Source organism: Dama dama, chromosome 20 (genome assembly GCF_033118175.1).
Source record: "Dama dama isolate Ldn47 chromosome 20, ASM3311817v1, whole genome shotgun sequence".
NCBI classification, from domain to species: domain Eukaryota; kingdom Metazoa; phylum Chordata; class Mammalia; order Artiodactyla; family Cervidae; genus Dama; species Dama dama.
Window position 1 is genome coordinate 21527095 of NC_083700.1, and position 139246 is coordinate 21666340.

Below are 139246 nucleotides of genomic sequence, written 5' to 3' on the forward strand. Positions count from 1 at the left end.
TGTATCAATTTTTATGTAAAAGAGATTTTAAACTTTTGTCATATTAGACAAAAATATTTCTTCTCTTCTTTGCCTTTTTGTTGTTACATAAATGTTTAAAGTATGTAGGTAAATAATAAATTGATTAGCATTTTTGATTTATCTTCTTATGAAACCTAGAAATTTCTCTCACCCTTCAGAGATTTGAAGATCATTTAATTCTACTTGATTCTAGCTTTTCATTTTCTTGATTTATTTTTATTGACCTTTTAATTTCTTATTAACTTCATTTTATTGATTTTATTTTATTTACTTTCTGGAGTTTGTTTTAGTGCATCATGTGAGGTCAGGGTTTAAACCCATTTCCACAAAGGGCTCAGGCAGTCATCTGCCAGCATTACTTGGTTCAAGCAGGAATTCATAAATAGAAGGGTCAGCAGGCTGCAAGGGCCATGCACTTACCGTCCAGGAGAGTAGTGTACTTGCTTGAGTTCACTAGGTGTTCTGTGCTCAAACATGTGGGTGGCCTGAGAGTGGAGCTGAATTTGGGTGTCATATAACCTGACCTTGGGTGCTAGATCTTCAGAGAGCTGCTGGAAACACTATCTGTCCAGCACTTGGAGACTGGGGGGAGATGAGATGAGGCTCCTCCAGATACCAGTCAGCTCATTATCAATCACCCTGGGAGAGCCCCTGGACCCATTCTTTGGACACTCTTTTTTGTCTCTCTCTGCTCCCAAATTGTTAGTTTTTCTAGCACTATTTATTGTGAACACATCTGTCCCTTTGCTGATGATTTTTGATATCTCCTTTTTAGCATATTTTAAATTCTTATGTGTAATATTTTACTTATATCTAATTATTTTAAAATATTAATATCATTCACATCAAGATATTAAAATTCATGAAGTCAGATTTCAAACATATATGAATTTGATATGTAAAACATATACTGTCATTTAATACAGGAACAAATTAGCATTAAAAGAAAGCATTATTATATATATTTACTGTTCATTTTTCTGAAAAGCCTCAATTTCTGTCTCTAATATCAATAGAATTTTCTCTCTCTAGCTTGAGTGCTATGGTTCTCTATAGTCAAGAATTTTTAAATAAAGACAATGCTTAAAATAATGGTTTTCTATTTAATTAAACCAGATATTTGCAAGTAGGTTTATTTTCACCTCACTTTTGGATACACTGAATTGTTGTATACTCTGTTTTTACTTCTTCTTTTTTGGCTACTCAGCATGTGGGATGTTAGTACCCAGACCAGAGATCCAGCCCATGCAGTGGCAGCACGGAGTCTGAACAACTTGGACCGCAGGGAAGTTCCATGTTGTTATAATCTTAAAGGTGAGGCATTTGCTTATTATTCCTTTATAATTGTAAGTGACGGCCAACATTCTGGTTCATCTTTTTAAAATACCTAAAAGAGTGCTCGCTTCGGCAGCACATATACTAAAATACCTAAAAGATGCCCTCTCAGTCTGAAAATAAAATTATCCATTGGAAAATAAAACTAGTAAGATTAATACTGAATACTAAAAATAAGTCTTGTCTATAAATACAGACTTCAAATCTTAAATAAAGAGACAAGCAAATAAATATTACAATAAATTGAAAGAATAATTACAACTGAGAAATTGTGGAGAGTTCTGACAAAACATGGTCCACTGGAGAAGGGAATGGCAAACCACTTCAGTATTCTCGCCTTGAGAACTCCATGAACAGTATGAAAAGGCAAAAAGACACTGAAAGATGAACTCCCCAGGTCAGTAGGTGTCCACTATGCTACTGGATATCAGTAAGAAATAACTCCAGAAAGAATGAAGAGATGGAGCCAAAGCAAAAACAACACCCAGTTGTGGATGTGACTGGTGATGGAAAAAGTCTGATGTTGCAAAGAATAATATTGCATAGGAACCTGGAATGTTAGGTCCGTGAATCAAGGCAAATTGGAAGTGGTCAAACAGGAGATGTCAAGAGTGAACATCGACATTTTAGGAATCAGCAAACTAAAATCGGCGGAAATGGGTGAATTTAACTCAAATGACCGTTATATCTACTACTGTGGGCAAGAATCCCTTCAAAGTGGAGAAGCCATCATAGTCAATGAAAGAGTCCAAAATGCAGTACTTGGATGCAATCTCAAAAATGACAGAATGATCTTTGTTTGTTTCCAAGGCAAACCGTTCAATATCACGGTAATCCCAAGTCTATGCCCTGACCAGTAATGCTGAAGAAGCTGAAGTTGAATGGTTCTATGAAGACCTACAAGACCTTCTAGATTTAACACCCCAAAATGATGTCCTTTTCATGATAGAGGACTGGAATACAAAAGTAAGAAGTCAAGAGATACCTGGAGTAATAGGCAAATTGGGCCTTGGAGTACAAAACGAAGCAGGTCAAAGGCTAACAGAGTTTTGCCAAGAGAATGCACTGGTCATAGCAAACACCCTCTTCCAACAACACAAGAGAAGACTCTATACATGGACATCACCAGATGGTCAATACCATCAGATAGATTATATTCTTTGCAGTCAAAGATGGAGAAGCTCTATACAGTCAGCAAAAATGAGATAGGGTGCTGACTGTGGCTCAGATCATGAACTCCTTATTGCCAAATTCAGACTTAAATTGAAGAAAGTAAGGAAAACTACTGGACCATTCAGATATGATGTAAATCAAATCCCATACAATTATACAGTGGAAGTGACAAATAGATTTAAGGGATTAGATCTGATAGAGTGCCTGGAGAACTATGGACGGAGGCATATTGTACCTATTGTACAATGGTATGTGCCTGTTGTACAAGAGGCAATGATCAAGACCATCCCCAAGAAAAAGAAATGCAAAAAGGCAAAATGATTGTCTGAGGAGGCCTTACAAATAGCTGAGAAAAGAAGAGAAGTGAAAGGCAAAGGAGAAAAGAAAAGAAAAGACATACCCATTTGAATGCAGAGTTCCAAAGAATAGCAAGGAGAGATAAGAAAGCCTTCCTCAGTGATCAGTGCAAAGAAATCGAGGAAAACAATAGAATGGGAAAGACTAGAGATCTCTTCAAGAAAATTAGAGATACCAAGGGAACATTTCATGCAAAGATGGGCACAATAAAGGACAGAAATGGTATGGACCTAACAGAAGCAGAAGATATTAAGAAGAGGTGGCAAGAATACACAGAAGAACTATACAGAAAGATCTTCATGACCCAAATAACCACAATGTGTGATCACTCACCTAGAGCCAGACATCCTGGAATGTGAAGTCAAGTGGGCCTTAGGAAGCAACACTACGAACAAAGCTAGTGGAGGTGTAGGAATTCCAGTTGAGCTATTTCAAATCCTGAAAGATGATGCTGTGAAAGTGCTGCACTCAATATGCCAGCAAATTTGGAAAACTCAGCAGTGGCCACAAGACTGGAAAAGGTCCATTTTCATTCCAATCCCAAAGAAAGGCAACGCCAAAGAATGTCCTAACTACCGCACAATTGCACTCATCTCACACGCTAGTAAAGTAATGCTCAAAATTCTCCAAGCCAGGCTTCAACAGTACGTGAACCGTGAACTTCCAGATGTTCAAGCTGGGTTTAGAAGAGGCAGAGGAACTAGAGATCAAGTTGCCAACATCCATTGGATCATCAGAAAAGCAAGAGAGTTCCAGAGAAACATCTACTTATGCTTTTTTGACTACGCCAAAGCCTTTGACTGTGTGGATCACAACACACTGTGGAAAATTCTGAAGGAGATGGGACTACCAGACCACCTGACCTGCCTCCTTAGACACCTGTATGCAGATCAACAAGCAACAATTAGAACCAGATATGGAACAACAGACTGGTTCCAAATAGTAAAAAGAGTACATCAAGGCTGTATATTGTCACCCTGCTTATTTAACTTCTGTGCAGAGTACATCATGAGAAATGCTGGGCTGGATGAAGCACAAGCTGGAATCAAGATTGCCAGGAGAAATATCAATAACCTCAGATATCCAGATGACACCACCCTTATGGCAGAAAGCGAAGAAGAACAAAAGAGCCTCTTCATGAAAGTGAAAGAGGAGAGTGAAAAACTTGGCTTAAAACTCAACATTCAGAAAACTAAGGTCATGGCATCCGGTCCCATCACTTCATGGCAAGAAGGTGGGGAAGTAATGCAAACAGTGACAGACTTTATTATTTTGGCCTCCAAGATCACTGCAGATGGTGACTGCAGCCCTGAAATTAAAAGACGCTCCTTGGAAGAAAAGTTATGACGAACCTAGACAGCATATTTAAAAAGCAGAGACATTACTTTGCCAACAAAGGTCCATCTGGTCAAGGCTATGGTTTTTCCAGTAATCATGTATGGATGTGAGAGTTGGACCATAAAGAAATCGAGCACTGAAGAATTGATGCTTTTGAACTGTGGTGTTGGAGAAGACTCTTGAGATTCCCTTGGACTGCAAGGAGATCCAACCAGTCCATCCTAAAGGAAATCAGTCCTGAATGTTCATTGGAAGGACTGATGCTGAAGCTAAAACTCCAATACTTTGGCCACCTGATGCGAAGGACTGATTCATTGGAAAAGACCTTGATGCTGGGAAAGACTGAAGGCGGAAGAAGGGTGGACAGAGGGTGAGATGGTTGGATGACATCACTGATTCCATGGACATGAGTTTGAGTAAGCTCTAGGAGTTGGTGATGAACAGGGGAGCCTGCTTGCTGCAGTCCATAGGGTCGCAAAGAGTTGGATACGACTGAGCAATTGAACTGAACTGAACTGAGAAATTATTATCTGAGAAACTTGAGGATGATTCAACAATAAAAAATGTAATTTTAAAACTTTGAAAAAGTTTTAAAAAATATAATATCTTTTCAATGCTGAAAAGATATCTGATAAAAGTAAATATTCTATTTTAAGTACTTATTAGGAGTGGAATAGAAGGCTACCTCAACGCGATAAAAGTCTTTTTCAATATAACAGTAGTTTTCTTTCTTTCTTTTTTAATTGAAGTATAGTTGATTCACAATACTGTCTTAATTTGTAGTTGTTTATTGATTTTAAAAATAGCAGTATTATTCTTTTTTTGGCTGTGCAAAGTGGCATATGGGATCTTAGTTCCCCAGCCAGGGGTCAAACCCACGTACCCTGCATTGGAAGGCAGATTCTTAACCACTGGACCACCAGAGAAGTTCCACCAATATTATTCTTAATGGCAAAAAAAAAAAAAAAAAATTCAGGATGTTGCCATTAAGATGAGGAGCAAAATTAAGGAAACCTGATATTGCCTGTGCAAATATATGAAGACCAACCAAATGAGAAAAGCAAAGGCTATTTTTTCTGAATTTGCTATAGCAAAGGAGTCAGCCTGGGTTACCTGAGTTTTGTCAATGACTCAAAGTCAGGTGCAGAAATGGGAATGCTACATAGTGGATAAAGGGAAGGCTTCAGATGTGCCCCAGTTGGAGGCTATTGGCATGGAGAAACTTGTAGATGGGCCAACTAGAAATGGGGCATCCTTTGTGATTGGTTAGGAGTGCATATTTGGCTTTCTATGGTTGGTTCCACATCAGAAGTGGGAAACAAAATGAAGGAAACTGTCAGTTATTAATCAAATCCTGGCCATTTTGAGCCAGTTGTTACAGAATTTGTTGTTTAGCTTCTTGGATTGTCACTATAGATAGCAGCTTGGCTTGCTCCAAGTCTGACATAGCAGGCTGGCTTCCTGGGTTGTTTATTGTCAATAAGGAGATGGCTTCCTGGGCAAGTGGCTGCAGCTTGTGGGTCAAGGTTCTATTTATTATATAGTCTGGCCATTATGCACTTGCACATTTAGTCTCTCAGTCACTATAATTGAAAATTGTTTTGAAATTTTAGACCAATGCAATAAGATAGTAAATGAATAAGTGGTTTAAATCCCAGAGGGAAATAGATGATGGAATTTTTATGTTGAACTGAACATTTGAATTAATAAAGTAGTTCAGGAAAAAAATCATTCTACTATTCTAGCAGTAATTAGGTAGGAAATGTAATGAAAAAGATCTCAGTCATTATATCAACAAATGAAATTCATAGGCATGATTTTATTGAAGAATGTGTTTGACTTATATCATTCAAACTATCAAATTATTAGCAAAGAGAAAAAATATTGGTTGTTCCCAATAGAAAGGATGTTTATGGATGTTATGGGTATTCCCTTTAATAGAAATATCCGTAGTTTTTTTTACCACTGAATGGAAGGAGAGGCATGCTAAGTTTTTGATGGAAGCCCTAAACATTTTGAAAATTTTCAGGCCATCTTAAATCAACTTAAAAGCTCAATATAATTCTCATTTAAATTCCTTATGGAGCTTTTTGGGGGGAACTGAAAATATTTTATAAAGTTGTTCTAAAAGAATAAACAAAAAGAGCAAGACTAATTTATTCATTCAATAAGTATTGATGTCTATGTTCCAAGCCCTAAGGACACATCAGTGAATAAGATATTACATTTTAAAAGTAACCAGGTATAAGTAAAATGTGTTACTTTCTTTTCTTTTGAATTGTTATTATTAACAAATATAATTTTATGAAGATAAAATATAGACCTGATATTTAAAAATTAGTGATAAAATTTTTAAAGAAATAAAGTTTAAAAAGGTGCTATATTTTTCTTATTAAATTCCTATTATAGCAAAATACTGCTTTTAAAAAGTAGGTATATTAAAATGATAATTTAAATTTTCCTTATATTAACGCAATTAAAAAAACCCTTATTATTGAAATATATTTAGATAGGATTATTTCTGAGAAGTTATTCTAAGGAAATAATCTGTAAAACGAATAGTGAGTACAGTAGGATGCTCATTGCAGGGTTAATTACACTAAGGAAAAACCAGAAGCAACCTAAATGTCCAATAGCAGAGTAATAGTAAATTATTCTTTACTCATAAGTAGAATATTATGATGCTTTGAAACAATTTAAATAAAAAAGGAAACATTGGAATTGAAAGGAACATTGGTAGTCATAGCCTCTTCATTTTACTGATAGTCTGGAGAGGTAGAGTGATTTGCCCAAGGACACTTATGAAGTATGCATTGTGGTTACTAGGACAGGCTCTAGAGTAAGCTGACCTGGCTTCAAATCTTTACCATTTACTGGTCTTATGACCCTTGAGACTTAATTTTCTTTCTTTTTTTTTTTTAACTTATATATTTATCTTTGGTTGTGCTGGGTCTTCGCTGCCGTGTGCAGGCTTCCTCTAGTTTTGGAGAGCAGGGGCTCTTCTGTTGCAGAGAACAGGTCCTAGGCTCAGTCACTGTGGCACACAGGCTTAGCGTTGTATGTGGGATCTTCCTGGACCAGGGATCAAACCTGTGTCCCCTGCACTGGCAGGTGGATTCTTATCCACTGGGCCACCAGTCAAGTCTGAGACTTAATTTTCTCATCTGTATAATGGAGATGATAAAATAAGACCTTGTGAGAGAATGTACCGGTTGCCTATCAAGTGAAAGTGTTAATCGCTCAGTTGTGTCCAACTCTTTGTGACTGGAGTCCACCAGGCTCTTCTGTGCATGGTATTTCCCAGGCGAGAGTACTGGAGTGGGTTGCCGTTCCCTTCTCCAGGGGATCTTCTCAACCGAGGGATCGAACCTTAGTCTCCTGCATTGCAGGCAGATTGTTTACCATCTGAGCCACCAAGGAAGCCCCATATCAAGTCCTTACTAAATATTAGTTATTAATATACATGGGCTTCCCTGGTAGCTCAGCTGGTAAAGAATCTGCCCGCAATGCAGGAGACCCCGGTTGGATTCCTGGGTTGGGAAGATCCCCTGTGGACAGGATAGGCTACCCACTCCAGTATGCTTGGGCTTCCCTGGTGGCTCAGATGGTAAAGAATCCACCTGTAATTTGGGCGACCTGGGTTTGATCCCTGGGTTGGGAAGATCCCCTGGAGGAGGGCATGCAACCCACTCCAGTATTCTTGCCTGGAGAATCCCATGGACAGAGGAACCTGGCGGGCTATAGTCCAACCCATGGGGTCACAAAGAGTCAGACATGACTTAGTGACTAAAGCACAGCACGTTAGTGTGTGTATAATAAGCAATATATCCACTCTTTGTCTCCAGTTCCTGGTACAAACTTCAAAAACTTGGAATTTTCGAAATATGTTATTCATTACAAGCCCCTTTTTACCATACCTAAATTTATGCTAATGAAGTGACTCTTATTGGGTCTTTAGATAGCTTCAAGTGAGGGACTGGCCACACCAGAAAGACCTAGTGTGTGATTAAAGGATTAGAACTTTCAGCCCCACTGCCCTAACCCCCAGCCCCAACCTCCTAGGAGGGGAGAGAACTGGAAATTGGATTCAGTCATGTGGCCAGTGATTTAGTCAATCATACCTACTCAGTGAATCCCCAATAAATATTCTGGATCTGAGGCTCATGGAGCTTCTTGATTCATAAACACATTAATGTGTCAGGATGGTGATGTACTGGATTACATAAGGAGAAGGGATGGAAACTCTTGTGTTCCCCACCTCCGCTCCCCCACTGAAGACCTTGCCCTAGGTTTCTCTTCCATTTAGCTATTCCTGAATTGTATTTTTAATAATAAAACTGTAAGTACAGTGGTTTCAGAGAATTCAGTGAGTTATTCCAGCAAGTTGTCTATCAAACCCAAGGGGCTGTGAGAAACCTGAGAATTTGTAGTGAGCAGGGAAGATGCGCAAGTGGCTGGGGGACCCCTGACATTTGTGGCTGGTGTTTAAATAGGGGCAGTTTTGTGAAGGACTTTGCCCTTAACATGTAGGGTCTGCACTAACTCTAGTATAGTGTCAAGAGTTGAATTGGAGGACATCCAGTTGTTGTTAGAGAATTGGTGTTAAAGTGTAATACAACTAACATAATAATGATAATAATACACTATTCTCCTAGTCCCCAAATTGCCTTACCTTATTTCTTATCTCCTATAACCAATCTCTCTTGTATGTCCTATTCTTTATAAACCTTATGAGACCATTTTATTCAAGGCATCACAAACACATTCTTTTCCTAAGGTAGCTCTCTGACTTTGCCTGTTTATTTTTTCTTTTTCTATCATGAGTTTTACATAATCATGACAAATTAATTTCCCCAAATGGATCGTTTCATTACTAATACTTCCTTTAAAAATCTTTTTTTTTTTTTTTTGTAATACTCTTTTACTTAAAAATATTCTGCAGGGGAATTCTCTGATGGTCTAGTAGTTAAGATACTGGGCTGTCACTGCTGGGGCCCGAGTTTGATCCCTGGGCAGAGTAGGATCTGGAAACCACGTGGCATGGCTAAAAAAGAAAAAAAGAAATTATGAAAAAAAACCCAGTGGCACCCCTATTGCTTACTCCTCAAGGTCTTCTACAACTCTTTCCTGGGTTATTTTCATTCTTCCCCAAGGTGTAGTCTATTTTCTAGCTACGTTGAACTTCTCATTACCACATATTGTGGGTTGAATTGTGTCCCCTGAAAAATATGTCCAAGTTCAAACTTGCAGTACCTGTGAGGGTGACCTTATTTAGAAATAGAGTCTTTGTAGGTGTAATCAAGTTAAGATGAGGTCATCCTCGATTAGGGTGGGCCCTAATCCAAATGACTGATAAGTCTTATCTGAATAGGAGAAGAGACACAGACACCCAGGGAAGACCTTGAAGAGAGACACACAGGAGAATGTGATGATGGAGGAAGAGATTGGACTGATGTCCAATAAGCCAAGGATTTCAGGCATCCATGAGAATCTAGGAAGAGGCAAGGAAAATTCTCCTCTAAAGCCTTTAGAGCGAGCATGGCAATGATAACACCTTGAGTTTTTACATTTAGCTTTCAGAACTAAGGGAGAATAGATTTTTGTTATGTTAAGTCACTTAATTTGTGGTACGTTGTTACAGCACCCCTTGGAAAACAATATACCATGTATCTCTGGTTTTGGTCAAACTTTCCCCTTTGCCTGGTTCATCCCTCACCTCTACTCACTAAGATCCTGTCCATCATCAGGGAAGTTTCCTTTTTGGATCCCTGGGAATACAGTCTTTCTCTGACCATATCCTTGGGTTGCTTGTCTAGTGCTCCCCCACGATATGGCTGATAGTCTCTTATCATCATTCTTCCTGCCCCCACCAAAGCGAAAACTCCTGGAAGGCAGGAATTATCTTTGCCTCTTCCACCTTTTGCAGTAGCACCTTGCTTATAATGCCTGTTTAGATTTTTAGAATCCCCTTAGTTATCAGTTGCCTCATTACAGAAGTACAAGAAAGGAAAAATTTCAAGTATAGGTAAAAATGGCTAGAGTTTACTTTTCTTGAAATAGTTTCCCTTAAACTCAGAGTTTACTTGTTGTTCAGACATAAAGCATAAATTTCTCGAGAAGCATTTTACCACATCAAAGAAGGAAAAAAATAGTATAAAACATTCCACACAGGAGAACTACAATGAAATCTATAAATTACTATACAAATGTAATCCATATATTGCCAATTCAGATTAAACTGCTTAGTACAAAGGACACCTTGATGCCCAAATTGATGCCAGCTGAAAATAATGAAAATATTCTGTAATAATTAATTTACTCTGTAGACACTATTTTAAAAGTCAATATATTAAATGACTGTTGGTTGAAGCTAAGAAATTGACTCGTGCTCTAGTTGAAAGGCCAGCTGATACTGAAGCCTGACAGGAGATGAAGCAAGAGAATTTCTGAAGCTTACTTTCCTGAACTACAAGTGCTAAGCTAAAGTGGGGCTTCCCAGGTGGTGCTAGTGGTAAAGAACCTGCCTGCCGATGTGGGTTTGATTCCTGGGTTACCCACTCCAGTACTCTTGCTTGGAGAATCCCAAGGACAGAGGAGCGTGGCAGGCTACAGTCCATAGGATCGAAGAGTTGGATACGACTGAAGTGACTTAGCACAAGCTCAAATAATTTCTTACATTTCAAATCAAGGAATGCACATTTTGGCTGATTTAGGCCTGTTAAAAGTAAATAGCAGGTATAGTTTAGTAAACTACGATAGTTATTAGCAACCAGAGAACGAGCACCTATAATTTTAAAAATGATAAACATGGTAGTAATATGAGAAGTAATTACTCAAATGCTGAAATTCTGAATTAACAAGATATTGAAAGTACTAAAAAAGTAATGAAATAGTCCTGTGTGAGTTTCCTGGTGTTGCTACAACAAATTACCACAAACTTAGTCACTTTATAAAACACAAATCATTTTTCTTATTGTTCTGGAGGTCAGAAGCCTGAAGGGGGTCTTACGGGAATAAAACCAAGGTGTGGGCAGGACTGTGTTCCTTCTGGAAGCCCTAGTGGGGAGTCCATTTCTTGTCTTTTTCAGCTTCTGGACATGGCCCGCTTTCCTCAGCACGTAGCCTCTTCATCTTCAAAGCCAGCTATTGCCTCACTGAGACCTCCCCTGCCATCATGTATTTCTTCTGACTTTGCTGTCTCCCTCGTTCACTTATAAGGACCTTTGCAATTGCATTTGACCAAGATAGATAATCTAGGATGTGCTTCCCATCCCAAATTGTTCATGTAATTCCCTCCAGAAAAATTCCTTTTGCCAGGTAAGGTAGCATGTTCCCAGGTTCTGAGGGTTAGGGCATGGACTTCTGAGAAGAGGTGGGGTGATTATTCTGCCCACCACAGTTTCTTTAAATCAAAACCTAAGGAAATATTTTCCTTCACTGAGGGGTTGAAAATGCTATGCAATTAACAATGAATATGTAAATGAATTTCCAGAGTAATTTGCTTTTTAGAAAAACTTTTTAAATGCTTTAAAATAATTGCACATTACAGAATTTAACTAGGACTTTCTATACAACTGAAAAAAGTTCTACAAAATAACTCTTAAATAGTGTACTGGGTGACATGTATCACTCCTGTGTCTCTGATCAGAGTAAGATCCTTCCAGATTGTTTTCCTTTAGTTTTTTACTTTGCTCCAAATCATGTAACTTTCTATGTTACTGTTTTAAATATACATTCTATATCATTTGGTTGTCCTTTAAAAGATCAAAGCCTAAAACCTCTTTGTTCCTGGCTTTATTATATGATTAGAAGGCTTTCTAATTGAATTTAATTAGGGAGGATAGAATGAAACCAATATAAAAAGTCAGCAAAGCAACAGCCTCTAAGAAGAGGTCAGAAGCAATCACAAGTGGCTCTGAGTGGCTAAAATAGATATCCATTCCAACATTCTGCTGATAAGGGCTTGTCAGTTGTAGAGCTTCAATACTTCTAATTTCACTAAGCAATAAATAAAATATTAGATCTGAATATATTAATAAAAAGTAATTTGCTTTTATAGTGAATTAAAGTTTATTGATTCTTATTTCTTGTTTATTTCTTCAGTAAAACCAGTTAAGCTAGAGAGAAATTTGATGAGGAAGTTTCAGTGTGTAGTCTAAACTACTTTTTTATGTTTAAAATATCAAATCCTCAGTCATTTGTAGGTTTTAAAATTCATAGAATCAGGACTTACAAACAAAGCACTTACACGAGGAAAAAGATCATTCATAGCAGACCTGAATAAACCCTGCTGATCTGACTTTCTAAAGTCCGGATTTGAAACTTCTTTTGGTATTTTATAATAATTTTCGTATTATGTTTACAATCAATACAAAGTCTCCATTGCCTGATCCTCTACCTTTTGCTAAAACACAGTACAAACATTCATATTTCCCCCCACAGTTTCCTTATCATATTTCCTACATTCAGCTAGACGTGCAAGTTTTATTTTCTAAGTACTTTGAAAGGAAGTGAATAGATCTAAGAAGTAAAGCTGGAACATAAATGTGTAAAGACTTTCCCATCAGCCAGGATTTTGGGGGTGGGGAGAGAAGCTGAAAAATATTAATTCTTTTTTGTTTTTCATGCAGAAAGGAAATTTTCTTTTATTTCACTCAAATGAATTAGTCTAGAGAGACTTCTTTTTTTTTTTTTGCTTGTAAGAGACTAGTATGAATGTTTTGGACAGTTTCTAGTAGTTCTCAACCAGGGATGATTTTGCTCCCTAGGGACATTTAGCAAATATCTAGAGACATTTTTGTTTGTTACAATTGGGGTATGGGAGTGCGTCAGCATCTAGTGGGTAGAGAGGCTGGGAATGCTGTTAAACATACGAGAGACAGGACAGCCCCACAGCAAAGAGTTATTGACTCCAAATGTCAAAAGTATGAAGTTGAAAAATCTTTGGTCAAGAGGATGTTATTTAATTTTTGACAGGCTTGCTTTGAATATGTCAGTATTTAAAAAAAATTTTTTTTATAAACGTGTAAGCACTAGAGGGCAGTACCTGCCCAACAATTGTGATTGATACTACTTTACTTTGGGGGGTCTTTTGATCTTAAAAAGGAGCTGTAATTTATGTTACTTGAAGATAAATGACTTTAGGAGACCCTTAAAGAACTATTCAAGTAATTCTAGATCAAAAGGCAGTTTTAACAATTACTCTTTCTGAAATCAGTAAAAGCAGAGCAAGCGGGATTTTTCTTCTTTTTATAAATGATGCCTTGTGAACTTTTGCCAGAGAAAGGGGAAAATTCACCCTAGGTTTTCACACACAGTAACACTAACGTCATTGCCACCTACACTTCTATTTGCTCTGTCGAAGCAGGTGATGGAAAGTCGCTATTCTAAGACATGTGGATCATTGTAATGCTGTGGAAGCAATGTCTGGAACCCGGGGACTAAGAGCAGACAGGCGAAGCTGATTGAACCCATTAGAAGAGGCAGAGGATCTGACTCAGCCATCTCTGAAACAGATAAATAATAGCCAGTTTGTGTGAAGGTATTTACATTAGCTAACTGTGCAAGAATGCAATGCCATTTTCTGTTTTCTCCTAAGGGTCAGTCCAGTTTTAAAAAATGAAACAATATTTTCTCTTTCAGTATGGACATCCAGGCTGAAGCCTAAGTTTTTGGGTATTTTAATAAAAATTGAAATTCCTTCCCCCAAACAGGACAAGCCATTTGCTGAACTACACATTGAACCTACACATTCCTGTTTATTAAACAGTCAAGGTATGCTATTGTTGTGCAGTTGCTCAGTCATGCCCAACTCTTTGCAACCCCATGGATTGCAGCACAGCAGGCTTCCCTGTCCTTCACTATCTCCCAGAGTTTGCTCAAGCTCATGTCCATTGAGTCAGTGATGCCATCCAATCATCTCATCCTCTTTCACCTGCTTCTCCTCCTGCCTTCAATCTCTCCCAGCAACAGGGTCTTTTCTAGTGAGTGGGCTCTTTGCATCAGGTGGCCAAAGTATTGGAGCTTCAGTTTCAGCATCAGTCCTTCCAATGAATATTCAGGGTTGATTTCCTTTAGGATTGTCTAATTGGATCTCCTTGCTGTCCAAGAGACTCTCAAGAGTCTTTTTTAGCACCATGGTTTGAAAGCATCAGTTCTTTGGCACTCAGCCTTCTTTATGATCCAACTCTCACATTTGCACACGACTACCGGAAAAACCATAGCTTTGACTATACTGACCTTTGTTGGCAAAGTCAACAAAGTCTCTGCTTTTTAATACACTGTCTAGGTTTGTCATAGCTTTTCTTTCAAGGAGCAAGCATCTTTCAATTTCATGGCTGCAGTCACCATCTGCAGTGATTTTGGAGCCCAAGAAAATACTCTGTCATTGTTTCCATTTTTTCCCCATCTTTGCTGTGAAGTGATGGGACTGGATGCCATGATCTTCATTTTTTGAATGTAGAATTTTAAGCCATCTTTTTCACTCTCCTTTTCCACCTTCATCAAGGGGCTCTTTAGTTCCTCTTCACTTTCTGCCATTAGAGTGGTACCATCTGCAACACAGTATTAAGAATGGACATTTATGAACCAATTCAATTGAAACCCTCCGTGTACCCTTCACTAATCGCATTCTTCTCTTCCTGCCTCCTGTCCTGCCATCATGCCCAGGAGCCCAGGTAAATGACTTTAATGTTTAACATTCCCATTTATTTCTTCATGGTTTTATTATATATGTTAAATATGTGCAGTAATATATAATTTTTGCATATTTAAAAACTTACAATGGCATGTAAGGATACTCTTAACTTGTGTTTTCCTTTCAATATTATGTGCGTGATTTATTCATGTTGATACAAATATCTCCAGTTACACCAATATTTACTTATCATCCTCCTATTTTAATTATTTAGCTTATTTCCAATTATTTGCTAATCCAAATAATGATGTTATGTGTATTCTCATATGTATCTGCTTTTATGCAGTGGGAGAGTGCTCTAAGGCAGGAGTCAGCAAGCTATGACCTGGCCCATGGGGATTTCCACCTGTGCTTGTATGATTCAGAAGCTAAGAATGGCTTTTACCTTATTGAATGGCTTTTTAAAAAAATTTAAAAACACCGATACTTTATGACACTTGAATATTCAAGTTTCTGTGTCCACAAATAAAATGTTATTGTAACAGTCTATGACTGTTTTCAGACCCAGTGAGTAGGTGCAACAGAGATTGGATGGCCTATAAAAACTGATATATTTACTCTCTGACCTGTCAGAGAAAAAGTTTGCTGTTTTCTGCTCTAGCATATATACATAAGGATGGAATTGCTAGGTGGCACATATTCATTTTTTGCTGTCTTATCAATTAAATCTGTTTAAAAATGCCAAATTCCTATAATATGTTGCATCAGATTGTATATTTTCTCAAACTCTGAAACAAACATGAAAAAAATTCTTTGAATCTTACACTCTCATTTGGTTTAAGTAATGAGCTTAGACACATCTTTGTTGTAGCTTCTTTCCCCTTAGCTCTGGGTGGGTACTAATTGGTGTAGTGCTACAGAATACTAATTAGGTTTATCATTCTTTTGAGAGGGTGCTGGGAATGGGGAAAAGACTAGGAAATTTTTTTTTTTTATAATTTTTGAGCTTACTTTTTTTTTTTTTTTTTTTGAGCTTACTTTTAAGATCTCTTTCAAATATCCAAGAATATGTGATTGTGAAAAAACCCAAGTAGTTCAGATTGACTTTATTGGTCACTGGCTGTACTGCCGTTTACTAGAATGTAGACGCCATGAAGAGAGCAATTTTTGTCTATTTTTGTTTATACTTGTAAAAATGCCTAGCACATAGTAGATGTTCAAGGGATATTTAGTTGAACGAATGGATATATAGACCATAATCCATCTGAATTATTCATTGAACTACTTTGGTATACATCATTTAATATTAAACAACAGTATATTTGGAATTATGCAAGATATTTCCTGTTTTCACCTAGGTATTTTATATACTAAAGGCATGGTTTGTGACTTTGCTCTCCTTGGTGAATAATAATGATAATGGAAATAGCTAACAGTAGTCTATAAGTGGCAGGCACAATTCTAAGTGCATTACATGTATACACTCATTTAACCCATGTAACAACTCCAGAAGGTAGGTACTATTGTTATCATCATCTCCACTTTTATTAAAGAGGAAACTAAACACAGGGAGTTTAAGTAGCTGCCAAGGGTTATAAAGCCAATAAGGGGCAGAGCAGAGATTTGAACTTAAGTTTTTGGTCAAGCCACATGGCTTGCAGGTTCTAAGTTCCCTGACCAGGAATTGAACCTATGGCCTCTGCAGTGAAAGCACAGAGTCCTAACCAGTGGACTGTGAGGGAATTCCTTGGAAGAATTTTATTGTTTAAACCTGGGAGGAAGGATCTTTGAAGTCCTGTAGTCCTTCAAGGTAAGCTGTATAATAGGAATATAACACAAACCACTTTTTTTTAATTTAAAATTTTTCAGTAGTCACATTTAAAAAGTTTTTTAAAAAAATTGGTGAAATTAATTTTAAGAATATATTTTATTTCACCTAATTAACAAAATATTATCATTTAAATACATAATCAATATTTTACATTATTTTTTCATACCAGTCTTTACTTTAGACTGTGATATGAGTTTTACATATTTGAATTTGCAGGAGGCTCATTTCAAGTGCTCAATGGCCACATGTAGCTCGTAGCTACTTTAACTGAACAGTATAGCTCTAAGTTAGAGAAGAGGGAATCTAAACCTTGAAAGCACATAAGTTGTCCAAAGTCATGCAGTTAGTTGGGTGACTCAAAGGTAAGGGTAAAAATTTTAAGATTTTGGAGATGGTGGGAGTGGTGGCAGGGATGATAGCAAGTGAGAGTTTCTGAAACTCTGAGAGATGGACTGGGACCAGGGCAGACCCTTAGAAATGCATGGGTAATATGAGGTTCTCTAGAACCACTAAGCAGGTTTCAAATGGATTGACTTTAATGGCCAAGAAGTTATGTGTTCACATTCTGAATTGAGGTTCATTTAATATCATTTGTCTGCCTAATATGGTGAGATTAGTAGTAATATACTGTGTGTAGTAACTACACATCAGTTACATTTGATCTCAGTTATATTTGATTATTTCACTAGTTGCACTCTAGATACTAGCTCTTTACCAGTTAGGGAAACAAATAGTCATCGCCAGGAAGTTCTGGTTATGTGCAGAAAAGCGGGGGAGTGGGGAGTATGTTCAATACATAGAAAGCGTGTGATCTTGGCTCTCATTAAGCCTGAAATCTAGTGGGAAAGTAATATTAGTATAGAGATTTAGAATTAACTTTAAACTATAGTCGCAAAGTGTTAAACTCCCAAAGTACTAAATTCATGTTCATTCATTCCAGAAATGCAGAAGGAGAGAGAGTTCATCATGGATTCTGAGTTAAAATGAAACATCTAGTTCTTTCAAAAACAACTTCATGTTCATCCTAGCAGTCATACTGACATTATTTGCACATGTTAGAAACATTAAGTTTTAAAGTTAAGCTTAATCTGTTTTGTTCCATTAGGCAAAGGACCCTTTTAAAATTTGGAAAATATGAAAGAAAACATTAATCCATAATTCTAAAGACAACTATTTTTGTATATTTCCTTCCAGGCTTTTAAAAACATTAAAAATACTTGTGATTATGAAGTAGAATTGTTTATTTGTTTTTCCTTAAAATTATAAGCTTTAAAAAATGTCCATATATATAATTTCAAATACCTACTTGACAATAGTGAGATGTGTCATCATTTGTTCATTCAGCCAGGCCCCATGGTTAGACATTCATCACATCTGATGCTTCAGTGACCATCTTTGTGAAAATGAAAGTCGCTCAGTCATGTCTGAGTCTTTTTGACCCCATGGACTATACAGTCCATGGAGTTCTCTAAGCCAGAATACTGGAGTGGGTAGCCTTTCCCTTCTCCAGGGGATCTTCCCAACCCAGGGATTGAACCCAAGTTTCCAGCATTATGGGCAGATTCTTTATCAGCTGAGCCACAAGGGAAGCCCTACCATCTTTGTAAACAAACTTTTTTTCATATTCAGGATTCTTTTCCTTAGGTCCAACTCCTGGAAGTGGAGCTGCCAAGCAAAAGAGTATACCATTTTTAAGGTTCCTGATATATTTTGACACGTTGCTTACCAGAAGAGTTATCCCCATCAATGTGAGATCCATTTCACAGCAGTCAACAGCACAAAATAGTCTCATTTGTTTTTTATTTGCTAAATTGGGAGACAAAAAATGTTATATTATTGTTTTAATATCAATTCTTTGATATTACTATTAAGTCTGAACAATTCCTCATACTTATGGTTATTTCTTATTTATTTATATTATTGTTTACTTTGTAATTTTCTCAGGTTTTATCAGTTTGTTTGAGTTCTTGATGTGTTAAGACGTTAATGTTAGGTTTTTTTTCTTAATGAATAAGTGTTGATGGTTCTTTTAAAATTATATTCCTTTAAACACCAATTTTCAACATGTAGGGTTTCTCGGTTTTAAAAAATATTATTTGGGGAAAACATTTAATTTCCATTTTTTTTTTTAAGGTACTCTTTTGGACTGGTTTCTTATGCTGTCAATGGATGTGGGCTCAAGTGGTATAAACTCTTTATACTAAATGATTACTTTAAGAAAAATAAAATTACAATGATACATATTCTGTAAAATGTATATAAGGTATACCAAAGTGTGGTAAAAAATTGTTTTTCGAAAAAAGTGTTTTGGGGAATATTTACTACTTTGAATTATCTGCACTATTTTCCTGTAGTAATGCCAATAGAGTAAGTAGATTGTATGTGAAAAGATTTTTTTTGAGTTTTTTATATTTTTTTAAAGTTTATCTTTTGAGATAAAATTTACATGTGAAAAGATTTTTACCTTCAAATTTTGGAAAGCTATATTGTTTGATTTAGAAAGGATGGATGGGCTGTGTACCTTTTCTTTTGTATCCTCAAACCTGAAGCCTTGTTGTTAATTCCCAGCACCAATGACCTTTTTTTTCAAATTAGCGCTGGTTTTTATGGGCTGCAAACTTTTCCCAATAGCTGAAGCAGAGACTTCTGGGCACTTTTTCATTTCTTCTTTCTTCACAGTTTTAAAAGCGCCCCTTGCCTCCTCGGTTTGTCATTACGTGTACTGGAGTACAGAATAGAAAATGCAAAAGAAGACAGCTGCACAGGAGGTTTTTCTTTTTAAAGAAGTTGATAGACAAATGGCACAGGGTTCACTGTTCTCGCCAGCTGAGAGTTTTAGCTTCCAGAAAGCGCTACTTTAAGGGAACAAGTGAAGTAGTGTGCAAGGCCTGAAAGGCTTCATTGACGCAACAGCCGGGAGGCTCTTGTAGTACATTGTCTGGTATGCAATGCCCTTCGGAAACCAGCTCTTGAGATCTCTACACCCCCAACATCCCCCAAAGCTTAAAAAGTAGGCTCCCCCCCCCCCCCCCCCACTATACTTGGTTTTCTAACTGAAATTCCTGAAAAGGAGTTTGTTTTTGTTTATCTTTTGCCTTTGAGTGTCAATGATTCACATAATCTCTTGGCTTGCTTAGTGGGAACCCCGGGGGTCTGGGCAGGAGGGCCAAATGGTTGTCCCTAACAAATTAGGGATCCAGCATTAGTGTTGGGTCTCTGAACTAGAATCTAAGAGCTGGAGCAAAAACGAGTCCTTGGGTGGGGGAAATAAGACAACTTTGAGGCTGATGATTCTGTTTTCTTGATGGTTGATCTGGAGAGATTTAAGTTTATCCTAAGGAATAACTTTCCAGTAGAAAAAGGTATTCAAAGTCATTAGATTTGTAGCAGTGAAGTTGTAGACTCACTTGTAGGCTTAGAGAGAGTGCTTTGGGGAAGACACAACCATCTGTGGCATGCTAGTTTGCTGTAGAAGGGCTGGGGCCAGTCAATCTCTTTATCAATGGTTTTCATTCAAATATTAATAGAGCTCCTATTATGTGTCTAGCCTTGAGAAAGGATGTGGCTTGTGCTCCTGAACTTTGAGGAGCTCAGTGTCATTGACCCCATTGACTCTGGAAGATCAGCGATTCACCCTTATTCTGCAGGGAGCACTGAGACCCAGTGACTTGCTAGAGATTATGCTGTTAGTGGCAGATTTTTGACTGGAAGCTACATCTTTTTACTCCCAGTTTGGTATTTTTCCATTCGACTGTTTTTGAAAGTACCCCTTGTTGTTAGAGAACAATTCAAGACAAGATATAATTAAGTATAGATTGAATAATCAGTTGCTATTGCACATGGGGAAATTTCATTGTTACCTGGTTTATCTGGAAGGTTTTGAGGAATGGGTATGATGTGAACATCACAAAAGAACCAGAAAAATCTGGTCTCTGCTTCTGTGTTGTTGGGGGACATACATAAAGAAATTTATATCCTTCAGTGCAAGTACAAGCCTTTAAATGTGTTGTCTGTCGGAGCATGTGCATACAGAAGTTCCTTTGGTGAACATCAGAATGAAAGCTGGGTGAAGGTTGGGAGGCTGAGGGTGGGGGGGTGAAGTGGAGTCCAAGTGATTCACAGATTTCTGAGTAAGCTGGCCCATCAAACATCAGAGGATGAACCTAGGTTGCTAGAACTTTGAGTCTATGACAGGAGTGGCCCTTGTAGAGGTCTTGATGTAAAGAACTTGAGTTACTCCCCAGGAACTTCTGCTCAGTTGCTAGGAATTAGTTATTGACCTTAATATTTGATTTCTTCTCATTCTATGCCTATGCCTTTAGGTTTTCTTTCCCATTTAAGAGCATTGCTAAAAGCAAAAGTAACAATCTTAACCATCTGCTACTTAAACCAGAGGGGATTTATTCCTTTTACTTGAAAGGATATTTGTTCCAACAGAAGGGTATCCTTTAGAGACGGAAGTCTGTGGCAGCACATATATTTTGGTCACTGCTCTGCAGTCACGTCGCGTGTGTGTGTGTGTGTGGAGGGGCGTTCCCCAAAGAGCAAATAACATATGAGAGTTTGAGGCCAGAGAGAGCACTGCTGGTTCAGGGAACAGAAAGTTTTAGTGCATGGGCCACACGGCTGGAGTATGGGGTGAGGAGGGTGCTGGGCCCTGAGGCGTCTGGTAAAGGGTGCGGGGAGAGGGAAGATGAGTCTGCAGAAGCCAGATCTAGAGGGCCTTGTAAACTGTGTTAAAGAAAGCAGACCTTAACTCAAGGGCAATGGGGATATGGCTATGAGATTTAAATTTTAGATCACTCTGATCACTGTTGGATCATGGAAGAGGGAGAATGAGAAACAGTAGAATCAGTGAAACTAATAAGAAGAATGTTGCATTAGTTGAAGAGAAGAGCTGATAGCCTGAACCTGCAGGGGCAGAACTGCGAATAACGATTTTGGCATTCAAGGCAAACAGCTAAAAACTGACCTTCAAACAATTCTGTAATTCAAGATATGGCTTGTAAGTGGGGGTGACTGTGATGTGCCTTCCAATAGCTTTCTATTTAACTAAATATTCTGAATAACCAGGTGCTGCTATTCCTTTAAAATACTTGTTTTTAAAAAAGCAAACAAACCCAAACTTCCCTCTCTACATTTTTGTCTCCACAGGCAAAGCACCATCAATTCCTAGTAGTTAGTTTCAGGCAGAGGCAGGGGGAGGGAGGGAGGTGATCAGATCAAGGAGATAGTTGAAAAGTAGGATGGACAAGGAGAGCTTTTGAGGGAAAAAGATTTTAAAGTTTTTTTTTTTTTTTTTAATTGAAAGAGTAACACGTGCCACAACAAAGTTCAAACAGTACTAAAGATGTACAATGAAAAGTATGTCTCCTTAAACAGAGTCAAGTGCTGTTACTAGTGCTTGTGTATCCTTCTGGAAGATTTTTGTACCACTGTAAGCTTAAATTTTTAGGATTTTTATTTAACAGTTTTCCTTTTTATGAAAACATTTAATATTTTTCTTTTTATAAAACTAGGAACATACAATACATCCTGCTTTTCCCTGTACTAATTCACTTACATTATATTGTGGCAATTTTGCCACATCTACTTCATTCTTTTTAATGATTGTCCATTGAATGAAATGTGTTATCATAATTTTTTGAAATTGATCTCCAAAATGATGGACCCTGGGGCTGTTTGCAAATTTTGGTATTTGATTTAGATTTGTACATAAGAGAAGAGGCATAAAGAAGGAATTTTAGGTTGTAAAAAAAAGGTTTCTATACAAACTGGACCCCCTGGCATTTTTGTGACTGTGGAACTACTCTTGCCTTGCCTTAGGGTGAGTATTGTTAATAAGGGTGGAGGTGGGAGAGTAGTAAATGTTTACATGCACCTTTGAGTCTCAGGGACCAAAGAACTGGGTGTTTCTAACAGGGATGGATTGAAGCTGGCATAGTCACTTCTACACCAAGTAAAGATCTTTCGGGGGAGGAGGCTGCCACAGCTATGAACACTGACCACGCGTCCCTCCAGTAGAAATGCCCTCTTATCCATCCATGGCTGTCAGTCATGGTATTGTATCCTAAACCTACCTGCTGTCACAGTTGTTTATCTGGGTTCCCTAGCCACAGTGAGAGACAGGAAGTATTTGTGAAAGACAGAAAGTAGGTCTGATAGCTTGGGAGGAACGAGAAATGGGCCGTTTTGTGAGGCTGCCTCCCACGAGTTCCTCCCTTTGGTTTAGGCACTTTGTCCTCTCCCACTGATGCTGGAAGAAAGTTAGTTTCAGATGCAACCATTTACCAGTTGCATGCTCTTGGGAAAGTCTCAACATCTTCAAACTTCAGTTCCCCCCCCCATCAGCAAAATGGGTATAATAATTCCTGGTTGGCACAGTGTTGGTAAGTTTGAATAAACCAATGGATGTGAAAGGGCCTATGTTTCATTTTACTGTTTTCCAAGGCCTGGCCAGAATGGAGTTTCTGAAGTAATATGTAATCCAACCCAAGACAGTGAAGCATATTCTATTCTTTCCTGGGATGTGCCTGCCAATGTAAGCCTCCTATACCCTCAGCTTTTGTGATTTATTGAATCTTTTCCTGAAAGGTCATCACCTTTAAGAAAATATAACCAGATTTGTATAGGACTCTATGGCTGGCAAAGATGGCTTAGTAACAATGATCTAACTTGAGGCTCCCAGCAAACCATCTGGGATAAATAGGGCATACTTTATTCCCATGCAACAGATGGCATAACTAGCTTCAGAGAGATTGGTATAAAGAAACTGAGACTCAGAAAAGACACAGGTAATAAAGAGTAGAGAGCAGCAAGAGGGCCCTCTAGACTACTGCATTACTACTCTCAATCTGCCTAGGCTTGCAATTCTTTTTTTTTTTTAATCAAACATTTATTTGGCTGCACTGTGTCTTAGTTGTAGCATGTAGGCTCTAGTTCCCTGACCAAGGGTTGAACCCAGGCCCCCTGCACTGGGAGAACAAAGTCTTAGCCACTGGACCACCAGAGAAGTGCCTAGCTTGGAATTCTTGAGTCTTTCTCCCCAGTCATGTTTTATAGCCTAGTAAATACATGTCACTTTAAAAATAATTTCTCATTGAAAAAGAGTAGTATTAGTAAGATACTTTACAGTTTGCAAAATGCCTTAAAATCCATGGATGCATTTGATTCTTACAATAACCCCATGAAGTAGGTAGAGCAAATGTGAGTAATTCCATTTTGCAGATGAGGAAATAGATTTAGGAATTGAGACCTGCCCAAGGTCAAACTATCAATAAACAGAAGAGTCAGGATAGGAACCTGGCCTTCTGGCCAGCAACTTCAATGCCTTTTTATACTTTCATTATTGTTATTATGCTTTTTATTGGGCTATGTAATTCTTTTATTTAAAAATTCAAACTAGGTAGCTTTGTGCACACATTCATGAAAAAATATTTATTGAGTACCTTTGTAAACTGCTCACCATCTAGTTGGAAGAAAGGTAAATAAACAAATGGTTACCATCAAAGACAAAATATACTCGTCAGTTTGGAAACTTTAGTAAATGGTTTTTAATGACAGCATGATGACAACTTTTCCTCAAAAATTGATGATCACTACTGACTTTTGTGAAGAGTGGGATAAAGAAGCCATACATATACATGCCCATGTGTGTGACCATTCCCCCTCTCCAACATCAGTGAAAGTCATCTCAATTTTACATTCTAATAAGTAATTTGCTTGGCATGTTAATCTGTAGGAAATTACAGGCTGGTGTTTGTAGTGTATCATCAGAAAATGTCAACTAGATTACAGTATTATGTTACTTTGATGTCACTGCCCAGCATTGTTTTAGTCTTTTTCTTACTAACAGATACATTTGCTAGATCTTATTTCAACAACATCATGTAAGAAAAAGAGAATTTGTAATAATTTCCTTTGCAAACAGCATATTTCTTGTTTGATAATAAAGACTTTGCTTAATTCTGTCCTCTTGCTTTCTTGGGGCCATAATTGGTTGTTGGTCTGCTCATCCTTCTCACTCTCCAGGGCAACATGTGACCTAAAGCAGACTCTAAAAGAGGAAGGATAGGTCAGACTCAGAGATTCGAGATTAAACAGAACAGTATGTTTAGAGCACTAGACTCAGAATTTTTTTTTAGAAAAGGAAGAGTAAAACTCCCCTGTATAATGAAGAATTATCTTTACCCAAAGAGATGTCTGGCCTTTGCCCTCAGCTACTGGGAGGTAATATCTAGGCCCCTCAGATGTCCTACCTGATAGGAGTGTCTTTGTCTGCCTGGGGGGTTTGGCTACTGGCCAGTCTAACAATGTGATTTAAGATGGGGGCTTTGAAACATGCGATCCATATTAGTTCTGCTTCCAGAGGAACAGTAGACTACAGGTCAGAGATGTGGGCAGTGTGTGACTGAGCCTCAGTAAAAACTCTGGACACCAGAGACTTGGGTAAGCATCTCTGCTTGGCAACACTCTTGAGAATTGGCACACATTGTATCCGGGAGGAGGTAATGTCATCCAGGACTCCACGGGAGATGACCAGAAACTTCATGTTTGGACCGCTCTGACATTTCACCCCATCTGTCTCTTCTTTCGGCTGCTTCAGATTTGTATCCTTTTGTAATGATAATACTTTACTAGCATGTTCAGTGCTTTCCTGAGTCCTGTGAGTAGTTCTAGCAAACTCTCAAACTTGATGGAGTAACAGGATCCCTGCTTTTGAGACTAGTGTCTGAAGTGAGGGCAGCCTTGTGGAGGACTGTGCCCATAACCTGTGAAGTTTGGTGGCCTAACACTGGTAGTTGGTGTTGGACATCATTGCATTTCCCAAAACCCGATTTTAGATTTAGATTTTGGCACTTTCCAGGTTGGTTGCTTCTCTCAGCTTCAGATTTTTCAAAAATTTGTTTTTTAACTTTATTATGTTTTTAAATTTTTGGCTGTGCCCATGGCATGTGGGACCTTAGTTCCCCAACCAGGGATTGAACCCATGCCCCTGCATTGGAAGGCTGAGCCTTAACCCTTGGACCACTGAGGAAGTCCCTCAGCTTTAATTTTTTTTTTTTAATCCTTCATTTGGGGGTCATTTCTGCCCTACTTTCCTCACAGGGTTAATTCTTAAGATCAAAATAAATGAACAATGTATGTAAAAGCTATAAATAGCAAACAAGAATATACTATTTAAAAACTGTAATGAACCGTCAAAATATATTAATATTATTACAATGAAACTAAATGGTGGGGATGAATTTGGCAGAGGTGTGGGTGGGTTAGGTACCATTTTATTCAGTCATTCATTACACGAACAATTTTTGCCTTTATATTGTGTTCAGAGTGTTAGGGAGATAACAGTGAACAAGTCAAACCCTGTCCCTATGGGGGTTATGTTCTACTCAGGGAGAGAGATAATAACACAGTAAACAAGGCAAGTAATGAGACTGTGCTAATTGTTGCTCTATTTGAGGGATATGATGGGGGCAGTTCCATTGGAAGGGATGCTTCTTCAGATGGAGTGGCCAGTAAAGAGTTCTCAGGAGAGCTGACATTTGAAAAAAAGATTCTAAGGAAGAGAACTAGAGTGCTTTTTAGGCTGAAGGAATGGGAAGGGCAAGGTCTTGAGGCAGGAAAGACACTGGTGCATTTGAAAAACAAAAAGATCTATGTGGCTGCTTCTGGATAACATAGGGTGGGAGGTGTGCCTGATCAGACGAAGGGGAAGAAGTCTGGATTTTTATTTTATGATTGATGTGAAACTTGAATGGTTTTAAGTAGGCAAGTAACATGAATTGCTTTAAGAATCTGGCTGCTGAATGGGGAAGAGGAGAAGCTGGGGTAGCTCACCGGGTCCTAAGGGATTGCGAAAAGGGAGGTCTGCGGGACAACCTCCGGCTATTACTGTGGTTGGTCTTAGGGTGACAGCTGGTAACTTATTGTCCGCCTGCTCTGTTATCTAAATTCCACTCTCTCTCTGCTGGAGATGAGTCTGCTGTTACCACTGGTGGCTTACCTGATGGTGTGAACCCACACCCTTATTCTTTTTTAAAAAATATTTATTTATTTGGCTGTGCCCGGCCTCTTAGTTGTGGCATGGGGAATCTTTGATCTTCGTTGAGGCATGTGGGATCTTAAGTTGTGGTATGTGAACTCTTGGGCTTCCCAGGTGGCGCTATTGGTAAAGAACCCGCCTGCCATTGCAGGAGATGTAGGATATGCAGGTTCGATCCCTGGGTCTGGAAGATCCCCTGGAGGAGGGCATGGCAACCCGCTCCAGTATTCTTGCCTGGAGAATCCCATGGACAGAGCAGCCTGGCGGGCTACAGTCCATATGGTTGCAAAGGGTTGGACACAACTGAAGTGACCAGCATACACAAGCACATACATGTGAACTCTTAATTACGGCATGTATGATCTAGTTCCCTGACAAGGGATTGAACCCAGGCCACTGCATTGGGAGCACAGAGTCGCAGGCATCAGACCACCAGGGAAGTCCCCTCACACCCTTATTCTTGAGGTGGTCTAAGCCCTGATACCCTTATGCTTCACAGGCTGGGCTGTGCTTGCCATTCATGCCACAGTTAGGCCGCAGAGTGCCAAGAGATGCCCAAGTGGATCCCTGTGTTCCGTGTATCCCTGCCCCACATAGTACCAGGTCTACCTCTTTTTGCTGATTTGGGTCAATATTCCTGCCTCAGGCCCCTCTCAAAGCTGCAGCCTTGGAGAATGACATGCATGATATAACTTATATTTTTAAAATGTCACTCTGGCTGCTGTGTGGAACCTGAAGGAGTCAGAGTGGAAGCAGGGAGATAAGCAGACGTTCCTGTGGTTGTCCAGCTGAGACATGGTGGTTTGGGCCAAGGAGGTGGCCATGGAAATACTTCTACTTGCTAGACTACAAATTCCAGGAAGGCTCAGAGCTATGTCTTGTATACTTATGTATTTTAAGCTTCTAGAAAGTGCCTGGCACGAAGTAGGTACTCAAAAAACATTAGTTGGGTCAATGAGTGAGTAGTTACTATCTGAAGTTAGTCATGAATCAGGTTTAGGATAAATAAAAGTGTAAGCTCTTCTAAAAAAAGAAAAAGCTGCAACTCTGTATGTCCCCCAGTATATTGGCTAAAGCAGTATTCCTAGGGGTGGAACATATTGTCTTGAGAACAAAGAGGTCCACTAGAGATTGTGTTTCCATCTTTGTGGATGCAAGATGCAGCAATTTGTCTTCTTCAAATGGATGTCCTAGCATAGTAGGCCGCTGGACCCCAAATGACTTTAATGAAAGGGCAAGTCCCTGAACCTTCATGGAGTTTATATCCCACCCTCTTTTTTTTTTTTTTTTTTTAATATCCCACTCTCTTGAGTGCTTCTGTCTTACCACGGCTTTAAGGTGCTAGTCATCTTTTGCTCATTCTCCCCAATCAGCATAATATCATTGATATGAAGGATCAGTGTGATATTCAGTGGGATGTCCAGACAGTCTAGATCTTTACTGACTATGTCATGACATAGATTTGGAGAATAACCACAGTCTGGGGGGGAAAATGAAATGAATGTTGTCCAGTTCATATGAATGCTGTTTCTGATCCTCTTTCCTGATTGGGATAAAGAGGAATGCATTTGCTAAATCAGTGGCCACATGTCAGGTACTTGAAGTCATATTTATGTGCTCTGGCAGTGAGACCATGTCCGGCATGGTGGCTGCCATCAGGGCTTGCATTGAGCTGGCAGCAGTCTGTAGTCATTCTCCAGGATCCATCTGTTTTCTGCAGGGCCCAGACTGATGAATTAACCAGAAGTATGGTAGAGACCACTATCCTTGCATCCTTGAGATCCTTAAGAGTGGTACTGATTTCTATCTTCCCTCTAAAATGGGACATGGTTTTTTTTTAATGTACCGTCTTGTCTGGGGAGCAGAGGAGCGGGAAGAGGCACACAGTTTCAGAGGTTTCTGTTTGCCCTTCTCCACTGTGAAAGCTCTTATCACATAAACCAAGACCTAATGTGGGGGCCTCTCGAACTACCAAATATATATCAATCTCAGCTACACATTCAGAGACTGGGGCAATGACCACCAGGTGGAGCCATGGACCCAGTAGGCCCATTTGAAGATGACGTCAACCAGGGCTCCCTTTTGACCTGGCCCATGTCCCAGCACTCTGATTGGGGTGTGTGTTGGGGGGGTGGCGTTCATAATGACATTCTATGTCTCTCAATAGCAGTGTCATTTCAGACCCTGTGTCCTGTTGGATATCCACCCCCACCCCCCAATACCACCACCTAGTTTACAGTCACCCAAGTAAAATGGCTGTGAGTCCCTTTGGGAGAAAGACTGGTGGAATTGTTATATCGTATACCTTCCGTGACATTGCAGGGCCCTATCTCCTGGAGACTTGGACACTTTTTCATTCAGCAGATTTCAGGTCTGAAAACAGTTTCAGGTCTTTGAACTGAGCAAGGGATTATGACTTTTAAAAAAAGTGTTTAAAAAAATATATTTAGCTGTGGTAAAAAAAAACAAACATAAAATTGATCATCTTAACCATTTTTAACTGTACAGTTGAGTAGTCTTAAGCATATTCACAATATTGTGAAACCCACCCCAGAAATTGTTCATTTTACAATTTTGAAACTGCACCCATTAAAAAGTAACCCATTTCCCCCTCCCCACAGCCCCTGGAAACCACTATTCTACCTTCTGTTTATATGAATTTGACTACTTTAGATACTTCATATGAAGTGGGAGCACTTGTCTTTTGTGACTGAATTTCTTAGCAGTCCTAAAGGTTCATCCATGCAGTAGTATATGACAGGATTTACTACCTTTTTAAAGGCTGAATAATATTCTATTGTACATATATACAAAAATTTGTTTACCCACTCATCCTTTGGTGAATAACTTGAGTTACTTCCACATCAGGCCCACCTTAATGCTGCTGCAATGAACATGGGTGTGCAAGTGTCTCGTCAAGATCCTGCTTCCATTCTTTTGGATATATACCAGGAGTGGGATTGTAATTCTATTTTTTTGAGGAACTGCCATATTATTTTCTATAGTGGCTGCACCATTTTATACTCCCACCAACAGTGCACAAGGGTTCCAATCTCTCCACATCAAGGGATCATGAATTTTTTTTTTTAATTGGGGCAACAGTGCTCAGCCCTCTGTTCATCTAGTCTTGCATTCTATTTATGTATTAAACAATGCCCATCTGTTTTATCACTAAGGATATTGTATTCTATTGACCAACTCAAATATCTGTGGGTCAAGCCCCCTTGATTGGCCCTTCAATCTTCCTGTTCATTAAGATAATTGTGACCCCCGCCCCCCCCCAGCTTCTACTGTTGCCACCTGGCCTCCATTGGTGGTGTGGGGGAGGGGGTTTGATTATCTCCATTGCTGTCAATAATCCCAACTTTGTGGTTACCTTCACAGAGGTAGGACCTTCATCCCGGTGTGCAGAGATGAGCCACCACTGAACCTAGTGATGCTGGTGCCCCTCTAATGCCCGTGGTGAATGGTGTGTCTTCTGGACTGTCAATGAAGTCTTCAGGCCTCAAAGAATAGATCCATTTCAGTACATCCACTCCCTAAGCTTTTTAATCCTTTCCTCCACTGTCTGATATAACTTTGCTCAGTGTGGGACATCACTTTTTCCTGGCTTCTAGGAGCACTCTAATAACACACTGGAACCATCTCTAGGGTGCTTTCTAGAATGTAAACCCTGTATCCCAAGAGCATGCCCCTAAATTAATAAACTCTTATTCAGTTTTATATCCTGGTACCCTTGATCAAGGGCTTTCCAGGTGGCACTAGTGGTAAAGAACCTGTCTGCCAGTGCAGGAGATGTAGGAGATGTAGGAGATTCGATCCCTGGGTGGGGAAGATCCCCTGGAAGAAGGCATGGCAACCCACTCTGGTATTCTTGCCTGGGGAATCCCATGGACAGAGGAGCCTGGTGGGCTACAGTCCATGGGGTCGCAAAGAGTTGGACATGACTGAAGCAACTTAGTATGCACACCCTTGATCAAGCACACTCAAAATCTAATCCATGGCATCTTCTCCTGCTCCTGCTATTACATGCTGGGTATTAGTTCCTTTTCTCCTTTATGAGGTCCAGCATGTTCTTAAATGAATTGTGTTGTAACTTAGCCCTAGTTGTCATCCTGGCAGCCAGAAAAGGTGATGGAGCAGATCCTGGTCCCTGCCACCTTTTAGGGAGGGGCCTTTCCTGGGGACAGGTGGTGCTAACTCTTAATGGGGAGGGGTGGGCCACCTTTGTATGGGTAACCAAAATCTTCTGGGAGGTCTACCATCCAAGGGGACCAGATGTCCCCACTCTGTGTGTCAGGGTTCCAGTGCAGGTTTTCTCAACTAGGGCCCTGAACTTGGCTCAATAGATCTACCTTGTCTGAAGGTTCTAGTTACCTGCCTCAGCTGGAAGTTCGTCTTTGAAGTTCTACATGTCTGCTAGTTTCTGGGTTGAGCCTTCATTCTTTATTACTCTCTTAATGGCAGGAGAGAAGAACCAGAGAAGCCTCAGGCTTTCACACTTCGTTTCAGTTGGTTGGGAATTGCTTTTCCTTATCTCCCTGTAAGATGTCAAAGTAGTCGAGTAACTATCAGCCAGTTTTCTTGTCCTTGTATGAGTCATTTCCCTATCCTTTTCAAATACCTGAATCATTTCACTGGCTAGGAGGCCCGCTCCACCAAATCATTCTCCTGTTACCAGCGGTGAAAGTTTTTCTGGCTGGAGACCGGTCCTGCCTCTCTATAATTTTTCCTTTAAATTTTGCTTGCAAACCAAATGGTTCCTTCTTTAGTTCCTTTCTCTTGCAATACCTTATCATTTACAGCTAAGAAAAGCTTATTAGTACATTTGATATGTTTTCTATCTTCCTAATACCATAGGTGACAGTTTCATAAATTATCCCACCACTGTTTAACACAAGGTAACCCTTTCTCCAGCGTCCAATAGTAATTTCCTCCTGTTCATCCAGCCTCTACTAGTAGTCTCCTGGCTGCCCTTCTAGCCTCTGTTGGCTGCCTGATCCCAATGCCAGTGTCCTGTGTTTTCGGTTTTAATTATGGCCATTTCCCACTTCAAAGTTTCAGTTTCTACTGCTACATAACAAACCACCCCAGACTTAGTGACTTTAGACAATGACTTATTAATTTCTCACAGTCCTGTGGGCTGACTGGGTGGTTGGTCTTTGGTCTTGAATGGTGTGCTGCATTTAGCTTGTGTTTGCCCAGAGGCTTGAATCCTGGGATGGTTCGGTGTGGTTTCCCTGCCTCTTCCCCCATGTGGCCTCATATCCCAGAGATGCTCGGCCAGGTTTATCTATGTGCAGCTAAACTTTAAGAGGGCCAGAGAGGAAACTGTAAGAGCTCTTAGGGCCTAACTCTGGAACGTATACAATGGCATGTTCCTCTGGCCAAAGCAAGTCACAAGGCAAAGCCAGATTCAAATAGCACTTGGAGGAACAGCAATGCCTCTTGAGTAGGGGAAGCAGTAAACTCACAATGCAAGAGCATGGAGGGAGGTTGATTCATTGAGGGTCACTATTTAAGGATCTACCACACTTAAGGTGCCTATTAAAATGGACTACTACTCAGCCATAGAAAAGAACGAGATTTTTCCTATTTGCATCAACATGGATGGACTTGGAAAGAATTATGCTAAGTGTGGTCAGTCAGAGAGAGAAAAAATACTGTATGGTATCATTTTTATGTGGAATCTAAAAAATATAACAAACTAGGGAATTTAACAACGAAAAAAGCAGCAGACACAGATATGGAGAACAAAGTAGTAGTTACTAGTTGGGGGGTGATATAAGAGTGGGAGGGTGGGAGATACAAACTATTGAGAGTAAGGTAGGCTCAAGGATATATTGTACAACACAGGGAATATAGACAATATTTTGTTACAACTGTAAATGGAAAGTGATCTTTAAAAATGGTATTAAAATTTGGTAATACCTCCAACTAATAAAAAAAAAAATTTGGTAATAGATCCTATGAATTCTCATCACAAGAAGAAAAAAAAAATGGATGGGACTTCCTTGGTGATGCAGTGGATAAGAATCTGCCTGCCAATGTGGGGGACACAGGTTCCGTCCCTGGTCTGGGACAAGTCCACATGCCTTGGAGTTAAACCCGAGCGCCACAGCTGCTGAAGCCTGTGTACCTAGAGCTCGTGCTCTGCAACAGGAGAAGCCACTGCAATGAGAAGACCTCAAAACACAAAGAGGAGCAGCCCGCACTTGCCATAACTAGAGAAAGGCCACACACAGCAACAGTGCAACCAAAAAAATAAAAAATAAAAATACATTATAAAAAACAATGCCTGTTAGACACCCAAGTAAAGGAGCCAAAAATGTACTCAGTTGTAAGTGCCTTGGTCCCAGAGTTGGGGGTTAGGCCAGGAAAGAAACTGGGAGTCAGCACACAGCTTTGATGCTTATGTGCATCGTCCTGCCCGGCACGTTCCAGGTGGCTAAGGCAGAGTGCAGCCCTATGCGCAAGGCTGGGCGAAGCCTGGGGGAAGAGGGACATTCTGCTCTCACGGTGGCTCCAAGTCCAGGTCCCCACTCGGGTGTAGGGTATTCCACTAGCCCTCTCCTTCTTCCTGCCAGAGCCTAGGCATTAGGGATGAGGTTAGGATGACTGGCTTGCACGCAGAGGATGTAGGACAGGAAATCATTCCACTGCCTTGTCACCTAAAGGAAGGAACCCAGGAAAATGGGGAACAAGCCATCCATGATGCTCTGCTCAATCTTTTTTTGTTGTTGTTGTTGTTCTGCATTTGCTGCCAGGTAGGAGCAATTTGCAAAAGCAACCATAGTCCTATTGTTACCACCTCTGACCACTTCCTCTCATTCTTCATCCAGAAGATAGTAGTTTAGACATCATCCCAAGATATCTTCCTTTGTGGCTCAGCTCTTAAAGAATCCTCCTGCAATGTGGGAGACTTGGGTTCGATCCCTGGTTTGGGAAGATCCCTTCGAGAGGAGAAAGGCTACCCACTCCAGTATTCTGACCTGGAGAATTCCGTGGACTGGAGAGTCCCTGGGGTCACACAGAGTTGGACACGACTGAGTGACTTTTCACTTCACCAAGATATCTGACATCACTTTGTTCAACCAAAACTGATTACCCTTATTTTAGATTTTCCTGTGTTTCTTGGGAGAAGGGGCTGTTTGCTGTCATGATTTTACTAGCAAGAATGAGATTGAATCTAGTATTTTTGAAAGAAAGAGGTGACTTCAGAGCTATTCCAAACCAGCAGGAAAGACAGGGGAGATAAATCCAACTTGTCCAAAGGAGAAAGCAAAGAGGAGGGGATGAGTTGGAGGCTGTTTTGCAGATCAAGGGTTCTCTGTTGCCTGCTCTTCTCTGAGTTACTCTTTTCCATATTGTCTTTATGAAAATGAAAACTCCCTTATGTCCCTTGTTTCTGCAGCTATATCAACCTCTCCATCCTGATAACTTAGGAGAAACCGGGAATCTGTATTCTCAAATTGCTCCCCAACCTTCACGTAGTTCTCTCCACACTTGTTAACTCTCCAAGAACGTATTTTTAAACTGGTTTTGCTAATTCTTGCATTCTCCCCAAGCCTGCTTTCAAGACAGCTCAGACTGGGGTTGAGGTTGGGGCGAGGCACGTACAAGAGTTTCTGGCTCCATCTCTCATTTCCTGAGCTGTGAGCTGGGCTGCACTAATTGACCTCGAGGGTCTCAGCTGCGCTAAGTTGGGTGTTTGTTAGATCTCGTTAGGATTGTAATTAGTGCAGAGAATCTGGGTCACAGGCAACTGGTTGGATTGATGATCTCAGGGGGCACGAATAAAGGCGGGGAATAGCAAACAGGTTCCTCGTTTCGTGGGTGGGATGGGCTGGGGCAGGGAATGGTGGGACTTGTGTCATACACACAGACAGACACAGGGTCGCGTGCAGAGAGGCGCTCAGGCTCTTAGGGGTGCACGCCTGTGTGTGAGTGTCTATGTGTGTGTGTGGTGTGTTCCCTCCTGCATTTACTCGGGTTTCTTTCCAATCTCTCCATATATGGTGTGGCTCTAGAGCAGGCTGGGGATTGGCTGCTGTTGTTGGGAGACTGGGAGGTAGGAAGAAAGCAGAAAAAGGAACGAACCCAGCAATGGGAGGGAGTGTGAAGGGAAGGGGGCTGTAGCCGAGCTTCTTCAAGGGTTGCAGAATAGGCTGGGTCCCCTTGCCCATAAGGTTTAAAGAGAGGAGAAATTCCTTGGGGACTGTTGTTTTGCGGGGAATGAGGTACAGTTTACTGTTGCAGAGGGGCTGGCAGAGGGCAGCTAATTCCCTAGGGTCAGCATGGCATGGCTTGTGAAGGCTGGAGCCGGAGTAGAGAAATTTGCTGTTCCCCTCCCCCCCACTTTCTTTTTGCCCTAAACAACCTACAGCTCTGCTGTAGAAATAGCATGCAAATTAATTCATCAGCTTTGCAGGTCAACACCTCAGATATTCTTCCTAATGGAGGCAGATCAGGACTGTAGTTCTGTTCCCCAAACCTCTACTTAACAGTTTAATGGGAGAAGAATAGGAAAAGTTGAGGAAAACGTCACCGAAATAGGAAACGACATTTAGTTCTTTACCTGCCTCTGTCCCTCACCCCATTTCAACTCTGTCCTGGATCTCCTCATCTCCTCACCTGGGGCCTCCCAAAAGATTCTCCCTTTTCCAGTTCATTTGTGGAAGAAAAGAATATAACAAAGATGTTGGAAGAGAGGGAAGGAGGAAGAAAAACACACATCTTGAAAAATGTCAGCAACTATGTTGTAAGCAGGTTGCCCCACACCCCCTACTCAATCCACCCATTTACCCCAAAACACGTGACTGGGAAGAAGTAAGGGAAATATTTCAGGTAAAGAAACTGGAGTGTTGGAGTGAGGGAAAGGGGTCTGGGAGGAGGGGAAAGCTAGAGTGCCCAGCATTATTATCCTTCAGCCACGTGCTCCTGCTTTGTTAACTGACATCAACAGGGTATACTCTAAGATGTTTTTCTAGTGGGAAGCCTGGCTTTGTGCTAAGCTCTGAAATTTTTGAAGACAGGCGCTCAAGCTCTCCTCACCCCACCTTTCTATCTGTAGCCTTTAGCACAGTACCTGGTATTCTCTCCTTGAAGAAAGGCTTATGGGCACAGTCCACACACTGGATCAGCTCATGTACCAGGATCCAGTGACAGTAAGCTCATCCTCTAAGCCTCATTCAGACTGTACTCCCACCAGCTGAGCTACAGTTATCAAGCCACTGAGTCAAACTAATCATAGCGGCAGCTGCCCCAGCTGTCACTTACCAATCAGCAGGCATTTGCCATACATCTTTATGCTTCCATTTTGCAGATGAGAAAACTGACACTTGGAAAGCTTGTGCCTTGCCCAGGGCCTCATAACTAAAAAGTCAGAATTTGAACCCAGAGCTGTCTGGTTCCAAAGCTGGCCTCATTTTACTACTCCTTGTGGCCTGGTTTTGGTGCCTGAAGACCCCAGCAGTCCAGTGCCTAGTTAAGTGTCCTGGGGTCCCTGGTCTTTCTTTTATGCTCCCCCTCACCTATCCTCCTCCTCGGCAGTGTCTCCCTCCATCCTCAAGCTCCGCTGGGAGACAAAAGATAATTGGCATGTTGGGATATATATGTCACTCTTGCTTTTGTCTTTTTCTTCATTATGTGGGAGCAACAAAGATTAAAAAAAGGGAAAATGCTGGTAAAATAAACTTATAGGAAGATGCAGACTTATATAAAGGAAGTAAATACCTTTTTTTTTTTTTTTTTTAGTAAATATCATTTTAACCTAGACTATTTGTGACAATGGGTTTCTCTGCTGACCCTTCTTGGAGTTTAGGTGAGTGAAGCTTGTTTGGAGGACAGAAGTCTGGAGACCCAGGTTCCCTCCCCTCCTACCCCAGGAGACTCTGGGAGTAACATGTAGTGGCACCCTGGTGTTCTCTCCTCACTCAAAGATACATGTAATTATGTAACGACAGGATAGATCTAGGAAAAATCTTCATGACTGCGAGTGGTGGGGACCAAAAATGTGAGAATCTCTTTCCTACAGATGTTCAACTTAGATTCCACCATCTTGCTTATGTTGAATTATGGAGTAAAATCATGAGCACAAGAACAGCAATTGAGGGTCTTGCCCAAAGGAGTTTGTTTTCCTTCTACCCATCCTCCTGAGTGTCACATGAGGGCAGCCTTGTGGCTAAGATGTCTAGTTTGTTCCCATTTTCTCCCCTTCCTCCCTCTCACCCTTAGGGGAGCTCTAGGTTTTGGCTTCTGGAGGTTAGAGGAAATCTAGGGAAGAGGATAAAGAAGCTAACAAGCGGTCTGCAGTTGACCCTTGAACAACCCAAGTTTGAACTGCACAGGTCCACTTACATGCAGATATTTTTCAATAAATACTACAGCACAGCCTGTAGTTGCTTTAATCCTCAGATGCAGAGGAACCACGGGTATGGCTGCTAAGTTACAGGTGGATTAACCCTTGTATTTTTCAAGTGTCAACTGTATTTCCAAGGGTTTTTTTTTGACCTTTCATTTGATTCAAGGGGCTATCTGTTCCCTTCTTTCCCAAAATCATTTACATCTTGCCTCATGACTCATCATGACTCATCTCTTGACACTATCACTGTTATTAACTTGATCTTAGAAACTTCAGAGGAAAGAAGCAATCAAAAAGGCTCCCCTCAGCCAAGGATGCAGGGGAGCCTGGTGACCCCAAAGGTGGTCGGGAGGATGGTGGTGTGAGTGTAAAGATGTTTTTCTAAAGCTTGGGCTTGATTAGTATTGGAAGTGAGGCTTGAGGAAGGAGAGGGAGAGGCTACAGGAAACCCGAGCTTGGCCGAAAGAGGAACCGGGCACATACTTGGTTTTCCCCTTCATCCAATGCATCACAAGTCAGTTTCTTTTTTAGTTTGGTTTTCTGTCGGGTTGACTATCCCTGGTTCTCCTGTGCTAGGCACCTCCAGCCAAATCCAAACCCATACCCTCCGTCCAGGGTTGTATCTCTGAATCGGGAAGGGTGTGAGAGATGAAGGGAAGAAACACCTCATATTAAGAAAGCTGGGCAGCTTGATCTCAATCAGAGGCTGCTAGGCATGAGAAGCCAGTGCCTGGTGGGGTCAGGGAGGATTTTAATTGCACAAATCTTCCTTGGGGCTGGGATAAACTTCACTTCTGTGTGCATGGACAGGTGGCACTGGCTCTCACATCTCTAGAGTCGAGCAGCTGAAATTTCACCCTCAGATTGAAAACTTGGAATGGGACATAAGAGAAGTCCCCTCCCCTCCCCCTCTAAACTTAGGAGCCCAAACACATGGTTGGGAGCAGCAGGTTATTCCTCACACCTCAGAGGGTGTGTGTGGGTCAAATGGTCAAACTGAGCCTTCATGACCCTCCCTTCATCCAGGTGAAAGCTTCTTAATATTGCTGTAGGGGTCACCTGCTCCTCACACCTGAGGCAGTTTAGGGCTCAGAGACAGACGGGGGGAAGGAAGGACAGGAGGTTGGGAAATAAGGACTGTAGGAGGGTCAGGCAGCAGCAAGAGCAACGAATTCGATTGTGTTTTTGTTTTCTTTTTTTGACTGAGGTAAATAAAAAAGCTTTTATCCTGCAACACTTGGAGAGAAGAATCTGTCCACCCCCATGAGTTCCAGACTCTGGCACTGGCCTTCACATCAGGCTCTTCCGGTAGTGACTGTGCTGGGTGGTCTGTCTGAGGTGGGAGTCGGGGGTCTGCAGGTCCATCTGTCTGTACAGGTCCCTCAGCTCCCTGACCTCCTGCAGCACCCTCTTCGCCTGGCTCCAATTCGACGATGCCTCTCCCAGCAGCCGCTCCGTCTCCAGCAGCAGCTGCTCTGACTCAGAATCGGGAGGAGACCGAGGGGGGTCCTTGGCCTTTCGCTTCCCGTCTCCCAGTCCCTGAACCTCTGCCAGCAGCTCCTGAGTCTTCTCCAGTTTCCTGGCTACCAGGTCCTGGATCCGGGACAGCTGCCCCGGGTGGGGTGGGATGGGGGTTGGGGGGTCCTCGGCCCGTCGTTGGAGGGTGTGGGCTGGTGCAGCGTCCCGCTGAGACAAGATCTCCTCCAGGGAGGCACAACGGCTTTTTTCTGTGGCGGTCAACTTCTTGGGTGCCTGTGGGGTGTAGGTGGCCCCTTTGTCTGGCTTTTCCCAGAGTCGGGGAAGGCCGCCTACCCGGTCCGAGGAGGGCTGGACACGATCCGAGTCTGCTCTCCGCCGGCTGCCTGCGAGCTGGGCCACAGACTTATCCAGGTCGACCCGGAAGCTCTCAGCACAGGAGGTTGGCTCCTCAGGGGAAGGGTCTTCCTCCTGGATCAGGTCCAAGGTCAGCATCCCATCCGAGGTAGAGGTTGAAGCCTGGAGGGAGAGGGCGGGAAGGAAGGGGGTAGATTGTCATCCATGGGCATTTGAGGACTGCCTGTCTGAAAGGGAAGAAGCAAGCTGTGGTCATTTCCCTCCTCAACGTGCCTTCCCTGAATGAGAAGCCCCCACTCCTGACAGAGCCCTCTGACTTTGTTTGCGCTTTCTTATTCAGTTGATGGTGGTTTAAACTTAATTCTTCCATATTTCTGTGATTTAAAGTAATTTCTCTTGCTTGTTTCCCATATTTTCCACTTTCCCACGAGCTTCCTGAACAGTGTCTCTTCCTTCCGTGTTGTGGACTCTCAGCATCAACTGGGTCTGACACACACAGGCTGCCTGGCATGGCAAGGTAACTGTTCTTTTCTTCTGTATCCTCTGAGCCACACACCTCAACCCCCTCTGCAATTTGGACCTCAGAACCCCTTGCCTTTGAATAAAGCTTGTTCTATTTCCAGGATACTGTAATTTTTTACAGGGTAAAATACTGTAATTTTTCAAAAGATAAAAAAATACTTAAAAAAATTATTCAACACCTCACATGTAACACTCCTCACATGTAACACACCTCACATGTAACATACATATGTTATCTCAATCATTCCTCACAGCAGCCCTTCACATGGGCACAATTACGGCCCCACTTTACAGCTGGAGGTGGGCAGCTTCAGCAAAGCTGATTCCAACCCAGTTTTGTCTGATTTCAAAGCCCACACTCTTTCTACTATACCTGAGGGCCTCATTCCCTAGAGACTTTGAGCTCATACAAGTAAAAGAAAATCCTTGCTCCTCTAAATGCCTGCAATACGTAATGCTCTTACCTGTCAGGATAGCTAGCTACCAGACAGCAGCTTACATTGCCTCATAGTATTCATCTCTTCTATTTCTCACTTTCCTTGTGAGTATATCTCATTTTCCTCAAAAGATGCTAAATCTATTAAGGCATCCATATGTGCTAAGTCACTTCAGTCATGTCTTGACTCTTAGCGACCCCATAGACTATAGCCCTCCAGGCTCCTCTGTCCATGGGATTCTCCAGGCAAGAATACTGGAGTGGGTTGCCATACCCTCCTCCAGGGGATCTTCCAGACCCAGGGATCGAACTGGCATCTCCTGCATTGGCAGGCGGGCTCCTTACCACTAGGACCAACTGGAAGCCCCTACTGAGGGCACATCTTTCAAATTCACAGTAGGATAAATATTTTTGGTTTGGAGGAATCGAGAAAGGGAACAGGGTGAAGGGACTTTCCTAGCTTTTGACCTTGGTACACAAATGCCATACAGTCCCATCTGAGATGAACTGACATGGAGTTAGCCCTTCGGCAATTTTTACTTTCTTATAGCCTTACATACCACAGCCATTAGATGTCCCCGAGTCGGAGGGCGGCGGGAGTGCTGGATTTTTGCCCTGTCTCTAGTAGGGTGGGCGAGATAGCTGTCCTCCTCAACGGTGACCTGAAGAGATGCGCTGTGAGTCATGGGTGCTATTCAGAGACTCCTTGTCCCAGACCAGCTTCCCCTGAGGCCTGAACATGCCTGGACTGGGAAATAACCCCCAGCTCAGGAACTGCTCCTGAGCAAATCTAAGGGCAAGGAATTTATGGGACATGAAGGGGCTTCTTAGGCTGGCCCATGCATCAGAAAGCAGGGAAACAGGAGCTGGCAGAAAAGACTTAGAGAGAAGCCAAGAGGTGAACAGGGCTTTCAAAAGGGAGATGAAGCAGCAGAGCTGGCGGGGAGCTAGTAAATGGGGCCTGCACCATCCTCTTCCGTCTTTAAGAGTCACCCTGCTCCCTGTGCCTCAGTGTCCACCTCCCCACAATTAGCCCCCCTAACCTCATCCAGGACGCGGTTCTTGGCTCGGGTGATGGCGGAGTTGAGGGCATTGATCCAGGATTCCTTCTCTTCCGGACTCACTGCCAGGAAGATCAGGTTAGGTGCCTGTGAGAAGATTTGCATTTCAGTCAGGGTTTTTATAGAGCTGGCCTCACCTTGACAGTGTAGAAATGAGAAGTTAAACTTCACTCTCTTAGACCCAGCTCTTGGAAGGAGAGAGATTCTACTTCCGGAGTTACCTGTAACTTAAGGAAATCAGCCTCTACTCCTGCAAGATGCTCTTGCTTGGAGGCTGTTTTAGAAATGACCGAGGAGGAGCTCTGAAGGGAACTGGATATTAATACAGCACTAGAGATAATTATAAGAGGTTTGGTGAAGGACAGGTACTAAAATAAAGATCTTTAAATGTCTGAAGAGATCAAATGTGACAGGAATGGCTTCCCTGGGTTCCCTCAGACAAGAGAAATTAGATTCAGAATTTCAACCACCTATCATGGAACAGGGAAAAGTGACTGCTTTCCAAGAGGGGTGGGGTGTGTGTGTGTGTGTGTGTGTGTGTGTGTGACAGCGAGAGACTGAGGGAGAGAGAGATGATTTTTGTGGCTGGACAGTTTAAAGGCTGGCTTGCCTGGAAGGAAGGAAATGGCCACCATGTTCTCAGATTAAATAATAAAAGCTGGTAGGAGAGCAGTAATTCAGGGCCTCTGAGTCAAATTGCTTAGAGAGATCCCAAAGGGGAAGGTGTTCTCCTCTGGCCTCCACACCCCTGACCCGGTCCATGTTCCTGGGCCAAGGTGGCAGGAGGAGCATACCGTGTTCCCGGGCTGTTTGGAGTGGGCAAGAGTGAACTTGCTATGATTCTTCTTGCTCCTGCTCTTGGATTTCCGGAGCTCTTCACACTTCTCATAGTCACTCAGGTCAAACACCTCTTGAATGTTTTTCTCATCTTTTACCTAGGGGAGGATTGGAGATGAGGTGATGAGGATTAAAATTACTTAGTCCCTTCTCCCAAACTGTTAGTTTAGACCCGTCTTGGGAACCAGAAGAAGCCTGAGAAGGGAGGGATAACAGGATAGGAAAAGGCTGTCCTACCCAAGGCTCATAGAGGCCTGACAGTAGGGGGGACCCCAAGTCCTGATTCCTCGCATGGGTTTCCATTTAAACTCCTCATCCCAACTCCCCTCAGCCAAGCTACTCTTTCCAGAACCCCAGTAGGTCTCTTCATTATGATTCCTACTTTGTCCTTCAAAGGACACCGTTATAGGGCTCATACTTTAATCCTACCATTCTGAAGTAAGCAAGACCTGGATGGCCCTTGACTGTCCAGAGAAGGTAAAGGCAGAGCCAACATTAGGGGATGTCTGGAGAGAATGGAGGGCCTCCCCTTTCTTATGTGTATGTTGATGCTTTCTTACCCTCATTTAGCTCCTTCCTTAAATATATTCTATTATGATAAGACTCATCTATCTCCTTCATTTCAGCACCACAGGGACAGCCACCTCTGTGTTAGGTTTGTTCAGAAAGGGTGAAAAATACACTTGTAGTTCCTACCTCACCTTATTCCTTCCAAGGTACCATTGACAACCCAATGTAGCTCCTGCAGGCTTGAGACGCCACTAAAGTCACCCACTTCGCTCTAGGCAAAGATACGTTTATACTCTCCCTGGAGGACTACTTGGAAAGAGTGTTCTGCTACCTCTTCCCATGATTCCAGTTTGAGCCCTTACAGTCAGGAAGTTCTTCCTTGTGTCTAAACTGAGCCCTTCCTGCTTGTAGAATCTATCCTGCAACCGGCTCCACCCTTAGCAGCTTTATCCATCATTTGGCTCTTAACTCTCTTGCTGAATGTCTAATGGAAGACCACAACTCTGTCTATATCCTCTGATCCCACAGAGTGAGCGCCACAAAGCAAATTCCACTAAATTTCTGTCAAGGTCCATTTTAAAGCCCTCAGGGATTTTTCTCTTCTCCCCTGAGGTGATCCCACGGCTCTGGCCCTCTGAAGTTGTGATCTGTCTTACAAGAGGAGAGAAGACTTTGTCACTGGCCCAGAGGAGGAGTCTGTGATTAGAAAACCCTTTCACCTTCTGCTACTTGCACCTGAGGCTGAAGACCCTGGGGAATGAGCCTGTTCATGTCTTCTTGGGATGAGAGATGACAACCACCAGCACTTGTTAAAACTAAACAGATAGACATAGCGTCATATGTTCCTTGGGTGGTGTCTACCCTCCCTGACTGGAATTATTTCACAAAAGAGTCCCCACTTCACAAGTTCTGACATAGGAACTGTGAGCGTGGAGGTGACTTCATCTATCTGCGTGGTTCTCTCTTCCATCCCCCAACCCATCTCTGCTCTTGTATCTGCCCATCCTTCTGACTTGCTGCTGGACCCAGGGGACGCAGGCCCATTCAGGTGAATGGCCGCTCACACACCCACCTTTGTTTGTTTCAACCTGTTGTGGCTCCTCCAGGCCTCTCCCCTATCCTGGCTTTGGGCTAGGGAGCGGCAGGGGCCTTGAAGGATTGTCGGTGGAAATGGACAAGATGCTGGCAAGGGGTGTCCCAGAACAATTCCCAGAAACATGGGCGCATGGATGCAGGGTGGTGCCTCACTCCTCTCCCCCTCCTTCCTCAGAGCTGAGACTATCAGCAGAGGCCAGAAATCTTGGAGAGGAAAGTGCTGGGTGTGTGTATGTAGCCAGGGGAAGAGAGTTACTTGTTTCTGTTTTCCTTAGGGGAGGGGAGGGGAGGGGAAGGGAAGGGAGGGAAGGGAAGGGAGGTATTCTGGCTTGGACAGGACTGATAAGCAGCTCTGGGAAGCATGAGACACTGACAGAGGTCAACCCTGCATACGGCAGGGGTAGGAGATGGGGTAAGACAAGCAGTGAGATGCGTATTCCAGTGCCCAGGGAAGATGGACAGCTCCAGGACCCTAGTTCCCCACTGTATTTTTTTTTTCCCCATCTCATTCGTACAGTCTCATTTATAATTACCACTCGCCAAGGTCAACCCTTCCTTTCCCTGGATTCTTTGTCTTTAGGCAACAGAAAGGAATTTTTCCCATGCTTGCCAAAAAAGATGCACTGAACTCAATTTCCTCTATCATGAGGTCTCCCAAAGGTCTAGTTTCTGTTCCTATACATCAGCCCCATGGTCAAAAGGTGCTCTTTGACTGAGAATGAGGAAAACAGTTATTAACAAATACAGAAGGATTTCTTTGGTCGAGGCAGTTGCCTCGAAAGGAAAAGACTGGTGCAAATTCTAGGACAGAGGGTTAGGGATTTCCTTGCATTAACATGTAAATTACAGATATCATAGTACATTTTTAAAAACTCTTAATTCTGTCGGCTCTGGAGCTTTCAGGAAGGGGACAGAATACAGCCTACATCCTTGATCAGTTTCACCTTTAGCCTAGGCCTTTGAAGCATGGAAACTGGCTCCAAAGAAGAGTAATACCAAAAGGCTTGTTCCCTCTTCCTATGCCTTCCTCTGCCCCCATGACTGGTCAGATGTTCCTGACTCACAGGACACCAGACATCCTAGGCTGAGGTCATTCCATTCTTTCCCCTGTCTCAGTACCCCTTCCTCCACAAATAAGGGTCCGTCACACTCTTTCATCCCCAGACTGTTTTTTAGATTGGTACAAATAAGAAAAAAAAAGAAAAAGTCTTGTTCCTCCTACCCTTTCCCTGATCTCATGTTTTCTCCACTGACGTGTGGGAAGTTCTCCCCGATTGCTCACTAGAGTTTCCTGCCATTATGAAGTTCAGGGAAGACAGGAGATACACTTGGACATTTGCTTTAAAAAAGAAAAAAAAAACTAGAAAGTCAGCAAATTGTGAAAAAAAAAACCAAAAAACTTGGGTAGGATTTGGGGTTGGGTAGAGGTGACCCTTAAAGATAAATTCTCCTGTCAAAGTGTTTTCTCACCTCACTCCAACACCAAGTTCTCAGCTTAGTGTAAACAGCAAGGTTTAAACACCCTTAAGAGGGATCTCTTTGGCCCTGGCATAGCTTAGTTCTTTCTTAGCTGCTTCGGTAGATGTTCTGTTCAAGATGAATACTTTCCCCAGGACTGCGTGTGTGTCTTGTTTCAATACCATAAAAGGATTTATTTACCTAAATATAGTCTAAGCAGAAAGCAGAAGAGGTTAGAACTCAGGGAGGACTTCCCAGTTAGCCCCTGGTGAGGGAACTCACAGTCACAGAGATAGGGACTGGAATGGCTTCTAACCCACGGAGGGGCAATTTCAGTTTCTCCACATGCCTGTGTGTTATTGAGCCCAAGAATTAGGGATAAAACAGAGAAGAGTTTGGATTCAATATGTGGGCTCAGGTTCTGACCCAACGTGGACTGTTTTCATTTTAACTATAGACCCAAAGACAGAGGCATGCAGGGGTTCAGAACTCCACTCTCCCTTCTGATATAATTGGGGTGGGGGGCAGTGCTGGGTAGGAAGGAATGGAGAATGAGTTCCTTGCTTCTTTGTTTTTAAGTGGAGTGGGGGTGGGGAACAGAGAACATGTTAATTAAGAACACTGGCTTCAAGAGAAATAACTGCCACTTACAAATACTCTACCTGAGGTCACGTGAGACAGCCTCTGGATGTATGTGTGTTTTCTGTGATTTGGAGCAGCTGGACTGCTGATACGACTTGCATATGTCTCTCTGAGGCAGGAAAGGGGAGGCTAGCTGGGCCGGGGCGGGGGGGGGGGGCAGGAAGGAGGGAGGAATAAGCTGAACAGGGTGTTTCGGCAGCAACAGCAAAGAAAAAAGAATCCTACGGTCAGCTCGAGGCCAGGAGAGGGTAGGGGACAGTAGGGGACACTTAAGAGTTTTGGGGAGATCTTGGGAGGGAGTTATCATGGTTATCAGAAAGGTATTTTCAAAGGAAAATCTTTAAATAAGATGCAACTTCTAACTCGGGTCCTCTCACTGAAGGGCGATCTTTCTCTGCAGATAAGATGGGGGTAGAGACCAGCCGGACCGCTGAACAAAATGAGGAGTGAGGGAAGGGGGAGATGAGAAGTACATATAAGACCCCTTCGGAAAGACCAGGTCAGGACTATGAGAACACTGGGTAGTTAGCAGCAAGGGCACCTACCTCCTTTTCAGAGATGTAGAGCTGGTCCCCTTTCAGCACCACGTAGCGGTTTTTCCAAATCTCCCTGAAAATCCCTTTCCCGCAGAATTTCCGGACCCAGCCGACCTTCTCAGGCGGTGCACACTGATGGTTTCCATCCTGAGGCCCCTGCCCCCGCGAGTCGAATGAGAATCGCACGGTTAGGTGGTCGCAGGGTTTTCCTCCTCGCGTTCCGTCCCCCGCGCCCTCCCGAGTCCCCGGTCTCCTCCCCGCGTCCGCCCCGCCGCAGCTGGAGTCGGGGAGCCCCGCGTTCGCTCCCCACTTCTTCAAAGCCTTTCACTCCAAGGAACTCGCGTCCCCACCGCTCCCCTCCCCCCTTCTTCCAAATAAACAGCTGGAATCGCCCGTGCCAGGGGTGAGGGCCGGGCCGGAGCCGAGGGGTGGCCTTCGGGGCTCCGCCGGGCCCCCCGCCCCCTCCCCCAGCGCCCCTCCACGCCGCGCCGGGCTTTACGGCATTTTATTTCTCATTGTCTTCTCGCCGCTGCAGAGCTTGCTGCCAGCGGCCGCCCGCCGCCCGGGGAAGGCGAGGCCGGGGGTCGGGGCAGAAACTCAGCCAAGTTAACCCCCGGCCCAAGTAAACAAACAAAAGCCCCCGCGATGCCTTGTCGCGGGCCCGGCGCACCGAGGCCGAAGCTAAGGGGACCGGCGACCGGGCCGGGCCGGGCCGGAAGGAGGGGGCTGGCGCGGGGTGTCCCCGGTCCCCAAGCCGGCCGCCCGCGGGTCCGACGGGGCCGGGGTCCTCGGGGGCACAAAGTCAGCGGCGACCACGGGGCGGGCGGACGTACTCACCCTCTTGGTGGAATTGTTCTTCTTCATCATTCCGGGCTGCCGGGCGGGCGCCGAGGGGCGGCCCCGCGTCGGGGGCCGAGGCCGCTGCGAGGGGGCTCCTGCCCACGGGGAGGGTGCGCAGAGGCCCCCGGCGCCGCCGCCGCTCCTCCCTCCCTCTCCCGGACTCTCCCCTTCTTTGTAGCTCCGGTTACACTAAAGGCCGGCCTCCCTCGCGCTCGCACACACACGCACGCCTGCTCCCCGCCCCTCGGCGCCCTCCATCCCGGCGCCCACGCGGCCCGGTCCCCCGAGCGCGCCCCCGCCGCCCGCCAGCCCGGCCCGGCCCGGCCGCTGCCCCGGCCCGGCGTGATGTGGGCGGCCCAGCCCGCGCCCCGCGGCTCCATCCACCCGCCCGCTGACGTTGCGAGTTCAGAATAAAGGGCGAATCGCCGAGCCGGAGAGAGTGCGCTCCCCCCACACCCTCTTTTGTTTCTGACTCACTGAGGGTGAAGAAGACAGACCTACACCCCGCCGGGGAACGGCGTCTGGGGCGGCGGGGGCACCCGGACTCGCACTGACGGCCGGAGCGAGAGGTGGAGCCTGAGAAGACCGCCCGGGCCGACCTGCCGACAGAGCCGGCAGGGGCCGATGGAGCGGGTGATGGAGAGACAGGCAGGTTCATAAAGACCGGCGATAACCTAGATCGAGATCTTCTCCCTCCCAAACCCCAAACAAAAACAAGAACGTGAGCTGGGAGGGCGTGTTACCCAGGACTGGCGTCCGGAATTCACATGCCCTAGGTGGTGGAGTAGTGGTCTGGGCAGGTCAACTGTTGGGGAAAAGTTTTATGCTTCGGAGGGTACCGATGTGTAGGGGCTCTCCGCGGAAGAGAACTTCATACACATTTCTTCCAGTTTACAAATCATTAGGCCTTATTTGAGCCTCGGGAGAATAACCCTATGTATGAGGTAGATATTATGATCTCGGTTGCACAGAGAGAAAAGTGAGATACAGAATTTGCAGACACATTGTAAGTGCTGGAAGGAATAGAATTCTTGCCTCCAAAGCCCTGATTTGTTAGACCAAGTGGCTTTAAATATAAGCACCAGGTAAGGCTTAAACATCCTGCTATCTGGTGTCTCCCCCTAATGCACTGACATGTAAAAATACTACCCTGTCTACGACAATGCCCAGAGGAGGCCCTGGCTGGAGGAAACTGCTGATCACTCCTAAGCCGACTCTGCCTCGGAGCCCACACACCAACATCTTGGTGACTTCCTTTTTCCCCTCAGTACACATTTAATGGGAAGAGGAGAGAGGAAACCTAGTTTGGGTACTGGTTTCATCACTGATCTGTGGCCTTTGGTCAAGTCACTGAATTTCTTTGGGCCTCAGTTCCTCTGTAGGAACTGCCTGCCAGTTCCACCAACAGGAAAGATAGGGGAATACATGAGATGACCCATGAAAGTCCTTTTAGTATTGCCCTCTAGGGCTAATTACTAAATAGTAATGAGCTAACGAACACACTGCCTGGCATATGGCAGGCACACAGAAACTTCCAAATGAATAAAAATCCCTGGCACAGAGGAGCAGAGGAAAGGAAGAATCACTTTTTCAGAGATGTCTCAAGATTAAAAAAAAAAAAAAAAAAGTCGGCCAAATTGAGGAGTGAAGTGGCCTTGGCTTTTTCTGGTATCTGTCAAATGAAGGAAGGGTCTTCTCTTTTTTTTTTCCCAGATCCTTTCTCCCTAATCCAATAATATTCCTCTTAACCTCTTCTCATTAACCATACTAATTTATTCCTCTATTTTAGACTGATATAGAAATGTATCCTTTCAAAATGCTCTTATGTATAGTTTCTTTAAATCTTTAGTGCCACCTTGTGAGGTATAAATATTATTTCCACTTGGAAATGAGGAATAAATGTTATTCCCACTTGGAAAATGAGGAAACAGGGCATGAAATCAACCGACTTGCCCAAGTTAACACAGCAGGTTACTGGCTAACTAGGTTAGAATCCAGGTTTTCTGACTCAACAAAGCTTAATTAGGCTTTGTACACATACACAGTCCCCTTCTCTCCATCTCTGTTTTCCACCCTCCCAGGCAAATAGAAGGGGGAAAAGTGGAAGCAATGACAGATTTTATTTTGGGGGGCTCCAAAATCACTGTGGAAAGTTGACTGCAGCCATGAAATTAAAAGACACTTGCTTCTTGGAAGGAAAGCTATGACAAAACCTAGGCAGCATATTAAACAGCAGAAACATCACTTTGCCAACAAAGGTCTGTATAGTCAAAACTATGGTTTTTCCAGTAGTCATGTACAGATGTGAGAATTGGACCATAAAAAAGGCTGAGTGCTGAAGAATTGATGCTTTCAAATTGTGGTGCTGGAGAAGATTCTTGAGAGTCCCTTGGACGGCAAGGAGATCAAACCAGTCAATCCTACGGGGAGTCAACCATGAGTATTGGAAGGACCAATGCTGAAGCTCCAATATTTTGGCCATCTGATGCAAAGAGCCAACTCATTGGAAAAGACCCTGATGCTGGGAAAAATTGAGGGCAAGAGGAAAAGGGGGTGATAGAGTATAAGATGGTTAGATAGCATCACCAACTCAATGGACATGAATTTGGGCAAACCCCAGGAGACAGTGAAGGATAGAGGAGCCTGGAGTGCTGCAGTCCATGGGGTTGTAAAGAGTCAGACAGAACTTACTGACTGAACAACAACAACTATTTAAAAGTGATTTAAAAAAGAATGAGAAAACCCAAGGTATCTTCATAAGCGAGGAAGCAAAATGTCCCAATATAGTGGTGAGAAAACTACCCTGCTTGATGTTTTGAAAGCTTGCTGGCCCAGGGAGATAGGAGTGGTTTGGACTTTTAAATAGGTTCTTGTTTATGGGAAAAAAAAATTAATTCATGACTTGCCTCATCTTCCTTTAGTCAGCAAATACTTGAGTACATCCTGCATGCAAGTTACTAGAGTCCCTGTGCTGTATCGGCAAGGAGCTGGAGCTTTGTGGAACATCAGGCAGGGGGACTGCTAAAATATCCAAACTCTCCAAAGTAATTTTCAGATTCCAGAACAGATGCTTGTGGGCTGGAGAACCTTCCCTGTCTATTTGCTCCTGAAGCTGTTACATAAATTTCTGGCTTTTCTTTCTTCATTAACCTGTACGGCTACACTCCCTCCTGTGATCATCCTGCCCTACCCTCCCTCGCTTGTCTCCTTTTGTCCTGTTACTCATCCCTCTTTCCATAAGCCATGCTCCTCCCCTGGCCCGTTCTTTAGGCTTTACTTCTCTCCAACAGGCGAACCGCGTCGTGGCACCTGAATTGGGATCTATGAATTGGGACTGTTTCCAAAGACAAATCTTTAAGTAAGAAATCTCAGAGTAGGAACTTATGGGTTCTTTTTCTCACTTTCATAGCGCAGTCTCCTCAGTGAGCTTGACACTACCACACACACAAACCACAAAAATAACTCAAATACCCCAATTTCCTTCTTTGGTGGAGAGAAGATACTGGTGGTACTTATGGTGGGTTATCTCCCTAACTGCATTGCCATGGATAAGACCCAACTGCTCAGTAGCTTTGTTCTTAAATTGGCTACTTTATAAGTGAAAGTGAAAGTGAAGTCGCTCAGTCATGTCTGACTCTTTGTGACCCTGTGGACTGTAGCCTAGGAAGCTCCTCCGTCCATGGGATTCTCCAGGCAAGGATACTGGAATGGGTTGCATTTCCTTCTCCAGGGATCTTCCCGATCCAGGGATTGAACCCTGGTCTCCCGCATTGCAGGCAGACGCTTTACAGTCTGAGCCACCACGGAAGCCCACTTTATAAGTAACTTCACTTAAAAGAGGAAGAAGGGAGCCATCAGAGGTAAGGATTGTGAATTGCTGCCTGCACATTCACAGGCCAGAAACTGTTAGCCAAACAGTTGTTTAGCTAAATACAAGCACCTTGGCTTTTGTAGAGTGAATGGGACATAGAGGTTTTGACTAGGGCATTTCAATCTCTTAGAAGGGAGGTCATTGAAAGCATGTGAGACCCTAATTAAAATGTTTTTAGAGATTTCCCTAGCAGTCCAGTGGTTAAGTCTCCAAGCTTCCAAAGCAGGAAGCACAGGTTTGATTCCTGGTCCCAGAACCAAGATCCCACATGCCATGTGATGTGGCCAAAAGATTTTTTTTTTAAATGATGTTTTTAAAGGGAAAAAAAGAAAGGGCCAGTAATAATATTATCAGCTCTGTAAATCTTAAATAAAAATATGAATCTGATCCTTAATAAAGAAATGCCATCTTCTGGTATAAAATACCCTGAAGGTAAGGCTCATTTCTTAAGACTTAAAAAATTTTCCCTTTTTTTGGCTGTACCTCGAGGCATGTGTGTGGGATCTTAGTTCTCTGACCGGGGCCCCCTGGAGTGGAAGCACAGAGGCTTAACCACTGACTGGACTGCCAGGGAAGTCCCTAGACTTCTTTTTTATTTTTATTAATTATTTTAATTGGAGGGTGATTACTTTACAATATTGTGGTGGTTTTTGCCATACATCGACATGAATCAGCCACAGGTGCACATGTGTCCCTAGACTTCTTAATATTGCTAGCTGATTAGGCACTATGGAAGCAGATGAATAATGAAGAGAACAATATTAGAAAAGTGTTCTTATTCCAGACTTATCTTGCCAAGAGAAAGGCAAGCGCAGGTAATCCTGTTTGGAAAAAGGAGGTTTCTATTTGAAAAAACTATGTAACATGTAAAATGCTGCATTTAAAACTTGTCTCCCCTAGCCTTAAAAGGCAGGCTCCCTTACTTTTTTAAAAAAATTATTTAAAAAACAAAAGAGACCAGAACTTATTAGATCTTAGCCCTTAGCTGTAATACGGACAAAAGCCTTAGGGGCGTCTCCTGAGTGTATGGTGAAACAATGGCCGAGAGCTGAGAGGAGAGGAAAGGGGAGATGGGTCCAGTGACCCTTAAGCTCTTCCCTCCTACTTCTCAAACCGCTGATTCATGTAGTGGGAGGATGACAGAAATTCAGTCATTTTGTGTAGCGATTCTGTATCCCAACTTGGAGACAGAATCCATATTATTTATGCTATTATTAGTCAAATTTCATTGGGTGGTTTACTGTGTATCAGACATTGTTCTAAGTGCCTTATATGTGTTCTCTCATCTTATTTAGTCCTTATGATCCTATAAGGAGGAATTTAATTACTCTCTTTTTGTATTAATAGATGAGGAAACTGAGCCACTAAGAGACTTAATAACATTCCCAAAGTCACATAACTGTGACACAGATTTGAGCCTAGGCTATCTGATGCTACAGAAAGTTTATCAACATAAAAGGAAAGTTTAAAAATTTTATGCCAAGCACCAGGAAAGGACTGTGGTAGGATTTGAGCACACCATAATTTCCTGGTATTAATGACATTATCATTTTCCACTGCTTTCAAGAGAAGTGAAATTGACACCAGAATATATTATTTGCCTTGACACACTTTACCTATCCTTTGGGTATAGGCAATGCCTTCTCTCTGTTTGGCGTACAGCCAGCTCATGCCTCTTCTCTTAAATTCCCATAAATAGTTATTAACCCCAAAGAAGCAAAAACAAATCACTGTATCTTTTCATAAAATGGATCTTTATTGTCTTCATACATGGTTTCTCGGTACCAAAGAAAACTGCAGTTTAGGGACGAACAATTTCTTGTAGAAATATGAATTTTTCAGAAATGGTTTGTGCAGAAATGTGATGTTAATGAAAAAGAAAAGGGGTCAAGAGAAGAGAGAGTCTGTAGTATATGCATCTAATTTTTACTTTTTAAAACTCCTCTAAGCGCTAATCCTTTACTCAAGTAAGAGCCCAACAAAATTAGTGAGAAACTGAAGTGATTGTGCTATCAAATACAAGGAATACATTTTTTTGAACTGATACAAATGATTTAATTTTGTTAATCAATTCCAAATACTATAAACATCTGTACATACATATTTGTGTTCTTACTACTCAGTTTGCCTAAATTAAGTATGAGTTCATGAGCTATTTAAAAAAAATTCATTTTTATTGAAGTACAGTTGCTTTACAATGTTGTGTTAGTTTCTGCGGTATAGCAGTCAATCAGCTGAATGTATACACACATCCTTCGTTTTTAGTTTCTTTCCCATTCAGGTCACCATAGAGAATGGAGGCGAGCTCCTCGTGCTGTAGCTGTACACAGTAGGTCCTCATTAGTTATCTATTTTATACATAGTAGTGTATATAAGTCGATCCCAATCTCCTAATTAAGGAACACATTTATTTATTTGATAAAGAAACCATGAGAAAAGTGGATTGGAATGGGCTCAGACTTATTCTCAACTCATCACTGGGAGCCTTGGTGTCTGTGCCAACAGTTCAGGAATCAGCAGGCTACCTGGATGTGGGTTATAACAACAAGCACAAAACCCAAGGCTCTTCTCCAACACCCCTCTGGTCAGTGGAGAAAGCCTGCAGCCACGCAAGAGGGGAAGTTGCATCATTCGGCTCACCTCTCCATCACCATTTCATCTTCTGCTTGCTGACCTTGATGTAACCTGAGAGGTTTCCTTGCTTCGGCTGTGCAGTCCAGAAGCCAGAACTTCATCTAGGAAACTGATCAGTAGACTTGAGTTACTCAAAGGGGGGGAAAAAAAAGGCATCTCCAAAAAACAGAGTATCTTGCTCATAATATCTACGTAGATGAAAGGATATCATGAGTAGAACACAAGAAGCACTGGTCTGATATCTGGGTGCAGAACAGAGGCATCAGTTGAGCACGAAAACATCTGGACTAGGAGAGCGCCTTTTGCACTTCCCCAGAGTTCTCACTGTGTTTTCAGTTTTAAACTTGCAGGATTTTTCAAGTTTGAAATTTCTAGTCTGGAATCCAGAATTTTTAAGGACAAGGCTATATACTCTCAGAACCATATTATATCAGTACCTCTTACTTATACTCTTAAAACTGCCTCAGAACTTTTATTGTGCCTCTAATCTAGTCTTTATCCAATCTGCTATCCAAAGTGGCACCAATTTTCTAAATACAAGTTATATCCTATTGTATACTTTCTCCTCTTCTGCTTTAAAAACTTTCTTTTGCTTATAGAATCATATACAGATTAAAATTCAAGGCTCTTTATAATGTGGCCTAATAATAACTAATAGTTGTATTTATTTTATTCTGAGAATTGGTTTAAGTTATGTGTGTGTATACATATAAACGGAGTCTATATATTTATGCTCTTATTCTCATTTAAAAAATGAGATATTAAGTGACTTGAGAAGGCACAACAGCTAGTAAGTGGCTTAGGTGGGATTCAAATCCAGCTCTCAAATCCACACAATACTGTCACTTGTCTGGTTCCATCTCCCACCAAACATGCAGCCTATGTGCCTTTCATGCCCAACCATTCATTGTTCCCTAAATGTGTCCTAAGCTTTCACACCTTTATGCTTTTGCTCTTATTATGTCCTAAGTCTTTTTTTTTTCCCCATTTATTTTTATCAGTTGGAGGCTAATTACTTTACAATATTGTAGTGGTTTTTGCTATACATTGATATGAATCAGCCATGGATTTACATGTGTTCCCCATCCCGATCCCCTCTCCCTGTCCTGTCTTAAATGACTGACTACCCCTTCTTTGTCTGATGAAATCCCTTGTATCATTAAGGCTGAGGATTAAAGGCCACCTGTTCTGTGAAGCCTTCCCAAACTCTCCTCCATGCTGAACTAGTCACCTCCATCACTCTGTGTCCTAGAGCTGTTTTAGTATCATATTATTATTAATTAGGTACTCTATACATTATTGATGCCAGAATAGACTGTGAGTTACTTAGGCTGGGACTAAGATTTATTCATCTTAGATCTTCAGGGTTTAGCACAGAGGCTGACACTTAGTAGGGGCCCAATAAAGGTATACTGAATAAATGAAGTAATTAAAACAGCCACCCATTGGCAAGAAAGCCTTCTCTGTAATACAGGAGTTTGGGAGGCAGTACTTAGAAGTATGCTGGACTCATTCTCAGGATACAGGTCTAGTAGCAGGCAGAGGGTTGGTGAAATGACCAGGTAACTTATTACCACAGTTGTGCAGTTTTAGACCTGGAAGTTTCTAGGCTTAGAGAATTTAAATTCCAAACTCCTTTGCAAAAGAAGAAAATGGTGAAATAGAGGGAAAGGAGTAGAAGCTAAACTCATCTATTCACCCACTGAACACCTCTGTTAATAATGGCACCTCTGTCTAGCCTGGCTCTTTAGCCAGTTGGCCAGGAGACACTTTGAGGTCAGAAAATAAGTGTCAGGAAATGAGGCAGCATTTTTTTTTTTTTGAAAGATAACAAAAGAAGTCTTTAATTAGTGACTTTTGGTAAGAATGAAACAAATATGCTGGGAAACCCTATGGAAACCTATGAGGTGATCTTTGCTTTACTTGAGACTATGCTACATGTGGAAAGGAAAGGAGTAACCTTCCTGAAATTGTACTTAAAGATTCTGCTCTGTGGACCAACAAGACCCCACATTCTTGCCTGCAAAAAGAAAACACTCTTTGTATCTGCTAGGCCTAATTTTGTTCCCCAGGGCTATTGTGGCTTTTTAAAAAGTATCTATTTGGGGACTTTGATGAGTCACTTCAGAATGCTTTAAAAATTATGGGTGATGAACATATTGGTATCTGTACCCCAGATTTAGACTATGTTTAAAAACAACAAAACAGAATGATTTTTCTTCCCAGATTTGTTTTAAATCCATCTTACTTAAAAAGCAAACTCAAAAATCCCCTTCCCCTGTGGTACTGTAATCCAGTCAATTCAGCTCAGTTCAATTAAATGTAACAGTATTTACTGATCCATTATATGGTAGGCACTGAATGAGGTGTATATATGAGCACTTCTAAACTTATGACTTTAGAAGTTATGACTTCTAAACTTTAAGGGGCTCTTAGTCAGAGGGATACACAATCACAAAGCAACGTGAGAGATGGTACAAACAGAGATGGTACCAGGAGCTAACCTAGTGGATTAGCTTGTCTTTGTTTGTGCTGTCATTTTGGGCTCTATGGAGAGAAGGAAGGTGGGCAGAAAAAAGCCGTGATTTTTAAAAGTCGACCTCAAAAAATCTTGCATCACACATTGAAAAACAAGTTTCTTTATGTTTAAGTCTTTGATAAGAGACTAACACAGAATTTTAAATCTTAATTACTAAAATAATTGAAAAACTGTGTTCCTAAATAAAGCTATATATTATAACAATACCTATTTCTTTTTTTAAAAAAACTATACTCCACAGATGGAAATTACATGTGAGTTTCTTACAACAAAAACATTAAAGGAATTTAGAATCAGATCTGAAGACTGGTATAATGGAAAAAAATGAATGGAATTTCTGGGGAGCAAGAAAACAGAAAAAGACATTCTGAAAAATAATGAGAAAAAAGCCAAGATAGTTGCCTTAATGGAGTAATAAGCTTCTAATTATAGCCAAATACTTAGCTGGAATATCAGAATGGGGGAAAGGAAAGGACAAGATGGAACTTTTAATAGCTCAGAATACTGCTTACAGTTGTCAGAGCTCCTACTGTGTTTCACACTGCTTTGCTTTTGCATATACTATTCTGTCTAGAAAGCTGTCCCATCCCTACTGTATTTTATCTAGTGGACCGACGCATCTTTTAAAACCCAACTTGCTCTCACAGTACAAAGCCTCTAGGAATTTATTTGTTTTAGTATCTATTTTGCATGTAAGCCTATGAGTTTTTTGGAGTACAAGTAATACATGAATAAAAGTGTTAAATAGTATACATAAAGCTCGTCTTCTTTGACTCTTATTTTCCCCATCAGTCTTTCCAGAGATAACAATTTGATCAACAAATATTTATTAAGTGCCTATGTGCCAGGCACCATTTTAGAAGCTGTGAATATAGCAATAAGTGAAGTGAAAAAATTCTGCTCTCATGGCATACATATTCCACTGGGGAAGGAAGGAAGATAAGCAAAATTGATAAGTAAAATGTAATAATAATAATGGTAATTATTACCACCATTATATATACCATTATTACCACTTACTACATTTGAAGTACAATTCTAATGAGATAGAAACCATCCTACTTCACACTGAAATTAAGGCACAGGAATCAAGTCTTATATCTTGAACATGACCAAACTGGGATGCCAACTCAGATATGGGTTAACCATGATGCTACACTGCCTCTCTGTAATATGTTAGATGAAGAGAATGCTATGGAGAAAAACAAAGCAGGTTTGAAGGAGAGGTGGAGGTAATGGTGGTGTGAGATTTTAAATCCAGTGGTCAAGGAAGACCTCACTGAGAAATTGACATTGGAGCCAAGACTTGAATAAGGCAATGGAAGACATACCTGGGGGCTTCCAAGGCCTGGTGTGTTCAGGGAACAGAAAGGAGACTGGTGTAGGTAGAGTGAGGTGAATAAGGTATTGGGTAGTAAGAAATGAGATTAGAGAGATTAAGGAAAGGGGATGGAGGGGAGCTGAAGATGAGCTCATGTGAGGCATGGTAATAAGGATTGTAAGGGTTGTGATTTGTACTTTGAGTAAGATGGGAAACACCTAGAGGGCTTGGTGCAGAGATGTGACATTATATACTTTCACAGATTTGCTCTACTGCTATACTGAGAACAGACTACACAGGGGGTTAAAGGTAAGGCATCCTGATGGAAGTGAGGGTGGTACCAATCAGGCAGTTGTGATGAGAGGGTATCAGATTCTGGACATGCTTTGAAGGGAAGGATCACAAGATTTACTGATAAATCAGCATGTAGGTGAGAGAAACAGGGGAGCCAGGAAGACAAGGTTTTTGGCCTAAGCAACTAGGAGAATGGATAAGTCTGAGAACGGAAAAGTGATTTCGGGGAATGACAGACATGAAAGGCTAAAAGGAGTGGCTTAAGGGAAGAGGTAAGATTTAAAAGAAGATACAGGTTTAAGAGAATGTATAAGGAGAGGAATCAGAGGTCGTGAGTAAAAACAACTAGAAGATTATATTTAAGAAGAAATATTGGAAACCTGGTTTGATTATTGTTAAATAGGGATGTTTATTAGACATTTAAGTAAAAGTGTCAAGTAGACAGTTGGATATACACATCTGGATTTTGGGAGAGAAGCTCAGATTGAAAATAGTGATTCTCAGGACTTCCCTGGTGGTTCAGTGGCTAGGACTCTGGGCTCCCAATGCAGGGGGCCCAGGTTCAATCCCTGGTCAGGGACCTAGATCCCACATGTGGCAGCTAAGGATCCCTCTTGCTGTAACTAAGACCCAGTGCAACCAAATAAATCAATAAAAATATTTTTAAAAATAGTGATTCTCAATGGAGAGGTGTGTGATTTTATGTTCAGGGTACATCTGGCTATGTCTGGAAACATTTTTGGTGGCCATAACTGTGGGAGTGCCACTGGCCTCTGGTGTGTAGAGGCCAAGGATGTCGCTGAACATCCTATAATGTACAGGACAGTTTCCCCACCCCCCCCCCCCCGCACCCCAACAAAGAATTATCTGTCCTCAAATACCAACGGTGCTGAGGTTGAAAAACTCAGACTAGAGATGTAAATCTGCGAGTCACTAGAGGATATAATTTAAAACCATAAGGCCAGCAAGGAGTGAGGTGTACACAAGAAGTGAGGGAGTCCGAGAATAGAGTTTCAGGGACTTTAAAAATAGGAGAAATGAACAAAGAGACAGAAGGAATGGCAAGTGAGGTAGGAGGACTAGCAGAGTGTAGTTTCTGGAAGCTAAGTGGTAAAAGTCTTTCAAAGTGAAGGAACTGGTCAACAGTGTCAAATGCTGCTGAAATGTCAAGTAAAATGAGTACTAAAAGTTGATTCTGAGTTTAGCCACATGGAGATCCCTGGAACCACAACAAAAGTGATTTCGGGGAATGACAGGCATGAAAGGCTAAATGAAGTGGCTTAAGAGAAGAGGTAAGATTTAAAAGAACATACAGGCTTCAGAGAATGTATAAGGAGAGGAATCAGAGGTCGTGAGTAAAAACAACTCTTGAAGAATTTTGCTATAAAAGAGGACAGAGAAACAGCATAGAACCTGGGAGGAGACAGGAGGTTAAGAGAGAGTTTTTAAAGATGGGGAAAAAACCCAGCATGTTTCTCTGCTTCTATGAATGATCCAATAGGGTGTGAAAAACCCATTCAGGATCGAGAGAGAAGCAGGTCTGGAGCGATGCCCTAGAGAAAGTGAGGGAATGGAATCTGGTGCCCAAGTGGGAGGGCTGGACGCAGCCAGCAGCACTCACCACTGTGATGGGGCGGAAGGCAGAGGACAGCGGCAGTGTGGGAGCTGCGGGAGTTCTCTTCTGAAGACTTTTTACATGCAAGTCCACCTCGAATAATAGCTTCTTGATCTGTGTATCCTCAATATAAAGCAGACACTGAATCAGGTATTTGCTGAATGAATACATGGATCAGATTTACATTTTTTAAAAGAAGTTAAGACCTCAGCTTAAATGTCACCTATTGTGCTAAACTTTTCCTAAATATCCAGCAGCAATTTTATCAGGAGTAAGGGAACAAGGTGGCCTTGTTCTCTATGTCTGAAAATATTAAGAATCTCATACATGGAGATCATACTGCTCTTCACTGGGTGTATCCTTTACCCATTTGGAACTCATTATTTCTCAAATGCAATGGACCTTTCCCCACCACCTCCCGTTTTCAGTTATGCTGTTTTCTCAGTCCTGAATGCTCTTTCTTCCTATGGAAATCCAACTTAGTCTTCAAGGTCTAGTTCAAATGCTATCTCCATGGTGAAGCATTTCCTGATTACACTGCCAGAATTAATTATTTCCTTTTTGGACACATTTTATTTAACTTACATACATTAACGCTTCTCAAACTTTTGTACCTAAGAACCCTTAAACAACAGAAGAGAATCAATTTATTAGTATTGAGGGTATAGTCCAAATTGGTTTCCTGGCTTACATCTTTCTTTGAGGGCTGATATTTTGCTTTAAAAACACATAACAATTTTGTTATTTTTCATAAAAGGGCCTTTTAAATTGCAACATAAATATATTTTTTGTATAGGAGTTGACCAGTTAAATTATTTAATTCTACTCCTGGAATTAGAAGTCCCCACCCCTCCCCCAACCACTTCTAAAGAAAACAGACATCCCAAAAGATGTGTCATGTTTATTCTGTGCCTTTGCATGACTCTGGTACTAATCATATCCTAATTTGAGAAATACAGGTTTGTTTGAGTTCTCCACCTGAACCATAAGATCACTAAAGATAGGGATATCATTTTCTTTGTATTTTAGGCCCTGCCTTGGAAAAGTACCTTATATAAAGCAGTTACTCAATAAATATCGTCCTCCCAAATAGTATAATCATAACAATCTGTCAATACCCTTGGCTCACATTTTCTTCTTGCTGCTCTGTGACTAAACCAATAGTAACAGCCACAGTAAACAAAACAAAAACCCAATAACTCAAACGTCTATGGACAGATGAACGGAGAAGCAGGCTGTGGCACAGAAGAATGGTACACAGAAGTGAAAAACAAATGAACAAGGTTACATGGAATAGTACAGATGAATCTTAGACATAAGGCCAGTGGAAAGTATGATACAATTTTCTTTATTAAGCTAAAAAATAAGCAAGACTAAACAATGCTTGCTTATTCTATGTTTAGAAATACATGGATTAGTGATAAAAATACAACTCTCCCCATCAAAGCAAGGGAATTAAACACAAAATTTAGGATACGGTTTACTTGTTGTAGAGAGAGAAGGGATATAATTGGAGCAGAACACACAGACAGATCCATGTTATTGGCAATTTTCCAGTCCTTTGGCGAAGGATCCAAGAGTATTCATTATATTCTCTAACTTATATTTACATATATTCTTGTTGTTTAGTTGCTAAACACTTTTGGGACCCCATGGACTGCAGCCCACCAGGCTCCTCTGTACATGGGATTTCCCAGGCAAGAATACTGGAGTGGGTTGCTATTTCCTTCTCCAGGGGATCTTCCTGATCCAGGGATTGAAACTGTGTCTCCTGCATTGCCAGTAGATTCCTTGCCGCTGAGCCATGGGGGAAGCCCAAAACTACTATGTTAAGATATAATTAAGAAAAAAGCTTCTATATCTAAATGGTTTCTATACTCTGATGTTTCTCACAATCTTTAACATGCAATCTTTCTACTTTCCAGGAGGATACTGTGATTTAGTTGTCCAACAACCTTTTTAAAATATCTATCAATATCTCCCCAAACAAATCTTCTATAGAACAAACCTTGGGAAACACTGACTTAAGATATAAAATATTTCCTTGATTATAACCAACTCCAATGAGGTTACTTTACCCCATGATACTTTCTTACAAGTAATGTAACCACCTGTTGTAGACTACTCCTTCCCAGTTCCCACCTTAGTAACAGACACCTGGTTTATGAAAAAAGAAGCAAAGCAAAGCAAAACAAATAAACAGGAGCCCTTGGTCTTACTTCCTCTCCCTCCTGTGAAGAAATTGGACAAAAGAGCAACCAGTGGGATTCTGCATGTATCCAACACTGTGCATGTGTCCATTCATGTGAGGAGAAAGGATTATCCTCATGGTCCATAGGGCAAAAGATGGACTCCTCAAAGACTGAACTGCCTGTAACACCAGTTTCATAAAGGTATGAAAGGAGATTATCATCTGAGAAGAAAGACAGTGATAGATGTACTTTCTCATCATTGGGAATATTCAAGACCACATCAATTTGTCAGAGCAACAACTACAGAAGTAGAATGGTAACCACCATACCAAAACAAACACCCCCCACTCCCCCAAACCAACAAGAAACAAAGCTCCAAATAACCTCTCTGTAGCAAGCATGGATGTTAAAGACTCTGTGAAAGTCTTTTAATTATAGAGGTACCGAGTCTGGAGGTTTCAAATGGGAAATTTGTGTGAGCACAAATGGGAATCAAGCTACTAAAGTTTTTCCTGCACAGACCACAAAAGTCACCTGGCAATTGGCTATTTTCATAGTAAATTTTACCATAACCCCAGTATTGCTGGGCATAATAATATAATTCTGCTCTTAAATTATGTTAAAGTAAGAGTTTTCAAACCAAGTGATTTGGAAGTATGGGTGACAACAGAGGTGGTGATGATGAGTATCCAGTCTTTTTTTACTTGATTTCCCCCAAATGTAATGGTAATAACAACAGCAGCAGCAAGCAACACATATTAAGTGCTTCTCTTGTGCCAGATTTTCCTCTAATATTTTATATATGTTATATCATCCAATCATTATAGCAATGATATAAGGAGCTATTATTACCTCCACTTTACAGTTGAGAAAATGGAGGCACAAAAAATTTAAATGATTTGCCTAAGGTCATACAAGTGGACACATGGCAAAACTAGGATTTATAAAAGGTAGTCTGGGGACTTCCCTGATGGTCCAGTGGCTAAGACTCTGAGCTCCCAATGCAGGGGGCCTGGGTTCAATCCCTGGTCAGGGAACTAGATCCCACATACTGCAGCTAAGACCTGATGTAGCCAAAAGAAAAAAAAAAAAAAGTAGTCTGGCCCTAGAGCCCTTGCTTCCTTAAAAAACAAACAAACAAACAAACAAACAAAACTATTTATTTGGCTTCGCCAGGTCTTAGTTGTGGCATGTGGGATATAGTGCCTCAATCAGAGACTGAATCCAGTTTTCCTGCATTGGGAGCTCGAAGTCTTAGCCATTGGACCACCAGGGAAGTCCCTAGAGCTGTTGCCCTTAATTGCTGTGCTACACAGCCTCTTAAAAGACCAAAGGGTACCAAAAGGTGATTTATAAATAATAGGTTTCATTCAAGCCCAGGAGTTCTAATGATAATCCTAATGAAAGAACTTATGTCCTGAAAGATGCATCATTGAACTGGGGAAGTTAAATACAGTTTTGCAGGGCTGTATAGAGGGTACTCAACTATATACTTTAGTACTTAATAATTGCAAATGGTACCAAATTGACTTTTAAAACTCTGTGGAATATCTTAAAATTTTTCTCATCATTAAAAAAACATTAAAATGCAAATAACATAAGAAATACAGAAGCAAATGAGTTACTCATGTCTCACTACACAGAGTTAGCATTTTTGAGTTTTTCCTTTCATTTAAAGTTTTTTACGGTCTAACCCAACAAATCCTAAGACAAATATGCAAACACTGGATAGGGTCTTACATACTACACAAAAAGGCATATCCTATAAATTTGCAAAAGAGAATATCCTTTTTCCTGAATGGCAACCTTCTGGTTGCAAGAAACAGAAACCCATTCAAACTAGCTCAAGCAAGATAAAAAAAGTATCCTCAGTGACACAGGGGTGGGGGTGGAGGTCTATCACTGAACCAGGGTAAGATCAGGGCTTCTTAAGGGCACTGTGGAGAGCAAGTGGGGGCTGCTTTGAAACCACACAGTATCTACCTCTGCCTCTGCCTCTGCCTCTTATTTCTGGCTGTCTCATTTACTGGTCTCTTACTTCACACTATCTGCTGCTTCTTTTTTCTCTGCATTTGAGTTGAAATAAAATGTTTTTTAACCAACTTTCTCTGTACAAATTATTTTTTAAATTTGTTATTTTTAAAAATCAGGAGCAGTTAACCTCGGGGTTGGAAGGGTATGATGTGAAGGTATAAACAAAACTTTTCTGGATGGCAAATTAGTATTTAAGCATATTAAAAAAGTTAATACTCTCTGATGCAGTAATTTCATCTCAACATCGCTAGCAGTGCATGGAATCTAGGATGACAGAAATCTGAACCTGAATTCTAGCTTTGCGCTTCCTTGCTATATGACCTAAGGCAAACTACTTAATTTTTCTCTTAATGTTCCAGTTCTTTCACTTGCAAATTGGGACCACAACAATATTACCTTCTGGATCAGGAACATTAAATAATATATGAAATGAAGTCAGCAGATTGTTTGGCATTACTATTATCCTAAGTGAGTGTGTAAAGATGTATATAAAATTATGTTTGTTATAGTACTGCTTATAAGAGTAAAAAGTGATAAACAATGACTATCAAAGAATATTTGTTTTGTTCATCACCATGTGTCTAGTTTCAAGATAGCTTCTGGAATACATAAGTGCTCAGTAAGTACTTGTTGAATGGACAAAAAACTGACAATTGGTTAAATAAATTGTGGCACAATCACACAACAGCATACCATTCAGTCATTAAAAATGACATATAAGTATTTTCATTGAAAGTACATGTATAGTATAGTCCACTATATTTAAACATATATATGTATATATTCACAGAAAAAAATCTAAATCATCAAGACATTGACATTTCCAATGCTGAGATGGTGGTAGTATGAATATTTTTATTATCTTCTTTTTGCTTAGCTGTATTAAATTTTTTTTCCTATAAGGATTATATACTGATTTTGTAACAAAAAGCGATTTTTAATTAAAAAATATGTTTCAATGTACAAATAAACTGGAATCAGGGGACACACTTAGATTTGAATCTTGGGTTAGTTTTTTAAAAAAGCATTGTATTAGAGTTATTCATTTATATGCCTATTTTTCCATTAGATATTGAGATCTTTAATGATATACAAAATGTCTTCATCTTTCTAACACCTTACACATAATAGCGCTCAATAAATACTTGTCAGTGATAGATGATACACTCCATCACAGCTCTTGGCAATGGTGTCTTAACATTTTGTTACAAGAGAAAAGTCAAACTCTCCCCCAAATCTCTACCAAGATGGTGAACGTTCCAATGGTTTCAAAATTGATTCTGAAATACCTACAAGTGAAGAAGTGTCCTCTGGATTCCTCTTTCTTTGAAATGCAAATTCTGTCATAGGATCCTAATTTTTCAGTAAATAATTCAGAGATCAAACCAACTCATGGTTACAGGAGAAGGTCCAAGTTTCTAGGGTTACTTGTTTAAGTAGAAATCTATAAAGAACCTGTTGATAATATGAATCGGCATCCTCCCAGCTTCCCATTTATTTACAGAAATTCAAACTGTAAACTGTTTTCTAAGCCCTAAACTGTACTCTCTCTTAAAAAAAATTAATGAATCAGAGTTCTATTATTACCAACATTCAGGCATCATCTCAGGTAGTAATGAAACTAACAGCTGCCACTAGTTAATCAAATTAGTCATTTTTACCCAAAGAGCAGCACTGTCTTAAATCTCATTCTTAATTATCATTGGATGGCAAAAACCATGAAACAAAACTAAATGATTCCTTACTTTTGTACTGTTTTTTTCCCTGCTTTGGTTTACAGTATTTTTTTAGTAAGCAGAAAGCATCACACAATTTCCATTTGGTAAAAACACATTTTGGCTATCTTATAAGTGACATTTATAAGCAAGGGATTTAAAAAATCATAGCTAGACAAAACTTCCCAAAATATTATTTCAACTGTGTGCTCAGACTGGAAACAAACTGAGTTCAAATCCAGCTTTGCCACTTACTAGCTCTATGACTTTGGAAAAAGTACTTATCTCCTCTAAGTCTCATATGAAAAATGAGGTTGATGATAATACAAATACCTACCTCACTGGGTTGTTATGAGAATTAGACAAAAATTTAATGAATAAAACATTACTATCCCATAGAAATGAAAAGCAAGTCACAAAAGTGAGTGGCTATGTAATTTTAAATGTTCTAGTAAGCACATTAAAAAGATAAAAAGAAACAGGTATAATAAATTTTAATTGTATATTTTATTTAACCCATATAACTAAGATATTATCAACTTTAAAAATTGAGATATTTTACACTTTTTGTGTACTAAGGCTGAAATCCATTATGTATTTTATTACTTGTGAAAGTGAAGTCACTCAGTCATGTCTGACTCTTTGCAACTCTATGGACTAATGTAGCCCACCAGGCTCCTGGGATACTCCAGGCAAGAATACTGGAGTGGGTTGCCATTTCCTTCTCCAGGGGATCTTCCCAACCCAGGGATCGAACCCAGGTCTCCCGAATTGCAGGCAGACACTTTAACCTCTGAGCCACCAGGGAAGCCCTTTATTATTTGTAGCACACCTCAAACTAGACTAGCCACATTTCAAGTACTCAACAGTACTCAGTAGTTACAGAGGCTACTTTTTGGACAGCACAGGTATAAAGTATGGTGTCTAACACATAGTATATGTTAAATAAATTTTAACTTCTTAGTGTTATCATAATCGCCTCTTAGGAGTTGCTATGGGCCAGTGTTTCTCACATCATGTGCTCATAACACCAGCTTATATCGGTGGTTCCAGGGCATGTCACTACATAGCACTGAAATACATAATGAGAAAATTACTTCTGCAGCCATGGACTGCAGCCCACCAGGCTCCTCTGTCCATGGGATTTCCCAGGCAAAAATACTGGGGTGGGTTGCCATTTCCTACTCCAGGGGATCTTTCCGTCCCAAGGATCGAAGCTGCATTTCCTGCAGTGCAAGTGGACCAATCTTTTTATCCTTCTGACTATATCAAGGAAAAAGTGTCTGGTTGGTACTATAGTGCTGTTTTTTAAAATTTTAATTTTTTAATTGAGATATAATTCATAGGCAATAAATGTACCAATTTTAAGGATATCATTTGATGATTCTGAAAAATACATCCAGTCATGTAACCATTTCCTTCATCAAGATATAGAACATTTCTAACACCTGAGTCAGGGCTTCTTAAAAATCAAGAAACAAACAAACAAACAAAAATCAAGAAGTGAAAAAAACCTCAACAACAAGAGCCATAAAGTCAACTGCACGCCTCTGAATGTTGTTGTTGTTTAGTTGCTCAGTCCTGTCCATCTCTTTTGCGATCCCATGGACTGCAGCCCACCAGGCTCCTCTGTCCATGGGATTTCCCAGGCAAAAATACTGGGGTGGGTTGCCATTTCCTATTCCAGGGGATCTTCCTGCCCCAAGGATCGAAGCTGCGTTTCCTGCAGTGCAAGTGGATTCTTTACCAATTGAGCCACCAGGGAAGCTTCATGTTGCTTTCCAGAAAAGTTGTGGATTTACATTTCTACTAGCAATATTTGAGACTGCCTCACTGTACATTTATCTTGAGAAAATATTCAGAGGTAGGACAAGGATTTATCGATATACATGATGCTTACCACAATATTTATATCAAGCAAAAAACTATAAACAATCTAAATGTTGAATAGTAATAGTTAAACAGAGATACACCCTTAAAATTGAAACTGTAGAGCTATTAGGATCATTTAAAATAATTTTAATAATATGGTATAATTAAAAGTACAATTAAAAATAAGCAAAACAAGTCAAAACTTTAAAGACAATGAATGTAATGTGATTCTAAAACTCAAAAACCTTCAAGTAAAGGAAAAAAACATCAGGGGGGGGCTTCCCTGGTGGTCTAGTGGTTAGGAATCCGCCTGCCAATGCAGGGGACTTGGGTTCAATACCTAGCCCAAGAGGATCCCACATGCCTCAGGGCAACTAAGTCCACATGCCAGAACTACTGAGCTAGTAGGGCCTGCAGGTTATAACTACTGAGTCCATGGGCCACGGCTACTGAAGCTTGCACGCTAGAAGCTGTGCGCCGCAACAAGAGAAGCCACAGATGAGAAGCCCAAGCAACATAACGAAGGGTAGACCCCACTCTTCCCAACTGCAGGTAGCCTGCACACAGCAATGAGGACCCAGCACAGCCAAAAATAAAATGAATAAAAATAAATCTTAAAATAAGTTAGGAGAAAATATACCAAAATATTAACAGTGGTTAGCTCTGAGCTGTGTAATAGTATGAATGATTTTGACTTTTATACTTAATTTTTATGTTACAATGAGCATTAATTACTTGGGGGGGAAGCCTATTTTTCTTCATCTGTCCTTGCTAGTTAGAAAGAAAATAACTGAAAAGTGAAACAATTATTGCACAGGCTTATAGTTAATGAGGGTTTAATTGGATCCAGTAGAGTTATAGAGAACCTGCTATGTGTAATCATTATTACTGGTTTGAAAGGGAATCTAGCAGTAAGACGATGGTTGATCTAGTGTTACATTTCCCCCTTGTCAAAAGTCTAAAGAAAGTACTGAACTGATGGACAGCACTGCGGAAGACTAACGTGCTCTCTTCACACAGTTCAGGGGCCCAGGTAATGCTGACAGCACTACTAGTACATTCACCTTTTCTCCTTCACTTCTACCCTGGATTCTGAGAAGACAGAGGGATTTCATCTATTGGGAGAATAATTCCATCCGTTCTGATCTGGTTCTTGACCTCTCGGCTCACACAGCTAACCTAGGGTGTCAACTGCTTCCAGCAAGGATCCAGAACTCCTTAACACTGATTGATCTGTGAAGTCATCAGGCAAGCCAGCTCAAAACCCGCATCAAGATGCTTATTTATTTGCAAGGTAGGATCACATGCTTTGGAAACACAACTAGAATAATGGCAGCCTATTGTGGTGGTTTAGTCGCTTAGTTGTGTCTGATTCTTTGTGACCTCACGGGCTGTAACTCTCCAGGCTCCTCTGTCCATGGGATTTTCCGGGCAAGAATATTGGAGTAGGTTGCTATTTCCTTCTCCAGGGGATCTTCCTGACCCTGGGATTGAACCTGCGTCTCCTACATTGCAGGTGGACTCCTGCATTGCAGGCGAACTCTTTACTGAGCCACCAGGGAAGCCCTCGGTCTATAGTAGGTGAATACATAATGGATATAGTTCATGTATGGGCTTCCCTGGTGGCTAAGAACAGTACAGAATCTGCCTGCAGTGCAGCATACCCACAGGTTTGATCCCTGGGTCAGGAAAATCCCCTGGAGAAGGGAATGGCTACCCACTTGCCTAGCATTCTTGCATAGAAAATTCCATGGACTGAGGAGCCTGGCGAGCTATGGTCCATGGAGTTGCAGAGTCAGACACGACTGAGCAACTGACACTCTCACTTTCACGCAGTTCATTTATATAGTTCATTCAGTTTACTTCCCAGGTGGCACTAGTGGTAAAGCATCCATGAGGCACAAGAGATTCGGGTTCAATCCCTGGGTCGGGAAGATCCCCTGGAGTAGGAAATGGCAACCCACTTCAGTATTCTTGTCTGGAAAATTCCATAGACAGAGCAGCCTGGCAGACTACAGTCCATAGAGTCACAAAGAGTTGGACATGACTGTGCGTGCATGCACACACACACACACTTAGCATGCATGTTCATTTATACATGTCTAGGAAACTTGCATTTTTATAATAACCCCTGTTCATTCTGAACATTTTAAGATAAATAATACTGCTCTTAATTCATTTTAGCTTTGATCACCATGGTGATTCTGCCAAAATATAAGTCAGATGTCATGATTCTGCTCAAAACTTTACAATATCCACAAAAACTTGTACAGAAATGTTTATAGCAGCCTTATTCTTTTTTTTTTTTTTTTATTATTAGTTGGAGGCTAATTACTTCACAACATTTCAGTGGGTTTTGTCATACATTGACATGAATCAGCCATGGAGTTACATGTATTCCCCATCCCGATGCCCCCTCCCACCTCCCTCTCCACCCAATTCCTCTGGGTCTTCCCAGTGCACCAGGCCCGAGCACTTGTCTCATGCATCCCACCTGGGCTGGTGATCTGTTTCACCATAGATAGTATACATGCTGTTCTTTTGAAACATCCCACCCTCACCTTCTCCCACAGAGTTCAAAAGTCTGTTCTGTACTTCTGTGTCTCTTTTTCTGTTTTGCATATAGGGTTGTCGTTACCATCTTTCTAAATTCCATATACATGTGTTAGTATGCTGTAATGTTCTTTATCTTTCTGGCTTACTTCACTCTGTATAATGGGCTCCAGTTTCATCCATCTCATTAGAACTGATTCAAATGAATTCTTTTTAACGGCTGAGTAATATTCCATGCTGTATATGTACCACAGCTTCCTTATCCATTCATCTGCTGATGGGCATCTAGGTTGCTTCCATGTCCTGGCTATTATAAACAGTGCTGCGATGAACATTGGGGTGCACGTGTCTCTTTCAGATCTGGTTTCCTCAGTGTGTATGCCCAGAAGTGGGATTGCTGGGTCATATGGCAGTTCTATTTCCAGTTTTTTAAGAAATCTCCACACTGTTTTCCATAGCGGCTGTACTAGTTTGCATTCCCACCAACAGTGTAAGAGGGTTCCCTTTTCTCCACATCCTCTCCAGCATTTATTGCTTGTAGACTTTTGGATAGCAGCCATCCTCACTGGCGTGTAATGGTACCTCATTGTGGTTTTGATTTGCATTTCTCTAATAATGAGTGATGTTGAGCATCTTTTCATGTGTTTGTTAGCCATCTGTATGTCTTCTTTGGAGAAACGTCTGTTTAGTTCTTTGGCCCATTTTTTGATTGAGTCATTTATTTTTCTATAGCAGCCTTATTCATAACAGCCAAAAGGTGGAATCAACTCAGATGTCCACCACTGACAGACAGTTAAACAAAATGTGGTATTTCATTTCACACAATGAAATACTATTCATCTGTCAAAAGTAAAGACGGCTATAACATAGATGAACCTTGAAAACATTATACTAAGTAAAAGAAGCCACTCAGAGAAAATTATATGTTACATGCTTCCATTTAGATGAAATGTCCAGAACAAAGAAATCGATAGAGACAGAAAGTAGATTAGTGGTTGCTTAAGGCTGGACGATTCTTTTTGAGGTGATGAAAATGTTCTAAAATTGACTGTGGTGGTGTCTGCACATGTCTCTGAATACACCAAAAACCACTGAATTGTATACTTTTAAGGGGGTGAACTGTACGGTATATGAATTTTACCTCCATAAACCTGTTAGAAACAAAACCCCAAAGTCCTATGATGCTCTCTGACTCACAGTAAAAACCAGACCTCAAAATAGTCTACAAGGCCCTCCATGATCTGGCCACCAATACCTCTAGACTGCACCCCTGACCCCAGCCTCCTGGAATACACTGCAAGATCCTGCCTTAGGACCATAGCCCCGCTGTCCTGAGATGCTCTCCCCCACATCTGTTTGGCTCATTCCCTCACTTCCTCCAGGTCTCTGCTCAGACCTCTTCTTCATGAGGCCTTTCCAGAAACACTGAGTGGTGTGGCTTGTCCCTACTGCCTCCACATACTACAGACTTCCCTTCACTTTGCTCTACTTTTTTTTCCCCATAGAATTTATCATCTTCTGATTTACTATAAAGAATACCTATTTATTAAGTTATTATTTATTTCTGTCTATGCATTAAAATGTAAGCTTCATAAGGATTAGGATCTTTGCTTTTATTCACAGAGGCATTCCAATATTCAGTAAATACAGCTGTCCTCATTTGTTCAATAAATGTTTATCTATTCTAGAACTTATAACTAGGCCAAAATGACTTCTTACTGTTTCATGCAGACTTTGGTGGAAATATCTGTGGTGATATAGAACAACTCGTGTCATATATAGTGCCGGAAGTCGACATTTGAGTTATTCCCCGCCAACTGAGGCTCTTATTAGGCCAGTATGACTAATGAGATAAATGAAGAGGGAGGGGGTAAAGGCAGGCGGAAGTACTTCCACAGGAAGGGTGATCCCTGAGACAGAAGGTGAGAGTCTACACGCTGCAAACCCGCACGGACCCCAGAGGCAGAAAAGACTCCCTGCTCAGGGCAGGCACTTGCATGTGTTCAGGTTACTGCTGAATCCATTCACCCGGATCCTTTTTCAGGGCAGGTTCTCTGCTTTCAAAAAGGCATTAAAATTATGCCCTTAAAGAAGTCCCTGTGATTGGTTACTATCTTTTATTTCTTTGTATTTCATTATGTATACAGGAGAAGGGGAAGCAATCCAAAATTCATATTAAACTTCATATGGCTATAGAGAGAAGAAAGTATCAACTGCCTCCCTTCATTTGGAAGGCAGTTTTATTAAGAATGTTGCTAAGGAGATAATTAGCTCCTGCAAAGTTCCTTGGTGTCTTAGCAGCAAACACACACCATCTATTTTAAATAGTGTTTAAACCTAAACAAAGATAATTACAATTACACCTAATCAGAGCAGGTCCAATAGAAATAAATCATATAACTACAAAAGGCCTGCTTCATTATGACCAGTGTTTGAATCTTTGAAAAAATGTCATAAAGAACTACTTTAAAGAATTGAGGTATTACTACTGAAGAGAGAGCAGCTTAAAGCAGAACTCTGAAAAGCAAGTTGAACTTCAGCTTCAACTAATGTATATTTCCTTATAAAATCTAAGGGACATATATCTTCAGGTAACTTCTGACTTAAAACTTGGCTTACTTATACATGGTCCCTATTCTTTCACCAAAGTTACACTGAGTTCTGGAAGTATTTCAGAGAGGGAAAGAAAAAATTGCTTTTTATTTCTGTTTTTGTTTAACATTAAGATTTTGTTTCAAGGGCCTGGTGCACTGGGAAGACCCAGAGGAATTGGGTGGAGAGGGAGGTGGGAGGGGGGATCGGGATGGGGAATACGTGTAAATCTATGGCTGATTCATATCAATGTATGACAAAACCCACTGAAAAAATAAATAAATAAATAGAGGAAAAAAAAATTTTTGTTTCAAAACAAAAGTAAAGGTAATGTCAATGTATTTTAGAAACAGAAGGCATCCCAGGATAAAGACTATTAAAGTTGCTACATGAGAGGTACAGGTGATTTTCCAGGATGCAAGAGACCAATTTTGACCCATCTACCTATTACATTAATATCTTGCTCCAAATCATAAACTAGTAAGTGGTAGTGCTGGGAGCTGAGTGTAAAATAAATCAGATTTTATTTAATACACTAGGAAAATCAAGTGACCTGTATCCCAGAAATACCCTGGGATTTTTCAACAGGCGTTTCCCACCCAGGAAGGATAACAGATTCTATATCAGCCTATAACACTCCGAGCTACAAGATATGATTTTTCTTTTTTTTCCAGCCACACCTCTCGCGGCTTGCAGGATCTTAAGTTCCCCAACCAAGGCTTGAACCTGGGCCATGGCAGTGAAAGCAGTAAGTCCTAACCATTGCACTGCCAGGGAATTCTCAAGGTATGATTTCTGTTTACTGCAATGCTTACCAATCCAGATCTTCGTGGGGCATACCATATTTTACATAATTCTAAGTATAAAACGAGGGCACTCATCATGACACAGTTAAAAGTATAGTGTTTCCTGGTCGCCATAATCTCTCAAAATAATACTTTTGTGAGGGAGAGCTGTGTCTTTATCAGTTATTCATTTGGACTTTTTCTTAAGAAATAATCCATTCATTACATAGGAAACTATATAGACGCTCACAAAAATTAAACCCCAACAATTCTCAGAAACAAATCATTCAACTTCTCCCACCATATATTATTGCTGCTCATAGCCCTACTGTATTGAGGTATAAAGCTGATTTTTTAAAAATATTAACCTTTCCATTTACTGAGAGTCTGGGATTTCAATATGTATTAAGAGTTGTGAACTCTTAATTACTTAATAGTCTAGTAATACCCAAGGTAGTCCACAATCATCATGAAAAATGAGCCTTTCCTCTAAAAGCTGAAACTGTTGCTTTCAATTGCTTAAGCCTTTACAATAACTGGTTTCTGAAATACAAATTTTACTACCTTCTTACTGATAGTGAAAAATTTCACTAGCTACTTATTGCTAGAGGCTACATATTTATGAAAGTAAATTATAAAAACCAGTTTTTGGAACATTTATGTATTGCAAATATTAATTTTTTTCCAGGTTGGTAATTAGCAACTCCCTCTTTCTAAAAGTTTCATTGATCAGGGGCCAGTGAACAATCCTGTCCAAGATTTTCTTGAACCTTCTACTGCTAAGGATATCTGCTCAAATGTAATTTGGTATACTGCTTAACATATTATTAGGTCAGACAAAGAAATATTGAGCTGGCTAGTTGGAAGAATCTAGTCTATAGCTTTCACAAAGTTGCTTTACTTTCTTTTATTTTTCTGCCTTACTTTCTTACTTTGACATTAAACATTATTTTCTCAGGACCTGGGACACTAATTTAAGGAAAAATCTAGATATTTAGGGTCTCCCTCTCATTTTTAATAAAATAAAGTTTTATTCACAGTACAATTAATTAGCCAAACATACCTGAAAATATATGCATTTTTGTTTATATGTAATATGACTTAATTACAAAGAAATGTGTAAAAATCTTTGCTAATCTATCTTTCCCTCTAAATCCAAAGTATTTTTAAAATTGAAAGTGAAAGTGAAAGTCGCTCAGTCATGTCTGAGTCTTTGCGACCACATGGACTCTCCATGGAATTCTCCAGGCCAGAATACTGGAGTGGGTAGCCTTTTCCTTCTCCAGGGTATCTTCCCAACCCAGGGATTGAACCCAGGTCTCCCACACTGCAGGCAGATTCTCTACCAACTGAGCTATCAGGAAGCCCCCTTTTTAAATTGAGATACAGGTATTTAGTTTTAAAGGTCTAATATTTCAAGTTAAAGAGAAGATGCTATAGTTCTTAGGTATAGGTCATGAGGCTACAGACACTCAATGGGAAATATTAACTCTCAGAAAGATCACTTAAGAGTCAATTAGCCCTTTTTAGATTCGGATAGTAAAGCCTACTTTAAAGCAGATAATTATATATACAAACATGAGAGAACTCATTTAGATTAAGAAAATAAAATCCTATAAGTCTATCTAGTAATAAAACATTTTAAACCCTACATTATTAAATATTATTTAGAAAATAATTGTCAGGCTTTCAAGTAATATTTATGAAGGAAATGAAGAGTGATCAAAAGCATGGACTCTGGCTCTGAGAACTGGCTCTCTTTGTAACCATGTTTACTTGGGCAAGTTATTTAATCTTTCTGCCTCAGTTTCCACATGCAGAGTGCTGAAAATAATATGAACCTTTACTGAGGATTAAATGACTTAATATACGTAAAGTACTTAGTAAACTGCCTAACACATAGTAGATGTTCAATAAATATTTACTACGATTATTATTTTTATTAGCAGTAGCAGGAACAACAGGCTTCCCAGGTGGTTCAGTGGTATAGAATTCGCCTGCCAAGCAGGAGATCAAGGTTTGATCCCTGAGTCAGGAAGATCCCCTGGAGGAGGAAATGGCAACCCGCTCCAATATTCTTGTCTGGGAAATTCTATGGATAAAGAATCCTGGTGGGCTACAGTCCATGGGGTCACCACCACCAGTAGGAACAATGGGAGAAAACTGAATAAAAGAGTTGTGATACTTTGTGTCACTCAGTGCTCAAAAATATTCAATGGTACCCCACAGACTCCTGAATTAGGCACAAAATACTCAGTTTGACATTTTAGAATGCACAGCTAAGCTTCCAAATATCACCTAATATTTTCAAATTAGAGTAAACTTCATGTAATGTTACTACCAATTTAAACTTTTCCAAGATCACAAGCGCACTTATACTTCCATTTCTGAAATGAAGGCCAACTAGATAAGGTGAAATTAAATAAAGCATATAGAAATGCTGGATAAAAAAATGACAAACATACTTTTAAATAAATAGCTAAACCTCTTAAGAAATTAAGGGAAACTCTAAGTCAAAAAACGGAACCTAAACTTAGGTTGGCAAGTATAAACCAATGCTTATGACTACCCGATAAGTATATGGCAATGTTTATAAACAAAGGAACTGTATTTTAACAGCCACAAAGGATCAGGATCCAGGGTTTAGGACTCAGTAAAAAAGGGAATTAGAATTAAGACTCTTGAGTAATTGAGAGGCCCTCAATGAAAAGGAGTAGAAAAACAAAAATCCACACAGGGAGATCACAAGGAAACCTAAAACAAACAGGTATAGGTTCTGCATAGTTCAGGAACTCTTCAGGACAGAAGTTAACTTTAAAAAAGTTCTGAACTGATAATACTCTTTGGGTACCTGGCCTAAATGAAAGAAAAACTATGCAGAAGAGATATATCTTCAACTTAGGCCCCTCATGAGTCCTGTGAGTCTTCTTTAAGATAACCCATAATCCAAAATTACAAAACACATGCAGATGCGAGTCATCATGAGTTAATGTCAGCAGACACAATAGCAGAATTAGATCTCCAAGGACTTCAGATAATAGAATTAATGTGGTTAAAGAAAAATTTGAAAAGGATTTGAAAATATGAGAAAAGAAGAAATTAACAAAAAATCAGACAAATTGGTAAAGGAAGCAAATAGAACTTACAGACTTAAACACAGATTAGGCATGGCTGAAGAGAGAATTACCAAATTGAAGTACTAATATGAAAAAAATTACACAGAAGACAGCACAGAGAGATAACAAGTAGATAATACAAATAAGAGGTTAAGAGACATGAAAAAATAGATAAATGCCTAACATATAGTGAACAGGAATTCCAGAAGGAGGGAATAGAGGAAGTAGAAAAAATGCACTATTTAAAGAAATAATGACTGGAAATTTTCCAGAAATTATGAAATGCCAAACATATATTTTCATACCAACTAAAATAAATAAAAATAAATTCACATTTAGATATATAATACTGAAACAAGAACACCAAAGACAAAAAGATAATTTTAAAAAGAGCCAGAGAAGATGTCTCCAGATGAGACACAATTATAGATGTTGAGAGTAGACTTCCTAACAGCAACAACTGAAAACAGTATTTCATGGTCATCTTCTTTTTAAAATTTTTTCATTTTGGCCACACCACACAGCATGTGGGATCTTAGTTTCCCAGAGATGGGACCCATACCCCCCTGCAGTGGAAATGCAGAGTCTTAACCACTGGACCATCAGGGAAGTCCCAGTATTCTGGGACTGTCTTTTGATTTCTAAGTGCTGGAAAAAAAAAACTAACTATTAACCTGAAATTCTAAACTTGGCTAAGCTAAGATATTTTTAGACAAAAACATCAAGTTGACCATGACCTGAAAGAACTACTATAAGATGTTTTTAGTAAGAAGAAAATTGAATTGGAAAGAAGGACCAGGATGAAGAGCGAGGAGAGGTAAATATGTGGAAAAAATACTGAAAATAAATACTGAAAATAATGATTCATTTGGGGATTATAAAAAAAGTGGAACAAAAATGCTGGACAAAATGTAGTTTATAAGTTGAAGGGGATTAGAGATTTGCCTAAGGATCTGTGAGAAAAGTAGAACTGATTAATTTTAACCATTCTTTATTCATTCAACAAGTATCTTTTATAGACAGGTAAAACTATAATAATAACAGAAGTCATAAGAGCTATTATTTTACATGGAGTTGTGCAAAGAAGGGGACGTGAGGCATAAGGAAGCGTTTCAGAGGTGCTGAAAACATTCTATTATTTGATCTATGTGGTGGTTACATGGATGTACTCACTTTGTGTTATTTCATTGAATTGTCTGCTTATCATTTGTATACTTTTCTGTATGTAATTACCTATGTATGCACATGTAATATTTCTGCAAATTTTATAAAAATGAGCTCTACTGCACAGTTTACACCAAAATAAAACTTTGATAGATTATAAATATATAACTTTAAATACAAGACCTAAAAGTCATGGGAAAAAATAGAGGTTAGTATTTATAGAATGTTGATTGGGAAAGAACTTTCTAAGCATGACATCAAAGGCAAAAATCATTGGTAACTCTGACTAAATAAAAGTTAAAAAAAGAAAAGTTTTATAAAACAAAACAAAAATACCAAATAGAGGAAACTATGTTTTGCAAAATATATAACAGAAAAATGATCACTATCCTTTATATAAGGGACAAAGAACATGAATTAGAAATTCACGAGAAGAAATACATAAATGACAAGTGAGCTCTGGAAATAAACAAAGAGGTTAACTAATTTGCATAAATGCACAAATATGGTAAAAGGGAATGATTCGAATTCAGTCTATCTTATCTTTCAATTAATATTTGTTTATGAATGATTATATATTTAGAACCATAAGAAGTCTTTACCATAGACTACAAAATGCAGGTTGTAAAACAGAAAGTGCAATGAGGCAAATAACACAAAGTGAAAACGTACAAAAACACCACTAACGCCTTCCTGTGTATCTATGTATACATAGCTAAGCATGGATCTCTCAGGGATCCCAATCATTCAATTTAACTATCATGCCATGGGTCTCTAGTTTCCTCCTCATCCTCTGTCCTTCCTACCTTTAGCTTCCAAATTAATCTTCCTAAAATACTGTGACCTTCTTGTAACTGTCCTGCTTGAAAACTTTCAATGATTCCTCATTTTCTACATAAGAAAGCAGAAAAAACTTCTTCAGCATGGAATTCAAGGCCTTCCACAATTATGGCATTCAGTTAACCTTTTCACTTACTACATACATTCCAGCTAGTTGACTACTTGCTGTTCTTTTTCTATGTATGTTGTCTATAGCTTTCTGTTACTTGTTCATGTGGTTAAATCTGCTTAGAATGTGCTCTCCCGCCTTATTTCCATTTTTTTATCCAAGGCTCAGTTTACACACTATCGTCTCCATGAAACTAGTTTCTCTTAGCCACTCAGAATCCACGGCTCTTTTACCTCTCTCTCCAGGCACTTATTTTCTTATTTTTTATGTTCTATCTTTATCTTACTCATTTTCGTATTCAGTTTGGTCAGCACTGACCTTACTTCTCCTACATAAAGGGAATTTAAGTCTTCCTCTCCGGGAAAGGGGAAGAATTCCAGGACTGAATGTTCTCCCTCACCTTCTTGTGTTGTGCACAGTGGTTCCTCCCAGGACAATCCTCACTCCAGGAGTGGTACGGTTCAGGTTATAAACTGTCAGAGCCTCTTCATAGGTGGCTCCTCCAATGATAAACACAATGATATCCTGAGGTCTGCAATAATGAAGAAAGTTAGGTTTATAGCATGGAGGGGGGGGAAGGCAAAGATTTGCTATACTCTTACATACACAGTTTTAATTTCTGAATCTTTCTTTTTTGGTAAAGGAAGCAGAATTAAAGCAGAATAGAATAAAAGGTTTAAAAAAAGTTTTAATTATCTCAAATTGGCAGGAAACAGAGCAGGAAATGCTGAATAGTGATTTGCTTTCTGTTTATGAGCGGATGTCTTATAATTTCTGTGCTGTGGATTTCAGAATAGCACAATAGTGTTTGCTAGAACCAAATGTAGAAATATTCTTTTATATTCAAGAGGCTGAAGAGTACTTCACTGTGATATGATATCAATATAACAGTAATTTATGCTTACACATCTCCTTTCATATATAAGCCCTTTGTCAAATACTTAGTACAGTGTCATTACAATGGCTTCTGTCCAAGGACCTCAAAGTATTTTGGAAAGTACTGGTATATTTGGATGTCCCCATAACATGGGAACTAGCAACATTTAGTACTTTGAGTGCAAAAAAAGAATGGGACACATAAATTAAATCTAGAATCCCACCTCTTCTTAAAATTTTTGTTCCTCAATCCTTTGACAAACCAAGAAAAAGAAACCATGGAAACAAACAAAGAACTCGTGCATATAGTTTTGATATTGGACATTCTGACACATCATCTCAGTCACCAGCCTCGTTTAGGGCATACTGTGTTGTTTCACTGTTTCAATCGTTATCAAAATGGCTTCATAACAAAAGTGAGTAGTCCTCCTATTAGGTCCTTCTGCAGATATTAACAAGAAGATCACATTATTTTCAAAATTGACAAAGTCTGCTCTTTTCTCATGCCATCAGGAGAAGATAAAATTACTCAATCTTAGTAGGCAAGTAACTTTGTTAAATCACTTATTGGACATTACTTAAAATTACATCAAGTAGAAGCATCCATTTTGGAGGTTACAGCACAAAATTAAATAGAAACAGCTTTAGTCAAAGGATGTGCATGCTTATGTATAAATCATGAAAAAAAGCTCCCCAAAGCCCCAACAACCCTACATTTGCCTCTCTGTTTGTTTCTCTGTCTTATTCTAAAACATCTTGAAGGAATCACTAACCAAGAGAGTATTTGTTCTTGTGGGACTTCATGAAAACAGAATCAGAAATTGTGGCTATTTAAAAACGTTCGGGTGCAGCCACCATGGAAAACAGTAGGGAGGTTCCTCGAAAAACTAAAAATAGTGTTGCCATATGATACAGCAACCCCACTCCTGGGCATATATCCAGACAAAACTATAACTCAAAAATATTCATGCACCCCTATGTTCATAGCAGCACTATTCACAATAGCCAAAAGATGGGAACAATCTAAATGTTCACTGACAGATGAATGGATAAAGAAGATGTGATACATAAATACAATGGAATACTATTCAACCATAAAAATGAATGAAATAAAGCCATTTGCAGCAACATGGATGGACCTAGAGATTATCATTCTAAGTGAAGTAAGTTAGAAAATATGACACAAATGAACTTATTTATGAAATAGAACCAGACTCACTGTAATAGAGAACAGACTTGTGGTTTCCAAGGGGAAGGGAAAATGCAAGAGGGATGGACTGGGAGTTTGGGGTTAGTAGATGTATTACATATAGAATGGATAAACAAAGTCCTACTGGATAACACAAGGAAATACATTCGGTATCCTGCGATAAACCATAGTGAAAAAGAATATAAAAAGGAAAGTATATATGTGTATAACTGAATCACTTGCTGCATAGCAGTAATTAACACAACATGGTAAATCAACTATACTTCAATTAAAAAACAAAGCAAACCAAAAAAATATCCGGAGACTTCCCTAGTGGTGCAGTGGGTAGGAATCTGCCTGCCAATGCAGTGGACACAGGTTCGATCCCTGGTTCAGGGAGATCCCACATGCCGCGGAGCAACTAAGTCTGTGCACCACAACTACTGAGCTTGTGCTCTAGAGCCCAGAAGCCACAACTAGTGAGCCCACATGCTGCAATTACTGACGCCCGCGCACCTAGAGCCTGTGCTCTGAAATAAGAGCAGCCACCTCAATGAGAAGCCTAAGCATTGCAACTAGAGAATAGCTGCTGCTCACTGCAAGTAGAGAAAGAGCCTAGGCAGCAAGGAAGACTCAGAACAGCCAAAAGTAAAATAAAGAAAAAAAATTAAAAATATATTCAGATAATCTCTGAGCTTCAGAGATAACCAATGAAGACTCCCAATGATAAAGGGATAGTTATTCTGCAATTGATTCAGCAGAGTCAATTATGATATTTCTATGTGAACTTGGGACTTAAAACTATGCCTTTGAAATGTTACTTTTTAAGCCAAAATAAGCTTAGTTCAAATCTACCCACTGGAAAAAATGTACTTAGCACCACAATGCTTTAAGTGTTACATAGTGCTATATATTCTACAATCATTTTTTAAATTTTAAAATACACTGTTTTGGTGAATTCCCTGGTGGTCTGGCGGCTAGGACTCTTCTGCTTCTACTGCAGATGGCCCTGATTTATTTTGGGTAGGGGAACTAAGACCCCACAAGCTGTGTGGCATGGCCAAAATAAAATAAAATAAAATAAAATATCTGGCTTTGACTAGATAAATGTTTGCATATGGTATAACACAAAAAAGGGTATATTATAAAAAAAAAAAAAGCAAAAAAAGGCAAAAAAAAAGCTTTCTTCTCGCCTCAGTCCTCTTGCACCCCAGTTTCTTCCTAGAGGCAAACACTTACTCATTTCTTATGTATATCCTTTCAGAGATACTATGTGTATAAATTTGTGTATATACATGTATTCACAAATTTACATATTTTTATTATAAGATACATGTGTATATATGTATATATTTAATATGTATTTTATACACAGTTTATAAACTGCCTTTTATATATAGCTGTGTGGACATATTGTGCATTTTACATTTTAGGAGTTATCTCCAAGGTGCTCCACTGATGTCATTCTACCAGCAATTCAGGAAAGTGCCTACTTGCCATATCCTGTGAGTACTGTGTGTTACTGAGGCTTCTGGTCCTTTTAAATTAAGGTGATCACTTGGTCTTCCTCAAAATACTTTCTTTACTTGGTTTCCAGGACATCGTATTGTTGTTTTCTTCCTGCTTTGTTGGTTTACATTTTTCAGTGTCTCATGATGGTCTCATCTCATCTCCTTGACCTCTTAATGGTGGAATGTCCAGAACCCAGTCACTGGGCCTCCTTTCTTCTTGATCTACACTTACTCCCTGGATCTGTCTAATGTAGTAGCCACTAGCCACATATGGCTATTTAAATTTAAATGAATTAAAATAAAATTAAAAATGCAGTTCTTCAGTGTAGCTAGCCTTACTTTAGTGCCCAACAGTCATATGTAGCTAGTAGCCTATCTTATTAGACAGCATGGGTATACAGTACATTTCCATCATCGTAGAAAGTTCTATTGAACTGCACTTCCCTGGGTGACTGCACTCAGTTTTGTGGTTTAGAATACATTTATCTGCTGATGACTCCCAAATCTCTATCTCTAACCCAGACGTCTCTCCAAAACGCTAGACGTAAGTATCTATTTGACATTTCTACTTGGCTGTTTAGTTTATATCTGAACTCAGCAAGTTCAAATTCCTAATTGTCTCCTCCAAGCTTGTTCCACATATAGCTCTCCCCATCTTAGCTGATGGCCAATCTATCTTTTCACTTGCTTAGGAGAAAAACTTTAGAGTCATCCTAGTTTCTCCTCTATGGTTGGTGTGAAGCATGTAAGTTAGAGATATAATGAGAGGAGCCTGGAGAGTCACTGGAGCCTGGCTTGCTGCAGTCCATGGGGTCGCAGAGAGTCAGACATGACTTAGGCACTCAACAACAACGTAGTGAGCGGAAGAGGGAGAGCCTTGAATCTCACAGGTCGTGGGGGGATCACCGAAGGGCTGTAACAGGCTACCATGGTCAGATTTGCCTTTTTGGATGACAATTTTGGCAGCTATGTGAGAATGAATTGGTGGCTGCTGGTGGGAAAATTTGGGGAACAAAAGGCTACTCTTTAAGACTTGTGGGAAGATGTGATAAAAATTGGAAATAAATACCAGAAGTGGAGGGGAAGGACTGGATATAGAAGATACAAAAAATGTAGACTCTAAAAAAAAAAAAAATGTAGACTCTTCAGTATTTGGTCAATGATTAAACGTGAAAGATGAGGATAAAAGAAGAATCCATGATAACTTTAAGAATTCTGGCGTTGGTGATTAGCTATAGTAGTTTAAGTGTGAGAACAAAGAAAGCAAGACTGACTGACTTAAAGGAAGACAAAAAGATGCTGTCTTTTAGATACCTGTGGATCATCCTAGTGGAGTTGTTCACCAGACATCTGGACATTGAGACCTGGTGATTTCCATGAATATAAGTGGCGAGTGAAGCCATGGGGATAGATGAATTCTACCTAGGGAGATCAAGAAGAATGAGAAGAGAACCAAAAGACAGAGTTGGGAGTGGATTCTTTAAGATTTACAGGAAAAGCAAGAAGAGTAGCTAGCAAAGGCAGCTGAGAAGGAGACTGTCAGAAAGGTAGGAGAAGCAGAAGGGAGAGGCCAAGAGATGAGTTTCAAGAAGCACAGAATGGTTAAGTGAGGATTGAAAGAGACCACGGTGTATATTCTTGCAATGCGACTTTTCAAGAAATGTTTCAGTGTATTAGAGTGAAGCAAGAAGCCAGGGTATATGGATTGAAGAAGTGAGGAGTGAAGGCAGTAACTTTATCCAAGAAGCTTGACTGTGAAGGGAAGATAGGTTAGAAGAGAACCCTGACTCAAGGGCTTTAAACTTATTACTTAACAGAAGAAACCTGAGTAAGTGTGGAGCCTGCAGGAAAGTAATCAGAGGAAGACAAGCTGAAAATACAGAGGAAGGAGGGAGAGGGAGAGAAAGAGCAAGGAGAGACAGTGCAAATAATTACAGAGAAAGGCTTCAGAAGTGATAGTAGGAGTCTAAAACTAGTGATAGCAAAGAGGTTAGTTCTAAATAAGGAAAAGAGGATGTATTTCCTTTAGAATGAAGGAAGATGATAAAGGTCGATACATCTAACTAATCCTATAAACATGGGGCTAGACATGGGGCTATAAACATGAGGGAGCTAATGTCTGACACATGCAATTTTTTTCACTGTGAAGCAGAAACACTAGTGTGGGTTAGGCGACTTGGAGATGATGGCAAACATCTAAACTGATGTGGTGAATAAGACAGAGAGGGTTCTCCTCTCTCTCTATGTATCTAAGGATACATAAGTCTGATTGAGCACCCCTGAAGGCCCAAGTGAGGTGAGAAACAATGAATTTGTAGTGGCCCTAATATATAATTTGTATGATCTCCTCTAGTAGTACAGAGAAGTAGATGTGAGCCTTAAGGTTGTTCCTAATCCAATAGGAATCTGGTGCTTTAGGCTCCACACCAGATTATTTTATACACTTCCTATAAATTTATAAAATCCTTTATAAACTTATAGGAAAGCATCATCACTGTCTACGAATGACTAAAATTTTCTGCATTATAAAGGTTTTTTCCTTCATGTCTTTGCTTCCAGTTACTGGCCAGCTATTTCTTGTGGAAAAGGTCATTTGCTTAAGAAGAGTTATATAACGGTGATAGTAATATTTTTCTGCAAAGTATGATGATCTCTCAATTATTTGGGGACTGAATATTCAGGCAAAATACAGGTTCTTTGTCTTTTATTACATCTGATATGTGTTGTTTCAACTCTTACTAATATTTCTACAGAAGTATTTCTCTTAGAAATACTAATATCTCCAAGATTTCTACAGACACCTAAAACTCAAGTTCTGCTCTTGTCAGGATCTTTAGGGGTTTATTTCATGAGAAAGGGATCCAATAAACTACAATTGGTTGTAACTTTAAAAACTGATATGAGTCCCTGCAACTTTTACCACAGTATTACCCTCATGAATAATCACTAAATTTCTAAGGATATACGTTTTTAATTCTTCCCAATATATTGGTTCTAGAGGTACCAGTTGATTCTGAGATAATAATGGCTTTGTCTCAAGTGCAGTCTCAACTGGTTTAATATTCATTAAAAGATGAGTTCTGTGTGGGAGAAGGCGAGGGTGGGATGTTTTGAGAGAACAGCATTGAAACATGTATATTATCAAGGGTGAAACAGATCACCAGCCCAGGTTGGATGCATGAGACAAGTGCTTGGGGCTGGTGCACTGGGAAGACCCAGAGGGATGGGATGGGGAGGGAGGTGGGAGGGGGGATCGGGATGGGGAATACGTATAAATCCATGGCTGATTCATGTCAATGTATGTCAAAAACCACTACAATATTGTAAAGTAATTAGCCTCCAACTAATAAAAATAAATGGGGGGGAAAAAAAAAGATGAGTTCTGTGGGAAAAAAATCGAATGTTGTAAGAATGTGCCATCAAGAAGAGAAGAAGACACTCTACCAATAGTTTGGTCTATGGAGGTCTACCAATAGGTCTATCTAGGACTAGCCTACGTATTTAGAAAATAAAAGGAGAAAAAAATATAGGCACTTACAGTATTCAGAAATAATAAAATCCTCAAAACTGAAATGATTTTTTTGCCAGAAAATGAGTATTTTTTACAGTAACATTCCATAATCAGTGCTCTTTACATTAAGGGATGAATCCAGCCTGAGACCCATCTTGCAGCTTATTTTCAATAAATACTCATGAATTACACAGATTACTTCATTCAGAATAAGGGAAGTAGGTTTCTCTCTTACAGGGGTACACACGACTGATGAGAGGAACTAGACAGTAACACTTTTGTTTTGAGCTCCTGGTCTGATATGTACGTGTGCATGCTTAGTCATGTCCAACTCTTTGTGACACCGTGGACTGTAACCCACCAGGCTCCTCTGTTCATGGGATTTTCCAGGCAAGAATACTGGAGTGGGTTCTATTTCCTCCTCCAGGGGATCTTCTCGCCCCAGGGATCGAACCTGAGTCCCCTGTGTCACCTGCACTGGCAGACAGATTCTTTACCGTATGAGCCACCTGGAAAGTCCCCTGGTCTGATAAGTCAATTTAAAAAGCAGCTGAGCAGAATAACAAGGCTCATCCTGGGACATGATGTTGCTTTTCCATAGCTGCCCTCTGCTGATCACCTGCTTCTAGAGTACATCTCTCTCTTTTTTTTTTTTTAAGAGTACATCTCTTTCTTATGGAAAAGAAAGGCAAGAACTGGGAAGGAATAAATTCAAGTGCGTTTCTAACACAGCCAGAGAATACTATCTTTTAGTCTGATAATTTCAGGGTGCCAGAGTATTTTTGTATTGCTGGAGAGGGAAGAAAATGTCATGGGTGGTTAACTGTGAGTTTAGGTTGTATCAATGTAAGGACAGACTTATATACAGGGATAGGCTCATAGAACTTGTCTCAGTTGTGTATCTAACAAAGATGATTATGTCACATTTGGTTATGAAAACATTAATAAATGTTTTCCTGTGCTTCCTACTACTTAGGCTAGCTTAAGGAGGAACATCGGTGGAAAAAAATAAAAATCTCTGACACTTTTCCATTTAATTCCTTTCTCTGGTGAATTTTAAAAGTAGATGTTCTGATGAGGCCCACAGTAAAACATTTTTATATAATGGTTAAAGGTAAATGGAATACACAGGTTCAATTCTTTGTACACATCTTCCTGTGCTCTGTAATTCACCATAGCAACCGAAAGCATTAATTAATGCAGATAGCAAACATTAGAAAACATTGGTCTGTTCATGCCGCATCTAGATATACAGGGACACCCTGAGAACCCAACCAATTTACATCCTATTCCCAGGTGGTTCAGTGGTAAAGAATCTGCCTCCCAAGCAGGAGATGTGGGTTTGATCCCTGCGTTGGGAAGTTCCCCTGGAGAAGCAACCCACTCCAGTATTCCTGCCTGGGGAATCCCAGGACAGAGTAGCCTGGCAGGCTACAGTCGACAGGGATGCAAAAGAGTTGGACTAAACGACAACAAATTTTATTAGAAGATAAACAAAAACATTTTCACATACAGTATTTCTGGAAATCATCAATTATTAAGTTAAGCAGAAAAACTTAAAACTTTTAAGAGGCAATATTTTACCTATTTTGTGGGCTGTTATGGCTAAAATTCAAATTTTTGAATTAGTACTTACAGATGGTTAAAGATCATATGAGCATTGATTGTAGGAGAAAAGGCCAATGAGAAAGGACTGCTGCTTCCATAGAAACAAAAGCAAGATTCTACTCAGTTGGTATAAATGTGAACAAGTAATTCCTTTTTGAATTCTACTAAATTTGGAATGCATGACCAGATAGCTTCATTTTCTCATCATATGTTTAAGCTGCTTGTTTTTATTAGGGATAAAAAGCAATTCTGGAGCAAGAAAAAAAAATTTAACCGCAATAAGATATGTGAAAGTACCATCTGCGGAGAAAGATCAAACCTAACTTGTGGCTATAGCTACACTGCCAAACAGGTGAACCACTAACTTAGCTAAGGGCTAAAACATTTCTACAATTGTTCCTGGTTTTGCAAAGTTGTGTTCTTGCCAGATCTCCTTTGATATCTTCTATCATTACAGTAACAACAAAACCCAGAAGTTCTATGATGATGAGACTTAAGTTAACCATAAAGATGACTATAATCAATGACTGTTTTAAATGTGATGATCTAGGGTGAAGACAGTGACTAGAGCTTAGGGTGGGGCTAAGTGAATACAGAGTCAAAAGACTGTACAGGCAAACTGCAAACATTGGAATTTTCTGGTAATATCAATCAAATTTATTCTTTAGTTTAAATTTCCCAACTATAAGTCTTGTCATGTCAACCACTACAGAAGGCTACATAAGAAATCTGACAAATCTACTGAACATCTATATGTAAAGCACTGTGTTAAACATTGTGAAGAACCCAAATATTAATAACACATAGTTCTTACTTCAAGATTAAGTACTTCATACCTAGTGGGAAAGATAGATGTGTATATAACTACTGTCTTTTTTTTTTTTTTACAACTACTGTCAATATCCAGAGGTAACCATTATTAAAAATTTCTTATTTATTCTCTCAGATATATTTACTGTATATATAACCATACATGTGCTTGAATATATATATATGTGAGTGAGTGAAAGTCACTCAGTCGTGTCCAACTCTTTGTGACTCCATGGACTGTGCAGTCCATGGAATTCTCCAGGCCAGAATACTGGAGTGGGTAGCCTTTCCTTTCTCCAGGGGATCTTCCCAACCCAGGGATCGAACCCAGGTCTCCCGTATTGCAGGCAGATTCTTTACCAGCTGAGCCACAAGAGAAGCCCGCACAGATATATATGTATAGTCAAGCTCAGACTTACTTATATACACCTATGTACACAATCACATTTATGCTAATATACAGTTTTACACAAAAGGGGTATTATAGCATCTTGATTTTCTATCTAATATATCTTAGAAAGTTTTTGGTATCACGCCATGAAGAGTTATGCCATTTCTTAAGAAGAATGCATAGTAATGTACTATAATCTAGGTAGCTAGTTCTCCATTGAAAAATATTTACCTTGTTTCTGGATGTTTTCTTTTTTTTTTCACCACTACAAATGATGTTTTGGTAAATATCCTTGTGTACATGTCTTTGTGTACTTGTGTGAGTATATCTATATGGCAAATTTTAAAAAGTATATTGTTTAGTAGGTCTTTTCAAGTCCTCTGCGGTCTTCCTTCTGTTAAGAACAGGGCCAGGAGGTGGTAGAGGTATCTTCTGTGCCTCCTACCACAGCTTCATAACCAATTTTCTGCCTTCTTCACAATTTTCATTGTCTCAGAAGCTCAGGACATAGTTGCACTGTTTTCTCCTGACCTCCTTTCCTGGTCACTCTCTTATTCCCTGAAGACTTTAACTCTGGTTTACTGTCCTCCTTTTCATTCTTGCTCCTTTCAAGATTTTCAGTGACTTTAACACCATCTCACATCCCAGTCTCCTCACCCATACTGATTTGTTCTTCCATCCCTCACAGCCACCAACACCCATGATTATAACATAAACTTTTTCATTACAAGTATCTGCAATACAAAAGGGCTTCCCTGGTAGCTCAGCTGGTAAAGAATCAGCCTGCAATGTGGGAGATCTGGGTTTGATCCCTGGGTTGCGAAGATCCCCTCGAGAAGGGAACGGCTACCCACTCCATCTTGAATTCAAAGCTTCTTTCTCTAATAACCAGTCTCTCAACTTTCAACTCACTTATGCCAATATCTCTACTAAGAAATAATTCCTTAACCTCATCAATACCTCCAATTCATTCAACAATACTTTTTTCACTATCCAATACCTTCCTTTTTTTCATTTCCCTAAATCCTGGTTGAACCTAGCTATCAGCCTCCTCTTCCTTTACTCTAGTGCAGCTAAAAGCTGCTAGAGAAAAACCACACAACTAGGCGCACGGGCTGTATTTTAAACCAACACCACAAAACTCCAATGGGCGCTCAACCCTGCTTAGAAGTTTTACTTACATTTCCCTAATAAATTTGATTCCAAGCCTAAAAATAACAATTTCACAATGTTTTTTCTTTTTATCCTGTACCTCACTTAATGGCTTGATGTCATATTTTACTGAAAAAATAGAAGTAATCAGACAAGATGGTTTCCATGTTCTCACCATCAAAGCTATTACAGTGAAAAAAGTACCTCTGCTCCTATCAAAATCTCCTCCGCTGGTGTTCTAGCTCCCTCAGACTTCACTTCTGCAACTCTTCCCCTTTCTCTTCTGCATTACCTATTTCTCTTTCTTTAGGATAATTCTCATCAGATTATAAGTATGCTCTAGAATTTCTCTTCCCCCCAAGCCCACAGTCTCTTCTAACTACGATCCCATTTTCTGACCCCCTTCATGTAAAACTTCTTAAAAAGTGTTACATACATGTATCTGTTATCTCCATCTTATTTCTTGTAACCCTAATTTGGCTTCCAAACTCACTAAAACTGGGGAATAAAGTCATCAAAGACCTTCATATTGCCAAATCTGATGGATTCTTCACTGTCCTCAACTTTTTATGTCTGAGAAGACTAGTCTTTAGGTAACCACTCACTCCTTGATCTTTATGACATCAAGCTTTTCTGGTTTTCCTCCTGTCTGTTTCTTCTTCAGTCTCCACTGCTGACTGCATATCCTCTATTCAGTGCTTAGTCCTGGACTCTTTCTTTTCCCCTTCTGTGCTCTCTCCCTGAGTGATCTAGTCTAATCCCATAGCTTTAAGTCACCAAAATCTTGTTGACTTCCAATTTAGTATTGAACATTTCCAATTATCTAAGAGACATCTGCACTTTAACAATAAAACTCTTGATTTCCTTCTAAAACCTGAGAATTATTCTTGACTTCTCTCTTACCCTTGTCCCATTACTCTACTCCCATTAAGTCTATTGATTCTACCTTCGCTCCCAGGCTCCTTATCCAAAGCATCTTCATTTCTTACCTGGCCTACTGCAGCCACCTCCTAAGTAGTCTTTCTGCTTCTAACTTTGCCGTCAATAATCCATTCTCCCCACAAGCTAATCTTTTAATACATGATTCAGTTTATGTCATTTGAATGTTTAAAGCTCTTTAGTGGCTTTCTATGCCACTGAAAATAAAAACCAAAAACAAAAAAAATCTTTACCAGGGGCTACAAGACCCCATGTGATCCAGCCCTACTGATCTTCTCAACTTATTTCCTCCTTACTTGCTTATGCTCCAACTGCACTGGACTTTTTTCTGTTCCATGAACTTGCCAAGTTTTCTTTCTTCAAGGACTTTGTTCTGGTGTCCCCTCTGCTTATGATGCTTTTCTTTCTCATTATTATGTGATTGGTTTTTTCTTGTAATTCAAAACTCATCTTCAATATCACTTCTTTAGAGAGGTTCTCTCCATCTAAAGTAGCCCTCCCCACCTTGACAAAGTACTCTGTAGCTTATTATCCTATTTATTTCCTGAATAGCACTTATCTCATTCAAATTATATTTTTTATTTGTTTACTAGTTTACTGTCTGTCTCCTTCATGTAAGTTAAGGCAGGTCCTTTGCCTTTCCTGTCTTCTACTTCCCCAGCATCTTAAGCAGTTCTTGACATATAGAAAGCATTCAAATATTTGTTATAAAAGAAGGATGAAGCAATTGAATTATTAATATATATTTAGGTAATAGTGACAAATGCTTCAACAAATGCTGACAACTGATAAATTGTGCATTTTGCTGGAAGAGCATCATTTTAAAATTTATTTGGAAACAAACTCCCCAAATTAGAAAGGTTTGCTGTCATGAACTAGTCATCCACTCTTCTGGTGATCTATTATGTCCCTTTAGCCAATTTCTTGTTCAATAATTCTTATATGAAATTCATAAGAAAATCAATATTTTTACTTTTATCATGTTAATTAGCAGGCTATTTAATAGAGTTATACTGTTTTTGAAAAAGCCTCTCAGGTGAATAGCTTTGGGCTGGCTTTCCTTTTTACCACTTTGGTGACATTTCTAAATTTTGATGCCAAATGAGTGTACTGTCTGAATTTAACCCCGGATGTTCTGCTTCTCAACCTTGGATTTTTAAAAAGAATTTTTTTCTGTTCTGTTACCAGACTACAGTTTTTTTAAGAAAAAAAGTGAAAAAGTATATTTTTATCATACAAGAGTAATTTATGTACCTCAAAACATTTTTCTCCTTTTGGAAATTTATTACATTTATAAAACACTATTCTTCCAAGGCCTTAGATTACAATTAGCTGAAATAATAGAAGAATTATACCAGTGGTAGCAATTCTCAAATCAATCTATCTAATAGGATTCAGCTACATATATTAGGCCCTTTATAATATGTTGTCCCAATAAAAAATACATACTTTTTTTTAGGGGGGATCGAGATGGGGAATACTTGTAAATCTATTGCTGATTCATGTCAATGTATGACAAAACCCACTGAAAAAATAAATTAAAAAAAAAAATTAAAGTAGAAAAAAAAATACATACTTTTTTTTGTATAGAATTTATAACTAGGTAGAAATTATGTATATTTAAAATTTCAGGTTGGCTTATGTAAGTTTATTCTGGACAAGTTTTGTTTTTATTAAAACTTAACAAACCACCGGATTAAAATTGCTTCCTTCGGTTAATACCTAAAAAGAAAACCATCCTTTCCTCCAGTGTGACAAAAGGCCTTTGTTAATTAGGTCTCAGTGTGTATATTGGCCACATTTGGCAAAGTCCAGTCCTCGCCAAAAATAGTAACAACCTGCTCTGGATGGCAATCGAGCAGCAAATCTATTTTCAGCTTTAATGTTTGAAACTCCAAATGCTAGATGCCATGGAACTGAGCCTTAAATGGCGTAAGTGAACTAGTCTGATACTTAAGGACAGGACACAAGTATTTGGAGTGCTCCAAAACATTTGTTTCTGTATTCCAAAAGAAATAATACTTTAGGCTTGATAGAGGAATTTAAACCTAACTTTGACACATGTAAAACCAGAAGAATCTGAGAATTGAAACAACTGGGAAAGGAAGAGTTGAATGATAGAATCTTAGTTGTAGTCTCTTATAGTACCCTAAATTTCCTATTTTCTTAGTGTTTCTGATTTTTATTATTAATATCTTTGTTCTCTTACCTGTCTCTGAGTGTGCTGGGGCCTAGATAAGGATACAGGTTTTCTTTAAGCTTTCCTTTGATGAGATGGTCCAGGGTCTCATGTAAGAAAGGTTGATGCTGAGTATATACATTTTCTACTCCCTAAGACAGGGGGAAATGGTTCTTATGTCATTTTTTTTGAAACGTGCAATGTAACTGTTAATGATAACTCATATCAGAAAAGGACATGCAATAGATTTTTCATGGGATAAGAGTCAAGCAGGAATTTTAGGAGAATTTTAGTTAATTATTTTCATCAATAGAAATGTTCCAATCTTATGAAAATACTCTGTAATTTAAGGCTAGCTATTATAAAGGAATTTTTAAAATGCAACTGCTTAAATTCCTTATCATCTCTTCACTGATTCATTCTTTTGAGAAAATATTATATGATAGGTAAATAAAAAGAAAAGGACTATGTAGCAAAAGAGACGAGACACACTCAGGAAAATGAAAAACTTTCAGGAAACATGAGAAAGGCTAGCAGATTACAACTAACTTTTGACCATATTAAGAAAATAGGTAGTTTTAAAAGATTTATAATTGCTTGCTTCATCTTTAATTTCTGTCACAGAAAAATTACCTGACAAACCTTAAATTATAAACAAATGGAGTAAAATAGTTATGACTAACAGAACTGTCTGCCTTTTTATTCTTGGGTATTTCTGGAAATATCTTACTATCCCCTTGTTAGCTATTTGGGCCAATGCTGATGCTGTTCCAATACAGAAAGTATTAAAAAAAAAAAAAAGTAAAGAAAAAGCTTTCAAGAGACCATCTGCTTTAATTTCACTTAACTGCATGCATGCATGCTAAGTCACTTCAGTCATGTCCGACTCTGAGACCCCATAGACTGTAACCCGCCAGGCTCCTCTTCCATGGAATTCTCCAGGCAACAGTACTGGAGTGGATTGCCATGCCCTCCTCCACAGGAGGATCCCAACCTAGGGATCAAACCCCCATCTCCTGTGTCTCCTGCATTGGCAGGCAGGTTCCTTACCACTAGCGCCACCTGGGAAGTCCCTCATTTACTGACATAGTACTAAATCAGCAGCAATCCTCAAGTTACTTGGAAGATCACATTCATTCACTCTCAGGGTCAGGGGCTTCAACTGTTTCTCATTTAGGAAAGCATAGTCATATACCTTTAATCCTTTGAGGAACTGTTTGGTAATAGCCACAGCATCTTTGGGGCTGAAGAGGTCACTTCCTCTGACCCGTTTACCACCATATTCAATTACTGCAGACACAAGCTTTGTTTTAAAAAAAAAGAAAAAAGAGAGAGAGAAATAACTTCTTACTGCTTGGGGAACAGGAAGAAAACTTTACTAAGGAAATGAAGACATGAGAGGACAGAAATAGGATCGAACCCAGTCTCCCACATTGCAGGCGGATTCTTTACCAGCTGAGCCAAAAGGGAAGCCCAAGAATACTGAAGTGGATAGCCTATTCCTTCTCCAGTGGATCTTCCTGACCCAGGAATTGAACCAGGGTCGCCTGCATTGCAGGTGGATTCTTTACCGAGCTACCAGGGAAGTCCATAAAGACAGTATGACTCATCATCTGTCGGAACTAAAAGGCTGTAACAATAGAGTTGGTTCCTGTTTGGTAGGATTCATATATAAATCTGGTTACCTTTCGATACTTCTCAGAAACACCTTTATTCCTAAGGTCCATCATTAATCCTGGTAGGCTATTGCTGCTGTGTCGCTCGTAATGTAGCGCATAAAGCATCACCAGGCGGGCAGCATCAAACTCTGTCACTCTGGGGTTCTGCAGGAGCCTCTTTACGTTCTGAAAAAACAGAGAACTGATATTTATCCTCCCTTCACTTGGGTGATGTATAATATCTTAGTTCTAAGAATTACTGAATGGTAGTGATACATCTGACTAAGATATGCATGACTAAGATTACTGGGCTTCCCAGGTGGCTCAGTGGGTAAGGAATCTGCCTGCAAAGAAGGAGACACAGGAGACGCAGGTTTGATCCCTGGGTTGGGAAGATCCTCTGGAGAAGGGCAGGGCAACCCACTCTAGTATTCTTGCCTGGAGAATCACATGGACAGAGGAGCCTGTCGGGCTACAGTCCACAGGGTCGCAAAGAGTTGGACACAACTGAAGTGACTGAGCACACAAGATCACTACTAAGGCAATGTCCAGGTCATAGGCTTAGCAACTGTTTCAGCGACAGAAAATTAAACGCCTTTTGCCTAAGATAAGAATTAAATAAGGACATAAATTCTCATTTTAACTGCTTAAGACAAATATGAATTTAACCATGGTTATTTCCTCTTTTCTTTCCTTTGACTAAGATAGTCCAGGGTCTTATGTAGGAGAGATTACAATTTCCTTGCCGAAATAAGGAATACATATTATTCCCACCACTAGTTCTACTGCTTCAGTCAATACAGCACACAAGGGAACTTACCAGTCGACTCGGGAAACTACAGCCTTCTTTCAGTGTTAGTCACTGACCAGTGAAACGAAGACACGTTGGTAGGATTTTACATAGAACGGGCTTAACCTCCAAGAAGCATCATATGTAACAGTATGTCTCAACATGGTTCACAGAGATATGAATATGTAACAGCAGGTAATCTGTAAATTGAGCACTTATGATCTTAAGAGGGCAGGTACTGACAGCAAAGGAAAGTAGACAAAATGATGTTTAGGTTTTATCAATTCTCCCATAAGGAGACTTCCCTACAGTAAAGATTTATGTTTATTATGCAGCAGAACCAATTAATTAGAGCCAACAAATACTTTTAATCACTCTTGTAAGCACAAGGTACTATGCCAGGCACTGGAGGTGATACAGAGATGAGTTAGAGACACTTTCTGTCCTCAGTGAGTTACAGACAATGGGGTAAAGGAGGATAAAACAGTATAGCTCATTCTGCTATAAAATACATTTCTTAATGTGCTTTAGCTCTACAAGATTGGTAAACATGGGAATAACACAGAAGGCATATTGGTTTGTATGTAATTTTTCAGCAAGTTAATATTTAGAAAAGATCAGGGACAAGTTTCCTCTTTTTTTTTTTTATGTGTAAGATAATTTTTAATGAACTTTCTTACAGGAAATCATTGTAAAACTCTTGGTTTTAAATGAATACTTGTTTGACAAGAGGCTTCATATAGCCCATTTCAGTCTAGTATTCTAAAATCTGTTTTTATTTTATTTTTTTTTCTTTTTTCTTTTTTTTTTATTAGTTGGAGGCTAATTACTTCACAACATTTCAGTGGGTTTTGTCATACATTGATATGAATCAGCCATAGATTTACACATATTCCCCATCCCGATCCCCCCTCCCACCTCCCTCTCCACCCGATTCCTCTGGGTCTTACAAGTTTCCTCTTTAAAGAACATGCTTCACCAATATGTTAAGGAAAAAGATGAAAATTCAACAGAAGTGTTTTTTGTAAGAAGTAACTGGCTTTGTAGCTTTAAGAACTGCTGCACTTTCCACAATGTTAAGCTACATGGGGAAAGGGAAAATGTGAATGAAAAGAATGCAAAGATGTTTATCTGTGTCAAAAAGAAAAACAAAACCACCACCCAAAACTGACTGATATCCTCATATTGTATTTTTAATTTTGACGACACAAGTCTCTATGAGAAGCAGATATTTTCGAGGCCTTATCTGTTGAAGAAAAAGACATGAGCCACAGAGTAAAACCACAAAGGATGGTCTGAGTACATTTCTAGGTGCAAGTGTCAGTCGCTGTCATATCCAACTCTTTGCGACCCCATGGACCGTAGCCCACCAGGCTCCTCTGTCCATGGAGTTCTCCAGGCAAGAAAACTGGAGTGGGTTCCCATTTCCTTCTCCAGGTGCAAATGCCAGTGGAAATTTAACTGTGCTAGCATTTTAATTAGGATTGTTATTATTTTATTAGGGCTCTGCTTACAAAGTTATGTAGATTTTTCTTTCTTTCTTTTTTTAGTTATATAAATTTTAAGTGATCTGCTTATAACCCTATTTTCCCATAACCCTTGTTTATTTTTAGTGCATGATTTTGCAGAATGTGAAGTTTTTTCAGGAACACATATGTGGTATTATAACAGAAACATATGTATGCAAAAACCAAAAACTGAAAATCAGTGCAGTGGGGGAAAGGGAACCCAAAGTAAAGAGACGTCCGTCTAGTTACTGAGGAATCATAAAAGACTTCATTTCTACAAAAGGCCTCAAAAACTAAGCTTTTGGAATTAGTTTGAGAGACTGAAAGAGATGCTATTAATAGGGATATGGAAATCAGAGAAAGAAATGAGTTGAAAGACTAGTAAGAGTTTTGGAGGGCACTGGATTCTGAGGACATAACCACTAACATCTGTATAGTACTCTGCAACTTACAAGATGCTTTTAAATACATTATCTTTTTAGTACTTCACGACAACCATGTCTAATGTCTAAGAACTCTACTGTTCACACTAAAAAGAGGGACAATGATGAAATGCAGAGCCTCCTAGGTAGCTTTCTAGTAGAAAGTTCTCTCAGTAGGATTTCTACTGTTGCTTTTCTGGGTGAACATTTCACTACCATCATCCTTACAGGATCAAAAAGGAAGAAATTTCTCTTCTACAGATTTAAACCCTGCAATCACAAAACTTTCCTTACTTCTTTTCCCTTTTGTGGTAACTATTCCATAGAGCAGTGACTAAACACAGGCTATTTAGAATAGCCTGTTCACACATTCCACTAATTTCTATCATAATATGGAGAAATTTCAGGATACAAATTCCTTATCAAGTAAAAATACACCATTTCATAAGTATCTCAGTTACTTGGCTTAAGTTTAAAACATCCATCTGAGATCTCTGTTGTTGCTTTTCTTATAAGCACAATGTTTCATTTTCTGCCCCTGTAGTCTCTTTTACCTTAAATCTACTCAATTTCTGACTGACCTGTCTTTGTTGTTTAGTTGCTAGGTCATGTCCAACTCTTTTGTGACCCCATGGACTGCAGCCCTCCAAGCTCCTCTGTCCATGGGATTTCCCAGGAAAGAATACTGGAGTGGGTTGCCATTTCCTTCTCCTGGGGATCTTCCCAACCCAAGGATGGAACCCCTGCCTCCTGAATTGGCAGGCGGATTCTTTACCACTGAGCCACCAGGGAAGCCCAACCTGTCTTTGTACATCTAAGCAAACCTGAGATACTCAAATAACAATAAACCCACAAAAACCAGAATGGTGACAAAGACTATTTGCAGTAATTAGTTTATACCCTTCCTATTTGCTCCCTTTCTAATTACCTTCCCTTCAATCTTGATTCCTGGCTCTGTTTCCCATTAATAAATCCTTCCCACTTCTATTCCTTGAAATGTGGTACTGGTTTTTAGAGTCTGTGGCTTGACGCTTAGCTTTTCCTCGATGGGAGGCCTTGTGATCTGATAGCCCAGATCCGGTCCAAGATTACTCTGCTTTCTCTTGAGCCCTGAGGACCCAACCCATGGCTCAGGTCAGTATTCCAGTTAAACTCACCTAGTTCCTCATGAAAAGACACATGTAGGTACAAGCTGAATTCTTTCTTCTTTCTCAGTTATATAAGTCCTTGAAGAAGCAGGGCCTTTTTGTCTGCCTGGATACCATGTTATCCTTTGACTTAATTTTGAACTACTTCCCTCATGGCTACTTGACTCAACTTGACTAACAGTGACATACATTATACAGAGATTCCAGGGTGTTAACCAGGGAAGAGGAGAAAAAGAATCTGAGAGCCTTCAATTACATAGGAGGTATATGCTTCATGGAGGTATTTATATGTTGAAAATATGGCTGAATTATATAATGACTTTTTGGTATCTTTTTTCTTATTAAATCTCCCATAACCTAGAGATAATCAAGAGAGAAAAAGTATACTGTTACATAATAACAGCAGCTGAGTAAAGAGTGAAACAGAAAACTATTGTCCACTTAAGAAGATGGGATTCAAAAATCTTTCCACTGAATTCTAACATTAGTGTAGGCCCAATGAAGGAATAGGAAAAGAAATGCAAAAACACGATCTGTGAAGGTCAAGTTTCAAAATGGAGCTAACATTCATTCAAAAAGACATTAACTAAAAAACAATTCTGATATTTAGAGATTCTTCTGTTATCTTGGGCTGACTACTTTTCTGTTTTCTTCTACCAAAACTATGCTAAAGCAGCACAAGAAAAAAACATTTATATTGACATACCTATATTTTATGGAGAAGGAAATGGGAAACCGACTCCAGTATTCTCGCCTGAGAAGTCCCATGGACAGAGGAGCCTGGTGGGCTACAGTCCATGGGGTCGCAAAAGAGTTGGACATGACTTAGTGACTAAAAGATGACAATGACAACCTATATTTTAAACTATTGTACAAAATACAGTTGAAGTCTGCAACTAAAGATAATTCCCCCCCACCCCTTTATTTTGGCTTTAATTTAACCTCAAGAACAAGCTCTGTACCCTGTTATCTACTATCACAGTTTTGTAGTAAAACACTCAGTGAATAGCATTATAAGCTAACAGACTAGAACAGCAAGACGAAACTGGCAGAAGTCTTCAGCATGTTGATATGATTTTAAAATTGGGTCTAATCTAACAGTCTGAGAGAACAGTGTTATGGGACTATAAAGAGCTTATCTAGAAAAAAAAGATAGAAAGTAGGCGAGATCCAGTTCCAGTTCCACTAACTGGAAAATATATTTGAGTCAGGTTTCTTTTACTTAATGACTAGTCAAATTTAGCTTTGTTGTAGGTCTTCTGCTGGTCAACACTGTTTCTGAAACATTAGTTAAATGATGGTTTAGAGAGACAGGAACATTTTAAATCTTAGTTGGTCAAAGTAAAATTGTCAGCTCAATGTGTCCCAAACAATTTTCTTACGATTCTAATGAGAAGCAAAAAAGCCTTTCTAAAATCAGAGAGAGTTCCAAGATAACTAGTGAATTAAAAAACATGTCCTGGATGCCATAAAAAAGGGAATGCACCATCAAAAAGTAATACTAAAAATAGTGATAGTTAACATTCACTGAATGTTATAAGCACCAGGTACCATATTAAGTGTTTTATATGTACTAGCTCACTGGATCCTCACAAAAATCTTTGAGCTAAGTACTGACATTTCCCCCCATTTTACAGACAAAAAGACTAAGACTGGAGTGGCTAAGAGTCATTTTCAAACCCAAGACGTCAAAGATCCAAGCCCTTTCAGTCGCTATTCTATTCTATACTGCTTCAAACAGAACTCTTTACCTTCATTTCTCTAACAAATATTTATTGTCCTATGTGTTATTAATGGCATGATTTAAGATCTTTTACCCAAGGTCAGGAAAGAAGAATATAAAATAGACTAGATTCTTATTTCGAATGAAAAGTTGTGATATGACAACACAACCACGCAGAGAGGGAAGGGGAATTGTTTATTGTCTGAAGATTTTTCCTTTATGGTATGAAAAAAATCTTCCTTACTAATCAGTCTTTTCCAAGGCTGTGCACATGTTTCAATGACAGTACATTGCAGTTTGGTTCTAGTGAAATTCTTCTGAATCAAACTGGATAACTGGTTATCAGTGGCAGCAATTTTTAGGTTAATTTTTAGCAATATATGAGCTTTTCCTCCCTCACCATGATACAGTCACTATTCACTAAAGCAAACCTCATCTCTACTCAAAAATCAATTCATTGTTCCATGACGTTATCATCATCTAAGGTCAAGCCAAGGAATGCTGTATCCCATCTGCGGGTCAGTCCCTTGGCATCTGCTCATTATTAAACAGAAGTTCTCTTTATTGACTGTTTACATCATGTTGCCAAAGAAATCCTTTATGGTGGTGGAGTCGAAGTCAACTGCTCACTGTAAAGCCCTAATACCATGGGCAAGAAAACCTTCAAAAGATAACTTTTAAAAATATAGGGATTTCTTAGCAGTCCAGTGGTTGAGACTCTAGGCTCTCAATGCAGAGGGCACGGGTTAGATCCCTGGTTGGGGAACCCTGCATGCTGTACTGGCAAAGTGGATCACAAATGGAATTCATATTTTAAAGTGTCTATTTTTCTTTTAAAATGAACAAAAAATAAGATTTCAGGCAAAGGAATTATAGTAGCCATTTCTAACTGCTTTCCATATGGTGAGATACAAATAAAGATACTAAAATTGGCTAGTGATTAAGTTTGGTTCTATTGTTTTAAAGGGAAAGCTAAAATGATAAAGAAACATAAGGAAATTTAAATTTAGTTACAGGACACAATTCTGTTTTTATTTCATAAGAGAACAAAATTCATCTTATTGAGAAAAATAAAAAGTTTTCCATAGGAATACTTCTATTAGGCCCACAGGCCAACTCTAAACTGTTATTAGCAGTGTTGTTTAAAGAAAGTTGGTGAAGTTAAATAGATTATGAAGTATCTTTATAAAGGAATACTATTTAGTGATTTAATAGAATGAGTGTTTAGGTTCTAGTCTGGAACAGTCTCTGAGACACAAAGTAAGTGAAAAAGCAAAATGCAAAACTATGTGTACAATATGGTATCATCTGAATTTTTAAGAAGAGAGAGAAGGAAATATACACACTCACATAGGCTTGCACATACACAGAACAACAGTAAGGATGCAAGTGAAACTACTAACAGATTCAGTTTGTACTATTTATCTCTTTCATCAAATACTTACATAATCTATTTAAGAATTAAAACTTACACTAAACCATAATAGAAAAGAATATAAAAAAGTGTATATATATAAAACTGAATCACTTTCCTATACAGCAGAAGTTAACACAACACTGTAAATCAACTATATTTCAACAAATATTGATTAAAAACTAATTAGAATTTAATACAACTAAAAATAAAAGTCACCCTAAAAGTTCTTTGTGAAGATTTAAGAATACAGAGATAAAATAACTGCTGACAGAAGTACTTTTCATAAATATAAAGCAAATAGCATCTCTATGATTTTAAAAATAATGTTTACCAAGAGGAAATCTTGGTAAAGATTTTTAAAAAGTAAAAATCAGCAACTATAAATCACAGTAAAGGCTTTAGTATATATAACTAGAGCAACCACAGGTGGGTGAATTTGTTTCTTTCAGTTGTATCATATCTTTAAAAAACTACGCTAAAGGACTTCCCTGGCGGTCCAATGGTTAAGAATCTGCCTGCCAATGCAGGGGATGCCAGCTGGATCCCTGGCTGTGGAACTAAGATCCCACACACTGTGGAGCAACTAAGCCCACGCACCACAACTAGAGAGGCCCCGCACCAAGGAAAGATCCCGAGTGCCACGGCTATGACCCAGGCTGTGGCTGTCCTTAGTCGCTCAGTTATATCCGACTCTTTGCGACCCCATCGACTGCAGCCTGCCAGGCTCCTCTGTCCATGGAATTCTCCAGGCAAGAATACTGGAGTGGGCTGCTATGCCCACCTCCAGGGGATTTTCCCAACCTAGGGATCGAACTGAGGTCTCCCACATTGCAGATGTATTCTTTACTGTCTGAGCTACCAGGGAAGCCCAAGGCAGCCAACAACAAAACAAAACCAAAAATTATGCTAAGAGGAAAGAAACTAACCTTTACAAAGCACCTATCATATGGGAAGCATTTTACATCTCACTGAATCCTGATAACAACCTAAAAGTTTGAAATCATTATCAAACTTTATGATAAGCTTGGGCAAAATAAGTAATTTTCCCAAAGAAATGTTGATACATAGAGACAGGATATAAGCCAAGACAGTCTGGCTGCAAACCCTGTGTTGCTTCCATTATACCATGCTGGCTTTATTTTATAAAGTACAACTGCAAGAGAGAAAGAGACTAGGATTTAGAATATAGGGTCCTATTAGTAAGGAAATGTGCTTCTTATAATAAATGGCTTAGAAACAGCCATTTCCCAAAGGACTCTCATTCCCAAGTTACTTACTGTTGGTGATACCACATTTTGTCACGTCTCAGGAACTTTGGAATTATCTCTGATTTGTTCTCTCTTGTTATCCTTATAGCCAATCTGTCTCTAAATTATTTTCTCCCTTTGATACTGTCTTTCACATTTGTCCTTCTGTACATTTTTACTACTATGAAGAGTTTTTTAAGCCTCCCTGGTTTTAATTTTTTCACCTCCAAAGCATCCTTATTAAATTTCCTAAAATACTACTTTCATCATATCAACTTCTACATAAGACTCTATGCTGGATCTCTTTGCCTATCTCAGCAAATAAAAATTCCTCTCACAAGCATCTTCATAAACTAGCTCCTGTTTACCAATTCAATTTTATCTCCTATTTCTCTTCCGCACCCACTCTCAACAGGTCATGCTGTTTATTATTTTTTTGCATATTTCTGCATCTTTGCTTTGCTGAAATCCTCCTCCAGATTCCATTCATTATTTACAGTCCATCTAAATATCACCTTCTCTAAGAAACTGTCCCTAATAACCTCAAATCTTACTATAGTCAGTACCACAACTTTGACTTAAACATTAACTTGAAATGCTGCCCAATTGTCTGATTATGTCGCTTTTCTGCTAAAATCCTCTGATAGCTCCTATCGTTTTAAGATTAAAGCCCAATCTCCTTTCAGTGGCCATAACCAGGCCTTAATCTGTCCTTCTGGCTTATCTAAGACCGTGCCTCATCTTGTATCCAGCACTAGCTACATTGAGTTAGTCTCTGTTCCCTTGGTTCTTTTCCTTAACATCTCCATGTCTGCATTCTCTCTGCTGAGAATTTCTTTTCTTGAAAAGTAATATCTTCTTCTCTAAGAAGCCACATCCTTACGGAAAATAGCCGTCCTTCCTCTGTATTTCCATATCCCTTTGTAAAACCTCTAGTATAGCACTTATTGCATATATTATAACTCTGAGTTTAAATTTCTTTCTCCCTTACTAATATGTGAACTCTTTGAGGAGATAGTATTTTATTTATTTTTGTTCCTCTAGATACTCATTGTACTATGTACATGGAGCAGGCATTCACATGATTGTGGAATAAAAAGCAGATGCTCAATAGTACAAACTTCAGTTCAGTCGCTCAGTCATGTCCAACTCTTTGCGACCCTATGGAATGCAGCACGCCAGGCTTCCCTGTCCATCACCAACTCCCAGAGCTTGCTCAAACTCATGTCCATCGAGTTGGTGACGCCAGCATTTGAATAGATATTGTATCTTTAAATCTTCCTAACAGTCCTGTGAGATACATATCATTATACCTATTTGACAAATAAGGAAAATAGCTAAGAAATTAAGCCAACAGCTCCAGGTCCCAAAGCCAGCAGTGACATTTCAAACACTAAAATTTAGATCTTCTGATTTTAGTCTAGCATTCTTTCTAGTTGCCTGGGTTGCCCTCCTAAACACTTAGTTAATTGCCTGAACCCTTAGGGACTATACATTTTTTCTTCTCCTGTGTCTCTTATCATCTATCTATCTTGTGTGTGTGTTAGTCACTCAGTCATGTCCAGCTCTTTGGAACCCCATGGACTGTAACCCACTAGATTCCTCTGTCCATGGATTTTTCAGGCAATAGTGGAGTGGGTTGCCATTTCCTTTTCCAGGGGCTATCTTCCCCATCCAAGGATAGAACCTGGGTCTCCTGCAGTACAGGCAGATTCTTTACCATCTGAGCCACCAGGGAAGCCCATCTATCTTAAATAATACTAATTTGTGTTCCTGCCTCAACTCCTTGTTAGACTGTAGACTCCATGTTGGTTAAGAAGGATTACTTGCCTTCGTATTGCCTGCTCTGCTTGCCACAGTGGCTTACTACAGTAGGTGCTCATCAAATGGGACTGAATAGGTACCTGGAGAGCACTAGAATGGTCATTTTGACAGGCCAGTTCTTGCTCAACCTCTGAAACCTCCAGCAGATTCCGCTCACTGACCAGCCGAGACAGTTCTCCAACCACCGTCACGTGCTTTGACACAGTCCCAGACATCTTCTTGAACTGTGGGTAATTCTCAACAAAGGCCTGCCATGAAAAAAACATCAATTGGGGGTTCTGTTATTTCTTCAGGACAGGCATGTATGAAGAAGAGAAAAAAAAAGGAAGGGATTATTCTTCTGCCCAGACTAAGGCATCTAAAACTTTCAATCACACAGCATTTTGTTATGCTTAAGAAGAGAAGGACTGGTATATGTCAATAGACTGAGTAATTAAATAGTTCAAATAGGACTGAAGAATGGAAAGAAGTTCATGGCTTACTATGAAGTTTTCATTACACTGTTTCCTAAAGAGAAAATAGAAAATAATCTTGAACCAAACAAAAGGAATTAAGGCAGAAATCAGACCCAGAATATTCCAGAAATGTTGCTTACATGAATAGTTCCAAAGTCTTGCATGTTAGTCATCCATGTACATGTTCAATTTACCTTCATGTCTGCTATTGATTCTAGTTTTTGCTGTTCTTTTGGTTTCTTCTTCTGAAAGTCTTCCATGAGATTCTTTATGTTGCTACCAATCTCAGCAAAGTTCAGGTACATATTCTGTGAAAAAGGAAGTTGGAAACACAGTTCTATCCACTAGGCTGACTTTCAGACAATTTAAAAGAAGTGAAAAAGAACAATGAATACAGTTAGAGTTGAAGGGCAAGAAAATTTCATTATAATTACCAAATCTGGATATTGTCCAGGACACTGGTGATGAATACCACTACTAATCTCACAAAGAGCTACAGACAGGAGGGCAGTAAATAAACTGGGTTCTAATTTTTTAAGTACAAAACTAAGTACATGATTACTAAGAAAAAAGTGTTGTTGAAGGGTTAAAAAAAACTCTTCTGTCTTCCCTTGAGATGCAGTTTATCTATAGGATGTCTCTCTCATCCTTCCACATGAAATCCCGCACTTGCTCTCATTCTAACAAATCAGATTAACCTCACATAGAAACATTTAAAAAGAACTTTAAACCACTTACGTTAGCATAGAACTCATCATTTTCAGCAGATAGGACCACCTCTCTCAAATCTTTACTGATTCCTGGAACTCTGGAAAGATCAATCCGATTGTTGTTTATACCCAGTAGTTCATGGACCATGGCCTGGTATGTCCACTAGATAAAGAATAATGACAAAAAAATTAGTAACTGATAATATGTGGAAATACTAATTGGCAGGAAAACAAAAACTGATAATATTCTTAGTAAACTAGTCTTTTTTACATGGAGGTTCTCTATTTAGCTCAAATTTTATTAATATTTTGTTCTATACTAAGCATTATGATTCTCATTTTAATTGGGTAAACATCCAAAAGTCAAAATACTTTTAGATTTCACACTTTTGGAAGAAGGGCAGCCAGATTAATATTCCTGATAGAAAGAAAACAAATTAGATCTATCAGTAGCTCCAATTTTTGCCTGTGAATTAAGAGTACATTTTTGGCTTCACGATAGGGCTATATTGGTGCTGCAGTTATAAGCTGTACCATTTCCTGTATGCTTCTGTGGTTTTTCTGCAGCATGAGAAGTGTGTTCTTGCAGATCTGAGTAGTGCTATATTTATCCTGGGAACACTAATATTACCAGAAAAAACCTTGTAGGTTGATCAAAACATGCATATTTAGAAAGTTGCTTGTGAATCCATTTTATTTTATATTTTTACTTAATATGCATTGTGAAGAAGGATGGGCTTCCAGTTTTACAAAATGTGAACTTATTTGGTAAAACTGAAAAGGAGAAACCCCAAAATTTGCCTTCTCACCTTTTACGGAGAATAGGTTACTTTAGTAACTATTAGGAATAGTTTTAGACTTTAGTAATAGACTTTTAGTAATAGTCATAGGCCCATTAGAGAAAACAGTATTTTCCAGCAAATTACCCCCTAAATCTAGAGTCTAAAACTAAATATTTATCTATGTATAAGTGTATACATATATAAATAATCTAGATTTGTTATAATAATAGGTTATAAAAGTAGGCACTTTATTTCCTAAAATATTTGCCAAGTGAATCCTTGAAAAAACAAGTTTCATTAGAGCATTTAAAGTAAGTACAACAAAATGTTTTATGCTTCATACACAGCATCCTCTGCATGCTTTTGCCATTAGCACATACTTCATAATAAAAATGAACTGTTTACTTTCTCTTCATTGGATCATGAACTCTTTGAGAACAGAGACTGTATCTTTTAACCTTTGATCTCCAGTACTTAATACAGTACCTGGTACCTAACAGGTCCTCAGTGAAATTTGTTGAATGAATGATTGCTTTTCTTTGGGAAACAAATTATAGGCAATTATTTTTCTTTCTACTTTTTTACACTGTCAAAATTTCTTTAATTATTACTAAAAGTATATAAAATATATAATATATAAAATGCATAAAGTTATATTACTTTGAATTTTAAGAATATAAGGCTATTGTATCATAGAGGAGTTGTACTCCACAGTCACAGATTTCCCCTAGCATTAACATGATTATAAGCTGAGCTGCAACTGAAATATAGACTGTGCCTTTTCCTACAAATTTAAAGTCACTATTAATAAAGTGTCTATAAACTGTAAGGCACTGCACTTGAATTCACAGAACAACCATTAGTAAGACATAGTCTGCCTTGAAGGGATGTATAACCTAGGAGAATGTGAAAACAAAGATACAACATACAAAGTATGAGACATGAGAGAAAAAGTTCTACAGTAATTCAAAGGGAAAAAAAAAATCATATCTGACCAAAGAGTAAAAGCTTCAAGGAGATGTTTCAAGTGGTTTTAAAAAGTAAGAATTTTAAGAGGTGAAGATGGGAAGAAAATGTATTCCAAACATTCCAGAGTTCAGATCGAGGTCACAACACGAATAAAATGATGGCAGAGAATAATGAGGCATATCTACATAGTAGTGAGCTGCAGGTTTTCTATAAGGTTGAGCCCACATTATGAAGGATCATGGTGGTCAAGTTCAGGAGTCTCCAGCAGGCAAATGGGAAACAGGTAAGATTTTTAAGTCAGGGGTAATAGGATAAGAGCTGTGAGCTTTAGTAAAAGTAATTTAATAACATTGTATCTGTGAGATACATTATAGTGGAAAGTAATTAAAAGAGGGAAATCAAGTAGATGACTATTTCAGAATTCCTATAACACAGGGGCCCCCAACCCCTGGGCCGCAGACTGGTAGTGGTCCTCGGCCTATTAGGAACCAGACTGCACAGCGGGAGGTGAGCCTTGGGTGAGCGAGTGTAGCCAAGCTTCATCTGCCACTCCCCATAGATTGCATTACCTGAACACTACCATACAAGGCCAGAACACCACCCCTCTGGCTGCCCTCCCTCCGAGCCCTGTCCGTGGAGAAACTGTCTTCCATGAAACCTGTCCCTCGTGGCAAAAAGGGCTGGGGACTACTGCTGTAAAAGATCAGTTACACCAAGATAAGGCAATAAATGGGAAAGAACAGACAGACACTGGAAAAGTAGAATCTACGGAACCTAGTGTGCATGCGTGGTCAGTTGTTTCAGTCATGTATGACTCTTTGTGACCCTGGCTCCTTTGTCCAAGAATACTGGAGTGGGTTGCCAGGCCCTCCTCCAGGGATCTTTCCAACCCAGGAATTGAACCCGTGTCTCCTGCACTGCAGGCAGATTTTTCACTGCTAAGCCATCATGGAAACCAGAGAATCTAGAAGTTGCCTTAATTAGGAATGGTGGCAGAAAGAGACAGAAAGGAAGAGGCAGAAGCAAGAGTTGAAGATGACTGTGGCTAGAACACTGATACCAGAATACTAGGAAATACAAGGCAAAAACAAGAATAGCTGAAAATAAGGAGGCAAATAAATTGACCATGTTCATTTCCACATCTGCAGTTTGATGAATACCACTTGAAATCATCCTTCCATTGTGCTAACAAAGGGCTCTGCACCTGGTTTAGCAATGGGGTGATGGCATCATCGCAGCGATCTAAAATAAGTAGCAGTGGAGGAACCTCAGTCCGCCGGAATTCAAACAGTTCATATTCTTTAGTTATCACTTGCTGTGGGTAAGACAGAAAGACGTTTGGTCAACCAATTGGGAGCAGATAGAGATGACATAAGTAGAAAATTCATACATAAAAACCACATTTACAATAGTTATTTTGCACTTTCACAGGCCTCCCATAAAAGGATTCAAAAGCTTGACAAAATTTTAGTAGCATTCTGTTTAAGGAGTTAGGATTTGAAACTCTTATTTTGCAAGTAGTTTAACTGGATCAAAAGAAGTTAAGTAGCTTGCAAATGTTTCCTGAGTTAAACCTAAGAATCTTAGCTCTAATTTGTTGCCTTGGGTCTTAAAATATAATTCCTACCTCTTTGCCAATAAACCTAACATATCATCTCCTTGGTTTCAGAGAAAATATTCTTTTAGTTTCTGAAATATGATAAGGAAATGAATGGTCTTGATGTTTTGGAACTGAGGATACAGAATGCCGTACCTTAACACATTCTGCAAGTCTCTTTGCTGCTTCTGATGAAAGCTGATAACGAATCATTGGACATTTCTTCAGAGATAAAAGGAGAGCTGTCAGTCCTTGAGTTGTTCTGGATAGTTGGACTGGATCCCAATTTCGACCCTTTTTGTTAAAAACATACATTCATAGAACATATTTGAATTTTTTCTTAGAAGTCCAATTACTTACTGAATTAACTTCCATCTGACAAACAAACAAACAAACAAACACCTCCCTTCTTTCCATACCTGGCAGCAACCCAAAATATTGAGGGAAAACAAATGTGGATTCACAGCAATGTAATCACCATAAAATTCCTGCAAACAAAGCACCAAGATCAGTCAGTTATTCCACAAACTCCTAACTGTATCAGGCAATAATATTTTTCATATGTGACATAATACTACGTGATACAATGAAATTGGAGGAAATGCAGGTATAAAAAAGAAAAATTGATCAATTAACAACTGAGTAACAATAGTCAATGTGAGGGAATTAATAAGACAATTATAGAATAGAAGCAAAAATAAATCTTAAAAAAAAAACCCCAATCAAAAACAAAAGTTGTATAAATATACATAGCATATTTAAGGAGACTTTTCAATTAGTAAAAATAAAACACTGCTAAAGATATACAGTGTTACACTCAGATGAGTAAGAACATTGCCATCCAGTGTGTTCTCATGAGGGAGAATGTGATTTAAAATAGGTCATTCTTTTTTATTCATTTATCACCTAGCACATCCTTCTAAAAATCCAAAACTTGCTTATTTGCTCCTCTGAGGATGATATACTTCACTGAGATGATAAATGTGTTTAAAACATTTGTGATAAATGTATTCAAGAACACTAAAGGGTTTAAGAAGGAAAAGGTAACATGAAATGTTCTAATGTGAGGTATTCCATATAGCATGTAGAATATTGAAGAGTTTCCAAGTTTTAACATAATGACCAATCTGCTTATTCCCAAAGCAAGATAATCACAAACAGAACTTTCACAAACCTCATTCATCCTTTACTTCTTATTCTTTCCCAATCAGACATAAACTATAACTGTGCAGATGAACATTCTTATAGCATAGCTCATAAGACTACCTTTATAAAACATAACTGGCTCTGACTCCAACACTGTGAAACCCTCCCTACCAATCCAGTACATTCCAATCTCCTTATTCGCACCGACTTCTTTAATTCTATTCCCACTCAATTTGATACCTCTTCCAAACTTTCTATATATATATGAGTAGAGTGTGATGCAATGCACATTTATTGTGTCTGATCAATAGCCTCCTTTCTTAAGAGGTAGCACTTTCCTTATTTATAGACTCATATCTTTAGAAAGGGCCAATAAAAGAGATGTGTTAGAGGACCAATATATTTACCTGAACCTCAGCCACAACTTCCTGTTCATCAGCTTCAGCTAATGACTTCACATCACTCTTGCTTATCACATTACTGAAATCTGAAACAGACATGTAAGTTGTGGTTTATTCAGAGGAGATAATTTTTGTTACAATTAGACATAAGGGGGCCTGACAGTTAAAGTCTAATGAATTAAGTGAAGTTTAGTATATGTGGTACTATACATTGTGGTATAAGTCAAACACCTTCACATTGGAATGAATAGCACAAATATGTTTAAATCTGTAAATTCATAATATTTAAAAAAAAAAGGAACCATCATTATAGGCATTGCAGGATGCCAAGGAACCAAATCATTATATTGAAAAGAGCAAATACTTAGAAAGAAATAAGTATTTGTCCTTTTATATCCCAACTGTACCACCAGATGGACACCTAGTCCCATCACTTCATGGGAAATAGATGGGGAAACAGTGGAAACAGTGGCTGACTTTATTTTTTTTCTTCCCAATTATTTTTATTAGTTGGAGGCTAATTACAATATTGTAGTGGTTTTTGCCATACATTGACATGAATAAGCCATGGATTTACATGTGTTCCCCATCCTGAACCCCGCTCCCACCGCCCTCCCCCTTTACCCCATCCCTCTGGGTCATCCCAGGGCACCAGCCCCGAGCACTTGTCTCATGCATCCAACCTGGACTGGCGATCTGTTTCACACTTGATAATATACATGTTTTAATGCTGTTCTCTCAGATCATCCCACCCTCGCCTTCTCCCACAGAGTCCAAAAGTCTGTTCTATACATTGTGTCTCTTTTTCTGTCTTGCATATAGGGTTATTGTTACCATCTTTCTAAATTCCATATATATGTGTTAGTATACTGTATTGGTCTTTATCTTTTTGGCTTACTTCACTCTGTATGATGGGCTCCAGTTTCATCCATCTCATTAGAACTGATTCAAATGAATTCTTTTTAATGGCTGAGTAATATTCCATGGTGTATATGTACCACAGCTTCCTTATCCATTTGTCTGCTGATGGGCATCTAGGTTGCTTCCATGTCCTAGCTATTACAAACAGTGCTGCGATGAACATTGGGGTGCACATGTCTTTTTCAGATCTGGTTTCCTCGGTGTGTATACCCAGGAGTGGGATTGCTGGGTCATATGGCAGTTCTATTTCCAGTTTTTTAAGGAATCTCCACACTGTTCTCCATAGCGGCTGTACTAGTTTGCATTCCCACCAACAGTCTAAGAGGGTTCCCTTTTCTCCACACCCTCTCCAGCATTTATTGCTTGTAGACTTTTGGATAGCAGCCATCCTGACTGGCGTGTAATGGTACCTCATTGAGGTTTTGATTTGCATTTCTCTGATAATGAGTGATGTTGAGCATCTTTTCATGTGTTTGTTAGCCATCTGTATGTCTTCTTTGGAGAAATGTCTGTTTAGATCTTTGGCCCATTTTTTGATTGGGTCATTTATTTTTCTGGAATTGAGCTGCAGGAGTTGCTTGTATATTTTTGAGATTAATCCTTTGTCTGTTTCTTCATTTGCTATTATTTTCTCCCAATCTGAAGGCTGTCTTTTCACCTTGGTTATAGTTTTCTTTGCTGTGCAAAAGCTTTTAAGTTTAATTAGGTCCCATTTGTTTATTTTTGCTTTTATTTCCAATATTCTGGGAGGTGGGTCATAGAGGATCTTGCTGTGATTTATGTCAGAGAGTGTTTTGCCTATGTTCTCCTCCAGGAGTTTTATAGTTTCTGATCTAGTGGCTGACTTTATTTTTCCTGGGCTCCAAAATCACTGCAGATGGTGACTGCAGCCATGAAATTAAAAGGCACTTACTCCTTGGAAGGAAAGTTATGACCAACCTAGACAGCATATTAAAAAGCAGACACATTACTTTGCCAACAAAGGTCCGTCTAGTCAAGGCTATGGTTTTTCCGGTAGTCACGTATGGATGTGAGAGTTGGACTATAAAGAAAGCTGAGCACCGAAGAATTGATGCTTTTGAACTGTGGTGTTGGAGAAGACTCTTGAGAGCCCCTTGGACTGCAAGGAGATCCAACCAGTCCATCCTAAAGGAGATTAGTCCTGGGTGTTATTGGAAGGACTGATGTTGGAGCTGAAACTCCAATACTTTGGCCACCTGATGCAAAGAGCTGACTCATTTGAAAAGACCCTGATGCTGGGAAAGACTGAGGGCAGGAGGAGAAGGGGATGACAGAGGATGAGATGGTTGGATGGCATCACCGACTCGACGGACATGAGTTTGGGTGGACTCCGGGAGTTGGTGATGGACAGGGAGGCCTGGCGTGCTGCAGTTCATGGGGTCGCAAAGAGTCGGACACAACTGAGTGACTGAACTGAACTGAACTGAACTGTACCATCAGATAACCAAATAGTATTAATAGACGAGGGGAAACTCTTTATAGCAATTTTCCAGCTAAAAAGCAAAGCAGGAATGATAACGATAGAATTAAAACACCATTTTTTTCCTCCAACTCCTAATGAATCAATGGATGGAACTAAATATTGAGCATTAACCTTTGCTAGTACCACAGTAAGATAATCAACGGAAGCACACAACACTGCTGATGAAATATTCTTGTCAAAAAGAAATAAAATCTGAATTTAATTAAACCTGTGTATCCAAGTACCAATTTATAGGAACTGAAGGACAGAGGAACATTTTAAATTGCAAAGAACATGTTAAACTATCCCATGTGGATGTAATCAGCAAAATCCAGGCTGAAGGACACTAACAGAAGGAGGTGGTTTTGTGGTTTCTTCAATAAATAGACTGTGTGGGGGTGAAGTTAGAGAGAGGAACTATAGAAGATTAAAGAAATTTCAACAATGTATGTTTCATTAACAACGTGTGGACCTTACTATGATCCTAATTCAAACAAACTGAGCAGGAAAAAAAAAAGGCATGAAAGAATTTGAAATTTGATGCAAATCAAAACTACAATGAGGTACCATTACACGCCAGTCAGGATGGCTGCTATCCAAAAGTCTACAAGCAATAAATGCTGGAGAGGATGTGGAGAAAAGGGAACCCTCTTACACTGTTGGTGGGAATGCAAACTAGTACAGCCACTATGGAGAACAGTGTGGAGATTTCTTAAAAAACTGGAAATAGAACTGCCATATGACCCAGCAATACCACTCTTGGGCATACACACTGAGGAAACCAGATCTGAAAGAGACATGTGCACCCCAATGTTCATCGCAGCACTGTTTATAATAGCCAGGACATGGAAGCAACCTAGATGCCCATCAGCAGATGAATGGATAAGGAAGCTGTGGTACATATACACCATGGAATATTACTCAGCTGTTAAAAATAATTCATTTGAATCAGTTCTAATGACATGGATGAAACTGGAGCCCATTATACAGAGTGAAGTAAGCCAGAAAGATAAAGAACATTACAGCATACTAACACATATATATGGAATTTAGAAAAGATGGTAATGATAACCCTATATGCAAAACAGAAAAAGAGACACAGATGTACAGAACAGACTTTTGGACTCTGTGGGAGAAGGCGAGGGTGGGATGTTTTGAGAGAACAGCATGTATATTATCTATGGTGAAACAGATCACCGGCCCAGGTGGGATGCATGAGACAGGTGCTCAGGTCTGGCGCACTGGGAGGACCCAGGGGAATCGGGTGGGGGGGAGGTGGGAGGGGGGATCGGGATGGGGAATACGTGTAACTCCATGGCTGATTCATGTCAATGTATGACAAAACCCACTGCAATGTTGCGAAGTAATTAGCCTCCAACTAATAAAAATAATTGAAAATAAATAAATAAATAAATCCTAAAAAAAAAAAAAAAAAGAATTTGAAATTTGAGCACTGAATGAATACTTGAATAAACAGAAATTACTTTTCATTGTTTGGATGTACTAGTGGTATATTTTAAAAATGAGTCCTTATCATTTAAAGATGCACATGGAAATATTTATGGATGAAATCATACGATCTGTTAGATTTTCTTCAATATAATGTTGATGAGGGAGTAGATAGCAGTACAGCTAAAACAAGATTGGTCATGGTACAGTAAGTGTAGAAACTGGGTGATGGGTACATTGGGATTTATTAGGCTATTCTGTCTACTTTTGTACATATTTGAAAACTTCCACAATAAAGTTTTTTTTAAAGTAAAGGATGGCATACTAAGATAATTAGTATGCCACACAAGATATTTAGTAGACATAAGAATATACAAAAATAAAATTATTAAAAAATGACATGAGCAGAAGGCCAGTTTAATGCTGATATAAATTGTGCTGAAAGTCTATAAAGAATAAAATCATATATATAAACTCATTTTAGTTTATTTCAATTAAATAAACCTGTGAAATTGCTCCACCCAAGACATTTCAACAGTCTATTTTTCCTAGGCTTAGTGCTAACTACTTTAACATATATAATTGTTTTCTTCAACTTCATAGATTCACGGCCTAAATCAATCTCTAGAACCAGAAGAGTAAGTACTAGATTTATTATTCATTATTAATCTTGGCTACTGCATCAGATAACTCTTCAGAGGAAAAAGAAGTCTTTTATCTCATGATCTATTCACTTTTTAGCTAAGAGACTTAGCAAAACAGTGATTCTATTAAATGTGCACATAGATTTGGCAGCATGGAGAATCAATCTCTTTCTATAAATATGTGTATGTGTGGCTGAATACAAAAGTTTCTATACTTTCCTATCCTAAGTACCTAGCTTGTAATCAGACTAAAAAATTACTGAATGACTACATACATATCAGAATGGCTAAAATGAAAACCAGGGACAACACTAAATGCTTGTTAGGATACAAAGAAATTAGATCGCCTGGATATTGCTACTGGAAATGTAAAATGGCACAGTCATTCCAGAAAACATTTAGTAGTTTTTAAAAACATTAAACATGCAGCTACCATATGACCCAGCAATTGATCCCTGGGAATTATGTATTACAGAGAAATAAAGACTTATGTTCACACAAAAACCTGTACACAAATATTTATAACAACTCTATTTGTATTAGCCCAGACTAGAAACAACTCAGATGTCCTTCATTATGTGAATAGTTAAACAAATTGTGGTATAGTCATACCATGGAATAAATTAAAAAAAAAAAATTTTTTTTTTTTAAATCAAGCATTGATACACAACAACCTGGGTGAATCATTAGAGAATTATGCTGAATGAAAAAAACAGCCAATTTCAGAAGGTTATATACCGCATGATTCCATTTATATAACATTATTGAAATGACAAAATTATACAAATGGAAAATAGGTTGGTGGTTGCCAGAGGTTACTGAGGAGGCTGGGATGGGAGGGAAGTAGACAAAATGCAATGTGAGGGATCCTAGGAAGATGGAAATGCTTTGCAATTTGGATGCAAATGGATGCAATGTCAATATGGTATGATGTGATACCGAACTATAGTTATGTAAGATGCTTCGTTAGGGGACACTGAGTAAACAGTATATGGGATCTATGTATTATTTCTTACAACTGTATGTGAATCTACAATTATCTCAGAAGAAAAAGTTTAATTGAAAATGAAAACCTGTGATTATTAACCAAAAAGAAAACAATGACAAAAACAAAAGTAGGATAATAGAAATGAATAAAATTGCCTATTTCTACCTCCTGAGGTTGTTTTAAAGGCTGAATAAAATAATATATGAGAGAGTTTTTATAAAATACAGTGTCTTATCACAAACGTTAATTTTTGATACCATTATTAAATTGTAATATATCCTGAAGAAAGTATGTATGTCTTAGACTATAGTCTAAACCCAAAAACTCCAAAGCTTTTAAGTAAGCTACATTAATGTTATAAAGATCAATAATGACATCTAGAGGAGAAAAGATGTAACTTCCAAAGCAAAATGTATTAGATTAAAAAAAAAAACCATATAAATTGTATGATTAAACAAATATACAATAAACAAACCTAGTTTATTTCCAGGCCTCCACCTCTCTTTCCCTCCCCAAAAGTGGTGCAAATAGGACATACATATCTGATGACTTTTACTTTCAAGTATTACATAAAGTTGCAAAGAGAAGAATGGTATGTAAAGTAAATCTCTGCTTTTCCAACAAACTCAACTACATCCTCCCTCCAAATAAATAAACTGGCTTCTATGCCTCAGTTCATTAGTGTAAAGTAGGAAGAAGTATATATACATTTTTTGGCAAAGGTGGAATGTGAAAGTTAACTACTTACAACTTTTGACTTATAAAGAAATTTGAAAGGCAAGGTAAAGCTTACATTTTTTTTTTTTAACCCAAGCAGTCAATGATGAGTGGAAACCACATTCAGCTCTCAGAAACAGAATGCTGGTCCAACACTGGTAATACTTTGAAGGACAAAACACCCACCAGACTCTTAGAGTGTTGGATTCAATTAATTTACTGATGATATGCAGTACCTAGTAGAACATATTAGCTAGGATTTAGTTATATGATTGAACAGGTGAAAAAATACTTACAAATAAAATATATACTGTATTTAGGTCTTCGAAGCTCCTGAATCAGATAATCCACATTCTCCTAGAAAAGAAAAGAACAAACAAACAAAATGAGGAAAACCGCTTAAGTGATGAAGTAATAAATATGTATCATCCATTGATTTGTTTAAGTATTTACTAAGAGTCTACTGTGCTGAGGTCTAGATTAAGTGTGCCTATATTGGGAAGGGTGAGGACTGGGGATAAAAGAGATACATTAAATATAATGATCAAATCATATGTGATATAGCTGCACTGCTCTGGCCAAATTAGTATTAAAAAATATAAAGTACATAGATGTTGAAATACAACATAAAATAGATAATAATTATGCAAATTTGCCTCAAGCTATTTGTCTGTAAATTTGTATTCATCTGATCAAAATTCTTATTTTTTTGTAGAACGTCAAAATTTGTCTAGTCCTTTAAAAACCAACATTCAAGAGAAAATATAGTTAATTATATTCACTTGGGTTTTTAACTTATTGGGACCAAAAGTGGCAGAACTACAGTATTTTTGAAGTATTTATAAACAGTAGGCTAAGGCCTTTTGTATAATCACATTATTTAAAAATAAAACATGAAATTTAGAAATAAAAAACAACTGATTTTCAAATGGTCAAAACATAATTCCAATTACGTAAGATCATAAGGCAGGTTTTATCTACTTTTGAAACTACAACATATGGCTAAATTTCAGTATAAAGTTGACCTCCAAACTATAAAATATCATTTTTGAATGTTAAAAAACCATACATTTCCTTACAGAATGAAAAGTAATGTAAGCAATACATATTGCTTGTTAAATGGATAAAAGACCTTAAAAACTGTCATTTAAATTGTAAACCACATTAAAAATTAACTTTAAAAAATTAACTTTAAATGTAATCGTAAGGAAAAATTGTTTCTAAGAACACATTTTAAGCTTGAGAGAACATATACATAAGGCTGTGAAAGAGCTTCTCTAATAAAAAAAAGTTTGGCAATGATGGACTAAATTATCTTTAAGACCCCTCTCAGAACCAAAATTTCATGACTAATAAGAAACAATTGGAAACTACTATAACAAAAGAATTATACTTGATACATTAATTAATTCAGAATTACTTATTGAGTATCTGCTATGTGGTAGACACTGGGGACATAGTAGTGTGAAAATATGGACATCATCTCTGCTCTCCTGGAACTTACTGCTGGTACATGAGACATATTAATTAATCATACAAATCATATGAGACTTCAACCATGACAAGTAATAGGCCAGAGAAGATGGTGCTATAAGTATTTATAAGAAGGGGGTTTGACCTGGTCAGCAAGGCCAGGAAAGATTTGCTTGAGGGAGTGAAGACTGTCCAGGCAAACAGAGAAACCAGTGCAAAGGTCCTGCGGCAAGATGGAATATAGCAGACTGAAAGAATAGTGTGGCTAAGACCAAACGGGGAATGGTTTGAAATGAGGCTATAGAAATAGCAGGGACTAGACCATACAGGGCCTTGCAGGCCTCACTTAAGAAAGAGTTGTGTCTTTATCATAAAAGCAATGAGAAATCATTCAAGGATTTCAAGCATGGTGAAACGGTCAGATTTGCATCTTGGAAAGTACATAATATATAAGCACTGGAGTTAAGAACATGAATATAAATCAAGAGAATATACAAAATAAGACAAATAGTAAAGGATTTTTAAAGGAGGATTCAAGTTAGATTTCGAAGATAATGGACGAAAACTGACAGAAGGCTAAAGAACCTTTAATTAGGAGAAAAGAATAAACAGGGCAGGAGTGAGCATGTAGAAGGATCATACAGAGGCCTATTTGGCTGCAGTGGAGGAGCAGAGACAGGACATACAAGCCTGAATACATAAGGGCAGACCAGGCCAGCTAGAGGAGAGCTCTGAGGGCTACTAAATATGTCAGGGAAGTAAAATTGAGCCATTAACGATTCCTAAACATAGATATGAATAAAATGATAAAGACTCAAAACACTGACATAAGTATGTAAGATTAAATGGCAATGGTGTTCAGTGTGATAGGTGTGGAGTTTCATTAAGAATAAAGAGATGTGGGTCTTGGCAGTTAGTGGCTTTGCAAGTAGCTGAGAACCTACATAACATCTTGAAGGAAATCTAGCTGTGAGGAGTGACTGAGATATGGAAAGGAGGAAAGTCATGGTTATAACTGATAAGCCAGTATAGTTATGATGCCACAAATGATAATAGAAATTTATTTTGTCTTCATAATACTTCCAGATCATAGTGTGCTGTATTTGCCTAAGCAGATGGCAGCTGTTTATGCAGTACCTTGGTAGGTCGAAGAAAACAAATTGCTTTCAGGTGTTTCATGATCTCTCGATTTTGAGAATCAATGCGTTCAAAAAGGTACACTTCCTTCTGGAGAATTTCCGATTGTGTGTATACCATACTCACTATGCCAGTCTGTAAAGAAAAAAATTAACTAATATTATGCTAGTCCAGAATAATAAAAACAAGCAGCAATACCTAAGAGTTAAAAAATTTTTTTTTTCATTAATACTATACTTACTGGGATAACTTAAATACTAAGATATGTAATAACATTTACTGAGCATCTAAAATAATAAGTAATGTACCAGAATGAAATGCTCTCTCCGAACACGGACAAATAAAAAGTTTCCCACCACCTTAAGTTTTTTTTTAAATTTTGTGACCGATAAATAATAACCTGTCATCTCAGTTTGAGCTCTAATAGCTTTACTTTAAAAACACAACGCTGAGTGGAAATAACAGGACCATCCCAAAGTCTTCCCAGTGGTCTGTCTTATATATCATTTCTTGGCAGAGGCATTTAGAAAAGGATTTCTGATTTCAGTCAATTGTTTTGGGTACAAGAAGACTCTCTGGCAGTAGTGAGAATCATTCAGACTGAAAACCATCTAGGGAAGCTTTATAAAGCCTTTCAGTTCCATGATGAACTTACAAATCTTTAATTAAATGCTAAACCCTACAGTGGCATGGGACCAGTTATTGCAAAGGAGGAGGGTTCCCCCCGTCCCCCTCCAAACACTGAGCAAAAGCAAACTCACCGTCTCTTTATCCATGAGAAGCACTTTCATGCCAGGTCCGCTGTCCTCTATCATTTTGGAAATGTATTGCTTTACAGCAAAAACCACGTTCATGGTGGCGAGTTGACAGGTTAGCCCTAAAGCTCTTCCCACCCCCCGTTTTTCTCGCTAAATTAACCCCCGTCCTTTTGGCCGGGTCTCAGCAACTTCCTCCCCGGCCAGCTCTGGCTTCCGGAAGTCCGGGCAGCAGTGGTCACGGGAGTTGTAGTTCCGCTACGCGGTCCGGGGAACCCAGCTTCCCGACTGGATGCAAGAATTCAGCAGAGACACCCCGCTAATCCCGGACGTGATTCTCGATCCACCTCCAGCCCGGAGGTTTTTGAGGCTTCGATGCTCAGACCCTTCCCCGCTCTTAGCCTCGAGGCCTGGCCGCGGCTTGCCACCCCTCTTGCTGGCTTGGGGAGAAGGTGGCGCCTCGCGGTGTGGAGGAATTTGGCATAAGGCTGGCTCGGATGCACGCACGGCAGAGCTTCGCCGTGGTCGCTCTTTGCCATTAACGCTTTCTTGGGTGGTAGTGAAGGATGAAGGGAAGGGAGGAGGCTTTATGTTCCCCGCAGATGCGCGGCACTTGGAGGGACAGCGTTTGGTAATATCTGCTAAATAGCTCTCGACATTCGTCTTCCGCAGCTTCTTTGGGTCATTAAGAAGGCGAGGACACTGCCCTGCAAAGTGAGGCCTGAAATGATTTTCCGAAGACTGAGGGGCATAGGAAGTTGAACACGTTTGTTGAACAAACGAACAAAAGGAACAGGATATTCTGGGAGAGGTCTCAGGTCCCCTAGGAGAGCCTGAAGCTGTGGTCTGCCGCTGGAACTCGCAGACTGTGGGTCCAGCGGAGCCAGGAACCTCCCAGTTTTGGGGGCCCTGGGTTTTTGGATTCCGTGGGCTTCAACTCGCCCCGGATACCGGGGACCTGCGATGCTGAAACTGCGGGCAGGAGCAGTGAACAGGGTCAAAAATGGGTAGGGATCATGTACTTGGTTGGGCTAATGCAAAGAAGCGCTGGGATTTTAAGGAAAAACTCAAAAATTTTGTTTGAGAAATGACAAAAACTTAACAGAATGAATCTTAAAGTCATCAACTTCCAAAAGTCTGCATTTGTGTTTATACCCTGCGAGTCTTCTCTTCATCATGCCATTTTTCGAAAAGGACGGTAAATATTAGTTTTCTGCACCTTTGCGCTGGGGAGTTGTAAAATCAGGAACATAACAAGAAACAACCGCAAGAAATCAGTGACTGTAATTGCTTGTAAATATTTCTACCAAAAAAGTAACCAGTGTTTATTTGGCTCACAGTTTAATCAATACATTCAACATCACCAAATCATTATTCTTTCATTCTATTGTGTGAAGTGTACAGTTAAAACTAACATGAATCTGGCTGTTAAGCTTATTTTATGAAACTTTGTATACAATTTTCAAATCTTTTACAGATCAGAAACCGCTTGAAATACCATAGGTTTTTGTCCCCTCTGAAGTTTCTTTCCTTTTCAGCTTTTCTACCGCATAAATAAAACTTCCCTTTTGGCGTTCTTTTCTATTTTTGAGGTACATTTTGCAAGGAAAATTATATTAAAGTGAAAATATGAATCTTTAAATGGATACAAATGAGAAAAATCTTAATATCTAAAAATTCTGTTCTTTTTTAAAATGTTATTTGAATTTTTAAATATAATAAATATTTTACTTAAAGTATAATACAATTTAAAGTATAGAAAACAGCAAACAATTGTTAATGAAAGAAGTAACTGCAGATCTTGTAAGTTATCAATAGTTGAAAATTCTCTCATGTCATTGGTTTTTGTTTTTTCTTATCTACAATTTGGGCTTCCTTGGTGGCTCATTGGTAAAGAATCCGCATACATGTGCAGGAGCTGTAGGTTCAATCCTTGGTCCAGGAAGATCCCCTGGAGGAGGAAATGGCAACCCACGCCAGTATTCTTGCCTGGAAAATCCCACGGACAGAGGAGCCTAGCAGACTACAGTTCACCAGGTCACAAAGAGTCGGACACAACTTAGCAATTGGACAACAATAGCAACCTATAATTTGAATTTCAATGTGGTTTTAAGATTGTTTTCCATTTTATTCATTTTTCAGAAGAAACAAAGAGAGAAAGGCTTGTCTGTGAACTTTGTGCTTTTTTTAGACAATTGTCAACATGGACACTGCATCGTTTTTAAGTATTTAGACAATTATAACATTTTAGAGGGGGAGGAATATGCCTATTTTGACCAGACTTACTCATTCCATTGCCCATGAAATTCCACTGATGTCACTGGCAGTGTTATTTTATATGTGGCTAAGATACAGTATTTAATAGAATGTAAACATTTTATACAAGATATATATTTAATGGATGTTGTGATGATCCTGAAAATTGGCAGCCTATTTCCTTTTTGAAGAAAACTAAAAAAGCCATTTTAACTTTCTCTAGATTAAGAACTTCTTTTGTATACCCATCCCTCTAAAAATAGGACTGAAACGAATGATCAAGTCTCCTGCCTGAGCCCAGTGACTTGTTTTGTTGTAGGCAAGACATGGCAAATCCAGAAGCTAATATGAAGTACCTTGTGTGTGGACTAAGTCGCTTCAGTCCTCTCTGATTCTTTGCAACCCTAACGACTGTAGCCCACCAGACTCTTCTGTCCATGGGATTTCCCAGGCAAGAATACTGGAGTGGATTGCCATGTCCTTCTCCAGGGGATCTTCCCCACCCAGGGATCGAACCCGTGTCTCTTGTATCTCATGCATTGGCAGGCAGTTTCTTTACCACTTTACCACTTCCACTGGGAAGCCCATGAAGTACCTTACTTCTATTTTAGCAATTGAGGGTGTAAATAAACCGTAATAAGACATTTTTAATGATAAAAACTTCAAATTTGAAAAATAAATGCAACAATCTTCAAATATAAATGATTATGTTAATTATAAACTTTCTGATGCAGTTATTTGAAAATTTTTTTCTGCTAGATTCAAGGAATCAGTGCTTTAATGGTGGAAAACAACATTAAAAAATATGGTGTTTACAGATGTAAAGAATGGACTTTTGGACTCAGTGGGAGAAGGAGAAGGTGGGATGATTTGAGAGAATAGCATTGAAACATATATATTACCATATGTAAAATAGATAGCCAGTGGGAGTTTGATGTATGACGCAGGGCACCCAAAGCCAGTGCTCTGTGACACCTGGGGCTGGGGGGGGGCAGGAAAGTGGGAGGGGGCTTCAGGATGGAGGGGACACGTATACCTGTGGTCAATTCATATTGATGTATGGCAAAAACCGTCACAATATCGTAAAGTATTCTCCAATTAAAATAAATTTTTAGAAACTTAAATATGGTGTTTATATGTGTACATTTTGTTTAGACTTGTAAATATGTGTGTAAATGAAATAATCAAGAATGATTACCTGAGTAATGACGTGTGCTTCAGCTTCTTACAAAGTGTGTACTATTTGAAGTTAAACTGCCCATTTTATATTTAATCAAAATCATGATTTTCCTCCATAAGAACTCAAAGTTTGATATAAAACAAAGGGTATGTAAATAAGTTCAGTATAATTATAATAACAATATGGCCAACTCTTAGTTATCTTAGATTAGTAATTATTTACCATTCTTGTTGCTGTGTGTTAACATACATCTGCCTAGGAGGAAAGTAAAGATAGAAGTCAATGAAACTCAAATTAATTGGATTTTCTTCTTGTTAGCAACTGAAAAGAATATTAAAAAAAAAAATTTAGAAAAAGAATGACAGTATTGCTTGTGTCAGACAACCCATCCTTATACAATATTTTTTTTTTCTTATACAATATTTTTAACCTTTATAACCATTTACTCATCTGATAAGTGTTGGTAATATAATCAACCTTAGGAAATTGTGAGAATTAAATGAAGTAATGTGCAGGAAAAAAACTGTGTCTGGTACATAGCAAAGACTCAATAAATATCAGCTTTAATTATTTGAAATCAAAAGATACACATACCTTTTATGTTTTGCTTATGGCATATTTCAGTTTCCTTGGTTAATAATATTTAAAAATAGAATGGATTTCAGAAGTTGTAAACTATAGCTTCCAAATAGAATTTCCATAATAACTGTATCTTGCATTACTATATAATAATAGAAATATTAATGGGAATATTTGGGCTGTTTCATCATAAATTTCTTTAAAGGGTACAGTTTTCATGAAGACAGAACAGTAAAAATGCTTCAAGTGATTTTAGAGACTTAGTGCCTACCTAGTCACAAATCAAGCAGAATTTGTTAAGTTTTTGTCACAGTTGGTAGTTTAGTAGCAAACTTTATGGCAGCAAAAGTATTGAAGAGCTTTAAATCATTAAGTAAAAATTTTTTTAATGGAAGTTTCTGTCTGCACATTCAGTAATTACAGTGATTCTACCCTTCTAGCAGTGATGTTAACTTTGATCACTTTGTTTAGGTGGTGTCTGCTGGTTTCTCCACTGTAAACTTACTAATTTTTCTCCTTATATTTAATAAATACCATATAGAGAGATGCCTCGATTAGTTGCAAATATCCTATTCTTATCATTTACCTGTTAATTTTAACAGGTAATCCATCAACAGGAATCTGTTGATGGTTCTTTCTTGCAAAAGTTGGTGTTTACCTAATGGTAATTATTTTCCTCATTCCTTCTACAGTTATTATTTGGAATTCTTCTGTAAAAAAGCCATCCTTTCCCCTCATTTATTTATACAATCATTTATTTATGTCAGACTCATGGATATAGAGAATAGTCACTTTTCAGTAACAGATATATATAGAAGTTGAGAGCACTGACTCTGGAATCAGACAGCCTGGATTTGAGTCTGCTGTTGACTAGTTGCAGGACAGTGGTAAGTTACATAAGTGATTAGTGACTCAGTTTCCCCATTTGTTAAATGGAGAAAATAACACCTGTATCAGGTTATTGTGAGAATTAAGTGATATGATACATGTAGTCTTTAGCCTAGCTTTAACTATTTTTTCTTAGTGAAAGTTTTATATTGTGCTTAGTTTTTTTAAAAAAAACATTCACTTATTTATGGTTGCAAGCAGCTTTCTCTAGTTGCAGCGAGTGGGGTCAACTCTTCTTTGCCTTGCACGGGCTTCTCATTGTGGTGGCTTCTCTGTGGAGCACAGGCTCAAGGCACAGGGGCTTCAGTAGTTGTCTCACACAGGCTCAGTAGTTGCAGCTCCAGGGCTCTAGAGTGCTGACTCAGTAGTTGGCTTAGTTGCCCTGGTATGTGGGATTTTCCCAGACCAAGGATCAAACCTGTGCCCCCTCCATTGGCAGGCGGATTCCTACCACCAGGGAAACCCTATACTGTGCTTAGTTTTACTGTTTGTTTCCCCACGTACAAAGAATTAAAAAAAAAAAATTGTTACATGCTTGCCCTCCCTGAGAAATTATTAAAATTCACAAAATAAATTTTAAGTGCTTTGTAATGTTAGGGAGATGTTTTCTAAGTTCTTATTTCTAAAAAGAAAAAGATTGCACTAGAAATTGCTAAGATTCTTTTGATGACCATGATTCTGTTCTTGGGCTGCTTTTGTTAGAAATGTTCAGCTCAGTCGTGTCCAACTCTTTGCGACCCCATGAACCGCAGCACGCCAGGCCTCCCAGTCTGTCACCAGCTCCTGGAGTTTACCCAAACTCAAGTCCATTGAGTCAGTGATGCCATCCAACCATCTCATCCTCTGCCATCCCCTTCTCCTCCTGCCTTCAATCTTTCCCAACATCAGGGTCTTTTCAGATGAGTCAGCTCTTTGCATCAGGTGGCCAAAGTATTGGAGTTACGGCTTCAACATCAGTCCTTCCAATGAACACCCAGGACTGATCTCCTTGGATGGACTGGTTGGATCTCCTTGCAAGTCCAAGGAACTCTCAAGAGTTCCAACACCACAGTTCAAAAGCATCAATTCTTTGGCGCTCAGCTTTCTGTAGATGACCATAAAATGCAATGAATTATTTTTAAATTTTAAATATTTCAAGAGAATAGGCAAAGCATATGAAGTAAGTACCAGAAAATGCGTGTTCTTACGAATCCTAAATTTTCTAAGTGGTAAAGGAGTCTTAATTAAATTTTTATACTGAAATAATTCCTTTAGAAGTGGCTAATTACTGATTTAATAAGCAACTCATCAGAATCACTTATTTTTCTTTACTAGAGAGAATAATGTTGAAAAAAATAAAATAGAAAATATTTTGTTTACATATCTTTCCATTTGAAGCAAGTGAAATTTAATGTAGGATGCTATTATTTAAGATTTCTCTTAACATTAATAAATAAAAACAACCACCTTTTACAGAGCATTTACTATACGCTGAGTCCTTTGTGCATATTTCAGTTAACTTGCGCAACTTTGCTTTGAGGTGGCTTTTATCTCCATATTACAGATAAACTGAAGTTCACAGAAGTTGAATAACCTTTCCCAAGGTAACACAGAAAGCAAATTGAGAGAAGCTTATCTTTTTCAATGCACATCTTACCCTGTATTTCTTTTTTCACATCCTTTTTAAAAAAGTAGATTGCCGTTTCTTTGAGGTTAAAGAACTGTTTTCCCCACCCTTTCACCTAGTCAGTGTCCTGTACACAGTGATACCCAATAAATATTTAATGTTGGTGATACACATTACTGGGTGAACTGCTACAGTGGCATGTTAAATAAAGTATAGACTTTTATGTAGACAGAACAAACAAAGAGATCAATATACTTATCTAGGTGATCCATGCCAACAATTATATTGAACTATGTGAATGTGAAGTAAATTCTGGGGAAAAGAGCCTGGATTTTCTTTCCAATTCCCAGTAAATTAGAGAAATGTAAGACCTGAACATTCTGGTGCCCTTGTAAAGTGACATTTGTTTTTTCTGACAATATGCTAGCAGTGATTAAAGAGAAGATTAATTTCATAAAGTGTTAAGAATTTACTTGAAAAGCATCAGCTTTAAAAAAAAAAAGTATTTCATTTAGTGTAGAGTTATATTTTTACAGCTTCCAGCCAGAGGGCGCCCTTGAACCACTAAGAAGGTATGAATAACACTAGGATCTTTGTAACTGGGCGCTGGTTCTCTGAGTAATGGTTACACCAATGAAGGAAAACGCATTATTTTGGCCAGAATAGATCATGAAATGCTTTAATGTTGAGCTTAATCTGTTTTGGCTTTAAATCATACTGAACTGTTGCATGAATCTACTGTTTTATAATTTTTTTCATTTGGGGAAGAACTAGACAGAACTAATAGCTATAAAGTTTAAATAAACAGGCATTCAATTTGGAAAGTTATTTTAGTATAAAGTCTAAAATTTGAAGGGTGAGAATCCGATCATAATTTCTACTCATATCTGATTGCAATTGACAGTGCGTACGTGCATGCTAAATCGCTCAGTCGTGTCTGACTCTGTGTGACCCCATGGACAGTGGCCGCCAGGCTCCGCTGTCCATGGGATTCTCCAGGCAAGAATACTGGAGTGGGTTGCCATTTCCTCCTCCAGGGCAGTTGACAGTAGATGTGTCAATATACACATGTGTGTTTTATGCCATGTGTTGAGTACTTTTCATGCAATTGAATACAGCATATTGATTCTATTATTCTTTTTTTGTTGGGCCACAGGGCTTGCAGGATCTTAATTCCCCAACTGGGGATTGAACCTATACCCTTGGCAGTGAAAGCCCAGAGTCCTAACTACTAGATCACGAGGGTATTTTGTTACCCTCTTTTGGCAAATGAGAAAATTGAAGCTTAGAGAGATTAAGAAGATTTCTGGTAGAAAGTGACAAAACTGGGATTTGAACCTGGAGATGTGAACAGCAAAATCTATATTTATACCAGAACACTGTACTGCAAATGACAGCTCCTTCCATTCATGACAGGAAATATGCAAATAACAGTGAAATTGTTTTTTTCCTTTAATTTCCAGTTACTATTGACATATCCAGACTCACCACAACTTAATTTAGGCATAATGTTGAGAAATAAGACTTTTATTTCCTGGTGATGTAGTAATTTAAACTCAGCTACTCTAGAATTCCTGGTCAGAGGAACTCTCAAGTTTAGAGAGTACCATGATAGAATGAAAAGAATAATGAATTTGGAGCCAAGTAATCTGATTTATAGCATACTTCATTATTAATATTTTTTTCTTCATTTTAAAAAATTAATTAATTTATTTTTTCATTTATTTATATTAGTTGGAGGCTAATTACTTTACAATATTGTAGTGGTTTTTGCCATACACTGACATGAATCAGCCATGGATTTACATGTGTTCCCCATCCCGATCCCCCCTCCCACCGCCCTCCCCATCCCATCCCTCTGGGTCATCCCAGTGAACCAGCCCTGAGCACTTGTCTCATGCATCCAACCTGGACTGGCGATCTGTTTCACAATTGATAACACACATGTTTCAATGCTATTCTCTCAGATCATCCCCCTCTCTCCTTCTCCCACAGAGTCCAAAAGTCTGTTCTATATACCTGTGACTCTTTCTCTGTCTTGCATATAGGGTTATCGTTACCATCTTTCTAAATTCCATAAATATGCATTAGTATACTGTATTGGTGTTTTTCTTTCTGGCTTACTTCACTCTGTATAATGGGCTCCAGTTTCATCCACCTCATTAGAACTGATTCAAATGTATTCTTTTTAATGGCTGAGTACTATTCCATTGTGTATATGTACCACAGCTTTCTTATCCATTTGTAAAATATGGAATGCTTCATGAATTTGCGTGTCATTCTTGCGCAGGGGCCATGCTAATCTTCTCTGTATCGTTCCAATTTTAGTATATGTGCTGCCAAAGCGAGCACCATTATTAATATTTAGATGTGTTTCAGAGATGATTTAAGCTCACTAGACCTCTGTCTTTCAAATGAAGGAAACGGACTAGGAAAACTTCAATTTGCATATGGAAACCATTGTTTTGTATCTTCATATTAAACATCTTACTTAATTCTTGGGAGCAGTGTACTCATAGAAATCTAACAGGGTCAAAAAAAAAAAAAAAGAAAGAAATCTAACAGGGTCATGCATTTGCTTTAGCACTGGTATGGACCGCCCAAAATGGCTCTGCATAGGCATCTAATTCTCAACACTGGTTACTAGAGGATTTGTAACATGTATTCATTCTTTCAACAAGCATTTATTGGATACCTACTATGTGCTAGCTATGGAAATAAGCATTACAGGAAATCCCTGGCAGTCCAGTGCTTAGGACTCGGTGCTTTCACTGTGGTGGGCTACTGTTCAATCCATGGTAAGGGAAATCAGATCCCGTAAGCCACATGGTTTGGCCAAATAAAGGGGAAATAAGCACTGAACAAAACAGACAAACATTCCTCATCTCATGGAATTACAGTCTAGTGAGGACCATCAGACAAATAAGTAAATAAGTAAAATTTATGGTAGTTCAGTTCAGTTCAGTCGCTCATTCGTGTCCGACTCTTTGCGACTCCATGAACCACAGCACGCCAGGCCTCCCTGTCCATCACCAACTCCCAGAGCTTACTCAAGCTCATGTCCATTGAGTTCGTGATGTCATCCAGCCATCTCATCCTCTGTCGTCTCCTTCTCCTCCTGGCCCCAGTCCCTCCCAGCATCGGGTCTTTTCCAATGAGTCAACTCTTTGCATGAGGTGGCCAAAGTATTGGAGTTTCAGCTTCAGCATCAGTCCTTCCAATGAACCCCCAGGACTGATCTCCTTTAGGATGGACTGGTTGGATCTCCTTGCAGTCCAAGGGACTCTCAAGAGTCTTCTCCAACACCACAGTTCAAAAGCATCAATTTTTCAGTGCTCAGCTTTCTTCACAGTCCAACTCTCACATCTGTACATGACCACCGGAAAAACCATAGCATCAGACAAACAAAATAAGTAAAATTTATGGTAGTTAGATGGTGATAAATTTCAGTCAGAAAGAAACAGTTTAAAGAAGAGAGATGGAAAAGTATTGGGGTGTATAAAGTTTGCAATTATAGATAGGGTGGTCAGGGAATCATTGACTAAGAAGTGGACATGAGCAAAAACCTTGAGGAGATGAAAGGAGTAAGCCATGTATTATCTAAAGAAAGAAAGTTCCAGGTATAAATCAACTATACTCCAATAACATTTTTTTAAGAAGATATTTTTTACTAAGTATAGAATTCTAAAAAAAAAAAAAAAAAAAAAGAGGAAAGAAAGAAACCCAGGTAAAAGGTAGAACAATTGCAAAATCCTGTTCATAAAAGAGCAAAGTGGAGGGAAGTTTGGGGGAGAATGAGTAATTGTATATGTATAGCTGAGTCACTTTACTGTGCCCTGAAACCATCATAATCAGTTATACTCCAATATAAAATAAAAAGTTTTTTAAAAGAATAAAAAAATCATTCAGGGAAAAAAAGAGCAAAGTAGCTAGTGTAGTTGGAATTGAGGCAGGGAGGGGGAAAGATAAATAATGGGGAACAGTGTGTGTCGGACCCTATCGTGAGGGCATTGACTTTTATTTTGAATGAGATGGGAAGTCACTGGAGAGCTTTAGGGAGTAGATCAACCCAGCTGCTGAGTTGAGAATAAACTGCAGAGAGCAAAGGCAGAAAGCAGGGAGACTAGTTAGTCCCCATTTACAGTAATCCAGGTGAAAAGTGGGAGGTCTTAACCAGGGAGATGGAAATGGTGAGGAAGTGGTTGGTTTCTGGAGACTGACAGAAATAGTTGATGATTTGGATGAAGGATATGTAAGACAGAGAGGAATTCCAGCAAGATACTAGGTTTTTTAGCCTGAACAACTAGCGGGATGAAGCTGCCATGAAGTGAGATGGAGAAGACTGCAGGAAAGGCAGGTTTTGTGAGAGAAGAATTTCTCCCTTTGATTTCACTGTTACTATATCATTCACATGCCACACACTGGGAACTCTGCAACAACCAAATTTTAGCTTCTTCCTTTTTCAATCCACCCCGCATGCCACAGGAATTAAGATTAGGTTGTTTAGATTGGAGAAAAGCAAACGCTGAGTCAGTATCTAATGCATTTATTTTGTTTCTATAATAAGGATTTGCCTTTGTTTTTGAAGTTGTTTTCAATGGCTCAGTGACCTCTGAATAGAATTACAAGCAATATAATTATTGACTCTGCTTTATTACAGATGCTTTGTGATCATGTTAATTATGTTTTAACTAAAAAGGCCTTGTATCTCTTATTTATAATTGATGTTTAGATCTTCTGTAAGATAAATGTAAAGACTTTTGTTTACATTTTAACATTCTCGAGGACTTGCTGTAAGACTGCAAGGAGTTAAAAAATTGGCAGTGGAGTGGACGTGTGTTATTAGTTTGATCTTAATGTTGTGACATACCAATCTTGTAAAGTGAAAGTGAAAGTCGCTCAGTTGTAGCCGACTCTTTGGGACCAGGTGGACTATAGTCCATGGAATTCTCCAGGCTAGAATACTGGAGTGGGTAGCCTTCCCCTTCTCCAGGGGATCTTCCCAACCCAGGGATCAAACCCAGGTCTCCCACATTGATGCAGATTCTTTATCAGCTGAGCCACAAGAGAAGCCCAATTAAGTAAAATATGATCAATTTTTGTTATGTTATGCTATATGATATGTTTTTTTTCACATGCAGAACTGTAACAACATAAGCTAGAGAATATGATATAAGGTACAGGAAAGCAAGTAAATTTCTATCTAACTAAACTGTTTAATTCTAATATTAGCAGAGTTCTCTAGAAAATAAGTGATCTTTCTTGATCCATTTTTGCCTTCTTTGTCCAAAAATTTCCCTCAACTCTGGAGGGTGACTGTTGAATAATACTTCTGATTTTAAGAGCTTAGTTTAAAAGCTTAGCTTAGTTTAAAAACAAATAAAATGTTATCTTTTTTCAACTAGAACTTGAAATCTGAATCTATTAATGCTTGATACTGTTATGGATCCCCTTGGCACCACTGGACACCACTTCTGTTTAGGGACCTTGGCTACAACTACTACATAAATATAGTAGTATGTTTGTTATAAATAGTTTCTTAGCCACATTTCCTTGACTTTCAGGTAAGCAGTGAATGAGTTTATTTGGTCATTGCACACCCAATTTTGATAAGAGTTTTGTAGTTTTAGCTCTTAGGTTGGGATTAGGCATTTTATATATGAATCTGCAACATATATATATATGTATATCTATATTATATATATATATATTCAACATCTCAGGTACAAAATACTCTAATCTGCTTGAACATGTCCAAATAGCAGTGAGTTTACTAATTCTCAAGAAGGGTATTCCATTTTTGAAAAGTTCAAGTTGTTAGAGATCTGTCTCCCTCTAATTTTTGCCCTTTGGATTTATCCACTGAAAGCAGTACAGAGTATATTTAAAGTATCTTTCATATGAGAGACACCTCTCTTGTTCTCTCCATCAAGTTCTTTTTTTCCCCTAACTTTAAACATCCTAGGTTTCTTCAAAATTCTTTATATGCGTGGTTCCTAAGACCTTCCTATCTAGCAGACTTGCTCTGAACTTATTGAAGCTTATCAGGGTATCCTGTAAAGTTGAACTTCAATGTGCTAGAATAGACTCACATGGGGTGTTTGTTAAAAATGTAGATTCCTGGACCCCTTTCCCAGAGATTCTGACTTAATAGATCTGAGATAGGGATCTAGAAACTCTATGTTTAATTAGTATCACCTGGTAATTCTGATATTCAAGGTCTCTGGGCCTCCCTTTGAGAAATACTGTTTCGAAATGTAATGCAGAGACATCTCTGAATTCCTTACCTAAAGGCCTCGGCTGGTAAGAAATGTGAATGTGTCAAATGACCCTCACAAGACAGAGCAGGGTGAAATGACTGGTGGGGGTCACAGGCTGGAGAAAGCTTGCTGATCTTTACCCAAATTAATGGGGCCAGTCTTGAGGGCAGTCTTCACTGAAGAGGGTGCTGGTTCTCTGGGTGGATATGTATGAGGGTAGGGGTGGGAGGGAAAAATATATACTGCCAACAAGTAGCTAAAAAATAACTATCTGCTTGTAGGTTAATAAAAACTCTTGTAATAAATAACTTTTGGATTGAAAAAAATTGAAATTGAAGACAATATTGCAAAACATAGCAAAACCTATAGCACGCAGAAATAGTATTAGAAAAGAAAACATATAGCTTTAGAAATGCACTTAGAAAACATGAAAGGTTGAAAATCGAAATGTTAAACTCAGTAAGCTAGACAAAGAACATCAACAACAACCCTAAAAAAAAGCAGAAGGATGGAATTAAGAGATAATGGAGTTGAAAACGAACAATAAAAAATTACACTTGACTAATATACCCAAAAACTGATTCTTTGAACAAAAGACCAATAAAATGGACAATCCTTGGTAAGTCTGATAAAAAGAAAGATGGAGGAAATACAAAAAAGCAACAAGCAACACTGGGAATGAACAGGGGACATAATCACAGAAAAAGTGAATATCTAAGAAGCATAAGAATGTATTGTGTACTACATTATAGCAATAAATTTAAAATCTAAGTGAAACAAAAGAATTTCTAGGGAAATACAAACCAAAATGACTTGATAAGAGATGGAGAACTTAATAGCCCAATAACCATAGATGCAACTGAAAAGGTAGTAAATATATTTAAAAAGGAAAAGAACAAAATAATGTGAATATACTTACCTCTATTGAAATGTACACTTTAAGATGGTTAAGACAGCAAATTTCATGTTTTTCATCACAATAAGAATAATTTTTTAAGAGGAAGACCCCAGGTCAAGGTGATTGTATGGTTATAGAAAACCTTTAAGGAAGAGATAAATTCATTTGTTAAGTATGCGATTCTATGGCATGGCAAATAGTGAAATACTTGCAATATATTTCTATAATCTAACTTTGACAAGGAAAGCAAAAAGTATAGCACAAAAAAGAAAAATTAACATCAACCTCACTTATAAATATTAAATACTTAATCAAATATTAACAATTTAAATTCAGCAATAGGTTAAAAGAAAAATAGGTCATAGACATCTTAGTTTCCCGAGGAATTATTGTCAGTTTTCTAAAACATGCCAAGTGCCCAGAAAAGTGCTTGATATATATTAGATACATACATTTTTATTGTGTTAAATGAATTGAGTTAGCTAATAGGGTTAATTCCAGTAACGCAAGTGTGGTTGATATTAGGGAATATGTTCCTATACTGAAAGACTAAATAATATTAATAAAAAGGTAATCTTGTAAAATACTGAAACACTTTTATTAAATCAACTCTCATTTCTGATAAAAGTTATTATAAGCTAAGAAAAGGAAATTGCATTAATTTGATGAAGGTCATCTATTAAAAAACTTAATTGACCATCACACCTTATGAAACATTAGAAACTTTTTTGTGAATAAAACAATAATACTATCTGTTATAACTGCTGCTATTCAACAGTGTTCTAGATGTCTTAGCCAATGTAGCAATAGAAGAAGAGAGCTAAGTACTGGAAAGGAGGAGACAAGAATTACATGCAGGCAAAATGGTTGCCTATTTAGGTAATCTTGAGACAACCAATGAAACACTAACTAGAATTAATAAGAGAGTGCAATAAAATGGCTCAGTAAAAGATAAACAAAATCAATATCTACCTGTATGCCAATAATAACTAATGAAAAATTATAATGGAAAAAAATCTCATTTATAAAAATAACAAGAATATAAACCCAATATGAAATACATGGCTTATATGGAAAAAAATTATAAATATTTCTGGAGAGATAACTCAAAACATTTTGAATAAGTAAAGAAAGAATAAAATCTTGGGTGGGGAAGTAAATATGATAACGATGTCATCAGTTTCGGTCTCACTTCAGTCACTCAGTTGTGTCTGACTCTTTGCGACGCCATGGACTGTAGCACATCAGGCCTCCCTGTCCGTCACCAACTCCCAGAGTTTATTCAAACTCATGTCCATTAAGTCAGTGATGCCATCCAACCATCTCATCCTCTGTCGTCCCCTTCTCTGGCATTCAATCTTTCCTAGCATCAGGGTCTTTTCAAGTGAGTCAGTTCTTCAAATCAGATGGCCAAAGTATAGGAGTTTTAGCTTCAGCATCGGTCCTTGCAATGAATATTCAAGGTTGATTTCCTTTAGGATGGACTGGTTGGATCGCCTTACTATCCAAGAGACTCTCAAGAGTCTTCTCCAACACCACAGTTCAAAAGCATCAATTCTTCAGTGCTCAGCTTTCTTTATAGTCCAACTCTCACATCCATACATGACTACTGGAAAAACCATGGCTTTGACTAGATGGAACTTTGTTGGCAAAGTAATGTTTCTGATTTTTAATATGCTTTCTCGTTTGGTCATAGCTTTTCTTCCAAGGAGCAAGCATCTTTTAATTTCATGGCTGCAGTAACTATCTGCTTTGATTTTGGAGCCCCGCAAAATAAAGTCTGTCACTGTATATCTCCTATTAATCTCTCAATTCAGCATAACCTCAGTCAAAACCCCAATGGGATTTTTTCAGACAGTAAGGACTTGACACATGAGAAGAGGATATGGACAAGAATAGACAATTGAGAAATTTATTTTTTTTCCTTTTACAGAGCGATGGGTAGTGGAAGGATTTGTCCTATTAAATATTAGACCATTAAGAGTAGTTCAGATAGTTTGATAATATATCTGGAGAGATAAACATATTGGAATAGAGTAAAATGCACAGAAATAGACCCACATTTAAATGGAAATGTACTTTGTGAGAAAGATCATATTTTAAATTAACACAGAAAAGATGAACAGTGTAAGAAGTGTTGAGACTATTAGCTATCCATTTGGAAAACAAATAAAGGTAGATTCCCTCCCTGAAGCTCTACACGGAAAGAACTGTAGATGAATTAACAACCAGAATATAAAAAACTATAAAATTGCCACAAGAAAATAAAGAACATTTTTATTCTTTAATAATAGGCTTTCTAAGCAAAATGTAAAATTCAAAAACCATAAAGCACCATAATGTTAACTTTGTAAAGTAAGTATGCATAATAAATGTATACTAAAAAATAATCTTCCCAATTTATGCATAATAAAATAATTAAGGATAACAATTTTTAAAAATGGAAAATGAATGTATAACTTAGAAACTAAAAATTGAGAGGAAGACGGAAAGAAAAAAAGCCCAGCCAATCCAATAGAGAGCAGGAAGTGAGGAAGAAAAGACATGGAAAAGAAATCTAAAGAGCAAAAAAATAAGGTGGTGGAAAATAACCTAAACATAGCAGTATTCATGATAATCAGTATAAGTGCATTAAATGCACTAGTTTTAAACCATGTTGTTTTATGAGATTCGAAGAGGAGCTATATGCTGTGTGAGTTTCCCTGGTGGTTCGGTGGTAAAGTATCTGCTTGTGAAGGCAGGAGACACAGGTTCCATCCCTGATCTGGGAAGATTCTGTGTGCTGGGGAGCAACTAAGCCCGTGTGCCACAACCACTGAGCCAATGCGCTAGAACTGAGCTGCAGCTCTGGAGGCTGGGTGCCCTAGAGCCCATGCTCCATAAGAAGGGCAGCAATGGCAAGGCAGCTGGAGAGTAGACCCCGTTCATTTCAACCAGAGAAAAGCCCGAGCAGCAGTGAAGACCCAGCACAGTCAAAATGAATAAATTTAGAAAATCGTATTAAAAAAAAACCCCATACCGTCCAGATTATACCCAGAGTGCTGAGTTTTTATAATTAACAAATAGTCATGTAAGTTTTTAACTAGAAAAAGGTCTGAAGTTTGTGAAATAAGATTAAGTCTGTTAAAATAGATACTTATTATCCAGGTTTTCAAGATTTTGTTGTTGTTATCTTTGCCTTTATTCTATTTGTTCTGGAAGGCATATGTTTTTATTGCCATTTTAGTGGGGTTTACACAAGATAAATACTTGTTGAGTCCACTGTCTGTAAACAATCTTTTTCTCCAGATTAAAAAATGAGCAGTAAGATAAGAAGCCTTTATTTTAAAAGGGGAGTGGTAGTATTTTGTACTACTAACTGAAAATTTTGAGAGCTATTCCACCAAGACAGGCTTCCCTAGTAGCTCAGATGGTAAAGCTTCTGCCTGCAATGCAGGAAACCCTGGTTCAGGAAAATCCCCTGCAGAAGGAAATGGCAACCCACTCCAGTATTCTTTCCTGGAGAATTCCATGGACAGAGGAACCTGGCCAGCTATAGTCCATGGAGTCACAAAGAGTTGGACACAACTGAACGACTAACACACACACATTCTACCAAGACAACTAGCACATTTTCTTTGGAATTGATCTTTTAATATCACTTTCATTAGATAAAATGTTGAGTTGATTGGACCATATTGCAATAATAGTAGGTGCTTAATTAATGTTACCATTGTGTGCCAATTGGCACTGTGTGCTGATCTAATTTTTGCTAGCTCTTATTTTCTCATATATGCTTGAAAATACTTGTAAATAAAGAAAATACCTAATTTAAATGTTAACTAATGTATTTTGTGTCTTCAGGATGAATAAGAGCAGTGGAAGAGCAGTTTACCATTATTTTTTAAAGGCCTGAACAATAGAGCATTTTTGTTGCTTTAGTATAAATCTGCATGATGAATAATTCAATTTTAGGAATGAATTTAAAGATACATACATGAGCTCAAATAATTCAATTTTATGGCTCTTGTTGCACTGTTTTTTTGTTAAATAAGATATGAGAACTATTTTAATCAATATGAAAATCACCTTAAAATATATCTTAATTTCACAATATTTCTTTCTGGATTCATTCCCTTTTGGATCATTTCATTAAAACAATTTTTCTTATATGCACTATAGCTTTATCTATGATCATAAAAATTTCAACAATGGAAAAATGATTGATTGCATAATGATGACTGCCTTGGGATACTAAAGAGTCATAAAAGTTATGATGAAGAACATAGTAACACAGTAAATTCTCACAAGAGAACAGTGTGTGAGCAAGTAGCAGGCAAAGATAGTTCATGGGAGAGGCAATGTGATGTCATGAAAAGACACTGACTCTGAACTCAAAGCAAACAGGTTCTCAATTTCAGCTTAACCCCCTCACCAGTTGTGTGGCTTGGCTCCCTGGATCTGTGTCACTATCTATACAATGGGATATAATTAACTACTCTGCACGTTTTTTATGAAGATGAGAATTAAACCCCTACTTAGCGCTGTCCTTGGTACACAGTGGTAATATTAATTGAGCACCACCTACTACTGCAACCATAAAAAAGACTTAACCCTAAGGGAGATAGTAGAATCGTACATATATGGTAACCCCAGTACTAGTGATATGGTTGACATGTTGCTTTTCTCTTTGCTAGAAACTGGAACCCAGACAGTTGACAGTTCTATGTAAGAGGACATAGATTTTCTAAATGTCACTGTATTTTGTAAGTAAGGGCACTCATGTCATCTGCACCCTGTGTTCCTTTCTCTTGAGGTTCTGGCCTCGGGGACTCAGGCTGCCTTTTGCTTTCCTGATACATCACTGGGCTTAATCTCTGCCAAGCCTAACTCTGGATTGGAAGACTGTTAACCCAATTTTTCATTCCTCCCAGGTCTTTTTCATTAAAAATTTTTTATTATGAACCACTTTGGGGAGTCACAAAGTGCAAAGAGTGGGGAATTGCAAAATACATGAAAGTCTTTTAATAGTGGTATTATGCTATAGTATTCCTCTCTGTGAGGTGGTAACTCAAGTGTGGAGCTCACTATAGTAAGCTGAATGATGCCCCCCTCCAAAAGACATCCTCATTAGGATTAGGATCCTTGGAACCTATGAATAGGCCATGTTAGATGGCAAAGGGACATTAATGTTGCAGAAGGAATTAAGGTTGCTAATCAGCAGAACTTAAGTTAGCAAGAGCATTGCTAACAATTATAGTTGATGACTCTGGAGGAGGGCATGGCAACCCACTCCAGTATTCTTGCCTGGAGAATTCCATGGACAGAGGAGCATGGTGGTCTACAGTCCACAGGATCACTAAGAGTCAGACACGACTGAAGTGACTTAGCACACACACAGATACTTGGTGACTACGATAGTAGTGTAGTGGGCTTCCCTCGTAGCTCAGCTGGTAAAGAATCTGCCTGCTGTGTAGGAGAGTCTGGTTCAGTTCCTGGGTCAGGAAGATCACCTGGAGGAGGGGTAGGCTACCCACTCCAGTATTCTTGGGCTCTCCTGGTGGCTCAGATGGTAAAGAATCAGCTTGCAGTACAGGAGACCTGGGTGTGATCCCCCTCCAGTATTCTTGCCTGGAGAATCCCCATGGACAGAGGAGCCTGGTGGGCTCCAGTCCATGGAGTTGCAGAGTTGGACCCTACTGAGTGACGAAGCACAGCACAACATAGTAGTGTAGTATACTGGCACCTATAGGAGTTGCAAGGTTAAACTATTTTCAAAAAAATTTTAGACATGATTTACCTTTCCCCCTTCTGTTAATGTTGTACTGATAGTGTAAAAGCAATTGTGAATAAAATGCTAGTCCCTTAGCACAAATTAAGCAGTGACACCAAACTATTAATATACTATTGGTAGGGACTGTATTTTTCACTGCCAGGCAATTGCAGAAATAAGGA

At 39.1% G+C, this 139246-nt stretch overlaps 2 protein-coding genes and 1 non-coding gene across 5 annotated transcripts; all 3 read right to left on the reverse strand.

The window, feature by feature from the left end:
• Positions 1-38271: 38271 nt before the first annotated feature.
• Positions 38272-47485, reverse strand: PLEKHO1 (pleckstrin homology domain containing O1). 2 transcript variants are annotated; one of them, XM_061120923.1, is made up of 6 exons: positions 47347-47485; positions 46039-46185; positions 41746-41886; positions 40934-41038; positions 40451-40552; positions 38272-39094 (listed from the first exon to the last, which is right to left on the reverse strand). In XM_061120923.1, the coding sequence occupies exons 5-6, from the start codon at positions 40457-40459 to the stop codon at positions 38390-38392; spliced, it is 714 nt and encodes a 237-aa protein (XP_060976906.1). In that variant the 5' UTR covers positions 40460-40552; positions 40934-41038; positions 41746-41886; positions 46039-46185; positions 47347-47485; the 3' UTR covers positions 38272-38389. The 2 variants fall into 2 exon arrangements, with proteins under 2 accessions (XP_060976906.1, XP_060976905.1); XM_061120922.1 differs by lacking the exon at positions 47347-47485 and adding an exon at positions 46867-47146.
• A 4992-nt stretch (positions 47486-52477) lies between these two features.
• On the reverse strand, positions 52478-119853 carry VPS45 (vacuolar protein sorting 45 homolog). Of its 2 annotated transcripts, XM_061120924.1 has the most exons (15): positions 119652-119853; positions 118891-119025; positions 116577-116637; positions 110085-110164; positions 108951-109019; positions 108688-108825; positions 108139-108249; positions 105212-105346; positions 104668-104781; positions 104099-104266; positions 93967-94125; positions 93477-93584; positions 92312-92433; positions 78516-78647; positions 52478-53483 (listed from the first exon to the last, which is right to left on the reverse strand). In XM_061120924.1, the coding sequence occupies exons 1-15, from the start codon at positions 119742-119744 to the stop codon at positions 53396-53398; spliced, it is 1713 nt and encodes a 570-aa protein (XP_060976907.1). In that variant the 5' UTR covers positions 119745-119853; the 3' UTR covers positions 52478-53395. The 2 variants fall into 2 exon arrangements, 1 of the variants encoding a protein (XP_060976907.1); XR_009689034.1 differs by lacking the exon at positions 92312-92433.
• Positions 119854-128399: 8546 nt separating this feature from the next.
• Positions 128400-128506, reverse strand: LOC133041758 (U6 spliceosomal RNA). The gene has a single exon (XR_009689333.1). It is a non-coding gene; the product is annotated as a U6 spliceosomal RNA (small nuclear RNA).
• Between the last annotated feature and the right edge of the window lie 10740 nt (positions 128507-139246).

Coding starts and splice junctions, on each gene's coding strand:
- PLEKHO1 (XM_061120922.1), bottom strand. CDS start 46,896: ATGATGAAGAAGAACAATTCCACCAAGAGG. Junction 41,887..46,038: donor TCTACATCTCTGAAAAGGAG/GTAGGTGCCCTT, acceptor ATCCTCCCCTAG/GTAAAAGATGAGAAAAACAT. Junction 40,553..40,933: donor AGAACCGCGTCCTGGATGAG/GTTAGGGGGGCT, acceptor GCATCTCTTCAG/GTCACCGTTGAGGAGGACAG.
- VPS45 (XM_061120924.1), bottom strand. CDS start 119,744: ATGAACGTGGTTTTTGCTGTAAAGCAATACATTTCCAAAATGATAGAG. Junction 119,026..119,651: donor TTCTCATGGATAAAGAGACG/GTGAGTTTGCTT, acceptor TTTTCTTTACAG/ACTGGCATAGTGAGTATGGT. Junction 94,126..104,098: donor ACCATTCTAGTGCTCTCCAG/GTACCTATTCAG, acceptor CTGTTTTTTCAG/AACGTAAAGAGGCTCCTGCA.